General features: G+C 39.5%; 3 protein-coding genes across 4 annotated transcripts in view; 2 read left to right on the top strand and 1 right to left on the bottom strand.

The window, feature by feature from the left end:
* The window catches only part of LOC115223077 (DNA replication complex GINS protein SLD5), a 56079-nt gene extending 33272 nt beyond the window's left edge, over positions 1-22807 (top strand). Inside the window, exons 5-7 of the mRNA XM_029793491.2 lie at positions 16669-16757; positions 20515-20605; positions 22504-22807. Of these exons, the coding sequence (XP_029649351.1) occupies positions 16669-16757; positions 20515-20605; positions 22504-22600 (277 nt within the window). The 3' untranslated portion in view covers positions 22601-22807. The remainder of the gene's footprint in view (positions 1-16668; positions 16758-20514; positions 20606-22503) is intronic.
* A 22052-nt stretch (positions 22808-44859) lies between these two features.
* LOC115223159 (hexokinase-2) lies at positions 44860-123964 on the top strand. Its single transcript, XM_029793586.2, has 11 exons — positions 44860-45500; positions 93916-94078; positions 96824-96963; positions 98398-98616; positions 108479-108578; positions 110694-110773; positions 112512-112624; positions 115437-115595; positions 120770-120909; positions 122506-122642; positions 123722-123964. The coding sequence occupies exons 1-11, from the start codon at positions 45462-45464 to the stop codon at positions 123866-123868; spliced, it is 1437 nt and encodes a 478-aa protein (XP_029649446.1). The 5' UTR covers positions 44860-45461; the 3' UTR covers positions 123869-123964.
* An 11874-nt stretch (positions 123965-135838) lies between these two features.
* LOC115223286 (transcription factor IIIB 50 kDa subunit-like) lies at positions 135839-140288 on the bottom strand. Of its 2 annotated transcripts, XR_005003452.1 has the most exons (3): positions 140008-140288; positions 136159-137336; positions 135839-135950 (listed from the first exon to the last, which is right to left on the bottom strand). XR_005003452.1 is itself a non-coding variant. In XM_029793795.2 (2 exons), exons 1-2 carry the CDS (start codon positions 140170-140172, stop codon positions 136359-136361), a joined length of 1143 nt encoding a protein of 380 aa, XP_029649655.1. In that variant the 5' UTR covers positions 140173-140288; the 3' UTR covers positions 135839-136358. The 2 variants fall into 2 exon arrangements, 1 of the variants encoding a protein (XP_029649655.1); XM_029793795.2 differs by having other exon boundaries at positions 135839-137336.
* Positions 140289-144179: the final 3891 nt, after the last annotated feature.

Raw genomic sequence — 144179 nt, 5'->3', positions numbered from 1 at the left:
CTTGAATAAATACTAACTATGAGCAAAAATTCATTATTTTACCACACCTTCAATCCTCACTCATGCAAACCCTCCAAAAAGATATTTCTTTATGTATTACAAAACTACACTATTACACCACACCCACTTCTCAGTTCCATTGCTCCTCCCACAGATTGAACCCGTGGCCTCTACCTGGGATGTAGCCGGCCCACTTATGCATACCTTTCCTTCTTGTGACACAAACCCTACGTGTGAAGACCTGTTGAGGCAAGTGAAAATCGAAATCGATGAACATCAATGGAAATTGTAGCTGTGATACCAGTGCCGGTGGCACATAAGAGAACCATCCAAACGTGGCCGTTGCCAACGCCGCCCCGACTGGCCTCCGTGCCAGTGGCACGTAGAAAGCACCATCCGATTGTGGCCATTGCCAGCCTCATCTGGCACCTGTGCAGGTGGCACGTAAAAAGCACCCACTACACTCACGGAGTGGTTGGCATTAGGAAGGGCATCCAGCCGTAGAAACATTGCCAGATCAGACTGGAGCCTGGTGCAGCCTTCTGGCTTCCCAGACCCCAGTTGAACCGTCCAACCCATGCTAGCATGGAAAGCGGACGTTAAACGATGATGATGATGATGAATACATGGAAGAATAATGTAATTTACAATCTGGTGTAAACCACACAGCTGAAACTTTGAAGTTACTATCAACTTTTTCTTTGTAATAATATATTATAGATATGTATGTATACTTATCTTTGTACATGTATGTGTGTGTGTGTCTGAGTGTATGTATATGTCTGGGTGTGTTATATGTACAGAGCGTAAAGGGTGTTTGAGGACATATTTGGTGATTTAGAGTTGACGAGATTCTGATATTGCTGGTATAGAAAACACTTAGTAGTGCTCAAATGATTTGAACTTACACTTTGAAACCTTTGCCAAGGACCCAGAGGAATTCAGGTGAACAGATTTGGAGATAATGATGCAAATAAACAAATAAAACCACTTGGGTTTGATATAAAAAGCAAAGACTGAAAATTTTCAGATGATGGATATTCATGTATAAATATATATAAATATTTTTTTATTCTTTTCTGTGGAGGCACAATGGCCCAGTGGTTAGGGCAGCGGACTCACGGTTGTAGGATCGCGGTTTCGATTCCCAGACCGGGTGCTGTGAGTGTTTATTGAGTGAAAACACCTAAAGCTCCACGAGGCTCCGGCAGGGGGTGGTGGAGATCCCTGCTGTACTCTTTCACCACAACTTTCTCTCACTCTTTCTTCTGTTGGCCTGCTCGTTTAACCAGTGGGGTGGCATCATTTGAAGGCTAAAACAATGCGAAGCACATTGTGACCAGCGATGTGTAGCAACATCTGATGACCTGGTTGGTCACATGATCATGTGATATATTCTTTTCTACTCTAGGCACACAGCCCGAAATTTTTTTGTGGGGTCTACTCGATTAGATCAGCCCCAGTACACAAATGGTACTTAATTTATCGACCCTGAAAGGATGAAAGGCAAAGTCGACCTCGGCGGAATTTGATAGATATTTATATGTTAATGGGGCAAATTTACACAGTGTACAAAAACTTAAAGAATAAACTCAAACAGAAAATTAGCCATATTAAGGTCAATTTAAACTCATTTGTAAAGTCAGATAAAATATAGACCCTGTCCAATCTTCTGGACTACTTCTTTGTATCACTCCCTCATATTTCCCTTCATGTAACTTTGGGGTACACTCTGCCATCTCTTCACCGTCATCTTCTCCTTCCTTCTGTCTGGGGCAACCATGTATCTCCTCCAAAACAAGACACCTATTTCTGTCCCTCTATCATATTTTTCCCTCTCATCACCTGGCATAAAGCCACCTTCCTCAATGCAACACCCCACTCAGTTGACCCCAGTTCAAGGTCCTATATCAAGAGAACAATATCATCTTTCATCAATTATTTGTATACCATAAATCCTCGAGTATAGTCCACCCTTGAGTATAATACGCAGGGGATTTTTAGGGGGCTGTACCTCTGAAAAACCTAAACCTTGTGTATAATATGCACCCCTTCTCTAACTTGAGCCAAGGAGGTCTATATAACGTCCTAGGTTTGTAAAACTGTATACGGTGACGTCCTTTATTATTATTGTATATATAACATAATGCAAATGTGTAGCTTTTTTGTGCATTTTGTTTGCAGAAAATAAAGAAATAACAGTAATAACGTTTAATAAATGCTGCTTACTGCAAGTTATGGATGATTCTTTTATGACTTCATTGCTTTCAGGCTTAGCTTAACCCTTTCGTTACTATATTTCTGACCACAACTATAACTTTTTTATTTATCAATATATTAACGTGAATTTTGGAAGATAATTTAATGAAATGTTCTCAACCAATTCTATACTATAATTTTTGTCACAAAGTGACTCTAATTGCAGGTAGATACAGGTAAATTCAGCAAAATATAAAATTATTAAAATTTTGTTCAAACATCACTATAGAAAATGGGTTATTAGCTAATATTCAATTCGGTATACAACAAAATTTTACGATAGAATTTGTTATTCTGGGTAACTTTCTGATACCCATAATAATATTTATGGCAAAATAGTCTTAATTTCATTTAAGGTTATGGGAAACCACTTTCATTCGTTTTGTTTACATTTAGCGTAACGGTTCGTTTTTGCCGTAATGAGTTCAAATAGGCTCATTCGAAAAAGTAAAAAGAAATAGTCTAAGGCTTTACTCTCCTGGGAAAGTCTGTGGCTTGGTCCAGTTTCTTCAGAAAAATCACCGAAAGAAACAGTTTTTAAATTTTCACTCCATTCAGGTGCCAATTCATTTTCTTTATCGATGTCGGAGCTCTCGGATTCACTGTTTTCATTTTCGGAAAATGAAACATCAGATTCATTATCAAATACCACATGCTTTTTTTTTTCAGTCATAGAGTTAGATTTATGAAGGTCTTCAGTAGAAAATCCTTCGAATGATGACTCGCTGCTTGATATAATGAAATTCGTATCCATTTTTTGTCAGAATTACAAATTTTGAAAACACAATAGGAACAAATTACGGAAAAAAATCTCCCAAAATTCACTGAATTAAAATTACACTTCGATTTTTGTACAAAACTGTAGTTGAACTGTTTATGAAGTATAATACGTATTTTCACGAATGTACTAAAGAGATTTGCTCTGATATTCTCATTTAAATATGAATAGGTAAATTCGGGCGGGTTTGGTCGGTTTGGTCACATTAACCAAAATTTTTTTCGGGCGGTTTGGTAACGAAAGGGTTAAGGTATTTTCGTGCCTGACATCACAAAATGCGTCTGAATAAACATTGCCAGACAGCAAATAGAGACTCGGACATTGCTTAGAAAACAATTTTCATTTTTAACCTTGTATATAGTATGCACTAGGGATTTTGACCTTTAAATTTTTGGGGGAAAAAATGCGGATTATACTCGAGGATTTATGGTACTTTTATTCTCATTTCGTATTTTTTCCTCATTTGATTTGAATGTAAACCTCCACACTTTATATAACCTGACTTTGTAATGTCCCCTTCTTTATTCTTCTTCTTATTGTTATCGTTAAAGTGGCAAGCTGGCAGAATGGTTATAATGCTGGACAAAAATGCTTAGCAGCATTTCATCCATCTAAACATTCTGAGTTCAAATTCATCTGAGGTTGACTTTACCTTTCATCTTTTCAGGGTCAATAAATTAAGTACCAGTGAAACACTGGGGTCGATGTAATTGACTACTCCTCTCCTCCAAATTTTATGCTTTGTCCCTTTATTAGAAAGGGTTATTATTATTAAAGTGGCAACTGGCAAAATCGTTAGCAGGCCAGGCAAAATACTTAGCGATATTTTGCCCATTGCTGTGTTCTGAGTTCAAATTCTGCCAGGGTCGACTTGACTTTTCATCCTTTCAGGGTCGATTAAATAAGTATCAGTTACACACTGGGGTCGATGTAATCAACTTAATCCCTTCCGCCAAATTTGAAGCCTTGTGCTTTCAGTAGAAAGGATTATTATTATTATTATTATTATTATTGAGTGAGAAAGAAGTGCATGCCATCAAAGTGACACTGGGGTACAAATATACAAAGCCCACTATACCCATCAAGATTACCCGTCTGATAAGGGTACACCAGGCACATGCATCACAACCAAATGTGTGCGACATGGTGATCTCATATCAAGATAGACAGCACATGACCTTGCAGGTGGAGCTCAGTTAGAATTTTCTTCTGGTTGAGTAGCCCATCCTGCTCAAAAGGTCCCTGAATAAGAATTAAGGATGTTGAACGAACTACCCATGTTTCCAAAGGTGAATTATCCAGACTCCAAAGAATTCCTCTCAACACATGGCCATGGTTCCGGGTTCCGGGTTCAGTCCCACTGAGTGGCACCTTGGGCAAGTGTTTTCTGCTCGTGGTCAGAGATGCACATATTGCCAGCCACTAAGGGACATGGTCAACTGGTTATGGTCAAACAACTGACAAGCGAATCTGTGGTATTGAGCAGAATATTTGCTGTAGCCCATCTTTTATACCAAGACAAAACAATGTACATGATAACACTTCCAATCAGTTAAGATCAGAAGCCACAAGAGCCACTGCCTGGTACTGCATTAGGGCATTTATTATTATTATTATTATTATTATTATTATTATTATTATTATTAAGGTAGCAAGTTTGCAGAATCGTTGGTACGCCAGAGAAAGTGCTTAATGGAATTTCTTCTCTTTTTATGTTTTGAGTTTAAATACTGCTGATGTCAGTTTTGCCTTCTATTCTTTCGAGGTTGATAAAATAAGTACCAGTTGACTAGGGGGGGGGTCAATATAATCAACTAGCTCCTCCCTTCCCTCAAAATTTCTGGCCTTGTGCCTATGATAAAAATCCTTTGTTGTCTTTGTTGGGTGTCTTTTCAAGCTGCTCTTCAAAACAGAATATTTTTATTTTATAGAATATTTTAATTGGAGATTGTTGCACACAGACAGCTCCGATGTCCAGCACATAATTTTAGTCAACCCATTCAGGGTTTGTAGAGAGCAAGAAAAGTTTGTTCTTTTTTCTTTTTTTTATCAAAATTTTATTTTACGTAACTCAAAAGAAAACTGCAGAATCAGGATTATCTCATACAGGACATTCACAAGTGAGAACGCAAAAAAAAACCCATTGTCTCAAAAGACACACATTCCAAAATGATAAAAAAAAAGGAAGAAAATACTAATGAGTATTCCTTAGAGGACTGCACTAGTATCAGCAGTGTTAGTATAGATGTCTCATGTTAACGGAGTTATTCACATGCACACACACACACGTGTGGTGCCAAGCCAAAACATAAAGAACATCATAGATGGGTGCTGGTTTGCCAGCATAATCAACCAAGTGGAATTATTATTTGGCACAAGATTTTTCCTCAAAAAATAAAAGTTTCTAGAAGACAACGTCTCCTGAAATTGTTCTGTTGTTATATAACAACTGGTAAAATATATTGTAATTTGAAAGTCCTAGCTGATGGGGGTGCTTGCCTCCCCCTTCGCAAATATAAGGACACAGGAAATGTGTCGAAGCCGACAGGAAGCGTCGATGCTTCCTAGGGCTATATAGCAGTTGTGTAATTCCCTCTACGGGACTGTCACCTTATGTTGACTTTATACAACCACTCTATATTGTAATTTATTTAAAAAATGGCAGTTACCCTCAAAACAGTAATTAAAGAAGGTCCTTGTTTCAGTTTGGTGGCTTCTGTACCTAAGTGACCCTAAGCGCTATGCCAGTGGAATACAGTCTCCTTGTAGAGTCTCCCATGCTGAACAGATCAAAGGACAGAGCCCATGGCTTCCCAGAGGTGAAAATGGATTTATATAGGGCTGAGACCTTCAATGCTCCCTCAAAGGTTCTTAGTCTTGCAAGTTACTTGGTGACCCTGCCAGTGCTGGTGCTATGTAAAAAGCACTCAGTTCACACTGTAAAGTGGTTGGTGTTAGGAAGGGCATCCAGCTGTAAAAGCCATCTCAAAACTGACCCTGCCTGTGCTGGTTCTACATAAAAAGCACTTGGCCCACTCTGCTAGGTGGCTGGTGTTAAGGAAGGGCATCCAGCTGTAAAAACCATCTCAAAACTGACCCTGCCTGTGCTGGTTCTACATAAAAAGCACTTGACCCACTCTGTTAGGTGGCTGGTGTTAAGGAAGGGCATCCAGCTGTAAAAACCTTGTCAAAACTGACCCTGCCTGTGCTGGTTCTACATAAAAAGCACTTGGCCCTCTGTCCTAGGTGGCTGGTGTTAGGGAAGGGCATCCAGCTGTAAAAACCATGCCTAAACAGACACAGAAATCTACTGCAGCGTTCTACCTGGCTGGCTCCTGTCAAACCATCCAACCCGTACCAGTATGGAAGGTGGATGTTAAATGACGATGATGATAAGATTTCTACCTTTAAAAAAAATCGAAGTTACTGAAGCATCAATGACAATAGAAAACCAACCGGACCCAGAGAGGAAGGCCTCTGGCGAGGAGCAGAAAAGAACAGCCCAGGCTCAAAAACAGTGGAGAAAAGTCATCGATGGTTTCTGCTCCAGAGAGAGTGAAGGGCTTAAGTAAAGTAGTAAGTACACAACCTAAAAAGACGGGGTAGTCAAGGCTGGAACACCTTTCATCATGGTTAATCCACATTACTCTGTAAGCAGCACAGAGCCAGTCTCCTGGTTTTTCTGGTGTGTATATATTCTAGCAAAAACTGTCCGATGAACGGCAATGGGAAACTCGGAGTAACAGGTTTTGTTGAATTTTCTGCTGCTTTAAATAAAGTATATATATATATATAACGGGAAGGTTTATGAAAATAAACAAAAGATGAAGGCAGGTGGAGTCCAAACAAACAAATGTATTAGTATGGCGCTCAGGAATAGAAATAGAAAAAGTCTTTTACGTTTCGAGCGTATGCTCTTCAACAGAAAGATACACAGAAAAAAAACAAGGAGAGAAAAAAATGCGTGTAGGAGCTAACGATCTATCATGGCACCTCTCTGTACAATAAAACTACCAAGATATTACACCATCACCAAATCACATTTTACAAAATTCCCACTCAATAATAATAATAATAATAACAATAATAACCTGTACAGTATATATACTCTTACATAATCACCACCTGGCATTAAATATATGATACAATTCACACAACCCGCTAGGCACATAACAAACTAACCCAAATGCTCACACAGCATATAAGGTAAAGCATTGCAAATAATATCACAAACAACAAACCTAACTCAATAACAACAAAGCATTAAATGATTATCCAAGGTCATTCGAAAATCTCATTTTCTTATTAATATTAAGAAGTTGACAGCCGAGGTCTGTTGGGTTTCTTGAAGGATGTCTTAACCCCGCCCCCATTTTCTATCACTCCTCCCACCTCCACTATCACAGCTTTCACCCACCACCACACTACATTCATTAACCCTCTCCTCCGAACCCTTCATTGATGGTCACTTGGCAAGACAACCGCAGACAGATGGACAGGATTACCATTCTATTATTGGGCCATTTTTAGAATGAGGAATATTCTTTCATATATATATATATAGGGGTAAAGAGCCCCTTCGGTCATGAATGACTGTGGGATTGCTCCTAGAATGTTCCCCTCCAAGGCACAAGTCTGGGCAAGGTTGTTTATGGAAGACCAGTAGTCACCCATGCATACGAGCCTTCCCTCTGCATGCCACCAATGTTATCCAAAGGAACAGGAAAGGATGATACAGCTTGGCATCAGTGACTTCACAACTCATTTCTACAGCTGAGTTAACTGGAGCAACGTGAAATAAAGTGTCTTGCTCAAGAACACAGCATACAGCCTGGTCTGGAATCAAATTCACTACCTTGTGATTGTGAGCCCAACGGTTTAACCACTGAACCATGCGCCTTCTCATCTAGTAATTCAGAATGAAATGTCCAATTTTCTTATGCACCAAGTTTGGCAATTGTTAACTCTAATGCGTTATTCCAACAATTCTTTGTTTTTCAACATTGAAGAGTTACATCATCACTTTTCGAAATGCAATTCATGGTGTTTGATTATATTGAGAGTTTTCTCTTGTAAATCAATTTTTGTGAACCCATGGAGAGATACAAAATTTGTGTTGTTTATGAATATGAGTTCCGTTGTGGAACCAATGCATCCCAGACAGTTCGAAACATCAGTGAGATGTTTGGTGAAGATGTGGCAAAGGAGCGCACTGTACGTTGATGGTTTGAGACGTTCTGGTCTGGTGACTTTACTCTTGAAAATCAGCCCTATGGTAGACCTGAGACCAAGGTGGATAATGATGAGCTGGAAACTGTAGTGGAAGCAGATACATCTCAAACTACGCTTGAGTAAACAGCAAAGTTCGATTTGATTCCAACTGTATTGGACCATTTGAAACAAATCAGCAAAGTAAAGAAGCTGGACAAGTGGGTACCACACAATCTGAATGAGCATCAAATGACACGTCATCTTGAAACTTGCTGTTCTTTGCCGTCATGGCATAGAAGCAAACCACTTTTGTGTTGTATTGTTACATGTAATGAGAAATGGATTCTTTTCAACAATAGCAAGCGTTCTGCAGGGTGGTTGGATAGAGACAAAGTGCCAAAACACAACCCAAAAATGAATATTCACTAAAAAAAGCTAATGGTGTCTGTTTGGTAGTTCAGTGCTGGTGTCATCCACTACAGCTTTATGTGATAAATCAATTACAGAAGCTGTATACATCAACCAGTTGGATGAAATGATGAGGGAACTTACAATTAAACAACTGAGATTGGTCAATAGAGACTGGACAATTCTCTTGCAAGACAATGCTTGACCACATGTTGCACAAGGAACGCTACTCAAGTTACAGGAACTGAACTTGGAAGTACTCTGTCATCCACCATATTCACCAGCCTTTGCTCCAACTGACTATCCCCCCCCCCCCCCGTTTTCCAGGCATTAAACAACTTTTTGCAAGGAAAAAACTTCAAATCTGAAGAAAATGCAATACAGCCTTTTGTAATTTCGTCACCTCTTGCTCTCCAGAATTCTTTGCTGCCAGCATAAATAAGCTGCCGATAAAATGGCAAAATTCCACTTTGTAAACGTTAAGACGGATGAAATGTTTAGCAGTATTTCATCTGTCTTTACATTCTGCTAAGCATTTTGTCCAAAGCACTAACGGATTCTGCTAGCCAGCTGCCTTACCCCATCTTTGTCATCATCATCATCATCATCATCGTTTAGTGTCCGCTTTCCATGCTAGCATGTGTTGGATGGTGCAACTGGGGTCTGGGAAGCCAGAAGGCTGCAGCAGGCCCAGTCTGATCTGGCAATGTTTCTACGGCTGGATGCCCTTCCTAATGCCAAGTAATGTCTCTTATATTTTGCCCTTGTGGCAAATAAAGAACTATTATTATTATTATTATTATTATTATTATTATTATTATTTTTGACCAGGCTCCCGTGGCTTTTATGGGTTTTTCCACTTGAGGCCTTTCCTTTTTTCGAAGCGTCTCCTCTATTGGGAGTTTTATAAATTGTCGAATTTTTTCGTTGTTGTAAAGCTTGTTTACATGGACTTTTTTGTTTCGAAAAATGGACAAAACCTTTTGTAACCTTTCGTCCTGTTTTGTCCCTTTATGTTTTCCAATTATGTTTGTCAGCCCTTGTGGCCAATAAAAAGAATTAATTATTATTATTATTATTATTATTATTATTCAAATTCCATCGATGTCGACTTTGCCTTTCATCCTTTTGGGGTCGATGTAATCGACTGATTCCCCCCTCCCCAACAAAATATCAGGCCTTGTGCCTATGGTAGAAAGGATTATTATTATGGCGAGCTGGCAGAATCATTACCATGCTGAGAAAAGTGCTTGGCAGCATTTCATCCGTCTTTGTTTTGAGTTCAAATTCCACTGAGATCGACTTTACCTTTCATTCTGTTGGGAGCGGAGGGGGTCAATAAATTAAGTACCAGTAATACACTGGGTGTTGATGTAAACGACTATTTCCATCCCCAAAATTTCAGGCCTTGTGCCTGTGGTAGAAAGGATTGTTATTATTATTATCTTATAGGCGTAGGGGTGGCTGTGTGGTAAGTAGCTTGCTTACCAACCACATGGTTCCGAGTTCAGTCCCACTGCATGGGCATCTTGGACAAGTGTCTTCTACTATAGCCTCGGGCTGACCAAAGCCTTGTGAGTGGATTTGGTAGACAGAAACTGAAAAGAAGCCTGTCGTGTATATGTATATATATATGTGTGTGTGTATATGTTTATGTGTCTATGTTTGTCCCCCACCAACATCGCTTGACAACCGATGCTGGTGTTTACATCCCTGTTACTTAGCGGTTCAGCAAAAGAGACCGATAGAATAAGTACTAGGCTTACAAAGAATAAGTCCTGGGGGTCGATTTGCTTGACTAAAAGGCGGTGCTCCAGCATGGCCACAGTCAAACGACTGAAACAAGTAAAAGAGTAAAGAGAGATATTTATGTATTTCTAAGAGTATTTTTCTGTTTGTAATTTGAAAGCAAAAAAGCATGTTGTTCTTCTCAACCCTCACGTATCTACATAAAAAACATACTCAGATATGTAGCCCAAGGACGCTCCTTTAGGCTGTTTTCATATCCAACGACTCTGCCTTTTTCTCTCCCTTTCGTCTTTCTGTCGCTCTCCCCTTTTTCTCCCCTTCTCTAAATCCTATCCACTTTCTTCTCTCTCTCTTCTCCTCTTTTCCCCTCTCATGTTCTACATTCCATGCTGAGTGTAAAAGTACTTTGTGATGCTTACATATGTGCTTCTTTCACATGTAACATAATAGTTGGGGTATCTATTGTTGTTGTTGTTGTTGTTGTTCCAGTGTGCCTGTCTGTCTGTCTGTATATGAATTTATAGATGCTACTGTGTGTCTGTGTGTCTGTGTGTGTGTGTGTGTGTACAGCCGTAATTATGGATGTTTGGTATTTGTAGATGGTATTTAAGTATATCTAGTGTTTATGTCTGTAGATATGTGTACATGCCAACTAATGCCTTGTGAGTGAGTGGAACTGGTAAACAAATTATATGGAAGCCCATCATCATCATCATTGTTTAACGTCCCCTTTCCATGCTAGCATGGGTTGGATGGTTCGACCGGGGTCTGGGAATCCAGGAGGCTGCACCAGGCTCCAGCCTGATCTGGCAGAGTTTCTACTGCTGGATGCCCTTCCTAACGCCAACCACTCCGAGAGTGTAGTGGGCGCTTTTTACGTGCCACCAGCATGGGGGCCAGTCAGGCGGTACTAGCAACGACCTCGCTTGAATCTTTTTACACATGCCACCAGCACAGGTGCCAGTAAGGTGATGCTGGTAACGATCACACTCGAATGGTGCCTTTTACGTGTCACCGGCACAGAAGCTAGTTAGCCACTCCGGCAACGATCACGCTCAGATGGTGCTCTTAGCACCCTACTAGCATGGGGCACACGTACCAGTAAGGCGACGCTGGTAACTATCACACTCGAATGGTGCCTTTTATGTGCCACTGGCACGGAAGCCGGTTAGCCGCTCTATCAACAATCACACTCGTATGGTGCTCTTTGCACTCCGCCAGCACGGATGCCATTCATCGAAGTTGATTTATATATCACCATCATCATCATCATCATTTAGCATTTGTTTTCCATGTTGACAAGAGTTGCATGGTTTAACTAGGATCGATAAGCCAGGGAGCTGTACCAGGATTCAGTCTGATTTGGCTTCATTTCTATGGCTGGATGCCCTTCCTAACACCATCCACTCCAGGAGTGTAGTGGGTGCCTTTCACATGTCACCGGTACTGACACAACTATGAGTTCACTTGGTGCACAGCAAATTGCCAAATGTTTTAGTCACTTGTCATTGCTTCACCATCTCATCCCATGTCTTCCAGGGTCTTCCTCTTCCACAGGTTTCCTCCACAGTTAGATATCAGCACTTCTTTACACAGCCGTCCTCATCCATACACATCACGTGACCATACCAATGCAGATGGGATTTTATATATGTATGTAATTAATTACTGGCAACAGTTTCAGGATAATTCAAGGGCCGAGACTTGTGTGTTGGTACATGTAACTTTCAGCCCTTGAGTCACTCTGTAACTTCTTCTGATAATTAATTATAAACATCATAAGTGGAAAGTGTAACCTCTCGAAAGAGCTGTTCTTCACTCCTGTTCCAGAGCGTCGGCTGTGGGGTCACTCCGAAAAGCTCTATCTGCGACGATTTCATCTCAATCGAAAGAGAGGGGCTTTCTCCATCCGGGTTGCAGATCCGTGGAATAAGCTGCCAGACGAGATAGTGAAGATGCCGACGACCGCTCGGTTCAAAGTCTCTCTTGACCAGAAATGGCCTGAACTCTTTGCATGAACACCCTCCCTGTACATAACTCCATGTCCCCCTACATGGCCTTGCTTTTTGCTTTTTGAGCCAAAAAATTAACTTAACTTAAATATATATACTGTGAAGGTGCATGGCTCAGTGGTTAGAGCATCAGGCTCTCAATCGTGAGGTAATGAGTTTGATTCCCGGACCAGGCTGTGTGTTATGTTCTTGAGCAAGACACTTCATTTCACATTGCTCCAATTAATTCAGCTGTAGAAATGAGTTGTGATGTCACTGGTGCCAAGCTGTATCAGCCTTTGCCTTTCCCTTGGATAACATCAGTGGTGTGGAGAGGAGAGGCTAGTATGCATGAGCGACTGCTGGTCTTCTGTAAACAACCTTGCCCAGACTTGTGCCTCGGAAGGTAACTTTCTACATGCATTCCCATGATCATTCATGACCGAAGGGGGTCTTTACCCTTATATATACTCATGTTTTTGAGTTCTGTTTTCCTGCTTGCATCACCAAACCAATGTGTGTTCCTAGAAGTAACCATTATATAGGAATGTAGTCAGACTGCTTAGAATGAAGAACTCTGTGTGTGGAAGTTTGCACATCACTATGATTTCTCCATAATTGAGTTTTCTTTCTATCTTCACCACCCATTCATTATTCCTAGGAGAGTCATGTAGTCCAACAAAATACGAGCCTGACAAAATATATATTCTTATTCTAACTCATGTCCATTGTCTGTTTTTGTAACTAAACACTTTCAAACTTCAGACACTGGTAGAATGTGTCATATAAAACATCTTTTACTCTTAGCGTTTTTGAGAAAAGCTTATATTTACGAAGTAATTTCACATTAAAGTTGTCCTATTTCGGTAATTTCAACCAATCAATGAAATGTATTCAGCTGATATAAAATTGCTGCCGTTGTTTGTCAACAGCAACTATCAGCAGTGTATTTTTCGTTTGTCACTGTTATTTATGACATCGTTCGTGCGTTTGTACTGGTTTTAAGGTTTTAGGGTTGTCATAAATAACAATGACAAACGAAATATACACCGCCGTTAGTTGTTGTTCACAAACAACAGCAGTAATTTTATTCAGCTGAATACACGTCATTGATTGGTTGAAATTACCGAAATAGGACAACTTTAATGTGAAATAACTTCGTAAATATAAGTTTTTCTCAAAAATGCTAAGAGTAAAAGATGTTTTATATGACACATTCTACCAGTGTCCGAAGTTTAAAAGTGTTTAGTTACAAAAAATTATTTTTTAAATCTGTCGGTCAAAAAGTAAAGATCCCACACAACCTGCTCCAGGAATTTAACTCACTACCTCATGATATATATATATATATATATACATACACACACAAAAACTCTACTTGTGAAGACCTGTTGAGGCAAGTGAGAATCAAAATCGAAATCAATCAACATCAATGGAAATTGTAGCTGTGATACCAGTGCCGGTGGCATGTAAGAGAACCATCCGAACGTGGCCGTTGCCAGCGCTGTACCGGTAGCACGTAAAAAGCACCATCCGATCATGGCCGTTTGCCAGCCCCGTCTGGCACCTGTGCTGGTGGCATGTAAAAAAGCACCCACTACACTCACGGAGTGGTTGGCGTTAGGAAGGGCATCCAGCCGTAGAAACATTGCCAGATCAGACTGGGCCTGCTGCAGCCTTCTGGCTTCCCAGACCCCAGTTGAACCGTCCAACCCATGCTAGCATGGAAAGCGGACTCTAAATGATGATGATGATGATGATATATTAGTTATTGGACATTAGACTATAGGCGCATCAACATGTAAAATGCCAGAAAAGGCTGGGTAATGACATAAGATTCAACCACGAAAGTATTTTGTGTTGATAGACTACTGGGGATATGTAAATACCAAATCCAATTTAAAGCAGAAATCCAACTCCGGGCTGGTTCTAGGTGCAGCGTAGTTGTAAAAAAAAGAATGCAAATAGGCTTTAAATTTTACAACAGCTGTTTTGATTGAATTTTATTGATATGTTCATAGATTACATCAGCATTTTCAAGTAAAATTTTAAACAGGTTTAAACCGGTTTGATGATCATAAATTCAACCAACATATATATAAATACGCAGAGTGTGGCGAATAAACTGTTGTCTAAATTACGCAAAAACGAAAATAGCACTAACATCTTATTTTAACAGATATATTTAACAAAATTACATAAAAATATCTTGAAATACTAAAGAGTAAATTTATTCAATAGAATCACCATTGGTTTCAACCACAGTCTCCAGATGACTTCTGAATCTCCTGCAACTCTTCTGGATGGTCTCCTTGTTTAAGTTGTGAATGCTGCCATAATCCTTGCCTTTAGTTCATCTTTGGTGTTACAAGGAGTTTTGTTGGTCTCTCACTCAGCTACACCCCCACACATAATAACCTAGAGGGTTGCAGCCTGGGGAGTTAGGTGGCCAGATGTTAGGGGTGATGTAGTCGCAGAAATTGTCTGACAGACATGACTGGGTTCTCCTGCTTGTGTGGCACAGTGCAGAGTTCTGTTGCTAGACTTAGGGTCTTTTAGCAGCCATTTTCTTGACCCAGGGAAGCACTTCCTCCTCCAGGCGCTTGATGTAGACCTCCGTGTTGAGTCTGAAACTGTGTGGGATGATGAAGGGAGGCATAACATCACCATTACTAGTAATCACTCCAAACACCATGATGTTGACAGGGTGCTTGATTTTTATCACTCTCGGTACATGTCCTCAAATTGAAATGTTTATATTGGAGCTGCTGGCACGAATGCCAAGCGGTACAGCATGTCGTTTCCAAATTTCAGAGTGAATTGCGTCATACCGCTGTTTTTCTCACAGTCAGTGCCCAACTGACCCTACTATACTGTGTAGTTGACAATCAAAATCAAACAATGTGCATGCACGAAATTAAAAATATAAAATGGCAACAATTTACCCATCATACCCTATGTATGTATGTGTGTGTATATATGTATATATATATATATATATATATATATATATATATATATATACTAGTTTAAAAGCTGCACTTCATGTGGACTTTTAAGCTAGTTCCTGTGGAGGCCTAATTGGGCCCGCGGTCCAAAACTAAAGAGAACCATAATAATAAAGCTCTTATTGGTATCCTACCAATATGTTATTGCTTTGAATTCAGTTCAAATGAAAAACTTGAAAGTTCACAAATTTTGGGAGTTCTTTTAAAATTTGAGTTTTCAGCTGTTGGCATATAACAAATCCTCATTCAGACCTGATCCAAATGCTGGATGTGTTCAAGAACTAGATGAAGGGTAGGTGTTCAATCCCAGGATCATTCTCATTCCAAAAAGGTATAATATGTCTATACATAGACTGAAATACAGGGTTCCCAGACAGACAGAATTTCTCTTTTATTATGATAGGTATATATGAGGGAGAGAGAAATGTATATATTTGCGTGTATATTTACAGGTGTATTTATATAAGGTGGCAAGCTTGCAAAATTGTCAGCACACTGGACAAAATGCTCAGAATCATTTCTTCTGGTTCTTTACATCCTGAGTTCAAATCTCACTGAGACCAACTTTGCCTTTCATCCCGTGTGAGGAGTCAATAAAATAAAGTACCAGTTTAATACTGGGGTCAGTGTAATTGACTTGTCCCCTCCCCTTCAACCCTGCAACTGATTGTGTCCTGTTCAGGGGTAATGTTGCGATCTCAGTCACTTATACACCACAGAAACTGAGTAACTGGGCCCTTGTGGATCTTTGGGCTTAAGGAAAAGGAGAAAGGAAATAAGTGTATGTATGTGTCTTGTGGAGGCACATGGCCTAGTGGTTAGAGCAGCGGACTCATGGTCGAGGGATCGGGGGTTCAAATTTCAGACCAGGCAATGTGTGTGTGTGTTTATGAGCAAAACACCTAAGCTCCACGTGACTCCGGCAGAAGGTAACGGCGAACTTCTGCTGACACTTTCGCCACAACTTTCTCTCACTCTTTCCTCCTGCATCTTGCAGCTCACCTGCGATGGACCGGCGTCCCGTCCAGGTGGGGAACCTATACGCCAAGGAAACCGGGAAACCAGCCCTTATGAATCAGGGATGGCTCAAGAAGGAACAATGTGTGTTTATTGCTATGTCCATTTATTTACTTTGTTTTAGCCATACTGGAGCACCTTGTATGTCTGTCACTATGTGTTTGTGTGTGTGCGTGCATGTGTGAGTGTGTCTAATGCTGTTTGCGTACATGTCTCTCGCTATAAACTTGTTTCTTTTTATCTTCAGGTATTTGTCTTCTGTTGAAGATCATCTCACAGGTCTTGCCGTCCAACACATGCCAGCTATGTTGCATACATTGAGGTCTAATTTATCTGGTAAGGGTCATCGGTCTAGGTTTATCGCATACATTACCACCACCATCAATGACAATACCATCATCATCACTATCATCAGTAACCACCATCAACAATAATACCATCATCATCATCTGCAACATCCTCATCATCACTGTACCACCATCACCACTATCCATCATCATCATCAACAACAGTACCTCCACTATCATCACCACCATCATTGTCATCAGCAACACCATCATCACTATTGTCATCATCATCAATACCATCATCATCATCATCACCACCATCGACGACATTATTATCAACATCATCATCAGCAACATCAATAACACATTTTGTCTGTCGTATCATCATCATCATCGTTTAACGTCCGTTTTCCATGCTAGCACGGGTTGGACGGTTCGACCGGGGTCTGGGAAGCCAGGAGGCTGCACAGGCTCCAGTCTGATCTGGCAGTGTTTCTACAGCTGGATGCCCTTCCTAACGCCAACCACTCCGTGAGTGTAGTGGGTGCTTTTTACATGCCAGGGGAGGCTGGCAAAACTTTGTCTTCATCTCCAACATCACCTTCATCAATTTCACCACTCTACCAGCATCAATAGATGCTGTCTATAATTCACTCATTGAATAATAATTTATTTGGTGACATTGCCATCATCTTCATCACATACATCATTATCATCATCATCATCGTTTAACATCTGCTTTCCATGCTAGCATGGGTTGGACGATTTGACTGAGGACTGGCAAACCAGATGGCTGCACCAGGCTCCAATCTGATCTGGCAGAGTTTCTACAGCTGGATGCCCTTCCTGACGCCAACCACTCCGAGAGTGTAGTGGGTGCTTTTACGTGCCAGTCAGGTGGTACTGGCAATGGTCACGCTCAAATGGTGCTTTTTACGTGCCACCTGCACAGGAGCCAGTCCAGCGGCACTGGCAACAACCTTGCTCGAATGTCTTTTCGTATGCTACCGGCACAAGTGCCAGTAAGGCGACACTGGTAACGATCACGCTTGAATGGTGCTTTTTACGTGCCACCGGCACAGAAGCCAGTTAGCCGCTCTGGCACACTACCATAATTATTATCATCATTAGTTGCAGCAGCACTACTATCATCATCATCACTACCACAACAACATCAAGCCCATCACCATTATCATCACAACTACCATCATCACCTCACCACCACCAACATCACCAACATCATTGGCCCCCACCAACAACAACATCAAGCCCATCACCATTATCATCACAACTACCATCATCACCTCACCACCACCAACATCACCAACATCATTGGCCCCCACCAACAACAACATCAAGCCCATCACCATTATCATCACAACTACCATCATCACCTCACCACCACCAACATCACCAACATCATTGGCCCCCACCAACAACAACATCAAGCCCATCACCATTATCATCACAACTACCATCATCACCTCACCACCACCAACATCACCAACATCATTGGCCCCCACCAACAACAACATCAAGCCCATTACCATTATCATCACCTCACCACCAACATTACCAACATCATCAGCTCCACCAACATTGCCACCAACAACAACATTGAGCCCATTGCCATCATGACTTCCATCATCCCTATCACCACCATCATCAACCCTGTGCCCTCAACAGCTTTAGTGATACCCAGGGGCGTCAGTAGCCAGCAATCTATATTTTTCCTCCACAAATCTACCCTTAACTTTCTCAATATACCAAATTACTACTACCCAAATCAGTACACTAAACACACCCTTGTACACCCTTTACATGCCCTTATTCTTACCAGCACACTCTTATCCTTTCCAGGGTACCAGATCCATTCTTAACCCTATCAATATTCCATACTTGTCCTATGCCTAGCGAATACCCTAAAATCAATGTACCATGTCCACCCTTATCTCTCATCAGTACTGTCAACTTTCAATACTTTATATCCATCCATATCCTCATCAATACAACATACCCACCTCCTCTACCCCTCATACACCCCTCGATTTGCTTGACTCAAGACGGTGCTCCAGCTTGGCCACAGTCAAATGACTGAGATGTATTCATTGCAAAAGACAGCTGGGTTTCTTTCTCTAACATTTTACATTGTTCAACCAAAACAAGTTAATGTGTAAAAAAATAAAAAAGGAATTTAGGAAGAAGTATCTATGAAACTAGTTTTTAAACCTCGAATGGTTATGGAGGTCCACCAGAATGGAATGGTAATCAAAAGGGTTCTATTGGCAAAAAGATGGTTGAGAACCACTGCTCAAGGTGGTTGCTTGATCTGCTGGAAATAGCGGCAAAATGTCCCTCATATCCCATCCTGCCATTTTAAAAGTGAGAAAAGTCACACTAGATAATGAAAAGGAAAATCAGATGAGATGATCTCAGAATGCCTTGGATCACAAGTCCACTTGCTCATAGCAGGACTGGGATTAAATAACAAGACTACAATGGCCCCTCTCCTCTAAAGATTTTTGCCTTGCAGTTACTTGGTGACCCCTGTCAGGGCAGGTGCCACTTAAAATGCATCCAGTCTACACTATAAAGTGGTTGGCATTTGGAAGGGCATCTAGCTGTAAAAACCTTGCCAAAACAGACCTTCCCTGTACTTGGGCCATGTAAAAAGCACTAAGTCCACTCTGCTGGGTGGTTGGTGTTAGGAAGGGCAACCAGCTGTAAAAATCCTGCCAAAACAGTCACAGAAGTCTGGTGCAGGCTTCTACTTGGCTGGCTCCTGTCAAACTGTCCCACCCATGCCAGAATGGAAGGCAGATGTTAAACAATGATGATGATGATGACTACACAGCACAAAAGACCTTATAGAGGAAACCTCTGTATGGTCACTCTACATGCTAGAAATAGCAATCAAATTTCCCTCAAATTATACATTGTTGTCTTAGAAAAGGACACATGGGATAATGTAGTCTAAGGCTGATTGTATAAACAAAAAGTAGGGATGGTCAAGGCTGGAATGCCTTTGATCATAAAACTTCTCAATCAGGACTCATACAACACATTAAACACCAGACCTGTTCTGCACCAAGTATATCACTAAACTGCATAATTCTACAGTAAATAGATATGTCTAACAGTGGTGCCCCAGCATGGCCACAGTTCTCAAGCTGAAACTAGTAACAGGAAAAGATAAAAGATATATAAATGTTCTTAACTCTTTCGCTACCAACCCAGCTGAAACCGGCTCTGGCTCTTTAGTATAAATGTCTTTTCATAAGTTCTGAATTCAAATCTTCCACCAAACCTTAGTCACAATTTATGTTCCTAACACCAGCTTAATGACAACGATGTTATTTTACTAAATTCTTTGTTATCTTTATATATATAAAACTGAGAATGTGTGTCTGTCTGTGTGTTTCCCTAAAACTTGAGAACTACACAACCAATTTCATTCAAATTTTACACATGCCTTACTTAGGGTCCGAGGAGTGTCATCGGCAAAAGAAATTTTGAACTGTTTGCCTAGGGCGAGCCCACAGCAATATCATATCTTCTCCACTACGATTCCCTAAAACTTGAGAACTACACAACTAATTCCATTCAAATTTTATACATGCCTTACTTAGGGTCCATGTAGTTTCATGAGCAAAAAAAATGTTCAACTTCTTGCCTAGAGCGAGCCCATAGCAATATCATATCTTCTCCACTATTTATTCTCAAAATAAATATGGTAACGAAAGGGTTAAATTTTTTAAAAATTCCTTTTATCTCTAAATATTCCAATAATTTTTCTATTCTCAAAGGAATCGCTCCTTCTTTGGACAGCTACGTCTTCTTCAAGGTCAACAAAGATGTCGATGGAGTTTTGGTTGAAGAAGAGACATTGGAAACAGGGTGAGTTACAGCTTTGCTCCCTTTTCTAGGATGGCTGAGTGGATTAGGGGATTCAGTAACCCATTTGGTGGCATTAGACTTTATAAATGCCAATTCAAGACAGAAAAGAAATACAGACCCACTGATGGGGCTCAGGTCTTGTATCTATTGTTTTCCAAGCATATTTTGAATTACACAAAAAGGGGTCCTGCTCATTCCCTTTTTTTCAAATTAGGTTTTATAAATATTGTTTTCTGCTATGTCACCTGTATAATTTTATCTCACCTACATAATTCATTAATCACTTGATGTTATCAGGATAGGAGTGGCTGTGTGGTAAGTAGCTTGCTTACGAACCACATGGTTCCAGGTTCAGTCCCACTGCGTGGCACCTTGGGCAAGTGTCTTCTACTATAGCCTTGGGCCGACCAAAGCTTTGCGAGTGGATTTGGTTGACGGAAACTGAAAGAAGCCCGTCGTATATATGTATATATATATATATATATATGTGTGTATGTATGTATGTGTGTGTATATGTTTGTGTATCTGTGTTTGTCCCCCCCCCCAACATGGCTTGACAACTGATGGTGGTGTGTTTACGTCCCCGTAACTTAGAAGTTCGGCAAAAGAGACCGATAGAATAAGTACTAGGCTTCCAAAGAATAAATGTTGCTTACTGCAAGTTATGGATGATTCTTTTATGACTTCATTGCTTTCAAGCTTAGCTTAAGGTTTTTTTCGTGCCCGACATCACAAAATGCGTCTGAATAAAACATTGCAGGACAGCAAATAGAGACTCAGACATTGCTTAGAAAATAATTTTCATTTTTAACCTCGTGTATAGTACGCACTAGGGATTTTGACCGTTAAATTTTGGGGGGAAAAGGCGGATTATACTCGAGGATTTACGGTATATAAATTTAAATGAGAGAATAGATGTTTATTCATTAGTTTACAGTTGTTTCATCATCATGTTAGTGTTATTTATATATAAGTGCATGACTCAGTGGTTAGAGCATTGGGCTCACAATCATGAGGTAGTGAGTTCGATTCTCTGACCAGGCAGTGTTGTGTTCTTGAGCAAGACACTGTTTCACATTGTTCCAGTTCACTCAGTTGTAGAAACGAATTGCAATGTCACTGGTGCCAAGCTGTATCGGCCCCTTTGCCTTTCCCTTGGATAATAACATCTGTAATATGGAGAGGAGGAGTTGTTATGCATGGGCGACTGCTGGTCTTCCATAAACAACCTTGCCTGGACTTGTGCCTCAGAGGGGAACTTTCTAGGTGCAATTACAGTCATTAATGACCATGAATTTGCCAAGGCTGGCTCTTTGAGTTAAAGGTACTTGCTCATTTTTGCCAGCTGAGTGGACTGGAGCAATGTGAAATAAAGTGTCTTGCTCAAGAACACAACCCACTGTAGGGATCAAACTCTAAACGTTATAATTATGAGCCAGGTATCCTAACCTGATGTCAAGTAGTCTTAACTCTTTTACCCTATATAAATACACACACACAAAATGTGAATATATTTACCATAATGGAAATTGTAGCTGTGATACCAGTGCTGGTGGCATGTAAGAGAACCATCCGAACGTGGCCGTTGCCAGCGCCGCCCCGACTGGCCTCCGTGCCGGTGGCACATAAAAAGCACCATCCGATCGTGGCCGTTTGCCAGCCTCGTCTGGCACTTGTGCCGGTGGCACGTAAAAAGCACCTACTACACTCACAGAGTGGTTGGCGTTAGGAAGGGCATCCAGCTGTAGGAACACTGCGAGATCAGACTGGAGCTTGGTGCAGCCTTCTGGCTTCCCAGATCCCGGTCGAACCGTCCAACCCATGCCAGCATGGAAAGCGGACGTTAAACGATGATGATGATGATGATTTACCTATTTCTCTTTTTTTCTGTTTTCCAGGGATGAAATTGTAGATTTAAAGAAAGGTGATCAACATATAATGCGGTACCTCCCAGTCCAATCCCTGGTGGCCTCTGCTGATATCAGTCTAATATAATTGACTGATTAAGTAAAATTAACTGGATGACATTAAATTATATCTGAGTGTGTGTATGTGTGAGAAATAAAGAGACAATTTTTTTTTTTTGGAAGGAAGGAAGAGAATGGGTGGCTAATTATGGACCCATCGTTGTGAGGCACACACACACACATGTGTTCATACTTAGACCCACACATTAAAACTGCCTTCTTTTACAGACCTGTATTTGTTTGTTTAATGTTCTTTGCTTTTTTCTTGCTGGATTGGGTAAGATACAGAGTTATTTTAAGACAGCCTTATTGGTCTTTGTATTGTTATTTGCTGTCAATAAAAAATGCAATAGATGTGGATGAAGGCACACATAGATATATACATCCATATATATAATGGGCTTCTTTCAGTTTCTGCCTACCAAATTCACTCACAAGACTTTGGTTGTCCTGAGGCTTTAGTTGAAGACACTTGCCCAAGGTGCCATGCAGTGGGACTGAACCCAGCTCCTTACCATACAGCCACGCCTGTGCTAAGGTAGATACACTATCTGTAATATAGATGGCTGGATAGTCACAGCTGGGATGTCTTTGCTCATAAGTTCAATTAAGAATTCACTTTGAGTTAAGCATTTTTACAGGTCACCTTTTACTCACAACAGGTAGAATATTGTTAATAGTATCATGATGTGAAAGATCAATCAATATTAATCCTTTATCTAATGCTGTGAGCAGGTAGAATCATTAGCACACTAGGCAAAATGCTTAGTGGCATTTCATCTGTCTCCTTACATTCTGAGTTCAATTCCTGCTGAGGTCAGCTTTGCTCTTCGTTCTTTCACAGCTGATAGAATAATTACCAGATGAGTGCTGGGGGTGATGTAATCTACTTAACCTACCACCCTTGATTGCTGGCTTTGTGTCAAAATTTTAAACCAATATTATTTAAAATGGCCATATCCCACCCAAAATATTCTACCCATTCTATCACATCTTTGAAATCTTGAAGCTGCAAGATAATGCATGACTAATTCCAGTCAATGTGAATCAATAAGCATTACTTTTCACAAAATAATCTGAATTCTAAAGGGCTAAAATAGGTTCAGACCACAAGTCCTGTGTCCCAGAACTTGGCCACCCAGGATCAAAATTAAATTAGACTCAATCACTGAATTCTAGGGACTAGTCTTCTTTTTCAGGACCAGAATATATTTCCTTGATGATTTACTCTCTCTCTCTCTCTTTTTACTCTTTTACTTGTTTCAGTCATTTGACTGCGGCCATGCTGGAGCACCGCCTTTAATCGAGCAAATTGACCCTGGGACTTATTCTTTTGTATGCCCACTACTTATTCTATCGGTCTCTTTTGCCAAACCGCTAAGTAACGGGGACATAAACACACCAGCATCGGTTGTCAAGCGATGTTGGGGGGGACAGACACAGACACACAAACATATACATACATACATGCATATATACATATATGGGGTTCTTTCAGTTTCCGTCTACCAAATCCACTCACAAGGTTTTGGTCGGCCCGAGGCTATAGTAGAAGACAACTTGCCCAAGGTGCCATGCAGTGGGACTGAACCCTGAACCATGTGGTTGGTAAACAAGCTACTTACCACACAGCCACTCCTGCGCCTATTTACTACTGAATATTTCACAAAACTCAAGAAAGACCCACTTTGGGGTCTGCCCCATTATTACTGCTGTTGCTACTACGACAGAAAAACGGCTGAGAAGGCATCCAGTAAACAAAAGAAAAGAAAAAAAAAATGATGAAAAAACAAAATGTGATGGATTGATTAAAACCTCCCACCACACCTCACCTGCATGCTACCACCACTGACCGTCATGTTTCCTCCCCCTCTCTCTCTCCCTCTCTCTCTCTAACCACTGATACTTTTATGGCTTCTGTTTCTCTAAACCAGTAAACTGGGTTATCACTCCCTTCTCCTCGCAAACCCATCTAATGCCCCTGTATTTCCTTTGGTTGTCACCATTTAATCCATTCATTTTATTCCAATAAATAATAAAGACTTCTAACTCAAGTGCAAGGTTGACCTTTTTTTTTGTGTGGTAAGTAGCTTGCTTACGAACCACATGGTTCCGGGTTCAGTCCCACTGCGTAGCATCTTGGGCAAGTGTCTTTTGCTATAGCCCCAGGCCGACCAATGCCTTGTGAGTGGATTTGGTAGATGGAAACTGAAAGAAGCCTGTCGTATGTATGTATATATATATATATATACACAGGTATAGGCGCAGGAGTGGCTGTGTGGTAAGTAGCTTGCTAACCAACCACATGGTTCTGGGTTCAGTCCCACTGCGTGGCATCTTGAGCAAGTGTCTTCTGCTATAGCCCCGGGCCGACCAATGCCTTGTGAGTGGATTTGGTAGACGGAAACTGAAAGAAGCCTGTCGTATATATGTATGTATGTATGTATGTATATATATATATATATATATATATATATATATATATATATATATACACAGGTATAGGCGCAGGAGTGGCTGTGTGATAAGTAGCTTGCTAACCAACCACATGGTTCTGGGTTCAGTCCCACTGCATGGCATCTTGAGCAAGTGTCTTCTGCTATAGCCCCAGGCCGACCAATGCCTTGTGAGTGGATGTGGGAGACGGAAACTGAAAGAAGCCTGTCGTATATATATATGTATATATATGTGTGTGTTTGTCCCCCTAGCACTGCTTGACAACCGATGCTGGTGTGTTTACGTCCCCGTTACTTAGCGGTTCGGCAAAAGAAACCAATAGAATAAGTACTGGGCTTACAAATAATATGTCCCGGTGTCGATTTACTCGACTAAAGGCGGTGCTCCAGCATGGCCACAGTCAAATGACTGAAACAAGCAAAAGAGTATATATATATATATATATAGGAGGGAGAATACAGATGTTACTGGCATAGATAATCAAGTCAGGTCCTCTGATAATATATTTAAAATTGATATAGTATCACTAACTATAGCTAAACTCATTCGAAGTTGAAAGAGGCTGTTTTCATTTGATGTGTATTAAACAACTCACAGTTACACACACACATACACATCATACATCACAATTATTAAAAGAACCCCATTGGTCATGAATGACTATGGGATTGCACCTAGAAAGTTCCCCTCCAAGGTACAAGTCCAGGTAAGGTTGTTTATGGAAGACCAGCAGTCACCCATACATACCAGCCTTCCTTCTCTACACCACTGAAGTTATCCAAAGGAAAGGCAAAGGCTGATACAGCTTGGCACCAGTGACGTCGTAACTCATTTTTACAGATGAGTGAACAGGAACAACGTGAAATAAAGTGTCTTGCTCAAGAACATAACACACAGCCCGATTCAGGAATCAAACTCACTACTTCATGATTGAGAGCCCATCGCTCAAACTATTAAGCCATGTGCATTCACATCACAATTATACTTAATATAGAGGGAAGTTGCGTGGTTAAGGTGTTGCACTCACAATTGCAAAATTCTAGTTTCAGTTCCTGGACCAAGTGGTGTGTTGTTTTCTTGAGCGAAATGCTTCCATTGATATTGCTCCGGTCCACTCAGCATAAATGAGTGACAGACTGGTGTTCCATTCAGCAAGGAATATTAGGACTTCAGGTCGTTTATATGCCATGGAAACCAAGGTAACTGGCTCAATGGATCTGAGGACTTGAGACAGACTTTACTTACTATAAGTAAGTTAAGACTGTAGGACTGCTTTTTGATAATTCAGGCATGAAAAAGTGGGAGCACTCTATGACTATTAGATGTTTCATGAACTGCAGGAAGTAAGAGCACTGTATTGCTGTTGGGTGTTTCATCAGCAAGAGATGGTGGGAACACTGTCTGGCTGTTAGATGTTTTGTTAGCTGTTGATAGTGGGAACACTGTTGGATGTTTCATTGATTGTAGATAGTGGGAGCACTGTATCGCTCCGAGATGTTTCATGAGCTGTAGTTACTGAAAAAATAAACTCCATAGCAACCTATTATATCAGGTAAGGAAAGGTGGACATAAATTAGTAAGATGATGGTGGTGCATGGACATTAGCAGGATTCTGACTGAGGGGCATTCTTAAGTATTTAACCCTTTTCTATTCAGATTAGTCTGTCAAATGTAATGCTTATTTATTCACATTGTTTTGAATTAATCATGGCTTATATCAAAACTGTGAGATTTCAGTTATGTAATTGTTTATTTGTAGAATAACATTGTAGGGTAGGTGTGAGAGACCAGATCTGGCTGGTTTCAATATGGAACTGGTAGAATATTTGGGCCAAATACCATCATCGTTTAATGTCTGATTTCCATGCTGGCATGGGTTGGATGGTTTCACAGAAGCTCTCTGGACTCCAGTTGTCTGTTGTGACGGTTTTTACAGCTGCATGCTTTATATATGCCACCTGCACAGGTGCATTTACGCAACACCAGCACCTGTAAAGAACAAGCTTGTGTGTATGAACGACAGCGATATTACTTAGCTTGCTGCATCTTCCCAATTACAGCAAATTGCCACAACTCCCAGTCCCCTTGTCATTTCCTCAGTGAGGCCCAGTGTCCGAAGATCCTTTCTCACCACTTTGTCCTACGTTTCCTTGGGTCTACTCCTTTATGCAGCTGTCCTCATCCATACATCTCACAAGACACAAAACCAATGCAGTCTTCTCTCTTGCACAAAACACCTGATGCCTCTTACATCCCCAGTTTTCCTCTCAAATCATTTACACTCTGTCGTGTGCGGACACTGACATTAACCCATCGAGAGAATCATAATGCTAAGAGGTTAAATAGATCCATCATTAGCTGTCTAATTTATGAAAAAAAAACCCATTAAAATGATGGTTAGATAATGATGATAATTATATTTATATTTACATGGAACATAGACTGAGAGGCCAAGCAAATCCGTCAACCACACCCGCTATGTGGTGGTGGTGTGATGTCCTCATGCGCAACATTATTCGTTTATGACATAATTGTAGTCTTGGTCTATATTTTGTTTATAGTTTGCATGACTTTACAGACAACCTATATACTCTGTTTATGATTTATATAACTAGTTATGTCCCACATAATCCAATACCGTGACGATTCATTCAAGACGAAGGAGAAACTAAAAACTTTATAATTTGCTTTTTCTTCGGTTGATTTGAAAGTGATGTAAAGGCATCGGTGCCCCACTTGAGAGAGTAGTTTGACAAAGAGTTGAACAATGGTGGTTTGTATGTTGAGAAGGTTTTTGTTCCTGTGTTCTATATTCAAGACGAATTTGACTTTTAAATGTCACCATTCCACAGTAAATATATATAAATAAATAGGCAGAGGCATGGCTGTGTAGTAAGAAGCTTGCTTCCCAACCACATGGTTCTGGGTTCAGTCCCACTGCATGGCATGTTGGGCAAATGTTTTCTACTTTAGCCTCAGGACAACCAAAGCCTTGTGAGGGATTTGGTAGACGGAAACTGAAAGAAGCCCATCATTTATGTGTTTATTCCCCCTCTCCACCATCACTTGACAACCAATGCTGGTGTGTTTATGTCCCTGTATCTTAGCTGTTTGGCAAAAGAAACCATTAAAATAAGTACTAGGCTTACAGAAAATAAGTCCTGGGGTCGACTTTTTTTCCTAAAACCCTTTAATGCAGTGCTCCAGCATGGCTACAGTTAAATGACTGAAACAAATATAAGGAATAATTCTGTCTCAGTCAGTGGCAAAAATAGACTTCTGTCAATTTTGGTTCGCATCTAAGTGGATGGTGAAAGAACATGGCCTGGTGGTTAGGGTGTTGCACTCATGATCACCAGATTGCAGGTTCAATACTTGAACCAGGTGGTGTGTTGTGTTCTTGAGCTAAAACACTTCATTTCAAGTTGCCTCAGTCTACTCAGCTGTAAAATAAATAACCCTGCTACAGACTGATTTCCCATTTTGTGAGAATGTTGTGATCTTGGTCACTTATGCTCCATGGAAACCAAGTAACTGATCCCATGAGTCCCAGGACCCAAATAGTATTTACTTTTTATACTAAGTGGCTGAGTATTCCACAGGCATGTGTGCTTTCAGTGTTAATTCTTTTTTCCCCTAAATTAGGTGTGAGTAACCATGTAGATCTCTCTGCAGGAACTTGCTCTGCTCCCATCAGTCTCATAGTAATCCCCTCATCTCCTAGCATGAAGCTGACCTATCCCAGGACTTAGAATATAGGGAACCACCATAAAGACCCCCTTTGGTCATGGCCACGGAATTGCACTTAGAAAGCTCCCCTCTGAAGCACAAGTCCAAGCAAGGTTGTTTCTGGAAGACCAGCAGTCACCCATACATACCAGCCTTCCTTCTCTACACCACCGAAGTTATCGGTGAACCAGCCTCTCCTCTCCGCACCACTAATGTTATCCAAGAGAAAGGCAAAGGCCAGTACAGCTTGGCATCAGTGACATTGCAACTCATTTCTACAGCTGAGTGAACTGGAACAACGTGGAATAAAGTGTCTTGCTCAAGAACACAACACACAGCCTAGTTCAGGTATTGAACTCCCTACTTCATGATTATAAGCCCAACAATCTAACCACAGCCATGTGCCTTCATAGGGAACCACCAGCACAATGGTATCTTCAGAACTGAAAGGCGGCAAGCTGGTAGAAACATTAGCACGTCGGGCGAAATGCTTAGCGGTATTTCGTCTGCCATTACGTTGTGAGTTCAAATTCTGCCGAGGTTGACTTTGCACTTCATCCTTTCAGGGTCGATAAATTAAGTACCAGTTACGCACTGGGGTCAATGTAATCGACTTAATACCTATGTCTGTCCTTGTTTGTCCCCTTGTGGGTAATAAAGAAATAGGTATCTTCAGAACTGAAACAAATCAACTGCCAAAGAAAGGGGATGGAAATTGGTCAGTGTGGCTTTTATACAGTTCCAAGTCGCTTGTTTCTAGCCATCAACCTTCATCTATTCTTCTCTCTTACCACAGGTGAATATTATTGAGATCCCGTAAGGAAATTTGATACACCTCAACCTTGTTAAGTTGTATAAAGAAGCGTCGAACTCTAATGGTGGAAGGGGTAGATCCAGGAAGATGTAGACATACATCATCTCGAAAGAGTCCAGAAGCTGGCTACCCGCATGGTTCTTGGTCTCAAGCATTTGTCTCATGAAGAAAGGCTGAAGACGCTCAACCTTTATTCTCTAGAAAAACAAATATGCCGTGGAGATCTCATTCTTGCTCACAACATCATAAGCGGAAATTGTAACCTCTCGAAAGAGCTGTTCTTCATTCCTGCTCCAGAGCGTCGGCTGCGGGGTCACTCCGAAAAGCTCTATCTGCAATGATTTCATCTCAATCGAAGGAGAGGGGCTTTCTCCGTCCGGGTTGCGGATCCGTGGAATAAGCTGCCAGACGAGATGGTGAGGATGCCGACGACCACTCGGTTCAAAGTCTCTCTTGACCAGAAATGGCCTGAACTCTTTGCATGAACACCCTCCCTGTACATAACTCCATGTCTCCTTACATGGCCTTGCTTTTTGCTTTTTGAGCCAAAAAATTAACTTAACTTAACTTATGTGGGATGAAGTGGTGGGAAAAGATTTTGGACACTGAGCCTCAATGAGAAAATGACAAGGGACTGACCAGGAGTTGTGATTTGCTGTACTTGAGAAGATGCACCAAGCTGAGTAAAATACCTGTCTTTTACAGGTGCCAGTGTCACCTAAAATGTACTCATGCTTCTGCTGGTGACACATAAAAAGCACCCTCTACACTTGGTAAAGTGGTTGGCATTAGGAAGGGTATCCAGCTGTAGAAAACAGGCAATAAGAGACAATTGGAGTCTGGACTGGCCAGCCCCTGTCAAACCTATGCCGGCATGGAAAACAAATGTTAAAAGATGACGACAAGGGAACAGGAAACTATGTAACAGACTTCATTAGCTTACAGCTGTTTCTAACACCAGGTTATTAGTATAGTTATGCCTGAGCAATACACATGCAACACACACACACATATAAGCATTTTCCTAAAATTGAAGAACATGAGTGTCACTTCAATATGAGGTTTATTAAAGAAATTAAAATTTTGACACTTTGCACTATAAAGGTTCATCACCATTGTTCTACATAGTTATTTCATCTGCTAGAAATAACAGCTAGGTCTTTTCAAAAAAGAAGCAAGGGCATTTTTAAAAGTGTTGCCTCTGATATACAAGAAGGCGGGATATGTATGGTTAGAATACCTCTGATCATAAGTTTATTTAACCAACACAAGGTATGAGACATCTTGGTGCCACTTATTTGGTGTCGCCAATTAACTTAAAACGAAGCAGTTAATATTTTTCTTGTTCTCTCCCCGCCTTCTCTCTTTCTGTTCATGTGTGTGAACACATTTCTACCTATGTGTCTGAGGAGAGGGAAAATGTTTATGTCAATCATGGTTAACCCTTTAGTGTTCGCATTATTCTGCCAAAATTAATCCTTTTTTATCCACATTGCCTTGAACTAATCATGCCTTATCTTGTAGCTATGAGATTTTGATGAGGTAGCTGTTAATTTTTAAAACGATATTGTAGGGTTGGTGTGAGAGACCAGATCGGGCCAGTTTGAACATAAAACAGGCAGAATACTTTTGGCCGGTTTAAATGCTAAAGGATTAATTAATAAATTCTAATATCTCTCTCGCTCTTTCTATCTGTGTGCATGCATGTGTGTATGTTTGTGCTTATTTCCAACACTAAAAAATACCACCACCAAAACAGCCATGCCAAATTGTCAAGTGCCAAACAGCTGCTCCCAACTGTCTCATTCTGATCAGAACTAACTTGGCACCAAATATCAACAACTCTTTACCATTTTAAAACAATAAAGAGAGGATACATTAGAAAATGTAGTCTTAGAAGTATTTCTTTTATCTTTTATCTTTTACTTGTTTCAGTCATGAGACTGTGGCCATGCTGGGGCACCACCTTGAAGAATTTTTTTGTCAAATGAATCAACTCCAATACTTATTCTTCCTTTTCTATCAGTCTCTTGCCTGACCGTGGAGTTATGGGGATGTAAACACACCAACATCAGTTGTCAAGTGATGGCATTGGGGATAAACACACACACACACACACACACACGTAGTAGCATTCATTGCAGGATTCGTTAGAATCTAGGTATTTCAACATGCAGAATGCTGGGAACAGTCAGGTAGTGGGCTCAGAGGTTATGAGTACATGCAGACAAACACAGATAAATGTTTGTGGTTTTTTTCTGTGTTTTCTTGTTTGGATTAACTAATTATATATATTAATTAATGAAATAAAACATATGCATATATATAAACATATATGTACGTACCTACCTCTACATGTACATATAATATATTATATATATATGGCCGCAGCCTTCGGGCTGAAACATTTTTAAGGATTTATATATATAAATATAGGTATGTATATATATATACACATACATGTATGTGTGTGTGTGCATATATATATAAACATCTATGTATATATATACATTTATGTGTGTATATATATATACATACATTTGTGTGTGTATATATATATACATACATTTGTGTGTGTATATATATATAGATACATTTATGTATGATGATATATACATGTATGTATATATAAACATGTCTATAAAAATTTATGTATATATATACATTTATGTGTATATATATCATCATCATTTAACGTCCGTTTTCGATGATGATGATGATATATATATATATATATATATACATAAATGTTTATATATATATAGCCTTTCACAGACACTCATCAGGACAGTCATAGAAGATGTTATATCTAGAAAATAAAAATTTTTAAATGGGTACAGGTGTGACTGTGTGGCTAGAAGCTTGCTTTCCAATCTCACGCTCTCAGGTTCAGTCCTACTGCATGGCACGTTGGACAAGTATCTTCTATTTGATAGCCCCAGACCTGTGCCTTGTAAGCAGATTTGGTAGACAGAAACTGAAAGATGGAATAAGTACCAGGCTTAAAAATAAGGCCTGAGGTCAATTTGTTCGACCAAACCTTCAAAATGGTGCCCCAGTATGGCTGCAGTCCAATGATTGAAACAAGTGGAAGATAATAGATAATATAACAGTATGGCTCCAGGTCTGCTCTGTCAGGACTGACCCTGGGTTAAACAACAACATCAACTATTGACAGTTAAATATTCCTTTTAAAAACCCACCCAACCATCTGTTGTTAATAACAACACCACACCAGCCACCCTCCCACTCTGTCTCCTATTGTCAACTGTCTTTTAATTAAATCTGTAATTAGATCCTCGATTGGCCTACAATTTTTCGTGTGAGCAACAAGACAACATGGTCGTTAAGCTACAAGAAATTAGTCGACTGCTAGAAAGTTATAAATGTTCCCTGTGCAATGTTTGTGGATTTAATTAACCAACATCTTGTACAGTTGTCGAACCAGCAAGAGAGACGTCTCTTGTTTGGTCATTCGACCAATGATAATTGCAGTGAGGCAGCAATTGTCACATTCAGACCGACTTCTCATTCTTCCTTCCTTCCTTCCTCTCTCGCGACCGCAACCAGAATCTGCAACGAGAGATTCTTTACATGGTTGTGCTAGAAAGAGCAACCAAATCTCCCTCTTTTACTTGTTTCAGTCATTTGACTGAGGCCATGCTGGAGCACCGCCTTTAATCGAGCAACTCGACCCCGGGACTTATTCTTTTGTAAGCCCAGTACTTATTCTATTGGTCCCTATTGCTGAACCGCTAAGTAACGGGGACATAAACACACCAGCATCGGTTGTCGAGCAATGCTAGGGGGACAAACACACACGCATATATATACATATATACGACGGGCTTCTTTCAGTTTCCGTCTACCAAATCCACTCACAAGGCTTTGGTTGGCCCGAGGCTATAGCAGAAGACACTTGCCCAAGGTGCCACGCAGTGGGACTGAACCCGGAACCATGTGGTTGGTAAACAAGCTACTTACCACACAGCCACTCCTGCACCTATATCATTTTCAATAAAAACAGGAACATGCTGGATAATGTAGTCCTAGATACATTGTGGTCATCAAGCTGGCCGAATCATTAGCATGCTGGACAAAATGCTTAGTGGCATTTCTTCAGACTTTTTGTTTTTCATCCTTTTGAGGTTAATAAAGCTACTATCAATTGAGCACTGGAGTTCATGTAACCGGTTCCCTTTTTACCCCCAAATTTCAAGCCTTGTGCCTATATTAGAAAGAATAATTATTATCATCAAGGCAGTTACTCTTTTACTTGTTTCAGTCATTTGACTGCGGCCATGCTGGAGCACTGCCTTTAGTCGAGCAAATCGACCCCAGGACTTATTCTTTGTAAGCCTAGTACTTATTCTATCATTCCCTTTTGCCGAACCGTTAAGTTATGGGGACATAAACACACCAGCATCGGTTGTCAAGCGATGTTGGGGAGACAAACACAGACACACAAACATACACACACACACACACACACATATATATATATATATACATATACATATATACGATGGGCTTCTTTCAGTTTCCGTCTACCAAATCCACTCACAAGGCTTTGGTCGGCCCGAGGCTATAGTAGAAGACACTTGCCCAAGGTGCCATGCAGTGGGACTGAACCCAGAACCATGTGATAGGTAAGCAAGCTACTTACCACACAGCCACTCCTGCGCCTACAAAGTTAGTTCAAATCCTGCCAAGGTTGATTTTGCCTTTCATCTTTTCAGGGTCTATAATGTAGTCCTAGATACACAAAGCTGCCAGAATCATTTGCACATTGGACAAAATGCTCAGCAGTATTTATTTCAGCTCTTTACATTCTGATTTCAAATCCTGCTGAGGCCAACTTTTCCTTTCATCCCTTCAGGTTTGATAGCATAATGTGCCAATCAAGTACTGGAAGCAACTTAACTGACTTGTCCCCATCTCCTCAAAATTGTAGGCCTTGAACCTTGCATCAGACTGGTGTCCCATTCAAAGGGGATGCTGTGATCTCGGTCACTTATACATCATGGAAACTAGGTAATTGACCTTAAGAGTCCTATAGTTTAAGAAAAAGACACAATTCTTAAGAAGATGACAGGATAGTCATGGCCAGTACTGGATTAACCATTCAGCCAAATAAGCACATGCGTGGAGCTACAAGGGAAGCGGGCATCTGAGCTGAGCTGCTGAGACCCCCTTCGGTCATGACTGACTGTGGAATTGCACCTAGACAGTTACCCTCCCAGGCACAAGTCCGGGCAAGGTTGTCTTATGGAAGACCAGCAGTCACCCATGCACACCGGCCTCCCCTCTCCATGTCACCAGTGTTATCCAAGGGAAAGGCAAAGGGGCCGATACAGCTTGGCACCTGTGATGTCACAACTCATTTCTACAGCTGAGTGAACTGGAGTAACGTAAAATAAAGTGTCTTGCTCAAGAACACAACACGCAGCCTGGTCTGAGATTCAAACTCACAACTTCATGATTGTAAGCTTGATGCTCTAACCACTGAGCCATGCGCCTTCACAGAGTCCTACAGTTTAAGAAAAAGACACACAATTCTTAAGAAGATGACAGGATAGTCATGGCCAGCACTGGATTAACCATTCAGCCAAATAAGCACTTGCTTGGAGCATCAAAGGAAGTAGGCATCACAGAAATGGTAAATAGTTTATGGCACAAAAGAAATCTCTTTAAACTTGCTAAAATAATATTCGGGATGTTTTATCTCTGCTAAGTATAGAATCAGATGTGTTATGTTAGATTAATTTTGAGGATTTGCTCAAAGATTTTGCATTTAAAAAATGTAAGAGGAAAATTTTCAAATATAAATAAAGTGGAAGTAGACAAAAATAAACATTATTTTCCATTTTACTGTTCTTTCTTCATTTTGAAAAATAAAAATTTACTTTATAGTTTATTATTGTTTTGAATTACATATATATGAGGGCACCAGAATCTTTAAAGTTCTTAGGGCCTCTATGGGTCTTAATCAAGCAACAACTCACAGCTGGAGCAATTTTTATCCAATAGTCTGCACAGCCAAGGCAGATTTAAGTTAAACATTATCATCTGTCTTTACAAAGGAACATTATCATCTAGGCGTAGGAGTGGCTGTGTACTTACCTACCACATGGTTCCAGGTTCAGTCCCACTGCGTGGCACCTTGGGCAAGTGTCTTGACCAAAGCTTTGTGAGTGGATTTGGTAGAGGGAAACTGAAAGAAGCCCATCATATAGATGTATATATATATATCGGTGGCACGTAAAAAGCACCATCTGTTCATGGCTGTTGCCACCCTCGCCTGGCTCCTGTGCCGGTGGCACGTAAAAAGCACCCACTACACTCACGGAGTGGTTGGCGTTAGGAAGAGCATCCAGCTGTAGAAACACTGCCAGATCAGACTGGGCCTGGTGCAGCCTTCTGGCTTCCCAGACCCCAGTTGAACCGTCCAACCCATGCTAGCATGGAAAGCGGACGCTAAACGGAGATGATGATGATATATATATATATGTATGTGTGTGTATATGTTTGTGTGTCTGTGTTTGTCCCCCCAACATTGCTTGACAACCGATGCTGGTGTTTTTATGTCCCTGTAACTTAGCAGTTCGGCAAAAGAGATCAATAGAATAAGTACTAGGCTTACAAAGAATAAGTCCTGGGGTTGAATTGCTCGACTAAAGGTGGTGCTCCAGCATGGCCACAGTCAAATGACTGAAACAAGTAAAAGAGTATCTGTCTTAACAAAGGAAGGACAAAATGAATAGTATAGTCCAAGCTACACAATTCCTAATCATCATTTTAGCATCCACTTTTCCATACTTGGAAGAATTTGTTGAGGTGGATTTTCTACAGTTGGATGCACTTCCTGTTGCTAACCCTTATTCGTTTCTAGGTAAAGCAATATTTTTTTCCATGACCAGACATGTTTTCATGGGATATTGGAAATAAATAACACTGCTTGTATGATAATGACACTCACTGACAACTATCATGTGATATCAAGGCCAGGAGATAGTAAAACACACACACACCAGGACTATCACTGAAGACGCTTTCTCAAAGTGCCATGCAGTGGGACTGAACCTGAAACCATATGGTCGGGAAGCAAACTTCTTAACCACAACAGTCATGCCAACTCTCTTACAAATTCTACCAAATCCAACTCCATCATCATCATCATCATCATCTGTTTAACATCCGCTTTCCATGCTAGCATGGGTTGGACAATTTTGACTGAGGGCTGGTGAACCAGATGGCTGCACCAGGCTTCAATCTTGATCTGGCAGAGTTTCTACAGCTGGATGCCCTTCCTAAAGCCAACCACTCCGAGAGTGTAGTGGGTGCTTTTTATGTGCCACCAGCACTGGGGGCCAGTCAGGCAGTACTGGCAACGACCTCGCTTGAATCTTTTTAGGAGTTGATAAATAAGGAACCAGTCTGGGATAGCGGATTGCCATAATGTTTTAAGCATTATGTACCAGTCGGATTGGTGTCCTCATCTTGATTGTTGCCTTTTTCACTACATTTTGGCTGTTGTACTCTCCAGCCTTCTTCAGGTGTGTTGTGATTCACCTTAGTGCTTTGCCTGGTATTGAACTCAGAGTCCGTAGGTGACTGCACTGCATTAACCAGAGCCTTTATCCACTACTCTGTGCCCGTAGTGTCAGGATGAATTTTTAAGGTTTATAAACCTTCATTGATGTTTTATGTTGGCTCCATATTGATTGGATAATACAATTCTATATTTCTGAGATGAGAAGTTTTATAGTTTGTATTAGTTGGACAAATACATAATGTAAAATTCCTCATGTGTTTATGTCCCCATAACTTAGCGGTTCAGCAAAAGAGACTGATAGACTAAGCACTCGGCAGCGGTGGCATCCATCCATCTCGAGAGACGTTGGTGTAGCTCAGAAAAGGTGGTGGGTTTATCTGCACTTAATGGTGTGGCTGTGCAGACCAATCATCGAGTGGCAGTCAATCTTCGATACCACTGGAATGTCCTCTCCAGTCCTCTTCCTGTTGAGCTACAAGGCCTGGGCAGAGACTAAGCACTAAGCTTTGAAAAAATAAGCCTTGGGGGTCGATTTGTTTGACTAAAAACCCTTCAAGGTGTGCTCCAGCATGGTCACAGTCAAAGACTGAAACAAGTAAAAGATAAAAGATCTTAATATAGAATTGTTAAAGATTATGCCATCAACCAGCCCCCCCCCCACCTCCCCACAAAATTTCAGGCCATATACCTATAATAGGATTATTAATGCTATCTCTCAAAGGAAGAAGGCTGGCAGAATCGTTAGGGCATTAAGCAAAATTAACAGATATGGCAAGACTACTCATCTTGCCATATCTGGTTTTTGGTTCTTTATATCTCAAATTCAAACTCTGCTTTGGTGCCAATAATATAAACTTAAAACATAAAGAATTGGAATAAATACCACATTGCATTTTATCTGATGCTCCAAAGATTCTACCAAAGACCATCACTTTTTTAAGCCAAGATTTGATAATAATACAGAATGCTGCCAGGATTTGAGATCAGAAAGCAAGATGCCTTCAGCAGTTTCATAAACAGCAGTTTAATGTCCTCTATAAATATATAAATATATCTTTAATAATCCATCCATCCATTTTCTCTGCCCACTATTCCTGGAAGGATTCTTGGGGTAGAGTTATCAGGCACCTCCTCCGTAGGATCCTATCAGAGGCATCCATCATTACACTTTCTGGTTGGATGACCAACTGAGACGATGGGTATTTTCTAACCATCTCATACTTGGTCTACCCCTGGGTCTCTTGTCAGTGGGCTCAGCTTAAAGAATGGATCTTTTCGGTTTGAATGGCAGTTTTTAACATAATTTCTAGGTAACTAAAAAATTTTAAACTTCGTATACTGGTAGAATGTGTTTATAAAACATCATTTTCTCTTGGCTTTATTGAGAAAATTCTGTAGTTTGTAACATATTTCGTCTTTAATTTCTTGCATTTCGGCAATTTGAACCAATCAATGATGTCTATTGAGGTGAAAGCATTCTGTGCCGTATGAATATGTCCCTCGTTTAAGAAACAGATTGGGTTTATTTACATTTGTGAAGAAAAAAATTATACCCTTCCCCCACCCCTAACCCTAACCCTAAAACAGATTGAAATGCAATAGATTGATACTAGGGTCATAATTATGGGTGACAATTTCATATGACACCGCTGCAGTTTTTTTTCTGAGACTTTCTAATCACATGTCTGTAGTACCAGAGCTGTGATCTCTCAATATCCAGAAGTAGCAGCCCAGCCTGGAGAGACCCCTTCATCTCTGAGCTATGCACTATGTATTCTGGAGACCTTTTGGAAAAATCCCATTCCAGCCTCAGTCATTTCTTTACATCCTATACAAGATATATATTTGTTGGGCTGTGTCAGTGAGTTGGCAGAATCATCTGGTTCACTGGGTGAAATGCTTAGCGGCATTTCTTCCATTTTTACATTCTGAGTTCAAATTCTGCTGAGATCAACTTTGCCTTTCATCCTTTAGGGGTCAATGAAGTAAGCACCAGTTGAATACTTGTTGGCCTTGTGGCAAAATTCGAAACCAGCATTTGTTGGGTTGTTACTTCATTTTATGAACTCCAGAAAGGTAAAATGCAAAGCAGAGCTTGGCAGCATTTGAACTATGAATGTAAAGTTCTTTAAGATATTTTTTCCAATGCACAACAATTCTATCAGTTCACCACCTGCTAATTATTCCACATAGAGATAATAATAATTATTATCATTATTTCTAATTCTAGCACAAGGTTTGAAATACCTGAAGTAGTATACAGTCAATGAAACTGACCCCAGTACATGACAGGTATTTTATTTTAACGATCCTAAAAGGGTGAAGGACGAAATTGAAATCAGACCACAAAGGGCTGTATCTGAATACTGTAGAACATTTTGCCTGATACTATTAGGATAATAATTTTTAATAAAGGCTCTAGGTTACAACTACAGAATAGGGCTTAGATGATTATGTAGACCCAGTAATTTACTAAAACTTTATTTCATGCCCCCCACCCGCATCAGAAGGACAGAGGGCAACGTTAGCCTCAGCTGTATTAGTAATAGAGATAGCAAAAATATTTTTTTACTAATTTTGATGCAAAGCTAGTAATTTTGAGGGGAGATGTTTAGCTGATTACATCAACTTCGGTACTCACCTGTTACTTATGTTATGGACCCCAAATGCAAAGTCATTACAGGTGGAATTTAAGCTCAAAAGACAAAGCATCAGAAGAAATGCTACAAAGCATTTTGCTTAATGCCCTAATGATTCTGCCAGCCTTCTGCCTTTGAGAGATAGCATTGATAATCCTATTATAGGTATGTTTGTTCCTTCTCAAGCCAGGCCTAGCTCATAGGGCCAGTTTCCCAGTTTCCTTGGCGTATAGGTTCCCCACCTGGACAGGATGCTGGTCTGTTGCAGGTGAGCTGCTAGATGCAGGAGGAAAGAGTGAGAGAAAGTTGTAGCGAAAGAGTCAGCAGAAGTTCAACATTACTTTCTGCCAACTCAGAAGGGCCAGTTTCCCAGTTTCGTGGCGTATAAATTCCCCACCTGGACAGGACACCGGTCCATCACAGGATTATACACTTTTGCCAGCTGGGTGGACTGGAGCAACATGAAATGAAGTGTCTTGCTCAAGAACACAACGCGTTGCCCGGTCCAGGAATTGAAACTGCTATCTTATGATCAGGAGTCCAACACCCTAACCATGCACCTCCACTGGACCACCACAGCCTTTCAATGTTTAAAAACTAGTTTTATAAATACTTTCAAAGTTTTGTCTTTCACACATTCACTTGTCTAGGTTTGCAATAGGACTCTCTGGGAGAACATGTTTCATCATCATCATCATCACCATCACCATCACCATCATCATAATCATCATCATCATCATTTAATGTCTGCTTTCCATGCTAGTATGGGTGGGACGGTTTCACAAGAGCTGGCCAGGCAGAAGCCTGCACCAGACTTCTGTGACTGTTTTGGTAGGATTTTTACAGCTGGATGCCCTTCCTAACACCAACCATTCAGCAGAGTGGACTTAGTGCTTCTTACGTGGCACAAGCACAAGTGAGGTCGGTTTTGGCAAGGATTTTACTGCTGGTTGCCCTTCTGAACACCAACCACTTTAAAAGCACCCAGTGTGGACTGGGTGCTTTTAAGTGGCACCTGCACTGACAGGGTAACCATGTACTTGTAAGACAAAAAATTTTTTTTAAATTTCAAGAGAGGAGGGGCATTGGAGGAGGTGATCTTGTGCTGGATGAGGGAAGATTATTGTGAGACAGATACAAATATCTTGCTGTAGAAGAAGTTCAAGCTTACCCAGCCGGAGGAAGAGATCAGGAATGAAGACAGAAACAGGTGTGTTACTGCAAAGAAATACATGACCACCCAGCCTGAGGGAAGTGCAGGCAGGAGAAGGAAACATGTTGAACTATGTTAAGTGTTAAAGAAAGAAATCTAGTCGTTTCTTGCAATCATCATCATCATCATCATCGTTTAACATCCGTTCTCCATGCTAGCATGGGTTGGACGGTTCGACTGGGGTCTGGGAAGCCAGAAGGCTGCACCAGGCCCAGTCTGATCTGGCAGTGTTTCTACAGCTGGATGCCCTTCCTACCGCCAACCACTCCGTGAGTGTAGTGGGTGCTTTTTACGTGCCACCTGCACAGGTGCAAGGCGAGGCTGGCAATGGCCACGATTGGATTGGTGCATTTTATGTGCCACTGGCACAGAAACCAGTTAAAGCGGCGCTGGCATCGGCCACGATTCGGATGGTGCTTTTTACATGCCACCGGCACGAAAGCCAGTCTAGGCGGCACTGGCATCGGCCACGTTCAGATGGTGCTTTTACGTGCCACCGTCTCAGGGATCACAACTGCAGTTTCCATTGATTTTGATGTTGGTGGAAACTGCAGTAAATACATCAAAAGCAAAATTTTTTCATGGACCCTTAGAATGCTATTGCAGATTTCCAACTTATTATTTTCCTTGCGTGGACCTCCAAAATCTTATGTGAACCCCAACAGGTCATATGGACCCCTGTTGAGAACCATAGGTTTAAGCAGTAGTGCAGTGATAAGGGTGCTCTGCTCCAGGTGATGCTTTGATGAAGACAGCACTTTTGAGCTGTTGTATATGGGCAGGGGTCAATCTGAAGAGCTGCCCTGGGTGTCACATGCTGTGGTTAAGCCACAGTATTTAATCCCAGACGACTCTTGATCTGCCAGATCTATAATCAGATTTATTCAAGCATTATCCACCATTTACATTATCCTCGGTATTTTCTCTTTTTAATTCTTTCAATTTGGAAAGTAGATATATCTGCTCAAAATTTCATTAACATTAGATACAGAAAGTGGTTATCAACCCACATCTTTGATTCATAGCTCATTTTATGTTGCAAGAATTGGAGACATCCCCAGGGACAATTTTTACAAAAAAGACAATTTTTCAGATTTTCTTAGTTTTTTTTTTTTCCACATATTTCATCAAATATCTCTTTGCAGAGCAAGAATCAAATACTTTTAGCAATGGATTTTGAAAACTGTATTTCCTGCAGGAAATACCGAAATATTGAATTGCAGAAGCAGAAAATATCAATTCTATTGGGTTGTCTGGAAAGTTCGTGCCGATTTTTAAAGGAAAGAAAAAGGTCGATAAATACTTGCCATTACATTTTCAATCAACCAAATATGAACCATTTTGTTGCACAATGCATCTCCATCTTTCCTTTAACTTGAAAATACCCTCTTCCCAGAATTGAGGTGGTTTCATGGCAAAGAATTCATCAAGGTATCTTTTTATGTCATCCAAGGAGCTGAAATTTTTACCATTAAGACTATTCTGCAGAGACCTGAATAAGTAGAAATCCGAAGGAGCAATATCTGGTGAATATGGAGGGTCGGGTAACACATCCCAGCCGAGCTGCAGCAATTTTTGTCTGCTTCCTGAAGCATCAAGTGCCGAAAATGAACTTTCTTATCATCTATTTTAAAGGGTTACAGAATTAACACAGGTTATAGGAACATAAATCTTCTTCCACGAAAAGATAGCTTAAACTGTGCTCTAAATGGAGGTGTAGTCAAATCCTATTTTATGGACTCAACCATGTTCTAAAATAAGTCGAAAGGTAAGCTACTATAAATCAGCACGAACTTTCCAGATGACCTAATAATTTTTGGTGGATAGTTAATATTATGAGAATGACCATGAAATTTAATCACACACTACAAAGGTTTAAAATGGCAGGTTATGATTTAATGGAAATTTGGCTGCTATTCCTAGCAGGTTGAATGACCACAAAAATATTCTGGTGCAGAATGTCAGTATTGTCTGACAAACAACACCTGTTTGCCTGTAATAGACCAGCAATAAAAAAGCAATAGACCAGCGGTTCAATCCAGAAAGTTGTTTCATCTTTCAGCAATTTAATATTATCAAGTTCTTCTGCAAAATAGCTTACCTTTGCATCTTCATTCCACCTTTCTTCCCCTTGGCTGTGGTGACATTTATTCTAATCTTTCGTGGTAGACAGATGATGATGATGATGATCATGATAGTGAAGGTTGAAATATGATAGTGAAAGCAGAGTAGCAGGAAAAATGTAAATGATTGGTCTAGGTCTCCTTATCTAGTCTGTCTGTCTGTCTATCTATCACTCTATCTATCTATCTATCTTTTTTTTTTGTTTCAGTTATTAGATTGTGGTCATGCTGGGGCACTACATTGAAGAATTTTAGTCAGATGAATTGACCCCCCAACACCTGTTTCTTTACTACCCACAAGGGGCCAAACACAGAGAGGACAAACAAGGACAGACAAATGGATTAAGTCAATTATATCGACCCCAGTGCGTAACTGGTACTTATTTAATCGACCCCAAAAGGATGAAAGGCAAAGTTGACCTCGACAGAATTTGAACTCAGAACGTAATGGCAGACGAAATACCTATTTCTTTACTACCCACAAGGGGCCAAACACAGAGAGGACAAACAAGGACAGGCAAACGGATTAAGTCGATTATATCGACCCCAGTGCGTAACTGGTACTTATTTAATTGACCCCGAAAGGATGAAAGGCAAAGTCGACCTCGGTGGAATTTGAACTGAGTGTAACGGCAGACGAAATATGGCTACGCATTTCGCCCGGCGTGCTAACGTTTCTGCCAGCTCACTGCCTTGACCCCCAACATCTATTATTGCTTTTTAAAACCTGGTACTTATTTTATCGGCCTCTTTTGCTGAACTGCTAATTTACAGGTATGCCAATACTCCAACACTAGTTGTCAAGCAGTGGTGGGGGAAAAACACCGACTCAAACACACACATATACAACAGGCTTCTTTCAGTTTCTGTCTACCAAATCCACTCACAAGGCTTTGGCCAGCCTGAGGCTATAGTAGAAGACCCTTGTGCAAAGTGCTACACAGTGGAATTGAACTCAGGACCATATGATTGAGAAGCAAACTTCTTACCATAGAGCCAACTATCTATCTATCTATCTATCTATCTATCTATCTATCTATCTATCTATATTATATATTAATTTATAGATTGGCTGTGTGGTAAGTAGCTTGCTTACGAACCACATGGTTCCGGGTTCAGTCCCACTGCGTGGAACCTTGGGCAAGTGTCTCCTGCTATAGCCTCGGGCTGACCAAAGCCTTGTGAGTGGATTTGGTAGACGGAAACTGAAAGAAGCCCGTCGTATATATGTATATATATGTGTGTGTGTGTGTTTGTGTTTGTCCCCCCAACATTGCTCGACAACCGATGCTGGTGTGTTTACGTCCCCGTAACTTAGCGGTTCGGCAAAAGAGACCGATAGAATAAGTACTAGGCTTACAAAGAATAAGTCCTGGGGTCGATTTGCTCGACTAAAGGCGGTGCTCCAGCATGGCCGCAGTCAAATGACTGAAACAAGTAAAATAGTATGTATGCATGTATTGAAAGAGAGAGAGAGAGAGATAGATAGAGAGAGAGAGAGAGAGAGAGAATAGAAATGTAAAAGATAGAACGTAGTATGTTGCAAATGAGAGTGTGTGAGTGAGCGACAGAGGGAAAGTGATATAAAGTGCATGAGAGAGTGGCCAAGGAGAGTGAACGAGGTGTGGCAGTGACCGAGAGAGTGATAAAGAGAGGAAGGGAGAAAGAGAGAGGGAGATATGCAAGAGTAAAAGACATCTCTCACAGTACCGTTATCATTGCAAGTACTACTACTACTACTACTATCGCCAGTATCTCTCTCTCTATAGACTAACATCATCGTTATCATCATCGTCATCGTAACAAATACTGCGCCTCTTTAAAAACGAACAGAATAAATAACAAACAAAACACGAAACTTCATAAATCGAAAACCCACACTTGCAACAGAGCAACCAACCGGAGCTGTTCTACAATTTGTATCTCATCAGTTTATACTAACTGGAGCCAAATATTACTAGAAAATAGTGGGGGGTGAAAAGCAAGAGCTAAGAGAGAGAAGGAAAAGAGCGGCGGTTGCGGCCTTGATTCGTGTGCTAACTGCTCAGCGATTTGTCAGTCCTCGTTGAAAATAGGGTATATATTAGCGCTAAACCCACCCGTCTGTTTACCCCTGTTCTTTTAGCTCGTGTGCAGGAACTGTCGTCTTGTCCTGGTCGTTTCGTTCGTTGTGTCCTCCTCGTTTGATTCTCACTTTTTTTCTTTTCCCTATTCTTTTCTTTACTACTGACCCAGCTAGACACAAACCTTCAAGTCTTGTGGTTTTTGGACTTCAGTTGATAAAAGAAAACAAAAAACAATCGAACCACTTTATATATATATATAAGAATATTACGAAAAACATCAGTAACAAGCAAAAATGCCTTCAACTCCGGAACAAATAGCTCGTTATGAGAAGGTAAATATTGAAAATTTCTTTATTCTTCTTTCAATTACTTACAATTATAGATCTTTTAACTTGATTTGATTGATTGACTTAATTCTTCTTTTAATTATTATTACTAAAAACGTCCGTTTTTTCCTTGCATCCCATCCCCCGGTTCTGTGTAAAGCCCTTCTACTATTTTCTGTCTCTTTGCTCCCGCGGTAAATTATCATCATTGTTGATTATTACTACTATAACTTATTGATATCATTGTATCAACAATATTGCTACTATTTAATGGGTGGGTGTGGAATCTTGTACGTCGGACGAATATATCTCGTATTTATTAAAATCCTCTCTGCTTCTGTAACCTTTCATCTCTCTGGGAGGGGTTGATAAAACGAGTACCTGTCAATTAGTACCTGCGGTGCTAATTAAATACACAGCATCAATTCCTTACCAAAATGTAAGGCCTTGTTCTTGCGTCATGAAACATTATTGCTATTAATATTGCCAATTATTAGGGTGGAAATCGTTGAATTTCATATAGAATACATTCTGGTATTTAATTGAAATCTTGTTAGGGTTAATTTTGCCTTTCATTCCACCGAGATCGGTAAAACAAGCACCGATCATAACATTTTCTTCCCTAAAATGTGCGACCTTTCGTTTTAAGTTACAGATTATTCCTATTAAAGGTCTCTTACATATGTAAAAGATCAACTGTTACACGTATAAATATGTCTTGTTGATTTGTCCCGTCTGCATTTTTAGTCTTATTAAAGTAGGTCTGCACTTTTGTTATATAACATAAATCATGTGAACGTGTGTATAATATATATATATATATATAAATACACACACACGTAGATGAGTTCCACAAATATGTGTGTATATATAATATATCTGTTAGTGTGTGTTTTGATTAAGATTATATTAGTTACATAATGTTTATACAGAGATCTATATTATATATATATAAACTTGTAATTATTGAGGTACACAGAGAGATAGACATTGATCACGTATACGCATATATATATATATATATATATATATATATATATATATATATATATATATATATATATATATATATATACATATATATATATATATATATATATATATATATATATATATATAACGTATACACACAGGTTTATATTTATATACATTCACATACACGGCATGTACAACACAAGACCCAGCAGATGTTTATCAAACACAGATATACAGATATATATCATGTAGACGTATGTTCTAGAGAACGTGGTGTTGTTTAACTCTAGGCCAACCGCGATACCAGTGGACTTATGATCGGAAACGTCTCAGTTATAATCAGCCGCCTTTTATTTACTTATTTTATCAGATACAGTATACTTAACAGTGTAAGATGTAATAATATAAGGTGATTTTGTGTGCTATTTTATTTAGCAGTTCGAACACCCATATAGAGATTTTCTTGTTAGCTGAATTAAGAACATGTTTTTAGCCCCAGGTCGGCACTGAACGAGTGATCTTACGATCTATGACATTCTAGCCGTAAACATTCTATCTTCTTACATTCTTGGCTATGTAGGACGATAGTAGCCAGACTAGTCCTATTTAAAATAGTAGGGATGTGATTTGCGGGAAATGTTGTTGTTTTTGACAGACTCTGTGACCATGTTGAGATTCCGTCGACTAAATGTAGAGCGTTACAGACGTTGTATGTGTATGCTATATAGACACATGTAGAAATAATATTTGCCTAGAATACACACACACATGTATATAATGTCTGTATATATATACATATGTATATATATATGTTTGTGTAGTAATGGGGCCTCAAGTGCCCACGAATTCGAAGGAGCACCACCATGACATGCTGTACACCCACAGTTTGTGTGGGCGCTTGTATATATTATACCTTGTAGCATATCGTCTCGATCTCTAATATGTACATCTATCTATCTATCTATCTATCTATCTATACATCTATATATACATCTATCTATCTATCTATTAATATGTACATCTATCTATCTTTCTATCTATATATCTTTCTATCTATCTTTCTATCTATCTTTCTATCTATCTATCTATCTATCTATCTATCTATCTATCTATCTATCTATCTATCTATCTATCTATCTATCTACACACACACACACACACACACGCACATGTTGTGATGTATGTATATATATTAATTGGTTTATTTATGTAGCTGCGATGTTCGTAAGTGTATGTGTGAACACACACACGTATACACACACAAATGCGTGTATAAATGTATATAGTAAGCCCGTGCATCAGATGTATGTCACAACACATGTAGTCTTACTAGGTTACTACATTTTCTGCTGCATACAGATATAATTAAATACCTCCACGTTGGTGTGACGAATTGGTTAGAAACAACAGCATCAACTGGCACCGAGAACCCTTCAAATTGCGCTTTACCATTTGAAAACCACGAAAACCACATTGAATAATACAAACCTAAAGACAAATTTTAAAGGACAAGATGATATCAATTGGGCGATGTTTGATCAAGTCTGACCTGAAGCTAAACCACAACATATATACACTTTGCCACGAGTGTTTCATTTCGATTATTGATCTACGTGTTCGAGTCTGACCCAAAGCTTGTACGTTATATCAAGTATTAGAACATAATCGATCGTGTATCTGTTCGATGAGGGTCGGCGTGGTTCTGTTGTATAACAAGTGCTTTTGCAACATACAGCCGGACGCCTATAAATGGCTAATTACCATTTTGTATACACACACACACATGCAGACATATATACATACATACTCTTTTACTTGTTTCAGTCATGTGACTGTGGCCATGCTGGAGCACCGACTTTAGTCGAGCAAATCGACCCCAGGACTTATTCTTCGTAAGCCTAGTACTTATTCTATCGGTCGCTTTTGCCGAATCGCTAAGTTACGGGGACGTAAGCACACCAGCATCGGTTGTCAAACGATGTTGTGTGGGGGACAAACACAGACACACAAACATATACACACACACATATACATACATATATACGACGGGCTTCTTTCAGTTTCTGTCTACCAAATCCACTCAAGGCTTTGATCGGCCCGAAGGTATAGTAGAAGACACTTACCCAAGGTGCCACGCAGTGGGACCGAATCCGGAACCATGTGGTTGGTAAGCAAGCTACTTACCACACAGCCACTCCATACATCCAAGCATCCATACGTCCGTCCATGCATACATACATACATACATACATACATACTCGCATACATAGACGTATCATAGACTCGGTAACAGCAGGGTCAGTGGGGTGTGCTTGCACCCGCTAAAATTTTCGGGGGAAATGAAAATGTTTTGAACCCCCATGCATATTTCACTCCCATACTCCCGTATCTGTGAGTAATTAATGTATGCAACATAAATGAAGCGAAGATAGCTCAATCCGGGAATTGAAACCTCGGCCGCAGATTCGCTTTATCAGGAGTTTCTCCCACTGACACAGTCCGAACTCATGATGGTCTCTTATTATAATTCATTATAATTCCATCCATATCTATGATTCCTTACATGCACATTATATCGACCCCAATACTTGACTGCCACCATTTGGTCTTAGAACGGAAAGTACCGTCGCTTAAATGCCGCAAGCATTGGTTCTTGTTTCCGACTCTAACGATTGTGCCACCAATCTATAATTTCTCGAACCACGCAGAATGATTCGACGTAAATAGTTCGACCTAAATCGTTTTCAGATCACACCCTGCTTTTTTCTTTTCCTTTTGTTTTTAAAGAAAACATTGGACTATGTAGTGTCAAGGCTATCTTGGCAGCAGTAAAGGCCCCTGGGTCCTATAGTATCTATACATAGATCATAATTGGACCCCTTCAACTCGTGGAACTCCCGGGTTGCTGCCTAGTGCGTCTGAGCCTTTAGACGGTTCTGTGTACTGTTAGATATATAAAGAGTACAGGAAGCTCACTGTGGGAACAACTTCAATTATGCTTTTATTTATGTTTTATTCAAATAAGTTAACTGGGTTAACGTTTACTTTAACACCCGGCCACCAAAAGAAAAGGAAAAAAAAAACAAGTGTAATAGGTATTTAAAATTTGTATTAAACGAAAAACGAAACAAAAAAAAATGCGCCAATGAGCCGGGGTGGGTGGGGAGAGGACTTTCGGAAAATTCACAAGATCCGATTTTTTCCTTCGTAACTTTTAGGAAAATGTATCATGGTGAGAGAAACAAATTCATAAATATGGTTGTGAATATGTTTTCACCAAGGAAAAAAGTTAAGGGCGATTTAGCTGGGGCTTTTTTTTTAACACATCTCCACCGTTGGGATCTTTTATAAAAAACCTTTTGATCAACGAAAAATAAAGGAATTTCAAACTTCTTTCCATTACACTCAAGCAAAAAAAAAATACATTATGAATTTCTTTCTCTTCCAAAGTCTTCTCTCCACCCCTCGGAAAAAATATTTTCCCCACAAATTTCTTTGTAATCGTAATCTATGCCATTTAAATGGTATTTGTATGAAATTTCATTAAAAGTTATCCTTTTTCCTAAAAGTTATGAGAGAAAAATTCCGGTTCTTGTGAATTTTCCGAAAGTCCTCCCCCCCCCCGGTTCGTTGGCGCAAATTTTTGTTTTCATATTCGTTTAATACACATTTTTTTGATCTTCTCGGTTTGAACGGCAGTTTTTAACATAATTTCTAGGTAACTAAAAAATTTTAAACTTCGTATACTGGTAGAATGTGTTTATAAAACATCTTTTTTTGTTGGCGTTATTGAGAAAATTCTATAGTTGGTAAGATATTTGTTGTTGTTTTTTCTTCAATTTCTGCAATTTCAACCAATCACTGACGTCTATTGAGGTAAAAAAAACATTCTGTGCCGTATGAATATGTCCCTCGTTTAAGAAACAGATTGGGTTTATTTACATTTGTGAAGAAAAAAAAAGATACCCTTCCCCCCACCCTTAACCCTAACCCTAACTAACCCTAACCTTAAAATAGATTGAAATGCAATAGATCGACACTAGGGTCATAATTATGGGTGACAATTTCATATGACCCCGCTAGAAAAAACTGCCGTTCAAACCGAAAAGATCCGAATATTTTTTTTTTCACACCTATTACACTTGTTTCCTTATTTTGTTTGTTTTGATGGCCGGGTGTAAAAGTAAGCATTAACCAGTATTTGCAAAGTGGTGCTTGTTATTAGTGAAGCCGTTTCAAAGGGTGGCCAAAAACTGAAATAAGCAGTATTGGTTTTGTGTGAGGAATTGGCATGAAGCCCAGAAGAAAAAAAAGAGATGTTTTGCTGAAGAACATAACATAATGCTGCATTGGGTTACGATGATAATGATGAAGATGGTAATGGTGTTGCTGCCTGTCATGGTTTCTAACTCTTGTACGGGGACCACATATTTATGCCACAGGGTTTCGCTTATATCTTTTACCGTATTTTTCTCCTTTTACTGGTTTGTCATTGGATTGTGGCCATGCTGGGGCACAGTTTTGAAGGTTTTTAATTCAACAAATCGACCCCAGTACTTACTATTTTTAAAGCCTGGTACTTATTCCATCGATCCCTTTCTGCTGAGTTGCTAATTTACGGGGATGCAAACAAACCAACTCGCAAGGCTTTGAAGGTTTTTAATTCAACAAATTGACCCCAATACTTATTTTTAAAGCCTGGTACTTATTCCATCGATCCCTTTCTGCTGAGTCGCTAATTTACGGGAATGCAAACAAACCAACTCACAAGGCTTTGGTCAGTGCAAAGCTATAATAGAAGACACCCAAGACGCTACACAATGGGACTGAACCGTTGACCTCATAGTTGGGAAGCAAGCTTCTTAACCCCACAGCCCAAACCTGTATACTGTTGGTGGTTAAGTCAACCATGATGCAAAGATAGAATGCACAGTCCACTCCCGAGCGGATGTGGTAGATGTACAAACACCGAAAGAATATATAGTTGGGGTTTCAGTTTGTGTCTCTCCTGCCCTAATAATTCTTTCCAATATAGGCACAAGACCTGAAATTTTTGGGGAAGGGGACTAATCGATTACATTGACACCAGTGTTTCACTGGTATGACCCTGAAAGAATGAAAGGCAAAGTCGACCTTGGCGGAATTTGAACTCAGAACGTAAAGACGGGACAAATGCCGTTAAGCATTTCCCCCAGTGTGACATGGGTAGAACCCTTCAACAAGATTGTTGGAGGAACACGCTGTCTTCTAATATCTCATTTTTGGCATGATTTCTTAGGGGTAGTGTTATTCCTAACAATAACCGCTTTACAGAATGTACTGGGTGTATTTTTCATGGCTCCAGCACTAGAGTGGTCCCCTTGTCATCAGCAATACTAAATTGCTCTTGAGCCTTGAATTATTGTTGTTCAGATCAATTACCAAACAGTGTGTATGCATGTGTGTGCGTGTGTGTAGCCAAAACTCTAAACATCCATTTGAACTGATCTAAAACGATAAAGAAATCTTGAAATTCCAATTTTAATATATTTTAATTTTAAAAAATGTTGTTCATTCTCTACAGCTTTCATTCTCTGCAATTGCCTCCTCTGTGTTTCCTTGTTTTCAGTCTTAAAACTTATAAACTTATATTTACATCTCTGTCACATCTGCCTGCCATTTTAATTTATATATATATATATATATATATATTTATAAAATACAAAATGGGACAAGAATGCAAAACATCCGGACAACTAGGGTATACAAAAAAGGGACAACAAAACATCCAGATAGACAATACATAAATATAATAGTGGGGTAGGCTGGTTTATGGAGCAACCCGATAAACTGTCTTACTCCACTGTAATATTAACTGCTCTATATCTTAGAGTGTGTTTCTCCTCTGGGTTTAAGTATTTCTACAAACGATATGTGTATATATATATGTATATATATATATATATATATATATATATATATATATATAGGGAGAGTTTACGAAAAAAACAAAAGACGAAGACAGGTGGTGTACAAAACAAACAGGTGTATTAGTATAACGCTCAGGAATAGAAAAAGTCATTTACGTTTCGAGCCTACGCTCTTCTACAGAAAGGGACACAGAAAAAACAAGGATATATATATATATATATATATATATATATGGTGCTGATCTTGGAAGCATCAAGTCATCCTCCCTGGGAAGACTGCATTGGGTGTAAGAGGTGGAAATATGCTGAGCTGGTGGAGAGATGTCAAAGCAGTGGCTGCTAAGCAAGGTGGGATCCCATTTAAGTGGCAAGCTGAGGCTTTGCAGGCCAGTCCCTCTGCAGAACTTACAACATGATTGGCATCACAGGAGCCAGTAGGCAGAAGGCCACCAGGCTGGCTTTGGAGGTGGTGGAGGCTGGTTGAAGGTGTTTTGTGGATCAGGGTGCAAGCACTGGGAGGGACACTGTAGTGATTGGGAGTGAAACACTCTAACCACTAGGCCATGTGCCTTTACTTATATATGTGTGTGTATGTATATAGACATTTATGAATTTTATATATATATATATATATATATATAGCAATAATAATTCTCTAAATGAGATATAGACAGTGACTGCTCCGTAATATAAGGGATATTAGCCAACCGAATATGGCTAGGGACAGGGCAGGGTGGTGGGGATGTCACTGTTGCAGTTAGCCCCAGGCGAACATCAACGTCACCAGATAGGCCTGACGCCATCACGGCGTCCTCTATCCTGCAAAGGGAGATCACTCACCAAGAAGCCGATACCACACACGGACCTAGGTTTCAAGGTGTATTGCCTATTATCAACGTGTGGTAGGCATCGCTTCTTGATGAACGACCAACTTTGCAAGATATATATAAGGATTTTCAAGTAAATACATTTACTGATTTCGAAAATCTGTTCGACAGCAATAATAATTCTCTAAATGAGATATAGACAGTGACTGCTCCGTAATATAAGGGATATTAGCCAACCGAATATGGCTAGGGACAGGGCAGGGTGGTGGGGGTGTCACTGTTGCATTTAGCCCCAGGCGAACTGGTGAGTGATCTCCCTTTGCAGGATAGAGGACGCCGTGATGGCGTCAGGCCTATCTGGTGACGTTGATGTTCGCCTGGGGCTAAATGCAACAGTGACACCCCCACCACCCTGCCCTGTCCCTAGCCATATTCGGTTGGCTAATATCCCTTATATTACGGAGCAGTCACTGTCTATATCTCATTTAGAGAATTATTATTGCTCTCGAACAGATTTTCGAAATCAGTAAATGTATTTACTTGAAAATCCTTATATATATCTTGCAAAGTTGGTCGTTCATCGAGAAGCGATGCCTACCACACGTTGGTAATAGGCAATACACCTTGAAACCTAGGTCCGTGTGTGGTATCGGCTTCTTGGTGAGTGATCTCCCTTTGCAGGATAGAGGATGCCGTGATGGCGTCAGGCCTATCTGGTGACGTTGATGTTCGCCTGGGGCTAAATGCAACAGTGACACCCCCACCACCCTGCCCTGTCCCTAGCCATATTCGGTTGGCTAATATCCCTTATATATATATATATATATATAATTATTATTTGAGGGAATAAAATCCAAACTTACAAGGAAAATAAGTTCAATTTAGAAATACTAAATCAAATTTCACAAAATATAATATATATATAAAAAATTAGAAAAAAGCACCTTTTATCAATTCAAAATGAACAAGTAAATTACACCATCTAGAAAATTACATATAATAGAAATATTAAATTTAAAATAACAATAAAATGTCAATGATTATTATATGTAATTTTATATTAATATATGTAATTTTCTGGATGGTGTAATTTACTTGTTCATTTTGAATTGATAAAAGGTGGGTTTTTTTTCTAATTTTATATATATATATATATATGAATTTTAAATATTAGAATGCTTTAGCTGTGAGATGAAATTATAAGAATGTAAACATATTCTATCTTTACTCATGGTGTGCAAAAAAAAAAAAAAAAATTGGGTAGGACTCCTGAAGGACCATTTCACAATTTATTGACCACTTTGCTGTGGAGAAATATTCGATTTCCTCACCCTGTCTGATATTATAGAATGTCCAGCAACTATATAAAGCAGTCAGAAATTAAGCTATTACCATAGTGGATAACTTAATTTGCATATTAGTGCTTTTGAAAGCTTATCATAAATTAGGCAATATATACCTTATGCTTAACATAGTGTGCATGACTGAAATACATTTAAATATTTAGAAATCTTTAGCTGTGAGGTGAAATTTTAAGAATGTAAATGCATTCCTTCTTTGTATGGGTAAAAAAATGAAGAAGAATCTTGATGGAATATTATATACAGTTAAAGTTACTTAAGTTTTGACTAAACATCATATAAAAAGTGAGTTATTTGTCAACCGGGTCATAGTGCTAGTGCATGGATAGAAAATTCACAAAAAACTCACTTCTATTGATTTTTTAATGGCTTTGCGGGGTGACTGGGGAAATGTAAAGATGTGCACAACCACCCTTGAACGGTTTTGAATGATCATAGAAAGTGCGAGCCTTCTAACTGAAAAATTGTGGATTTGTATAACGGACACACACGCAGACAGACATTTTGCCGTTTATATATATAGAGATAATATAGCTTGCTAATTGCCCATTGCTATATTTATGGCAAAAGGCGGTGAGCTGGCAGAACCGTTAGCACGCCGGGCGAAATGCTTAGCGGTATTTCGTCTGCCGTTACGTTCTGAGTTCAAATTCCGCCGAGGCCGACTTTGCCTTTCATCCTTTCTGGGTCGATTAAATAAGTACCAGTTACGCACTGGGGTCGATATAATCGACTTAATACCTATGTCTGTCCTTGTTTGTCCTCTCTGTGTTTAGCCCCTTGTGGGTAGTAAAGAAATAGGTATTTCGTCTGCTGCTACGTTCTGAGTTGAAATTCCGCCGAGGCCGACTTTGCCTTTCATCCTTTCTGGGTCGATTAAATAAGTACCAGTTACGCACTGGGGTCGATATAATCGACTTAATACCTATGTCTGTCCTTGTTTGTCCCCTCTGTGTTTAGCCCCTTGTGGGTAGTAAAGAAATAGGTATTTCGTCTGCCGCTACGTTCTGAGTTCAAATTCTGCCAAGGCCGACTTTGCCTTTCATCCTTTCTGGGTCGATTAAATAAGTACCAGTTATGCACTGGGGTCGATGTAATCGACTTAATACCTATGTCTGTCCTTGTTTGTCCCCTCTGTGTTTAGCCCCTTGTGGGTAGTAAAGAAATATATATTTATGGCAAAATATTCGTAATTTAATTTAGTTTGTCTTTAGTTTTCCTTTCCTTATGACTTTCGAAGTGATTAATGTCTGCCATTATTGTATGGAAGACTTGATTAGAAATAAACACAAAGTTTTTCACTCAATTCTATTCCTGGAAGCCTTTACTGTTGCTACTATTCTCCATTATTGTTGATAGATTCATAAACTGAAACATCCAGGTTAAAGTCCACCAAATGTTTTTTCTTGTAACTTATAAAGCCATTGTGTAGACACGACTTGCTTCTTTGTTATTCTATTATGCTGGGTTAACAGTAACCTAAAATTTATAATCGTGAATTGCTTTTCATAACTTGTGTGTTTTCCAATTCAAGTTAAGAAAACTGTTTTACGAAGAAGGTCAGACAGCCATTTCACTGTTAAATGTTTTATGAAAGTATCCTACCTTTATGAACTTTGGTTTCAAACAATGAGCATTTTGGAGTAAAGATTTTTGCCAACATAACATGGCAGTCCTGGTTTAGGACGAATGTTGCTGTAATTTAGCCCCAGGAGACGTCGTCTCCAGCTGGCTATACAACACGATCTGTGTCCTTATATTTTCAAACAAGGGAATCTAGCACCCCATATAAAATAATAATAATAATAAAAATAAATGCGCCCTTTTAAAGCCTAGCCAGGCTCACGGGCCCGGTTTCCCGGTTTCAATGGCGTATGTGTTCTCCAGCTGGACGGGACGCCAGTCCATCGCAGCGTTACTCATTTTTGCCAGCTGAGTGGACTGGAGCAATGTGAAATGAAGTGTTTTGCTCAAGAACACAACACGTTGCCCAGTCCTGGAATCGAAACCACAATCTTACAATCATGATGCTGACACCCTAACCACTAAGCCATGTGCCTCCACCCCATATAAAACACCCTCATATAAAATGGCTATTTTATATGAAATAAAAAAGGAGATACTAATAACATAACTCTTGCCAGACATGTTCCTGCTCTGCAGGAGCACAAAAATAATCATCATGGTCAAACTCCCAGAACTCTGGGAGGGCAGATTTGATATTTCCCACCAAGTAAAGAAAACAAATATTAAAACTTAGTTGATGAGGCTCTTGTCAAGGGATAACATGTTGCTTCATTTTCCATTGAAATCGGTTGCCATGGATTTCCAGCTAGATCAGTGTGCTATTTCCTAGAGAAGACAGGCCTGGAGCCCAGACAACTGAAGAAACCCATCAAGGAGACAGGCAACTGGAACTAACTCATGGTGGTTATGATTGATAAGAGATTGCAAATGGAATCCCTCCATTGGTGAAGACTAGTTCCATCCTCGCCGCCCCAGTCAGGTGAAGTGTACAGGCTAAAGGGTGAAAGAAACACTTGTGACTCTGAGATACCTGCTGATGATACAAAAATATTTCTGACAACATGATGGATTTAGAAAAGTTTGCAGAACTTCTGTGTAGCTTCTGCAGCTTCTCCATGGGCAAAGCACATCTCCCATGTTTGCTTCACCTCACCTACTGATATACATTGCTACATTCAAAGGTTTATGTTCACAGTTCATTTTAGGGATCACCGTAAAGTATCACCCTCCCACACAAAACATACACGCTTGCTAGTGACCCAGACACCAACCTTGTTTTTAACCCTTTAACATTTAAACTGGTCATATGGGCGTAGGAGTGGCTGTGTGGTAAGTAGCTTGCCTACAAACCACATGGTTCCGGATTCAGTCCCACTGCATGGCACCTTGGGCAAGTGTCTTCTACTATAGCCTCAGGCCGACCAAAGCCTTCTGAGTGGATTTGGTAGACGGAAACTGAAAGAAGCCCGTCGTACCCCTCCTACGCACTATTAGCTGGTCCCTCAACCCTTTTATCAACCCTATTATCTCCCCTTATTTCGCTCTCGCGTCTCATGTTTGATCTTTGACCTCTGGCCAAAATCAGATCGCCATGTTGATTCGTTAGCTACTGCACGCATTTTTTTCTCTCCTTCTTTCTGTGTTTTTCTCTCTCTGTGTATCTTTCTGTTGAAGAGCGTAGGCTCGAAACGTTAAGACTTGTTTTATTTATATTTCCTGAGCGCCATACTAATACAATTGTTCGTTTGTTTTCCACCTGCCTTCGTCTTTTGTTTATTTTCATAAAGCTTCCCGTTATATATATATATATATATATATATATATATATATATATATATGTATGTATGTGTGCGTATATGTTTGTGTGTCTGTGTTTGTCCCCCCAACATCGCTTGACAACCAATGCTGGTGTGTTTGCATCCCCGTAGCTTTGATAGAATAAGTACTGTGCTTACAAAGATTAAGTCCTGGGGCCAATTTGCTCGACTAAAGGTGGTGCTCCAGCATGGCCGCAGTCAAATGACTGAAACAAGTAAAAGAGTAAAAGAGATATCTGACCAAATTATTCTACATGTTTTATGCTCTAATTGGCCAGATCCAGCCTCTCACACTTATCCTGCAATGTCATTCTAAAAATAAACAATGACATCATGAAAATCTCAAAGCAACAAGATAATGCTTGGTTAATTCAAAACAACGTGAATTAATGAGGCGTGTGGCTTAGTGGTTAGGGGCATTCGGCTCACGATTGTAAAGGTGTGAGTTCAATTCCCAGAGATGCGTTGTGTCCTTGAACAAGACACTTTATTTCACATTGCTCCAATCCACTCAGCTGGCAAAAATGAGTAGTACCTGTATTTCAAAGGGCAAGCCTTGTCACACACTGTGTCACACTGAATCTGCCAGAGAACTACGTTAAGGGTACACATGTCTGTGGAGTGCTCAGCCACTTGCACGGTGATTTCACGAGCAAGCTGTTCCATTGATCATCTCAGCTGGGACCCTCATCATCATAACCGATGAAGTGCTCCACATTTGATGGAATAATCTGAACAGTAAAGGGTTAACTCTTTACCTGTCCTGCTGGTATCACATGTCATACATAGGACATATTTATCAGGCATACACTCCATGCATCATTTCTGATACATATTCCCAATTTTTGCCTTTCAACCAGTGGAGTAACTTGGGACTTATGAAAGGAAAGCTTTATATATTTCTTTACTGCCCACAATGGGCTAAACACAGAGGGGACAAACAAGGACAGACAAAGGGATTAAGTTGATTACATCGACCCCAGTGAGTAACTGGTACTTTATTTATTGACCCCGAAAGGATGAAAGCAAAGTCGACCTCGGCGGAATTTGAACTCAGAACGTAACGGCAGACGAAATACTGCTAAGCATTTCAGCTGTTGTGCTAATGTTTCTGCCAGATCGCCGCCTTCATACAGGAAAGCTTTATATCACAGAGAATGTTTGAAATAAGGGTTAACTAAAATGTCTGGAAAGAAGCATGGATAAATAAGACAAACTTATGGAAAGGGTGATAAAGACAATCTTCTGAGATATTTTTTTGGAAAAAAGTGCACTTTATAAACTATGAAATATCACACACACACTGCCAGATCGCCGCCTTCATACAGGAAAGCTTTATATCACAGAGAATGTTTGAAATAAGGGTTAACTAAAATGTCTGGAAAGAAGCATGGATAATAAGACAAACTTATGAAAGGGTTAAAAGACAATCTTCTGAGATATTTTTTGGAAAAAAGTGCACTTTATAAACTATGAAATATCACACACACACATACAGACAGACAGACACACACACACATGTGCAGTTTATAAATGAGGTAAAAGAATACTAGATACATGATGTAAAGTACAATATCTCAATATATTCCTCTGAATAGTCTTGGGCAAATGTCTTCTCTAGTCTCAGGCTGTGAGTGGAAATTGGTAGGTGGATAATGTGTGGAAGCCTGTTGTTTCTATACACACACACACATCTGCATTTTGTGTGCGTGTGTGTTACATTTCTTTATATCCTGTAACTTAGCAGATCAATAAATATAAATTGATCAAATAAACACCAGATTGAAATACATAGTATTATAGATTTGGGTTAGTAAACCTTTAGAGATAATTCCCAGCCCAACTGCATTCAATGCCTAAAATCCATAAACCAGTAAAAGAGTGCATATATATATATATAAACACTCTTTTTATATATCAGGAGTGGCTGTGTGGTAAGTAGCTTACCATTATCACCCCACTTTTCTTCAACACTCTCTCGGAACTTTCCACCCCCTCCATGGGAGACAATATCGCCCACTTTGGGAACCACTGGTATATACAGTCACCATGTAGTGCTCAGATAAATCCCAAACTTAAATTCCAATTCCTTCAGCCAGAGCAGGTAGCTCTGGTGTAGAACGCCAGCTATATGTCATATATACCCACTTATAAGGCTTTGGGTGTGCAAGGTGCTGCACAGTGACCCCACAAGCTTCTTAACCACACAGCTATGCCTGTACCTAGTTGTAATAATACACATGCCTTACGACCACAATTGGTTCCAACTCACTGGTTGTAATTCGATTTGGTCACAAGTCGGCCTATAGGTCTACCTGGCTTTGTTTCATGTTTTTACAATCTTAAGGTACATTCTCAGGTAAAAGTCACACACACCATACTGTATTGTACTATTATACTGGCGTTAGTCAAAAATTTTCGGAGTCTCAAGCAGTCGTCTTATAAACAAACTAGCAGTATCGCCCGGTGTTGCTCGGGTTTGTAAGGGAAATAACTATAAAGCATTTTTAGAGAGTTATAGCCAAAAAATGGGGAAAAAAATGGTAAATTTTTTTTTTGTTAAAAGGTCGAGTTGCGTCCCCTAGACGTCTGTGGTTTGTGTTTTCTGATTCTCGACCCCATGTCGAATTTATCGATTTTTTTCAGAACTGGGGGAACTTTCAAAATTTTCGCTGCGTTAGTTTTGAATTATGACATTGGGCTATGTTGTGTCAAGTTTCATCAGAATCGTTTTGAAAGCCGTGGTCAGGGTGAGGGTACAAGCAAACAGACACACAGAAACACACAGAGACAAACTGCTGTTTATATAAAAATAGATACGAGGTTACCCCTAAAAATTTCAGGCTTTGTGCCTACAGCAGAAAGTATTATTATTATTATTATTATTATTACACTTATTAACCCTTTCATTACTGTATTTATTTTGAGATGCTCTGTGTTTCATTCAATTAATTTTAAATATAACAAAGAATTTAGTAAAATAACTTAGTTATCATTCAGCTAGTGTTAGGAACATAAATTGCGACTACGGTTTGGTGGAAGATTTTAATTCAAAACTCATGAAAACAAGAGATTTGTATTAAAGAGCCAGAGCCGGTTTTGGCTGGGTTGGTAACGAAAGGGTTAAGGCAGTGAGCTGGTAGAATCAGTGGCACACACTAGACAAGGGCCCTAGTAGCGTTTCATCCATCATTACATTCTGAGTTGAAAGTCCCCCAAGGTTGACTTTGCCTTTCATCCTTTCAGGTTGATCAAGTAAGTGCCGGTTGAACATTGAGCTTGATGTAATTGACTAACCCCCCACTCCCCATGAATTTTCAGGCCTTGTACCTATAGTAGATAAAATTTATTAATATCTTTTTTTTTTTTTTTAACATACTTCCCCATCCAATTTTAACTATGTATAAAGATTTTGTTTCAAGTTACTGCTGGAAAAAAACCCCCCCAAAAACCCCACAGATGTTAGATTTTTAGATCTTGCCAACATTCAGGTGGCTGATGGGTGTTGGTGTTACTGGTCATTGCAAGGATTTCTAGACAAGAAAACAGGAAAACTACTGGGAAATTTTTGTAAAAAATCTGCAACAGGATATTCTTCCAACAGTGGTGATCAATAACCGAACCTAGGAGAAGCGTTTATTAGCTGACATCATCTGTAGACAGGTTAATTTCTAAGAAATTAACCCCATTAGATTTCAACTGAACGTAGGGGAAACATTTGTTAGCTGACATCATCTGTAGATAGGTTAATTTCTAAGAAATTGACCCCATTAGATTTCAACTGAACGTAGGGGAAACATTTGTTAGCTGACATCATCTGTAGATAGGTTAATTTCTAAGAAATTGACCCCATTAGATTTCAACTGAACGTAGGGGAAACATTTGTTAGCTGACATCATCTGTAGATAGGTTAATTTCTAAGAAATTGACCCCATTAGATTTCAACTGAACGTAGGGGAAACATTTTTAGCTGACATCATCTGTAGATAGGTTAATTTCTAAGAAATTGACCCCATTAGATTTCAACTGAACGTAGGGGAAACATTTGTTAGCTGACATCATCTGTAGATAGGTTAATTTCTAAGAAATTGACCCCATTAGATTTCAACTGAACGTAGGGGAAACATTTGTTAGCTGACATCATCTGTAGATAGGTTAATTTCTAAGAAATTGACCCCATTAGATTTCAACTGAACGTAGGGGAAACATTTGTTAGCTGACATCATCTGTAGATAGGTTAATTTCTAAGAAATTGACCCCATTAGATTTCAACTGAACGTAGGGGAAACATTTGTTAGCTGACATCATCTGTAGATAGGTTAATTTCTAAGAAATTGACCCCATTAGATTTCAACTGAACGTAGGGGAAACATTTGTTAGCTGACATCATCTGTAGATAGGTTAATTTCTAAGAAATTGACCCCATTAGATTTCAACTGAACGTAGGGGAAACATTTATTAGCTGACATCATCTGTAGATAGGTTAATTTCTAAGAAATTGACCCCATTAGATTTCAACTGAACGTAGGGGAAACATTTATTAGCTGACATCATCTGTAGATAGGTTAATTTCTAAGAAATTAACCTCATTAGATTTCAACTGCACTGTTTATTATTACTACCGGGTGCAGGTGCAGCAATCGTCATAAAGTCGATCACACGTAAGTTGCATAGGTCGTAAGTCAACTACGACCTGCATAAGAAATTAAAATGACAAAGGAAGATGTAGGGTAATTAATACACAAATATTCAATTATGAGTGCATTTCACCTCATAGTTGAAACAGCTGTATGCAAATGAAGTCCATAACATTTTTTCTTATTCTTTTGTCATACTAAGTTCTTATTACTGCTCTGTACTCAACTGAAACTTTATTCTGAAGTATGAGTTCTAACACCCAGTTATTAGTATCGCTATGCCTAAGCAAAATAATAATAATAATAATAATAACTAGCAGTATTGCCCGGCGTTGCTCAGGTTTGTAAGGGAAATAACTATAAAGCATTTTTAGAGAGTTATAGCCAAAAAATAGCAAAAAATGGAAAAAAATGATGGTAAATTTTTTTTTGGTTAAAAAGGTGGAGTTGCGTCCCCTAGACAGTTTGCGGTTTGTGTTTCTGATTCTCGACCCCATGTCGAATTTATCGATTTTTTTTCAGAACTGGGGGAACTTTTCAAAATTTTCGCTGCGTTAGTTTTGAATTATGACATTGGGCTATGCGTGTGTCAAGTTTCATCAGAATCGGTTGAAAGCCGTGGTCAGGGTGAGGGTACAAGCAAACAGACACACAGAAACACGCACAGACAAACTGCCGTTTATATAGAGAGAGATACCTTCTGCTAAAGGTATAAGGGCTGAAATTTTGGGTGGGGGGAGGGAACTAATCAATTACATTGATCTCAGTGTTTCACTGGTACTTAATCTGTCAGCCTCAAAAGGGATGAAAGGCTAAGTCAACCTCGGCAGAAATTGAACTCAGAATGCAAAGACAGACAGAATACAGCTAAGCGTTTTGCCTGGTGTGCTAATGATTCTGCTAGCTCATTGCCATAAAAAAAAAAAAAAAATAATAATAATAATAATAATAATAATAATAATAATCAATTCTTTTTTATTGGCCACAAGGGCTGACACTATGATGATGGTGGTGGTTTGCAAATTTTGGCACAAGACCAGTGATTTTGGGAGAGTGGGTAAGTTGATAACATCAACCCCGGTCTTCAACAGGAATTTACTTTATTAAACCATAAAGGATGAAAGGCAAAGTCGACCTCAGCAGAATTTGAACTCAGAATGTCTTTGACTGACAAAATGTCACGAAGCATTGTACCCTTCATCCTAGCAATTCTGCCAGTTCACTGCCTAATAATAATAATAATAATTATAATTATTGTTAGCATACTGGACGAAATGCTTAGCGGTATTTTGGCTGCTGCTACGTTCTGAGTTCAAATTCCACCGAGGTCAACTTTACCTTTCATCCTTTCTGGGTCAATCAAACAAGTACCAGTTACGCACTGGGGTCAATATAATCGACTTAATCCATTTGTTTGTCCTTGTTTGTCCTCTCTGTGTTTAGCCTCTTGTGGGTAGTAAAGAAATAGGTATTTCGTCTGTCACTATGTTCTGAGTTCAAATTGCGCCGAGGTCAACTTTACCTTTCATCCTTTTAAGGTCGATAAATTAAGTACCAGCCGAGTACTATGGATCAATGTAATCGACTATCCCCACCCCCCAAATTTCAGGCTTTGTGCCTATAAGAGAAAGGATCGTTATTATTATATATTTATCATCATCATCATTTAACATCCATTTTCCATTTTTAGTATGCGTTAGACAGTTTGACTGGAAATGATGAACCAAAGGTCTGCACCAGGTTTCAATTTATATGTGTGTGTGTATATGTAAAATGGGAAAAAAGATAGGACTCAGCTGTCATCAGGGAAATGGCTGCAATGAAGATGCAGAAAAGGAACAAGTACTAATTCTCTAACAGTACCCTCTGAAGTTTACATGGTAAAGTATGGATGCACTAGAGGCATAGTGGAATTACAAACAGGCTAGCTGTGGACATAGACTTTGTATGTGACAGGTGCACTGGTAATGGCTGGAGATGAGAATTCATGCAAAGTACATTCCATTAAATGTTTGGAAAGATTGTTATGAATAGTTTGAAAGTTTTTGTTACATAGGTAACCTAATTAGCACTGGAAGGTGGGTACTGAAAGGAATAGGAAGGATCCTTGTCTTGCAAGTTACTTGGTGACCCCACCTGTGTTGGTGCCATGCGAAAAGCACCCAGTACACTCTGTTAAGTGGCTGGCATTAGGAAGGGCATCCATCCATTGAAAACAAACCAAAGCAGGCAACAGAGCCTGACACAGTCCTCTGGTTTACCATCCAACCCATGCCAGCATGGAAAACAAACGTTAAATGATGACGATGATAAAGAAGCCTTAAATAGGGAATTTTATGGCTTAATGGGTAGAGCATTGGGCTCTCAATCATGAGGTAGTGAGTTTGATTCCTTGACCAGACTGTGTGCTGTGTTCTTGAGCAAGACCCTTTATTTCACATTGCTCCAGTTCACTCAGCTGTGACATTATTATTGTGACATTATTTGTGCAAAGCTGTATCGACCTTTGCTTTTTTCTTGGATAACCTCTGTAGTGTGGAAAAGGAGAGGCTGGTATGCATGGGCGACTGCTGGTCTTCCATAAACAATCTTGCCCGGACTTGTGCCATGGAGGGTAATTTTCTAGGTGCAATCCCATGGTGCCATACATACATATACATGCCTACACACACACACACACATATATACATTCACAAATACACGCACACATATACATACACAAACACATTCTTACATCCACTTGTATACATACATACACACACGCACATACAGTTTCCAACAACCAAATTCACTTACAATGTATTGGTCACTTGGGTGCTATAGTAGATGACACTTGCCCAAGGTGTCACACAATGGGACTGAACCTGAAACCATACTGTTGCAAAGTGAGTTTCTTCACCATAGCAACAATACCTGCGTGTTTGTGTATTTTTTTTAACCACTGTTGTATCTTCTGTTTCAATGTGGAGGGATTCATTTTTGTATAGTTCCATGCACTTGTATATTAACCCCTAAAGATTGTTTTGCACATAAGGGTAAAAAAAAAGGGAAACCCTCTTCAGTCATGCATAACCATGGAATTATAGCTAGAAAGTACGGATCTTTTCAGTTTGAACGGCAGTTTTTTAAAATAATTTCCACGTAACTAAATACTTTTAAACTTCGTATACTGGTAGAATGTGTTTATAAAACATCTTTTTCTCTTGGCTTTATTGAGAAAATTCTATAGTTTGTAAGATATTTGTTGTTTTTTTCCTTTAATTTCTGCAATTTCAACCAATCAATGACGTCTATTGAGGTAAAAAACATTCTGTGCTATATGAATATGTCCCTCGTTTAAGAAACAGATTGGGTTTATTTACATTTGTGAAGAAAAAAGATACCCTTTCCCCTAACCCTAAAACAGATTGAAATGCAATAGATTGATACTAGGGTCATAATTTTGGGTGACAATTTCATATGACACTGCTAGAAAAAACTGCCGTTCAAACCGAAAAGATCCAAAAGTTCGCCTCAAAGACACAAGTCCAGGCAAAGTTGTTTATGGAAGACCAGTAATTGCCCATACAGACCAGCCTCCCTTCTCCATGCCACTCACTGATGTTGTAAAAGATTTCTACAATGTGAAATAAAGTGTCTTGTCCAAGAACACAACACACAGACCGGTCTGGGAATCGAACTCACTACCTCATGATTACGAGCCCAACACTCTAACCACTGAGCCATGCACCTTCATTATTTACATCTCCCCCCCTCTCTCTCTCTCTCTATATATATATACATACACACACACACACACGTTTCGCTTTGTTCTCTATCACCGCTTCTCAACCGTTGTTGGTTTGTTTACGTCCTAGTAACTTAGCGGCTCGGTAAAAGAGTCTGATAGAATAAAGTACCAGGCTTCAAAATAAAATGAATAAGTACTGCGGTCGATTCGTTCGCTTGTAACCCTTCAAGGCGGTGCCCCAGAATGGCCACAGTCCAATGCTTGAAACACGTAAAAGATAAGATTAAAAACAACAAAACAAAAAAAAACACCACTTGACTCGATGGCATTAAATTGGTTTAATTTATTATTTCCCCCCTTAACTTCTAAATGCTACAAGATCGAATCTTGCAAAGCCGACACACATCTTTCCCTCCCATCGGCCATTAAACCTGCCAACATCTCTTTATAAGGAGATTTTGCGCAGCAGACTAAAACGGTGGAACCATTGGCTGCACGAAGAAGACAGAACATATTTCTCACTTAGAAGTAATTCTTTGGCAACGATTCGAACCTGTTACCTTCCTTACCACCCTTCCCCTCTCGCATCAGAACGTTTCTATTTCTGTATATTCTCTTGTTGTTATTGAAGTTATTGTTGTAGTTGTTGTTGCTTTTGTAATTATGAGTTTTTTTTATCTTGTTCAGTATCGCTCAGCAAGCAGCGCCCTTCACCGTAACATCTTCGCCCCACCATCGAGTTATTTTTCATTGTATTCTTCTCACGTTGTGCATCCTTTGGAAAGGAAAAGAAAATAAGAAAATAAAGAACTAGAGAATGTATGAGATAAAACAAGAAAGAGAAAGATAGAGAGATAGTGTGTGTGTGTGTGAGAAAGAGAGAGAGGGAGAAAGAGAATGTGTACGCGTAAGAGAGTAGGAGAGTGTGTGTGAAAGAGAGAGAAAATGTGTATGCATGCGTGTGTGACACACCGAATGTGTATGTGTGTATGAAAGAGATAGGCGGGAATGTGCGTGTGTGTGTGTGTGTGTGTGTGAAAGAGAGAGAGAGGTGGGAATGTGCGTATGTGTAAGACAGAGAGAGTGAGAAAAGGTGTGTATGTGTGTGTGAGAGAAAGAGAGAGAGGCGGGAATATGCAATATGCGTGTGAGTGTGTGTTTTGTGAGAGTTAGTATGTATGTGTGTGAGAGAGAGAGAGAGAGAGAAAAGAACAAAAGAAAGGAACAGATACTGAGAGGAAAAGAAACAAATGAGAGAGGGGAAGAAAGAGAGAGAAGAAGGAAAACAGAGAATTTGAAAGAGAGAGCAAGAGAAATAGAGATTACAGGAAAGAAAAAAAACATGAAAATGAAAGAAGGGGAGGAGAAAAAGAGAATATTTGTAAGAGATGAAAGAATCAAAATAAAAGGAAAAAACAATTTCAGCCAGAATAAACACAAAGAGAGAGAGATAGAGAAAGTATAGAGAGGAGACAGAGAGAGATAGAGAAGTATAGAGAGGAGACAGAGAGAGATAGAGAGGAGACAGAGAGAGATAGAGAGGAGACAGAGAGAGATAGAGAAGTATAGAGAGGAGACAGAGAGAGATAGAGAGGAGACAGAGAGAGATAGAGAAGTATAGAGAGGAGACAGAGAGAGATAGAGAGTTTAAAAGGAGATCAAGGTTGTTGGTGTTATTAACTGTTTAACCCTAGGTCAATCCTCATCCTTCAAATCTATACATTCCAGATCATTCCAGACCATTCCAAGACCATGAATGGTCATCATGTTTTTCTTTTTTTTATTCTTTTACTTGTTTCAGTCATTTGACTGTGGCCATGCTGGAGCACCGCCTGTTTGTTAATATTATCCTACGATTGCTTTGTTTAAATGTGGTTTTCCCCCACTTTTGTCAGATGGTGGACTTCTACCAGTCATGGTTCAATCGGCGGCCCGTAGGACCTTCTGAATGGTATATATTTCTTTACTGACCACAAGGGGCTAAACATAGAGGGGACAAACAAGGACAGACAAAAGGATTAAGTCGATTACATCGACCTCAGTGCGAAACTGGTACTTTATTTATCGACCCCGAAAATGGTATACCTAACGAAAAATTACTGATGATGAACCATGTTTCATGCCACCTGCTTCTGCAAAAAAAGGTTGCCTATCCTGTGTTTGTAGCGGGGTATGTGAGTCGAGGTGGGGAAATTTAGCTGTTATTTCTAGCAGGTCACAGCTGAGTAGAGGTTCGCTCGTGTAGGTCGTCCCGAGGCTGTTATTTTTATAAACGATGACGACGGCTCCGAAAACTTGTTTACATTATCTATTATTATTGTTTTGGATTTTTATTTGCAGAAAAGTCAAGCTACTTGAAGGTTGTGGGGGGAGGGTGTGTGTGTGTGTGTGTTAGATGTGTATGTGGATGTGTTCGGTGTGTGTGTGTGTGTGTTAGATGTGTATAGGGATGTGTTCGGTGTGTGTGTGTGTGTGTTAGTGTAAGGTGTTGGAGAGTAGCTGTTGTGATTTGGTTTGTTTACATGTTTTTTGCACTTTTCTGTTTAGATTTAGTTTTTTTTTATGAGTTGGACTACCTTGTCGACTAGCTCTCACCTCTCTCTCTCTCTCTCTCTAATCTCATCTCTATCTTTCTTATCATTTCTCTCTCCCTCTCTTTTACTCTTTTACTTGTTTCAGTCATTTGACTGTGGCCATGCTGGAGCACCGCCTTTAATCGAGCAACTCGACCCCGGGACTTAATCTTTTGTAAGCCCAGTACTTATTCTATCGGTCTCTTTTGCCGAACCACTAAGTAACGGGCACATAAACACATCAGCATCGGTTATCAAGCAATGTTAGGGGGACAAACACACACACGTATATATATATATATATATATATATATATATATATATATACTCTTTTACTTGTTTCAGTCATTTGACTGCGGCCATGCTGGAGCACCGCCTTTAATCGAGCAACTCGACCCCGGGACTTATTCTTTTGTAAGCCCAGTACTTATTCTATCGGTCTCTTTTGCCGAACCGCTAAGTAACGGGCACATAAACACACCAGCATCGGTTATCAAGCAATGCTAGGGGGACAAACACACACACGTATATATATATATATATATATATATATATATATATATATATACATATATACGACGGGCTTCTTTCAGTTTCCGTCTACCAAATCCACTCACAAGGCTCTGGTCGGCCCGAGGCTATATAGTAGAAGACACTTGGCCAAGGTGCCACGCAGTGGGACTGAACCCGGAACCATGTGGTTGGTAAACAAGCTACTTACCACACAGCCACTCCTACGCTCTCTCTCTCTCTTACCACATCTTTCTCTAATCTCATCTCTCTCTCACTCGAACGTCTATGTTATTTTTCTATCCCATAAACTCATCATCAGACAAGCCATCTATAAGGGCCTTTACTCCTCGGAGCTAGCAGAGCTCATGGTCTCTTCACCACCTCCAATCGGACATTTACCTTCTGCCACTCATCTCTCTTCCACTTACCCTCGTTGTGTCCAACCCCCAGCCAGCCACATGGGTCTAGGGGCCCAATTCTGACCTATGTATGCTGTGGGCTTGCTGTCAAATGAATAAATACTATGGGGCCTAGTGCATTGATTTACCCAGGAGAGCTCATAGTGCTGTTGAGACGGCCCTGCCTACTCCTACAGGTCACACAGTAAATCCTATCTGTAGCCTAAAGCCGGAAGCACACAGGCGCCCGCAGGTTGGACACTGGCAGTCTGTGATCAGAACTAGGGATGCTACTGCTCAGTGATGCCTGTCTCACGGCTGCGAGACGTTGCTCTATCCTCCTCAAAGGTAGCTACAGCGTATAGGTGATTGACCTTCAGGTAGCCCTGTTTGTGGCTGCAGTCTCGAGTTTGCAATGTTGGGTGCCACACCACTTTAGGTTTCCCTTTCGGATGTCCTTATACGGATATTTTCGGTTTGAACGGCAGTTTTTAACATAATTTCTAGGTAACTAACAAATTTTTAACTTCGTATACTGGTAGAATATGTTTATAAAACATCATTTAGGGTTAGGGGTGGGGGAAAGGGTATCTTTTTTTCTTCACAAATATAAATAAACCCAATCTGTTTCTTAAACGAGGGACATATTCATACGGCACAGAATGCTTTCACCTCAATAGACAGTCAGTGATTGGCTGAAATTGCCGAAATGCAAGAAATTAAAGACGAAATATGTTACAAAGTACAGAATTTTCTCAAGAAAGCCAAGAGAAAATGATGTTTTATAAACACATTCTACCAGTATACGAAGTTTAAAATTTTTTAGTTACGTGGAAATTATGTTAAAAACTGCTGTTCAAACCGAAAAGATCCCCTTATACAGCTAACTTGGGTTTTCCTTGTTGCCATTAACCTTCCTTCAGCACACCGTACATCAGCTGTCTGGGGATGCAGTGGCCGTTTATTCTGATGACGTGGCCGGTCTAACGTAGCTGAGCTTTGAGCAGTTAGATTGGTTACATGAAATTATGGGATGTCACTGTTGTCACTTGCAGTTTCTGTCGCAGTTTACATTCATTATTTCTAGGGCAATTACGAGCGCAAACAGCATGCTAACTAGCAAAGGTAAATACATTGGGGCTTCCATACAGCATTGCATTTCGTACACAAGAACCAAACAGGATCTTTTCGGTTTGAACGGCAGTTTTTAACATAATTTCTAGGTAACTAAAAGATTGTAAACTTCGTATACTGGTAGAATGTGTTTATAAAACATCTTTTTCTCTTGGCTTTATTGAGAAAATTCTATAGTTTGTAAGATATTTGTTGTTTTTTTCTTCAATTTCTGCAGTTTCAACCAATCAATGACGCCCATTGAGGTAAACAACATTCTGTGCCGTATGAATATGTCCCTCGTTTAAGAAACAGATTGGGTTTATTTACATTTGTGAAGAAAAAAAGATACCCTTCCCCTCACCCTAATCCTAACCCTAAAATAGATTGAAATGCAATAGATCGATACTAGGGTCATAATTATGGGTGACAATTTCATATGACACCGCTATAAAAAAACTGCCGTTCAAACCGCAAAGATCCACTAAAATCTAATCTTTCCCTCTGGTGGTAGTGGTGGTGGTACTAAATAAATAAAACAAGCTTTTCGTAGTCAACAAAGAAAAAATAGTTACCGGTAAAAATTTACCGAAAAATAGCCCTCTGAAACTTTCTATCCCGCCCTTATTCTGGCAGCTATACATTCGGAACACCCACCTCAATTATTAATTAGGTCACCTAGATAGTAAAAGCATTGAACTATTTCTCGGGACCCTCCGAGCTTTCAAAGGAATGTATTTTATGTGGTTTGTTACGGTTAACTGCTCCTGTGCATCTGCCATATACGAAGCCTAGCTTTTTTGTCAGCCTGTTTGTGGTACCATTTAACATCTCTTGAGTCTATAATTTACGTCGGAAACACCATAATACCGTATAGGATTCCTACCTACACCTTTCCTATATATGAAGCGTGTGTATGTTTTTGTTTGTTTGTGTGTATGTGTATTTTTGTTTATAGATGTAGGTTCGAGTTCCATGGAAGCCTTCAATTTTTTTTATACGAAGGGTTTTAAAAATAAAATCTGACATGCACACGCTGTTTTCTATAGCTTTATCTACTTCGAGTTTCACTGCTGAAAGCGAAATGTGTGTGTGTGTTTGTGTGAAAAATGTTTCTTGAATTAAAAATTAATTATATAAAAACTCATTAAAAAAAAGGCGGTTTAACTTGGACTTGATGGATGTTGTTTAATATGCTTTTTTTTTAGTTGAAGATTTTTTAAATATAATTAATAATTTTTAATTTTAGAAAAAACATTTTTTTTTAATATTATGACTATCCAAGAAGGTTTTAGGTCTATTAGGGCTTTCAACACTTCGTAGACGTCTCTACTTCATTGGCATCGCCCAAAGTCAAGGTGAGGTAAGGTATCTGGTATCAATAAAGGCCAGGGGCTTGGAGTATCAGTAATCTTCAGCTAACGATGAGAGACCATTTTTATATCGAAAGGAACCTTCACAGGACATGCTTTAACGAAAGCTGACACCTACTTCACTAGAGGTTTACAGCTCATCGGACACTAACACGGAATTTCTGTCATTCATTACAAACACACACACACACACACATACACACACTCTCTCTCTCTCTCTCTCTCTCTCTCTCTCTCTCTCTCATCGTGCGCGCTTTCGTACGGCGTAAGGCCGTCAGGAGATATATGGTAGGTCGTGAAACTCCTTCCCGGAATGATCCAGAGTCATTTTATGGAGGAATGGAACCTCCGGCCAAATGAGCTATGAAGTGAGTGCTGCATAAATGTCTTGCCCAAAATTTACACGAATAGTGAAACGCATGACAGTTGTTGCAAAACTTGAACGGAAAATTACCTGGAAGCGACCTGATAGACGGTTATTTGTACAGAAAACTCGTGTCTTACAGAGCCAGTCCTCTTAACCTGTTCGAAAGACCAACGAACGCAGATGTTGATATGCCAAGTTGGCTGGAGGTTGCATAAACAGCGCTTGTGGTTAAAAAATCAGGAGACATGGTGAAAAACTACAGACCTATAGCTATTTCTTTACTACCCACAAGGGGCTAAACACAGAGAGGACAAACAAGGACAGACAAACGGATTTAGTCGATTACATCGACCCCAGTGCGTAACTGGTACTTATTTCAGGATGAAAGGCAAAGTCGACCTCGGCGGAATTTGAACTCAGAACGCAGCAGCGGACGAAATACCACAAAGCATTTTGCCCGGATTGCTAACGTTTCTGCCAGCTCGCCGCCTTCTACAGACCTATAGCATACTTCAACGTGATGTATAGCTATACACGAATTGCTTGGAATCACTGTGAAACACCCAATGTGGTGACGAATAAGAAGGTAGGAGGAAAGAAAGAAGTTTGGAGCTGTGCCGAAGAGCTCTTCATCAACAAAGCTCTCCTTAAGGAAGCGAAACAACATTGCTGAAACCTGCTGACTGTATGGCTTGACTATAAGGTGCTTAACCCTGTTCCTTATTCATGGATTATAACGGCCATACCTAAGGAACACCAGAAATAGAATCTACCCACCTTTTTAAATGACGCATTTCTAGTGGAACATTCCAATAAAAACGGCAACCCCGTATAAGTACAATAGATCAGATATTAGTGTTTGGGACAGAGAACAAAAGTCAGGTCCTGTTGTAGAGATCATCTGTCCAGTAGAAGTGTTTCGTTAAAAGTTGAGGAAAGAATATCTGTAGAGAACTAATGAAAAACCTTCAGCTCTTAAATCCAGGCTATAGATTTTCATTTGTAGCCCAGTGCATTTGCATAAAAAGCCTAGAAATGCTTGGTTTCTTCAAACAAGAATAGAGCAAACTGATTCACTTTCTCCAAATACAAACGCTTTGTCAAACATTTTCCGGACTATATTTGAGGTTTCTGAGCTGAATACATAAACACTATCACATATACATATTGCATATACACACGTACACATAAACAAGGATGAAACTCACACACACACACACACACACTTGTGTACCCTGCTGAATATTCCACAGACTACTCTACGGGCTCCAACAGTTTCCGACCAACCCATTTCACTCACAAGGCTTGCAGCAACCCGGGCCTACAGACATTTGTCAAAGATGCCATGCACTAGCATCGAACCCGATTACTCAGATTGCGAAGCGAATATTTTTTGACCATTCGACCAATCCTGCGTCCAAGTGTTTATCTCCATGTGATATATCTGAAGTCCAGCCTTGCTTTGCCTACCAAAGCCGACCGTTTCGCGCCATATTTTCTTTTGCTCAAGTCATCTGATTTTGTTGTATATTATGCCTTTTTTCCCCTAATTTCTAACCACCTTGGGTAAATGTATAGCCTCGGGTTGACCAAAGCCTTGTGAGTAGATTTGATAGACGGAAACTGAAAGAAACCCGTGGTACATAAATATATGTGTGTGTGTCCCTACGATCGCTTGACAACCGATGTTGGTGTGTTTACGTCCCCGCAACTTAGCGGTTCGGCGAAAGAGACAGATAGAATAAGTACTAGGTTTACAAAGAATAAGACCTGGGATCGATTTGTTCGACTAAAGTCGGTGTTCCAGCATGGCCATAGTCAAATGACTGAATCAAATAAAAGAATATATATATATATATATAAATTGTATTTTATACTATTATAGATCTCTATATAAATTCATCTTAATAGGTCTATTTTATATGCTGGCCACTGCTAAAATTTTTAACGATTTTATCCTTTATTTCATATATGTATGTATGTGTGTGTGTGTGTATGTATGTAGATAGATAGATAGATAGATAGATAGCTACACACACATATATATTCTAGTTCACTATATGAACTACCACATTGATTTATAGCATGAGTGTCCCGGTGTCTAGTAGTGGTCTACCCAACCGTTGTTGGTGTGTTTATGTCCTTGTAGCTTAGTGGTTGGTGGTTCGTTAAAAAAGGACCGATAGAATAAGTACTAGGTTTTAAGAGAATAAGTCTCGAGGTCGATTTGTTCGAATAAAAACCCTTCAAGTCGGTGCTCCAGCATGGCCGCAGTCAAATGTCTGAACGAAAGCAAGATGTTATCATAGTCATAGCCCCGTTTACCTCTTGAGTCGTTGTGCACTCTCAGTGACGAAATATCTCTTTAATATCGGGCTAGCCTTCGTTTGCGTATTTTCCTATTATAAACTAAAGCGGGATGTGGGGAGGCTTAAAGCGCTGGGATGTTTGTTTACCGTTAGACCTTTACACGTGTTCCCTGTCTCACGTTGCAAGTGCTCGCCGTAGGATGTAGGTCGATAGACATTCTCTCAAAGAGTATCTCTCCGCACTGACGGACCGACATAACTTGATGAGTGGGACACACACACACACACATACACGCAAACAGCTGCCTCCATTCAGGCTCTTGGCCTTCACTCACACACTCCCTCACTCTTTCTTTCTCTCTTTCTCTTACATTATAACTTTAACAAGACTCACCTCTATAAACCATGCTCCCTCATTCTTTCCACTAAACTAGGAGTACTTTAGTAACCGCATCTTCACCACCGACACACACACTCCAAACATTCAGACTTTCAGCTAAAAATAGCAGCTAATTCTCCCTCAGAGCACACTTTAACCATTCACTTCTTTTGACGTAATTAACATCGACGTCAGCATCATCATCATCACCAACATCAATAATGCTATCATGACGAACAAAGGAAAGAACTACTACGTGGCCGCCCGAACAACTAAAAACAGCAGTCAAACCCCCTTCAGCTCACATTCCAACGGTTTAGAGAAGAACAAGTTGGATCGTGAAGTTTTGAGTAACACAATAAATAGGATGAGTATCTCTGAAGAAAAAGACAAGATGGTCGTGGTTTGAACTATATATATATATAGTCATCGACATCATCACCCTCACCATCATCATCATCTTCATCATCACCACCACGGCTATCATCGTTATCATCATCATCAATCGTAGGAGTGGCTGTGTGGTAAGTAGCTTGCTTACGAACCACATGGTTTCAGGTTCAGTCCCATTGCGTGGCACCTTGGGCAAGTGTCTTCTATTATAGCTTCAGGCCGACCAAAGCCTTGTGAGTGGATTTGGTAGACGGAAACTGAAAAGAAGCCCTTCGGCCCTTATATACATATATGTGTGTGTGTGTGTGTGTTTGTGTCTGTGTTTGTACCCCCCCCCCCAACATCGCTTGACAACCGATGCTGGAGTGTTTACGTCCCCGTAACTTAGCGGTTCAGCAAAAAGAGACCGAAAGAATAAGTACTAGGCTTACAAAGAATAATAAGTCCTGGTGGGGGATCGATTTGCTCGACTAAAAGGCGGTGCTCCAGCATGGCCGCAGTCACATGCCTGAGACAAGTAAAAGCAGAATAAATAAATAATCAGCCAAACTAACGTCCCCCCCCCCCATTAACTTAACTTGACCCAACGTTTATAAACATCGATATTTGCCATCGTCATCATCGTCATCATCAATCTGCAATTGGCTTGCCGACGATCTCCGCAGCCACCAACTCCACCGCCGCCGTTGGTGGTGGTACTACTACTACTACTACTACTGTAACTACTACTACTGCTACTACTACCACCACTACTACTACTACTGTTGTTGTTGTTGCTGTTGTTGTTACCTCTGCTGCTTGTGCATATTTACATCTCGAAATATCACAGATGCTTCAGGTTTCTCTTTACTTTGAGAGTCGGGTGTGTCAGCAACCGTCCAATCAACGACCGCGTGGCCCACCCGCCTGCCCGATGGGTGTGGGTGTGGTTGTACTTGCATGTGCGTTTCTGTAATTGCGAATGTTTTGGTGTGTATGTATGTATGCATGTGTGTATGTATGCATGTATGTATGTATGCATGTATGTATGCATGTATATATGTATGTATGTATGTGTGTATGTATGTATGTATGTACGTATGCATGCATTTATGTATGTATACATGTGTGTATATGTATGTATGTACGCATATACACCCATATATGCATATGTATATACATATATATGTAGGTATGTACATATATGTATGTATATATGCATACATATATATATATATATATATATCTATGTACATATATGTATGTATATATGCATATATATGTATATATAAATGCATTATGTATATATACATATATATATATATATACATATGTATATATGCATGTATATATGCTTACATACATACATATACATATATATATATATGTATATATATATATATATATATATATATATATATATATATATATATATATATATACATACATACACGTACACACGTGCATGCATACATACATATATGCATTCATAATACATACATACATGCATTGCATACATTCATTACATATGTACATACATTCATACAAACATGTATATGTTTGTATGCATGTATATATGAATCTATGTATGTATGTATGTATGTATATATAAATGTATGTCTGCTACAACTAGTAACTTAATCTCTCCGTGCCATCTGAAATCCAGTTGTTTTTATTGGTACAACGGTGACTATATTCGATGATGTACTCACCATTATATTAAACGGGGTGGTCACAAGTAGATCGCTCTTGATAAATACCTTTATATACACAAACATAAGATGTAGACGTCTAGATAGACATCGCTACTAGAAAGTCCTGTGACCCCCATGAAGAGAGAGAGCGCTCTTGTCCCTATCACATTTCCTCTCAGCTATAGTCCCTTAGCATTTCATTTATTACCCCCCCTTCCCCCCCTGTGTGTATATCCGTGCGCGGGTATTTTTGTATGATTGCATTATTTCAGCAAGAAAATATCGTAAGAATTTGATACATTAGGTATGGTGATATTTGTGTGTGTGTGTGTGGATACACTCAAACACACATACATGTACATGTGTTTATATATACTTATATATGTATAGGCGCAGGAGTGGCTGTGTGGTCAGTCCCACTGCGTGATACCTTGGGCAAGTGTCTTCTACTGTAGCCTCGGGCCGACCAAAGCCTTGTGAGTGGATTTGGTAGACGGAAACTGAAAGAAGCTCTTCGTATATATGTATATGTATATATGTGTGTGTGTGTGTGTGTTTGTCCCCCTAGCATTGCTTGACAACCGATGCTGGTGTGTTTTTGTCCCCATCACTTAGCGGTTTGGCAAAAGAGACCGATAGAATAAGTATTGGGCTTACAAAGAATAAGTCCCGGGGTCGATGGCCGCAGTCAAATGCCTGAAACAAGTAAAAGAGTATGTTTGTGTATGTATGTATGTGTGTGTGTTGTTAAATTGGTCAAATTTGCATTATAGCACATGTACTGACAAAGGGCATTTATTAATTATTAATACACTATTCAGTTATAACCTAGTAATCTCTCTATTGAGGAGATAAAATGGACACTTTTTCACTGATGAGGGTCTAAAAAGACTAGAAACTGGTTAAACAAATCCCTTTTCCTTCTCTCACAGAGACACAAGACCTGTAGTGTAATCTACTTCACACAAAGATAATTACATCTCAATACCTATGTGCTATATAGCAGTGCAGAACTCATCAAAAACGACAGGATTTATTTTAGTCTTCCTTCCATTTTCTTCTTGTGTTTCATGTCGTCTACTTTCAGTTATCCTGGCATTTTTTTTCATTATTATCCCATATTGCATGTCATTTTTAACTAGTCTTTTGACATGACTAAACATAGACAGCCATTACAAAATATAATTCACAGAGAATTCATTTGGAAACAATGGGCTATAACCATGCAGTAGAAATTTCAGAGAAAATTGGTTTCTTGTTTCTTTATGAAATATTTTGATAGATTGGTAGATGTTTTGGCACAGCCATTTGGTATTGCTTACTTAGCATCACTAATACAATGTTTATTTGATATCAGACGTTTGTTATGTTATTTCCTTTTCTCTCTCTCTCTCTCTGTCTAACTATGTATCACACACACACAATATTTATATGTATGAACATATTTATCTTTATGTGTATGAAGAGAGGAAAATGTTTATGTCACTCATATCTATATTCATGAGGACAGGAGCACAAAAAACCTTACTTGTACTATTTAGGTAGGTACTTAGATAGCGAAAAGTTCATTTCTCAGCCAAACAGTGTCTGCATCTTCAATTGCCATTAAAGTAAGGTTTGCATATTTCAAGTGTCTTTCATTTGATATCATGGTGCACAGCATTTTCTTTCAATGTCCATACATACCTTGATAGAGTTGTGACATTTTGCCTCTCATATGGTTGTTTTTGAGTCTAGTTCTGAGAGGACTCTCTGTTATACTTACATATTTCTGTGTGTTTGTTGCTCCACTGGGATTATTTAACATGATCTCTGCATCGTACACAACAGTGTCTCTGTTACAATGGCTATTTAATGGGCAAGTGGTTTTACCTCTGCATGAGCAGACTGTTGCCTCTCTTCTAGTTTTGAGCCTACTTAAGAGTTTCTTTATACTAGATGCACAGCTCAAAGAAATCTTCAAAGTGTATGTATGTATATACATGTGTTGTGTGTATGTATATATCTATGTATCTATCTATCTCAATATATATGTGTGTATGTATGTATATATTTATATGTACGCACACACACATGTATATATTTATATATATCAATTCAATGTGGGTATTAATCTTATAGTATCCACACACACACACACACACACACACACATACACGCATATGCATACATACACACATATGTATCTATCTATTTGTGTGTGTGTGTGTGTTTGTTTGTGGGGTGTGTGTGTGGTGTGTAATATTGTATGTATGCATGCTGCTTACTGTACCTGCCACATCATCTCCCACAACCACCACCACCACCACCACCAATACCACCATCATTACAGATGTCTAGCTGTAGATATGGCACCCAAGCTGACGTTTTGTAAGCCCTTGACACACTTTCACAAATATCTCTTTATCTCTCTCTCTCTCTCCTCCATCCCTTCTCTCTCTCTGTATATATATATATATATATATCTTCTCTCTCTCTCCCTTGCTTTCCAACCTTCTCTGCCTTTCAGTCTCTCTCTCCTCTCTCATTCTCTGCTCCACCTCCACTCTATTTTTTTTGTTTGCATCTCTCATTCCATTTCGTTTGTTTTATCTGCCTTTCTCTATCATTCAATCTCTCTCTCTCTCTCTCTTTCTTTATCTCTTTGTTCTCTCCTCCTCCCTTTCTATCTCTTCCACTCATTCTCACTCTCTCTCCCTCTCACTTTCTCTGCTCCTCTTATTCTCTTTTTCTTCTTTCCCTCCACAATTCTTTCTCATCCATCTACTTCCTCTCCTCCTGCTGTCTCTCTATACTTCTACCTCCACTCCTGTTCCTCTTCCTCTTTCTCTGCCTCTCCCTCTAGTCTATCTCTCCATCTCACTCTCGCCTTTTTGCTCTTACATACATATGCAGACACACACACAAATATGCTTCCCTCCACACTCTTCCTGAGTCTCTCCCTCTATTTCACTTTCTTGCACACTCCTGCTTCTCCTCTCCCTCTGCTGCTTCTCCTCTCCCTCTGTCACCTCCCCCCTCTCCCACTCTTTTCTAGCTGGCCTATAAACCTTTGTAGGCTTGCTCAGATATGTCTAACAAATGATGTATGTATGTACATACGTATATCCATACGTATATCCATACGTGTGTGTGTGTGTGTGTGTATGTGTGTGTGTGTAGATATGTGTGTGTGTGCCTGTATGTGTATATGCACAAGCACACACACACACACACACATACACACACACATATACACACACATACATACATACATACATACATACACATATGTATATTTAAATAAATGGATAACTAGATGTATGGGGAGTCTCTGTATGTATGTATGTATGTGTGTATATATATATATATATATATATATATATATATATGTAAGTATATATATATGTTTGTGTGTTTGTATATGTTTGTTTGTGTGTGTGAATTAGTATGCCTGACTGCCAGAATCTATCTGTTCTTCTCCAAAGATTTAGGCTTAGGTGTTTCTTCGCATCAGAATATGCCTGTGTATGTAATTAATATACCTGTATCTAATATAACATATATCTGTCTAGCTACCTTGCTATCTAGCTTTGTAGCTAGCTAGCTACCTAGCTAACAATTTATCTAAGTTTTGTCATATTCCCTTTATCTTCGACTTCTTTCCACTTAAAATGGCAAAAGTATTGTAGGACTTTTTCTGTATCCTAACAAATAATGGCTTGTTAGGAAAAGTGAACAGCTCAACATTAAACTGGACAACAAACTTTGTTAAACCATGTTACATATGCATTTCATTTTTTTGTTTGTTCCTTCTCGAGCCATGCCTGGCTCATAAGGGCCGGTTTCCCCGGTTTCCTTGGCATATTGGTTCCCCACCTGGACGGGACGCCGGTCAGTCGCAGGTGAGCTGCAAGATGCAGGAGGAAAGAGTGAGAGAAAGTTTGTGGCGAAAGAGTCAGCAGAAGTTCGCCATTACCTTCTGCCGGAGCTGTGTGTAGCTTAGGTGTTTCGCTTATAAACACACACATCGCCCGGTCTGAAATTTGAACCCGCGATCCCTTGACCACGAGTCCACTGCTCTAACCACTAGGCCATATGCCTCCACATTTCACATGCCACTAGCGCAGGAGCCAATCAAGCATCTCCTTGTCTTGACATCATGTAAACATTACTGCCACACAAGCAGTGACGTTTGTTTACATTCATCATTATCATCATCATCATCATCGTTTAACGTCTGCTTTCCATGCTAGCATGAGTTGGACGAATGACTGAGGGCTGGCGAACCAGATGGCTGCACCAGGCTTCAATCTTGATCTGGCAGAGTTTCTACAGCTGGATGCCCTTCCTAACGCCAACCACTCTGAGAGTGTAGTGGGTGCTTTTTTTTGGCCTTTGTGTTGTTTGTGTTCAAAGGACAAGGAGGGGAAATATTACTTTGCTCGAAAACAGGAGAGGTTTGATGACAAGAGCGTCCAGCTGTAGAAAGTCTACTCTGATGAATTTTGTCTGACTCATGTAAGCTTCAAAGAGCAGACATTAAAATAATGATGACGATGTTGATGATGAAAAACAGTAACGACTAGAACTGATGATGTAGATGAGAAACAAGGAATATATTTTATAACAGAATAAACAGATAACCAGAAAACAGTTTACAAAACCACAAATGTCAATATTATAATGTTCAGTTCTTGGTGTGTTTACCTACAACGGCAGCAAAGTGGTCAGGCATGGCTTTGATCAAATCTTGACAATAATTTGATGTCAGCTCTTGTGTCCAAACCAGCAGTATCTTCTCTGTAAATTTTTTTTAGTTATACCTTGAAACATTACCAAACATCAGTTCTTGGTCCCTTATGGCCCTCTATGGTCTCATATCGTAATGGGGAGTGCATTGCTTACATTTTGTAATACTTATTTGAGATTGTACCCTGAGTGTCATGGACAACAAATAAAAAGAACATTAAATGTAAAAGCTATATTAGAAAACATTCGCTCAAGATGCCACACAATGGGACTGAACTCAGAATCATGTGGTTGGGAAGGAAACTTCTTACCACACAGCCACACCTGCACCTATGTATAATATGTAACATAAATGAATTCACTAAATGTCTAATAGATATTATAGATTACTAGCAGTATCGCCCGGCGTTGCTCGGGTTTGTAAGGGAAATAACTATATAAGCATTTTTAGAGAGTTATAGCCAAAAAATAGCAAAAAAATGCATTAAAAATGGGAAAAAAATTATGGTAAATTTTTTTTTAAATCGTTGACTCATCGTAGACATTTTTAGAGAGTTACTTCCCTTATATAATAGCGAAAAAATGCATTAAAATGGAAAAAAATGATGGTAAATTTTTTTTAAATCGTAGACTCATCGTAGACGCACGCTAATACCCAGAAGGGCTCGATATGAATCACGACTATGAGATACCCGCTTTTGGTTAAACTGCACCGCAAAATGTGGGAGTAGTTAGGAATCTAAATCGTAGGAGACAGACACAGAACTTCACTTTTATATATAAAGATATCTTTACATGAAAACATAGGACAGCTGTGGAGGGAACCTGTGGAAAAGGTAGACCCAGGAAGACATGGGATGAGGTGGTGAAACACGATCTTCAGATGTTGAGTCCCATGGAGGTGATGAGAAGTGATGGAGACCTTTGGTGATTTTCTGTTCTTGAGAAGACATGTCAAGCTAAGTGAAATCACAGCTGTGGTCAGTGTTGGTGGCATGTAAAAGGTACCCATGCCAGCGAGATGTGAGAGACACCTGTGCCAGTGGCACATAAAAGACACCTGTGCCAGTGGCACATAAAAGACACCTGTGCCAGTGACACATAAAAGACACCTGTGCTGGTGACATGTAAAAAGGCATCCGTGTCAGTAACACATTAAAAGCACCCATGCAAGTGACACGTGAGAGTCACCTGTGCCAGTGACACATAGAAGGCACCTGTGCCAGTGACACGTGAGAGTCATCTGTGCCAGTGACACATAGAAGGCACCTGTGCTGATGACATGTAAAGGCGACTCATAAAAGGCATCCGTGCTGGTGACACATAAAAGGCATCCATTACACCCTGTGGCGTGGTTGGGGTTAGGAAAGCAACCCAGCCATAGAAACCAAGCACGTAAAAAGCACCAACCGATCGTGGGCCGTTGCCAGCCTCGCCTGACACGTAAAAAGCACCCACTACACTCACGGAGTTGTTGGTGTTAGGAAGAGCATCCAGCTGTAGAAACTCTGCCAGATCAGACTGGAGCCTGGTGCAGCCTCCTGGCTTCCCAGACCCCGGTTGAACCGTCCAACCCATGCAGGCATGGAAAGCGGACGTTAAACGATGATGATGATGATGATGATGAATTAAATTTGTAATCTTTACGACTGGGGTTGCAGATCATATCTAAGAAAAGAACACATTTCCATTTGTACATCTGACATATTGTTTTATCTGTGTGTGTGATTGTGTGTGTGGAGACAGAAGAGAGAGCGAGAGAGAGAGAGAGAGAGAGAGAGAGAGAGAGAGATATGTGAATGGCTGGACATACATATAGGTACATGTGTAGCTAGGTTTCTGCACATGAATGTGTGTGTTAAAATGCATGTATACGGAGATGGATGGATTGATAAATGGATAGACACGTAGGTTTATGTGTGTGTTTAAGACGGCATCAGTATGCGATTACGTTTAAATACCTATGTCTTTGTATCTGTGAATGTATACGTTTGTGCAATTAACATAAGCCTTCACATTGTGTGAGTTTATGTATGCGTGCATGTGTGTGTGTTGTGTGTGTGCATGTGTGTGTGTTGTGTGTGTGTGTGTGTGTGTGTGTGTGTGTATACTTTATGTTCTTTATTTTGATTAGATTGTGGTTGAGTTCTTGTGAACTAACACAATTCTCTTTCTCTGTCTGTTTGTCTTTGCCCTCTCTCTATTCATACACATGTCAAAGCAATACACACACACAAACATATATATATATATTTTATAAACACATTCTACCAGTATACGAAGTTTAAAACTTTTTAGTTACCTAGAAATTATGTTACAAAGTGCCGTTCAAAAGGAAAAGATCCTATATATATATATACATACACACACACACATAAACCTACACCTCTCTCTCTCTCTCTCTCTCTCTCTCTCTCTCAATATATATATATATATATATACTCTTTTACTCTTTACTCTTTTACTTGTTTCAGTCATTTGACTGCGGCCATGCTGGAGCACCACCTTTAGTCGAGCAAATTGACCCTGGGACTTATTCTTTGTAAGCCCAGTACTTATTCTATCGGTCTCTTTTTGCCGAACTGCTAAGTGACATATAAATATGTGTGTGTGTATATGTGCATGCATATATATATATATATATATATATATATATTATGTATATTTGTATGTATGTCTGTGTGTTATCGTATTGTTGTAGTGTTGCATCTGTTACATAAGGACAAAACAAAACTAGCCTTCTCTCCTCCCCTTCCTCATCCTCTTCCTCCCCTCTTCTTTCTATTCTACATCTTTTCACACAGATTCTAAACTTTTCATCGCCAGGCCACAACAACCAACGCTATTTCCTCTCTTGCCGCTGCCCCCCCCCCCACTCTCAACCCCCCCTCTCTTCCACCCCTCCCCCATCGTTTGCCATGTTGTGTTCGACGTTTGTGACGGTAAGTTACGACCTGTTGTTGTTGTGTGCCGTTGTGTAATTCAGCAACGTGGTGGTGGTGCTCTTGCTGCTGTTGTAGTGAACCAGTTAGAGCAGCCGTGAGCAAACTGAGGCCCGCAACACTTTCTGATTGGCACACACCAATGGAAAATTTAGTTATGCTACCTGCTTCGTGATGAGCCATGCCCCATGCCCTCCACTTCTCAAAAAAAAAGGTTACCCTGACTACGAGTATATACACCTCCATATGAGTGAGTTTGGGAGAGGGAAACTGAAAGAAGTTCAGCATATATAGGCGCAGGAGTGGCTGTGTGGTAAGTAGCTTGCCTACCAACCACATGGTACCGGGTTCAGTCCCACTGCGTGGCATCTTGGGCAAGTGTTTTCTGCTATAGCCTTGGGCCGACCAAAGCCCTGTGAGTGGATTTGGTTGACGGAAACTGAAAGAAGCCTGTCGTATATATGTATATATATATATGTATGTGTGTGTATATGTTTGTGTGTCTGTGTTTGTCCCTCTAACATTGTTTGACAACCGATGCTGGTGTGTTAACGTCCCCGCCACTTAGCGGTTCGGCAAAAGAGACCGATAGAATAAGTACTGGGCTTACAAAGAATAAGTCCCGGTGTCGATTTGATCGAGTAAAGGCGGTGCTCCCGCATGACCGCAGTCAAATGACTGAAACAAGTAAAAGAGTAAAACAGAGTAAAAAGAGTATATATATATATATATCATCACCATCATCATCGTTTAATGTCCGTTTTCTATGCTGGCATGGGTTGGACAGTTGACTGAGGTTTGGAAAGCCAGCAGCTGCACCAGGTGCCAATCTGATCTGGCAAAGTTTCTACAGCTGGATGCTCTTCCTAACGTCAGCCACTCCAAGAGGTGCTGTTTACATGCCACTGGCACAGGAACCAGTCAGGTGGGCCTGGCATTGATCACATTCAGATAGTGCTTTTTACGTGCCGGCGGTGGGCTGATGTCTTTGTCCCCATCATTTGACAACCGCGACAACTGGTGTTGGTTTGTTTACGACCCTGTAGCTTAGTGGTTCAGCAAAAGCGACTGATAGAATAAGTACCAGATTCAGAAAGAAAATATTACTACTGGGGTCAATCCATTCGACTAAAATCTTTCAAGGAGGTGCCCCAGCATGGCCGCAGTCTAATGAGTGAAACAAGTAAAAGAATGAAACAAAAAGAAACTCCAAAGACCCAACCCACTAACAAGATCTGGATAACATGCCTATCACTTACCAATTAGCCATGTTACTGATTAATTAACAGAGCGCCTGTCAATCCCTTTTGCATTTTCTCTCAAATTAGACATTTGATTCTATTTTTGCCTCGTATTTTATTTTTATTTTAACAGTGCTATTTTTATCTTTACAAGATTCTTATCTCTAAGTCAGGTAGCTACTTAACATAGCAAGACAAGCTAAACTACACAGACACACACACAGACACACACACACACGTATATGCAGCCATGGCTGTGTGATTAAGAGGTTTGCTTCACAACCATTTGGTTTCAAGTTCAGTTCTACTTTGGGCAAGTGTGTTATAATAATAATGAAATTATTGTATGCAGTGCTCAGGTGCACCACAACTTGCCAAAAGTGCATATAAAGCATATGCAGTAATGTACAAATGTCTGGGAAGTGAACAATGTATGAGTCAGATATATGCTTGTGTGTGTAGTGTTGGCGAATCACAGGAAGCATGGAAGTTTTGAAGGATGCAGTGCTCCGAAAACTAACAACTGATGCCGGCAGTTTGTTCCATGCTTCAGCAACTCTCAGCGTGAAAAAATGTTTCCTAAAGTCATGGGAGCTGTGCTGTTTTCTGACTTTGTAAATATGTCCACGGGTGTTAGACGGGTGGAGTTTGAAAAGGTGCTCAGAGTTATTGTTTGTAAGATGGTTGATAATTTTATGGGTGTCTGCCAAGTCAGCTGCCAGACGTCGGAGTTTCAATGTATCTGTGCCCAAGGAAGTAGCTTAAGTTGTATGGTCTTGTACCATTGTAGGAAATCATTATTGTCATCATCGTCGTCATCACTGTCTTTCCATGAAGGCATGGATCGGATGAGTCTTGTTCTTTCAACACTTGTCGCAGTCTCTCATCATCAGACAGACAGACATTCACACACGCACACACATGCACATGCACACACACACGTGCATGCACACACACACACACACACACTGAAGCAGAACAGACATTTCCACATGATCATTCATGCTGCTAGAAATAACAGCCCAATTTCCTTCAAATCACACCCAGCTGTCTTATATAAGAACACGTTGGCTAAGTGATATTGTGTTTCCTTCTTACATTATCTCATTGGGATGGTCACAGCTGGAACACCTTAGATCATAGGCCTACTTTAACCAGGTCGATCTACAGCTAAACAACAACAACAAAAGCAACTTCAATTATCAAAATTTGAAAATTTTACTAAAACCCCGAGGAACCCTTATTGTGCTTTCAGATGTTACTTCAAACCCCATAGGAGCCGTTTACTTTTTCTATACAAAGTGTTTTTAATCCAATATTTACGTGCCATTATTCATAGCTTTATCTGCTTCAAGATTCACTGTTCCAAAAAACAGGATTGTCAAATAATTTTTGCCGCCACAGACCACAACAAACTTTTCTCAAACATTGTGATTTTTATTTGTTATAATCACAGTTATTATCTTATCTTTTACCTTGATTGTTTATATTTTTGTCAGAGCTTCTAAAGAGGCACGCTATAGTCTTGTGCAGTGATGATAAGGCCTTCTAATTCTGCTTTTGGGCATTGATAAGCTATTCTGGTGTTGTGTCAAACGTAAATATTTATTTTTATGCGTTAGTCATTTGAGGTAGGGCAGCACCATCGACCTCTTTGCAGGGCCAACGGAACTTACGTGTCAGTGGGATTGAGGAAGTTATCTTCAAACCAAATGCTTCCAAAAGAGTTAACTCTGATAAAGGTATCCAAGTGCCAGGTGGGGGTTAAATTAGACCAGACAACAGATTAAATCTATCAACCTGTCAGCCTGAAAGACTTCTGCACAGTATCCTTTTTTCGTCTTGCAAATTTACTTTATGTGGATATGGTTAGCCTGAGTCTATACTAGAAACCAATTTGGCTGAGGTACTGTGCAGTAGAGATCAAATCCATCTATGTCATCATTCTTCTTTTAAAAATAAAAGTATGTATATATATATATAAAAATAAAAGTATATATATATATATATATATACGAGCAAAACGTGCACCCCACCCCACCCCCGTCCTATGGACAGTGCTGAGTTGTCAAACATTTAAACCAAATTTTCTCAAAACAACTTGTCTGACCGTCCCATAGGCCTCCCCTTTGAGAAACACTGATTTAACCTAAATTTGAGACACCAGCAAAAGAAGATATAAAGATAGAAATTTTTTCTATTCCAAAGAAAAACGATTTTATTCACACAAATATGCAACCGAAGAGTTTAAAGTACCAGTAATAATAAGGTTGTTGACTGGGAGAACACAAACATGGTTTAAACAGTAAGCTTGGCAGGAAAGAAACGTGCTTTTAAGCAGAACAAAAACAACAAAAAATGGAAGGTGCAATTATGTACAGGTTGACGGAAGAAAACCAGGACAAAAACGACTTTATTGATCGCATTCTCACCTGCAATCGATTTTTGTAATTTTTTCAAGACTTATACACACCCTGATACCGTTGGTATCTACATATCAAATTTGAGCCCAATCGGATGGAGGATGCCCGTGAACACACACACACACACACACACACACACACACAGCTGACTATCTACAGTTCAAAGCAAATACTTTTTCTTATCATTTGATAACATTAGTAAAAATGATTTGAACTGAAAATGTAAGAGTTAATAACTAAGTACAACATTACACTTGTCTTTTTGTGTTTTTTCTTTTTTTACTGTTGAAAAAATAATTGTTGGTAATAATAATGATTATTGTTTAAGGATTTATCAATGACTAGCAGAAATACCCGTCATTGACTGGATTCAGAAAGAATTTTCAAAAATTATATCCTGGTTTACGAAAGTTACTGCTTCGATATTATTGAATGTCTTGTAGCGGAATATCCGAAAGCTCTTATTGCCGAGTTTTGGCCCAAAAAGTTATAATATTTTACTAATGGGTCCGCTGATAGTCAGTCTCTTCAGCTGAGATTGCTCAGGTAGTCCAAATCTAATTTTTTTCGGAGGCATTGGAGTATGGTGAATTAATCTATAAAACAAGGGACTTGACTCATGTTAGCAAACTTATGGATTTCACCAATGTGGAAGTTGGTAAAAGTTATGGTTGAAAAGCTATTTTTACCACTATCCGGGGGTGCCTTGGGAAAAATAAGTTGATAAAAGCACAGCCATGGTCGTGACCAATGTCCTCCTAAAATTGGAGCGATGTGCGTGCTAGTTTGTGGATGTGCATAAAGTACATTTATGTACACACACACACACACGCATCCTGCCTTTTATAGATATAGATAAGTTAAGTGGATTGATTTGGTCTAGAATCATTTAGGTAGTTTGCTAAATAAAAGTAGATGACTAAAGCAGACATTGGAACTTGGTGCAGCTCTGCTGCTCACCAGATCCTATCAAACCAGCACAGAAAATGGAAATTAAATGCTGATGATAGTGGAAGTCAATCTGTGAATAAGATCACTTCCTAAATTTCATAAGTCCATGTAAATGTTCCATGAGTCCAGGAAGTTTCTGTGCATGAATTTGTTTGGAACAAATAAAGTATTTCACAGCACTGACCCTACTTTGCAGAATAATCAGTCATAGAACCAATGGCACAACAAAGGTTGAGATGACCAGAAACTGCCTGCACTTCAGGTTTTTTATAATATATGAGTTTACCTTCTAGAAAGAAGTTGTAACGAGAACTAGGGGTCCTTCACTTCATGTGATTCACAGGCTAGTTAACCCGTAGCTGGGACCCTGACAGGTGCTACTTCTCAGGGTCAGAGTAAACCCAGGAACAATAGTGATTAAGAGGTGGTTCCACAGTCTTCAAAACCCTGGAACTTCTTAACTAGGGCTCTGCTACCAAATGCAGTTTAAGACAGAAAAGTTGCTTCATTGCTGCTTTCTGCCTCTCTTGAAATCTTCTCTAACAAAATATATATTTCTTTATTGCCCACAAGGGGCTAAACACAGAGGGGACAAACAAGGACAGACAAAGGGATTAAGTTGATTACATCGACCCCAGTGTGAAACTGGTACTTTATTTATCGACTCTGAAAGGATAGCAGATTCATCCCAATACTTAACTGGTACTTTATTTTATTAACCTCTGGAAAGTTGAAACACAGGACCAAGCCAAGCAGGATTTGAACTCAGAACACAAATGATCACAACTAAATACCAAAAGGTGTTTTGTTTTGAGTTTCTCTTTATTGAGTCTGGCAATTTACTGCCATTCCCTTTGCTGATAATAATTCTCTCTAATTTTGACACAAGGGCAGCAAATTTTGAGGGGAAGGGCGAAAGTCAATTACATTGACTCTCCTGCCCTCACCAGTACTTGTACTTTATTTTATCAACCCCGAGAGGATGGAAAGCGAAGTCAACCTTTGTGGCATTTCAAGTCAGAATGCAAAAAGCTGGAAAAATTACTTAATTCTAAGCATTTTCTCTGGCATTGTTAACAAATCCTGCCCACTCACTGCTTTTCTCTTTCTGGTAATAATGATGTCTAACTTCGGTACAAGATCACACGTTTTAGGGGAGCAGAAACAGTGAATATTATTAACTCTATTCCTCTCCAAGGAGGGCGAAAACAAAATCAGGTTTGACGTGATTTTGAACTCGGGGCATAAAGGAGATCCATTTAAATACCAAAAGCTATTTCGTTTCCTTACTTTGCAGATTCAGCTGTCTCCCACCACTCCTCTTTTGACAGTAGTGTTTACAACAATAACATCATCAAGTTTAGGTGGACTGTGGCGGCGGTGATGGTGGTGGTGGTTGTGGTTATGGTGGTGGTGGTGGTGATGATGGTGATGGTGGTGGTGGTGGTGATGATGGTGATGGTGGTGGTGATGGTGTTGGTTGTGGTGGTGATGGTGGTGGTTGTGGTGGTGGTGGTTGTGATGGTGGTGGTTGTGGTGGTGGTGGTGGTGGTGGTGGTGATGGTGGTGGTGGCGGTGGTGGTAACGAAATGATGTTAGTTTTTTTTCTTATTTTTTGTTTTTCGTGGTGACATTTCCAAGTCAAAGGTCAGAAGTAAACAGTCGGGTGAATTAATGCGGTTTCTCGGTTTCTCTCGGTTACGACTCACCACCATCTCGTAGGAAGCTTCTACGTAGTTGCTTGTAATGCTTGACATAGCAGCCAAGTCTTTATCAAATCACACCCGATTGGGGTTTGTCTGTTTCATTATCATCATTTAACGTCCGCTCTCCATGCTGGCATGGGTCAGATGGTTTGACCGGAGCTGGCCAGCTGAGAGCTGTCCGGACACCAACTGTCTATTGTGGCATGGTTTCTACAGCTGGATGCCCTTCCTGATGCCAACCAATAAGCAGAGTGTGCTGGGTGCTTGTGTACCTATTTCTTTACTACCCACAAGGGGCTAAACACAGAGAGGACAAACAAGGACAGACAGACGGATGTGTTTACATCCCCTGTAACTTAGTGGTTCGGCAAAAGAGACCGATAGAATAAGTACTAGGCTTACAAAGAATAAGTCCTGGAGTCGATTTGCTCGATTAAAGGTGGTGCTCCAGCATGGCCACAGTCAAATGACTGAAACAAGTAAAAGAGTAAATAAAAAAAAATCTGTCATGTCATTGTTTTCCTTTTTATAGCAAGACTTATTGATGTGTTACCCCCCCCCAGTTTTCCCTTGTCATCACTGTCACCACCACCACCACAATCATCATCATCATCATCATAGTGGTCATCTTTGTTGTCATCACCATCATTGTCATGATTGTTAATACCATCACCAGCATCGGTACCACCACCACCTCCCATCATTATCATTATCCCCTTCATCATCATTATAATCACCACCACCACCACCACCACCATCGCTACCATCGTCATTACCATCATCATCATCGGTTATAATCTGTTGCAAACATCAAAAATTGTGTGTGTGAGGGGGTTTCACCCAGTTTCTCAACGTCTCTCCCCCAACACCCCAGGATGAACTGCATCCATCTTCAACAGTCAACAGTCAACATCACCCATCACCAATCACCATCGCGATTACCACCACCACCGCTCACCACCAACACCAACTCTTCACCCTCCCCAACATCACCACTATGACCAACACCACCACCACTATTACATCACTATCTCCCCCCCCACATCGTGAATAACACCCCATCCCCCCCCATCAGTTTCCATTTTTGCTTCCACCATTATAATGGAAGCTTATTTGTTTGGCATTTGGTGTCTATTGGAGAAGGGGGGAGGGGCAGTGGCAGGCGGGGGGGTGGAAGGGAAAGTTCATGTTTTTGTTGTTGTTGTTGTTGCCCAATTCTTGTTTTCTTGAAGGATATGAGTTGTTGGTCTTTCTTTTCTTGTTTTTGTTCAGATGTGCTCCCTACCATTCACCACAACTATCATCTTCCCCCCTTTAATGGTCCCACTGATATCTTTATTACTATTAATATTATTATTATTATTATTATTATTATAATTATTATTATTATTGAGTGAGAGAGCAGTGCATGCCATCAAAGTGACACTGGGGTAAAATATACGAAGCCCAGTATACCCATCATGACTACTCGTCTGATAAGGGTACACTAGGCACATGCATCTATTATTATTATTATTGACCCCGAAAGGATTAAAGGCAAAGTCGACCTCGGCGGAATTTGAACTCAGAACATAACGGCAGGCGAAATACCTATTTCTTTACTGCCCACAGGGGGCTAAACACAGAGACGACAAACAAGGACAGACAAACGGATTAAGTCGATTATATCGACTCCAGTGCATAACTGGTACTTATTTAATCGACCCTGAAAGGATGAAAGGCAAAGTTGACCTCGGCGGAATTTGAACGTAGAACATCATGGCAGACGAAATACTGCTGAGCATTTCGCCCAGTGTGCTAACGTTTCTGCCAGCTTGCCGCCTTCTAGAATTGTTAGAATGCTGCTAATGATTCTGCCAGCTCACTACCTGGGTACCTTACATGTTCTACATAAATTCCTCCCCATGTAAATGCAATCTTACTGTCTTTTTTGTTTTGTTTTTCTCCCACAGACATCTGAATTTTCAACTGAATGGCACCTCACTTATTAGCATCTTCAGATGCAAAATTCTTGTGGTACCTTGATGTCTCTGGTTGAGACTTGGATGCAACTCGTATATATTTAGCCAAAACATGATAATAATAATGATAATGATAATAATGATAATGATAATAATAATAATAATGATGATAATAATAATAATGATGATAATGATGATAATGATGATAATAATAATAATAATGATAATGATGATAATAATAATAATGATAATAATAATAATAATGATAATAGTGATAATGATAATAATGATAATAATATTAATAATAGTAATAATGATAATAATATTAATAATAATAATAATAATGATAATAATAATAATAATAATAATAATAAGGTGGAGGCAGAGCTGTGTGGTTAAGAAGTTTACTTCCCAATCATGTGGTCTCAGGTTCAGTCTCACTGCATGCCACCTTGGCCAAGTGTCTTCTATTATAGCCCCAGGCCAACAAAATTTATAAGAAAAATAAAGTGCCAAAACCTAAAACACAATACCACCTTGTCCCCTTCCTTTTAACTTTCTAAATCTCTTTTTATCTTTGTGTTTTTTGCAGATTGAATCTTTGGTGAAAGGTTTCAAGCTGCCATCTGCCACATACCACCAGGTGATGGCATTATGGAAGGAGGAGATGAAAAATGGTTTGGGAAAAACTACCCATGCCACTGCTGATATTAAGATGTTTCCGTCCTACGTCCGTGCATTGCCAGAAGGTTCAGGTAACTATGGTTACACTCTCTCATATGATAAACGTTTCTAATACTTTCTAGTTTTGACACGAGGCCAGCAATTTTGAAAGGAGGACCAAAACCTACAGCTTTTAGGACAGCGACCTGATAGCGATGGTCCACTCTGTTAAATGCCTTAGAATGATCCAAATTGACCAGTGCCCCTCCAAAGCCAGATCTATTTCTGACCTGTTCTACAATGTATCAAATTTAGGTGGAGGTTGTCATGGATAGACTTACTGAGGATTGCACAGGTTTGTGTGTCCTCAACTACACTACTGACAAGTGCAAGCCTCTTGGCAAGCACCTTACTCTTTTACTCTTGTTTCAGTCATTTGACTGTAGCCATGCTGGAGCACTACCTTTAGTCAAGCAAATCGACCCCAGGACATATTCTTTGTAAGCCTAGTACTTATTCTATTGGTCTCTTTTTGCTGAACTGCTAAGTTATGAGGATGTAAACACACCAGCCTCGGTTGTCAAGCAATGGTGGTGGGGGGGACAAACACAGACACACAAACATATACACACACATACATACATACATATATATATATATATACACAGTTTCAGTTTCCATCTACAAAATTCACTCACAAGGCTTTGGTTGGCCCGAAGCTATAGTAGAAGATCCTTGCCCAAGGTGCCATGCAGTGGGATTGAACCTGGAACCGTGTGGTTGGTAAGCAAGCTACTTACCACACTGCCACTCCTTAGCTAAATTATTTAATCCAGTATTGAGTCAGAGTTATGGGACTAAAGTTTTCAACTATATTCCTGTTGTTTAGATCTTTCCTCAGCAGAGTCACCACTCCTTGGCTCACATGACTGGGAATGCTCCCAGTCTGTTGCCAGGTGCTGTAGACGGCTCCCAAATCTGGAGCAAACAAGTCAGACATGCGGAAATGTAGTTCATAGGGAAGACCATCTGATTCTGGGGATTTGCATCCCACATGGCCGCTCAGTACACCTGCCACTTCCTCCACTGGAATTGACTTCTAGGAACACTAAATCTCCTTGTCCAATAGGTACAGCATACCATCAAAATAGGTCTCAAAGTCCCCCTGTTTCAAGTATGCCACTCCTCAAAAAGAGGCTGGTGAGCCGCTGCCAAAACATCATGTCTGTTTGGAATTAGGGAACACATGGCCGCTACAGTCTGTCACAGACTGGATTCTAGATTTGTTGCTGTGCTTTGCCTTCGCTACCCAGGCCTAACCAATGGCTTTTGAGCCTTCATGCTTCAGCACGCACACCCTAGTTCAGACAATACAGCCTTCGTGGAAGCGTCATCCAACCAAAGTACAAATATATGGGAAACTACCACCTGTATCATCTCTTGTGAAAGGTAGGAGAGTCCAGTTTGCTCGACATTGTTGTAGAGCTGAAAACGAAGTAATTTCTACTCTTCTCCTCTGGAAGCCATCTGCTCATGATACCAGAGGGTGCACACTCTCCTACCCTGATGTAATCTTCAGGGATACAGGCATCCAGCAACAGGACCTCCATAATGCTATGATGGACCGTGAAGTCTGGCGTAACATAGTACATTCCATTATCTTGACCACGGTCGAACAATGATGATGATGACAGCCTTCCTGTTTCACATTTAAGAAACGGTCAAGTGCCATACTCGTTGCTTGCACATCAGTTGCTGTCCCCTTTCTATGTGCTTTTTCTAGGCTACTAACTAATTTATTATCTATTCTATTGTTTTCTAAAATATCCATTTTTACCTGGCAAGCCTGGAAAAATAGATGTTAAATGATGGTGATGATTGCATTTAATTTTTTTTAAAAACCCCTTCAAACTAAAAGTGTCCCAGTTGTTACCAATACAGTCTTGTAAAGTCTTGGAACCATATACATTATACTAATGTGTGGCTAAGGTCTATGTCCCTAATACCTATTTCTTTATTACCCACAAGGGGCTAAACATAGAGGGGACAAACAAGGACAGACATAGGTATTAAGTCGATTACATCGACCCCAGTGCGTAACTGGTACTTAATTTATCGACCTCGAAAGGATGAAAGGCAAAGTCGACCTCGGTGGAATTTGAACTCAGAACATAACAGCAGACGAAAGCTCACCGCCTTAACCCTGATACCATCACCATCACTGCCATCATCATCATTGTTTTTACCTCTACTTTTTACATGTTTGCATGGGTGAAACAAAATTCGTTGAGGCAGATTTTATAGGACCAGATGCCCTTCCTATTGCCACACCATATGTTTCCAAGTTAGTTGATATTTCCCCTTGGTCAGACATGTTTTTACAGAAAACTGGAAAGGAATGATGCCGCCTGTATGGCAGTGACACTCATTTACAACTACCATGCAGTGTCAAGTCACACACACACACACATACACATATGTATATATGATGGGCTTCTTTCAGTTTCCATTCACCAAGTCCACTCACAAGGCTGGTCATCTCAGAGCTTTGGTAGAAATCACTTGCTCAAGTTACTATGCAGTGGGATTGAACTAGGGACCATGTGGTTAGGAAGCAAACAGCTTGCCCACACAGCCATGCCTTAAATCCTTAAATCCTTAAAAATGTTTTAGCCCGAAGGCCGCGGCCATGCTGGGGCACCACCGCTGTGCATGTTTTTTTAAAATTCTATATTAAAAAAATATATATATAATCTTGTTACAATTATTTATGTATTAGACGTTTTCAAAGAATTTAAATTATCTAATTATTTGTTTATTTACTTATATTTCTGTAGAGAGGGGCAAATTTTTGGCTCTTGATCTTGGTGGAACCAACTTTCGTGTTTTATACATTGATCTGAATGGACCCTTGGCAGATATTGTCAGCAAGACCTACCTTATCCCCCAGCAGGTAATGTTGGGTACAGGTGAACAGGTAAGAAACTACTTCGTTAATGACCAGTGTTACCTTTTCCTTTGTTTAATCCTTCAACATTCTGATTAACCTGTGAACTGTATTTTATCCACATTGTTTCAAATTCTACTAAACTCTGAACATGTTGCTTCCTTGGGCATGGACAAATTAAAGCTCCAACGTCTAGGCAACTGATCTGGTAGAAACCCACAAGATTATCCATCTTCCCAACAACTTTGGGTACCTTCTTGAATTCCATATGTCTAACACTTGTAGACATGCTTACAAAATCAAAAAAACAACACAGCACTCATGACTTTTGGAAACATTTTTTCATGCTCAGCATGGAATAAACTACCTGCATCAGTTGTTAGCTGTTGGGTCACTATATCCTTCACAACTTTCATCATCATCATCATCATACGTCCGTTTTCCATACTAGCACGGGTTGGATGGTTTGACTGGGGTCTGGGAAGCCAGGAGGCTGCACCAGGCTCCAGTCTGATCTGGCAGTGTTTCTACAGCTGGATACCCTTCCTAACGCCAACCACTCTGTGAGTGTAGTGGGTGCTTTTTACGTGCCAGGGGAGGCTGGCAGCGGCCACGATCGGTTGGTGCTTTTTACGTGCCACTGGCACAGAAGCCAGTCAAAGCAGCGCTGGCATCGGCCACGTTCGGATGGTGCTTTTTACGTGGAAATTCACCAACAGTACACCTGATGCCCCTCACCACCATTTATTTATTTTTTTTGTAAGCTTATTCACTGTTCTCTACCTGTGCATATTCTATGTACCGTTCACGCAGTTTTGGTTACTTTTTCTGATGATATGTAGTGCACCTGAGCACTGTATCCAATAAGATCATCATCATCATCATCATTATTATCGCATAGCTTCCTGATTTCGATAATGTGAATGTTTAGAATAGCATTGTAGGAATAGGTGTGAGAAGCCAGATCTGGTCAGTTTGAACATAAAAACAGATCAAATCTTTGGGGTGGATATGGACTGTTTGAATTCTAAAGGGTAACAACTTTGTTTTATTGTGTCTTGGGAGAGTCATTTTCTTTTTGTGCCTTATAATATAATATTGAAAAGGTTGCAAAACGCAACGAAAATTTTAGGAAAATAAAAATAAGAAAAAAAGTGGAAATTTTACCGGTGAATATGTTATATTATAAGGCACAAAAAGATTCAAAAGTTCTAAATTAAAATCTTCCATCAAAACTCAGTGTTAACTTGTTTCAAACAGCAGCTTAATAATAAAAAAATTATTTTGCTAAATTCCTCATTATATCTAAAATTAACTGAAGTAGAAACAGAGCAACTCAACAGAAATATGTTAACAAAAGGGTTGAAGAATTTATCTGATTTCATTTTGGGTTTTTATATGAATGTAACTTGTGCACAGTTTCTCTCTTTTCTAATCCTGTTTTTCTCTTTTTTGTATTTTCAGTTGTTTGGACATGTGGCCAATTGTGTCGCTAATTTCATTCACTTTACTGGACTGGAGAAGGAAAGATCACTTTGCCTTGGATTCACATTTTCCTTTCCCCTCGTACAAGATGGCCTTGCCTCTGCTCGTCTGTCAAAATGGACAAAAGGTTTCCGTTGTGAGGGTGTAATTGGTCAAGATGTTTGTCAGCTTCTTCAACAGGCTTTAGTCAAAGCAACAGTAAGTTTTCAATGATTTCATAATTCCTAAATGCTTTTATTCTCTTTTGTCACCAAATATGTACGGCACTGGCCGTGTAGTGGCAGAATCATTAGCACGGAGGACATAACGCTTAGCAGTGTTTCATCTGACCTTATGTTCTGAGTTCAAATCCTGCTGAGGTCCACTTTGCCTGTCATCCTTTCAGGGTCAATAAGATAAATACCAGTTGAGTACTGGGGTTGATGTAATCGACTATCCCTCTCCCCACCAAGAGCTTCTGAGTTCAATCCCAGGCAAGGCATCAAAAGGTGAATCACAAAACACCTGAAGAAGGTTGGAGCATACACAACCAAAACTGGGAAAATAGCAACCAAGATGAGGGCTCTAGTCCAACTAATGTAAATGGTGTACATAAGCGAAACATGTTTCCATTAGTATTGAGCTTTATTTGATAACCAGCTGATCTAGCAAGCGGGGCCTCATATCGGTGAGCATTGATGCCGTCGAGAGGTAAGCCCTGAAATGGCGCGCATTCTCTCCTGATGACCCCATACACTTGCTGGCTTCCGGTATGCGTAGTTCTTGACTGGTAGCACTTGCATGTGCAAGTTGTTTGCAAGACATCAATACCATCTGATACTATTTCTTGGTTGTGATTCCTAATAAAAGTGTTACTGTTTATCATTTTCTAATGGTATATGGTGAGACTTGAACCAAGGATGCAGAGTTAGACCTTGTGCCTATAGTAGAAACGAATATTGTTGTTGTTATTATCAGTGGTGGTGGTTTCAGTCAGGCTATTGTAATATTGGACATGGTGCACTTTTCACAGGTTGGTACCATTATGTCTTGAGACTATTCCGGTTTCAATGATCCAAAACTACCAACTTCATAGTATTCACATTCATATTTAAAAAAAAGAAAAGCCCTTAAACCATGATTTTGCTTACATAAGAATCTTTTGTTCAGTTACGGTTCAATTATGTTTCCGGCATCAGATTAATGAATAATTTTGTTTTTTTTTTACTAAATCCTATGACCCGTGGCTGTTGCTCCAGTCCCACCATATAGCATCTTGGGCAAGTTTCTTCTACTATAACTCCAGCCTTGTGATTGGATTTGGTAGACAGAAACTGAAAGAAGCCCTTTGTGTATGTGTGTGTATGTGCATTTACACACACACACACATATATAGAAGTGAATGGAAAAATGAAAGAAAAAAGCACTCTAAACATTTAGTAGAAGTTACATGTATTATTTAAAAGACATGTTTGGTCATGGGGAAAACATTACTTTATTTGGTGGCATGCAAGAGTTGGTGAGAGGAAGGGCATCCAGCCGTAGAAAAATCTGCTGAAATAACTTTCATTCAGCCCACGCAAACATGAAAAAGTAGATGTTAAATGGTGATGGTGATGATTTTTTTTTTCCACTATTTTCGAACTTTGAAACATGGAAACATTGTATTTCATTAGAAATATTCTTGTGGAAAAATTTATAATATATAGGCGCCAGGAGTGGCTGTGTGGTAAGTAGCTTGCTTACAAGCCACATGGTTCTGGGTTTAGTCCCACTGCGTGGCACCTTGGGCAAGTGTCTTCTACTATAGCCTCAGGCTGACCAAAGCTTTGTGAGTGGATTTGGTAGACGGAAACTGAAAGAAACCCGTCGTATATATGTATATATATATATATATATATATATATATATATATATATATATATATATATATATATATATATATATACATATTTATATGTGTGTGTATGTGTTTGTCCCCCCAACATCGCTTGACAACCGATGCTGGTGTGTTTACATCCCCGTAACTTAGCGGGTTGGCAAAAGAAACCGATTGTATAAGTACTAGGCTTATAAAGAATAAGTCTTGGGGTCGATTTGCTCGACTAAAAGCGGTGCTCCAGCATGGCCGCAGTCAAATGACTGAAACGAGTAAAATGAGAGTGAAAAAGAGAGAGTCTAAAGCTCAGAGAGGGAGAGAAGGGGCAGCGAAAGGAAGAGATAAAGACAGAAGGTAGGGAAGAGAGAGGAGTTTAAGAAATGGGTTTAAAGAATAGAATGGTAATTAGCATATGATGGTATTATCCTTTTTCCTTTTTTCAGTCATTTGACTGTGGTCATGCTGGAGCACCACCTTGAATGCTGGACATTTGTTTAAGAAAATAAAGACAAGACAGAATAAAGTATAATCCAAATTAATATTGGTTTCAAGTTTTAGCACAAGGCCAGCAAGCTCAGGGGAGGTGGGTAAGTGGATTACAATGACCCCAGTTTACAATTTGTATTTGTTTTATTTACCCTGGAAGGATGAAAGGCAAAGTTGACATTGGTGGAATTTGAACTCAGAATGTAAAAACATGAAACGTTGTTGAACATTTTGTCCAAGATGTTAACAATTCTATCAGTTTGCCACCTGAGTCCAAATTGATATTTAAAAGCAAAAATGGTAAACTGATGACTGAAATAAAATGATTCTAGCATTTCTGGATCAAAGGTTGCTGTTTAATACAAACATTATGTTTGGTAGGGATGTTTTTGTAGTTATTTTTAGATAAATAAGTATTAAAAGTTAATGAGTAAATAGATAACTAAATAAATATATAAACAAATAAAATATATAAAAATGCTATTTATAGATTCTTGTGATAATTGAAAATCTGAAACAAACAGGAAAAAGAAAATCAACCGAAAAACAATTCAATGATATGATAGGGAGAAGAAGGCGGTGAGCTGGCAGAAACGTTAGCATGCTGGGCGAAATGCTTAGCAGTATTTCGTCTGCCGTTATGTTCTGAGTTCAAATTCCGCCGAGGTCAACTTTGCCTTTCATCCTTTCGGGGTCGATTAAATAAGTACCAGTTACGCACTGGGGTTGATATAATCGACTTAATCCCTTTGTCTGTCCTTGTTTGTCCCCTCTGTGTTTAGCCCCTTGTGGGTAGTAAAGAAATAGGTATTTCATCTGCCGTTATGTTCTGAGTTCAATTTCCGCCAAGGTCGACTTTGCCTTTCATCCTTTCGGGGTCGATAAATTAAGTACCAGTTGCGCACTGGGGTCGATATAATCGACTTAATCCGTTTGTTGTCCTCTCTGTGTTTAGCCCCTTGTGGGTAGTAAAAAAATAGATATGATAGGGAGAAGAAATAAGGGTTCAAATTGTTGTTGTTTGGTCTTTGGTCAGCTCTGAATGAGTCAATTTGGATACAAAAGCATTCCAAATATGAGCATCATGTCTTTTTGACAGGTATTATCATCATCATCATCCATCATCGTTATCATCATCATTTAATGTCCATTTTCCATGCTGGCATGGGTGGGATGGTTTAACAGGGTCCAACAAACTGTACTAAGCTACATTGTCTTCTTTAGTATGGTTTCTATAGCTGAAAGCCCTTCCTAACATCAACCACTGATGGTATTTTGTCTGCCGTTACGTTTTGAGTTCAAATTCCGCTGAGGTTGACTTCGCCTTTCATCCATTCGGGGTCAATAACTTAAGTACCAGTTCACTGGGGTCGATGTAATCGACTTAATCCGTTTGTCTGTCCTTGTTTGTCCCCTCTGTGTTTAGCCCTTTATGGGTAGTAAAGAAATATATATCTGTGTAAATCTTGTATATATGTATGTATAATTAGATCTACATTATAAAGATAAGTTTAACTCATTAACTTAACGCATAACATCTTCATTAAAACCACCACTGAATTTAGGACATTTATATTACTTATACTCTTGTACTCTTGTTTCAGTCATTTGACTGCGGCCATGCTGGAGCACCGCCTTTAGTCGAGCAAATCGACCCCGGGACTTATTCTTTGTAAGCCCAGTACTTATTCTATCGGTCTCTTTTGCCGAACCGCTAAGTGACGGAGACGTAAACATACCAGCATCGGTTATCAAGCAATGCTAGGGGGACAAACATAGACACACAAACACATACACACACATATATATATATATATACATATATACAACAGGCTTCTTTCAGTTTCCATCTACCAAATCCACTCACAAGGCATTGGTCGGCTCGAGGCTATAGCAGAAGACACTTGCCCAAGATGCCACGCAGTGGGATTGAACCCGGAACCATGTGGTTGGTTAGCAAGCTACTTACCACACAGCCACTCCTGCGCCTTATGCGATATTCCATATTTTCCAGGTAGAATGTAGTTGGGTCTGAAGGGGGTGGTACAAACTTAGCAATATATGTTTTATAAGGAAAGCAAAATTTCCATTCAAATAGCAATTGCCAGATGATTTTCTGTTCAAGTCTAACCATTTTAAGTCGTAGTGGAAATGCGACCTATGTTGCAAAGAGGCATATGAATATTGTATAAATTTTATAATTGAAAAATTAATTATATTTTGTACAAACGAATATACCAGCCTATGGGTGCAATAAAGTGGACTTGCAGGTACAATAGCACCTGTGGGCAGGGGTATCCCCACCCTGGCAGTAGGCTACAGTTTGAGGGAGATTTGACTGCTATTTAATGTTGACTCATACTATTATAGTTGTAGTGGTTTAGGCCGTGTAGTTGTAGTGGTTTAGCCCATGGTCAGACCCAACTGAGTAGAACTTTCTAGACATGATCATTCCATTTAAAACGTTCTCTTTTAATGTAATATGTCCCATTTTTAAGACAGGTTAGTGTGGATCTGAGGGAGTGTTTGGCTGCTATTTTTGTAGGTTTTTAACCATCTAATGGTTAACGGTGACCTGTATTTGATATGATCATGGCCTGGTTTTTGACCACACACACTTATAAACACATGCTTACACAAACACACATACACACTCATATTCACTCTCATACACATTAACACACACACATATATGCAAGCATTCGCTCTCTCACATGCTAACACAGATGTTCAACACACATAAACACGCACCTGCTCACCAGTCTCTGTGATAAAGTGTAATTAAAAAAAAAACTAGTTCACTTATTTAGGACTTTCCACAATCTCTCAAGTGGTTGTTTTAGTAAAGCTTTAGTTTTATTGCTTTGTTTTATAATCTGTTCAGTTTCTTTCTTAGTATATTGTCATTGTCATTATTATTATTGCCACCACTGTCATCACTACCACCACCCCACCACTACCACCATCCCCAACTCTACCACCATCCCCGACTCTACCACCGTCCTCACCACTACCACCGTCCCCACCACTACCACCATCCACACCACTATCACCCCCACCACACCCACCATTACCACCATCCCCAACTCTACCACCATCCCCACCACTACCACCATCCCCACCACTACTGCCATCCCCACCACTACCACCATACCCACCACTACCACCATCCACACCACTACCACTGCAACCAACACCATAGTGATGATGGTGATTGTTGTCGTCATTATTTAGTGTCCATGTTCCTGTTTGGCCAGTTTGACGAGATACAATTGACCCAAGAACTGCATTGCGCTCCAGTGAGGTCTGCTTTGGTAGGGTTTCCAGGGCTGGATACCCTTCTTAATGCCAACCACTTTATAGCATAGCATTATATTGGGCTGCTTTTTCACACCACCAGCATCAGTGCTGTTACCATGCAACATTCATGACTACAAACCCCAAGGAGTAGGGGTCAGGTTTATGCTAGGAGAAGAGGTGTCTCAGTATGATAGAGGGTGGAGGTGGCACCTCAAGGTACGAAATGAATAGGAGTGAATCAGAGCACAGGAATTAGGAGTGTGTGTGTGTATTATAGTGAAATCCCTGAAATTCCTAAGGGAAATAATATAATTCTGTATTTCTGAGATGCCAACGTTGAGACCTCATTGAAAGTTTTGTAAGCCTTAAAAATTCTCTCTGTCACTGCTTACAGGCATAGCATAGTGGATAAAGGCATTGGTTAATGCAGTGCAGTCACCTAGAGCTTCTGAGATCAATCCCAGGCAAGGCATCGCAAGGTGAATCACAAAACACCTGAAGAAGGTTGGAGCATACACAACCAAAACTGGGAAAATAGCAACCAAAATGAGGGCTCTAGTCCAACTAATGTAAATGGTGTACATAAGCAAAACATGTTTCCAATAGTATTGAGCTTTATTTGATAACCAGCTGATCTAGCAAGTGGGGCCTCATATCAGTGACGGGGGCTGGTGCGCATTGATGCCGTTGAGAGGTAAGCCCTGAAATGGCGTGCATTCTCTCCTGATGACCCCATACACTTGCTGGCTTCCGGTATGCGGAGTTTTTGACTGGTAGCACTTGCATGTGCAAGTTGTTTGCAAGACATCAATACCATCTGATACTATTTCTTGGTTGTGATTCCTAATAAAAGTGTAACTGTTTATCTTTTTCTAATGGTATATGGTGAGACTTGAACCAAGGACGCACAGTTACTCTTTTACTTGTTTCAGTCATTTGACTGCGGCCATGCTGGAGCACCGCCTTTAGTCGAGCAAATCGACCCCAGGACTTATTCTTTGTAAGCCCAGTACTTATTCTATTGGTCTCTTTTGCTGAACTGCTAAGTGACGGGGACGTAAACACACCAGCATCGGTTGTCAAGCAATGCTGGGGGGACAAACACAGACACACAAACATATATACACACATACATATATATATATACAAATATTCGACAGGCTTCTTTCAGTTTCCGTCTACCAAATCCACTCACAAGGCTTTGGTTGGTGCAAGGCTATAGTAGAAGACACTTGCCCAAAGTGCCATGCAGTGGGACTGAACCCGGAACCATGTGGATCGTAAGCAAGCTACTTACCACACAGCCAATCCTGCGTTGGAGCAGATACCACAAGATGTCCGGTCTGACACTAAGAACCTCACCAATTCCACCCACCCTCTGTTGGTTTTATATTTATGAAATGATGAAAGACAAAGTTGACCTCTACACAGAGGTCAGAACAAATGTCACAAAGAATTCTTTCAAATGTTTACAGGACTCTGCCAATTCACCACTTTTGTGTGTGAGAGAGAAAGATAGAGAGAGTATTTTTATAAACAAATGTTGAAGTGCTAAAGTTGATGTTTTAGAAAGGAAGGACATCTCAAACACAGGAGAATAAGGTGATCTCTTGCACTCTAGATTTCTTTCATTTTTGAAACGCATATGTATGCATTTAAAGACAGATAGATTGACCGATAGGTAGGTAGAGAGGTGGAGGAAGAGATAGGGAGAGATAGCCAAATAGCTAGATTGATAGATAGATACGTAGATATAGATAGATAGATACATAGAGATAGATAGATAGATAGATACATATAGATAGATAGATAGATAGATAGATACATATAGATAGATAGATAGATACATACATACATAGAGATAGATAGATACATAGATAGATAATTAGATAGATACATAGATATAGATAGATAATTAGATAGATAGATAGATACGTAGATATAGATAGATTGATAGATGGATACATAGATAGATAGATAGATACATATATACATACACACGTAGATAGAGACACACAGACAGATAGATATAGAGTGAAAGAGATAGCAGGTAATGATGCGTTATTAGAGGTAAATACTATCATTATATCTGAAATCTATTTAAATCTGTCATTACTATAAATGCTCGTTTCAGAAGTTCGTTATGTTTTTTTTCTTTAAATTTCCAAAGGTTGATCTCTTTTACTACGTAGTTTTGCATTAAAAAAAAGGACGTTGTTTTTCCAAAACTAATGACTTTTTGACTGTTGATTGTGTTTGCTGGTTCTAGTTTGTGACATGGCAGTACGTAGACAATCAGTAACTTTATCTAAATAACCTTTCTGTTACCCACTGATGAGGGTGACGTCTGTGTGTGTGTGCATCATTTTATGCACTTACAGCTTCTGGAAACATGATCTAGGTTTGGTAGGATAATCAAATATGTATTTATTTCATCGTCATCATCATCATCATTTAACATCTGTTCTCCATGCTGGCATGGGTTGGACAGTTTGTCAGGAACTGGTAAACCAGAGGACAGCACCAATCTCAGTCTGCTTTGACATGGCTTTTACAGCTGGATGCCCTTCCTAATGCCAGCCACTTTCCAGAGTGTTTGTATTTGACCCTGTGCCTACATAAAAACACCATCCGATCATGGCCGTTTGCCAGCCTCCTCTGGTCCCTGTGCCAGTGGTACGTAAAAAACACCCACTACACTCTTGGAGTGGTTGGCATTAGGAAGGGCATCCAGCTGTAGAAACACTGCCAAACCAGACTAGAGTCTGGTGCAGCCTCCATGGCTTACCGACCCCGGTCGAACCGTCCAACCCATGCTAGTATGGAAAATGGACGTTAAATGATGATGATTATTATTATTATTATTGAGTGAGAGAGCAGTGCATGCCATCAAAGTGACTCTGGGGTAAAATATGCGAAGCCCAGTATACCCATCATGACTACCTGTCTGATAAGGTTACACCAGGCACATGCATCACAACCATATGTGTGTGACATGGTGATCTCATATCAAGATAAACAGAACATGACCTTGCAGGTGGACCCAGTTAGAATTTTCTTCTGGTCGAGTAACCCATCCTACTCAAAAGGTCCCTGAGTAAGGGTTATTTAAGGATGTTGAACGAAACACCCAAATTTCCTGAGGTGAATTATTCAAACCCCAAAGAATCCCTCTCAACACATGGCTATGATGCTCCCCCACTACTTCTGCTCGTGATCAAAGATGCACATATCGTCAGCCACTGAGGGACATGCTCAACTGGTTACGGTCAAACAACTGACAAGCAAATCTGTGGTATTGAGCAGAATATTTGCTGTAGCCCATCTTTTACACCAAGACAAAACAATGTACATGATAACACTTCCAATCAATTAAGATCAGAAGCAGCGAGAGCCACTGCCTGGTACTGCATCAGGGAATATTATTATTATTATTATTATTTATGGTGGCAAGCTGGTAGAATCGTTAGCACACCAGGCAAAATGCTTAGCAGTAGTTTCCCCATCACTACATTCTGAATTCAAATTCCGCTTAGTTGACTTTGCCTTTCATCCTTTCAGGGTCAATAAATTAAGTACCAGTGAAACACTAGGGTCGATGTAATCAACTTGTCCCCACTCCCCAGAAAATTCAGGCCTTGTGCCTTTAATAGAAAGGATTATTATTATTATTAGTATTATTATTATCATTATTATTATTATCATCATCATTATTAAGGCAGTGAGCTAGCAGAGTCGTTAGCACACTAGACGAAACGCTTAGCAGTATTTTGTCCATCACTATGTTTTGAGTTCAAATTCCGCCTAGGTTGACTTTGCTTTGCATCCTTTTTGGATCAATGAAATTGAAATTAATCAAAAAATCAATGGAAATTGTAGCTGTGATACCAGTGCCAGTGGTATGTAAAAAGATCCATCCGAATGTGGCCGTTGCCAGCACCGCCTGGCACGTAAAAAGCACCCACTACACTCACGGAGTGGTTGGCATTAGGAAGGGCATCCAGCTGTAGAAACACTGCCAGATCAGACTGGAGCCTGGTGCAGCCTCCTGGCTTCCCAGACCCCAGTCAAACTGTCCAACCCATGCTAGCATGGAAAGCAGACGTTAAACGATGATGATGATGATGTAATCAACTCATCTCCTCCCCCAAAATGGCTACCCTTGTGACAAAATTTCAAACCATTATCATTATTATTATTATTATTATTATTAAGGTGGTAAGCTGGCAGAGTCATTAGCACCTTTGGCAAAATGCTGAGTGGCATTTCGTTTGTCTTTATGTTCTGAGTTCAAATTCTGCTGAGATCGATCGACTTTACCCTTCCCCCTCCCCACAAAAATTGCTGGCCTTGTGCCATAATTAGAAACCATTATTATTCATTTCTATAGTTTTGCATTTATTTATTTAATTACAGCCAGTGAAAATTGATGTTGTGGCTGTAATCAATGATGCTGTAGGAACTTTGATGTCTGCTGCTCACACTGACCGAAAATGTGAGATTGGTTTGATTCTTGGTAAGTAATGAAGCCCACAACTTCACATACAAACATTCTCTTGATGCATTTCATTTGATTTCTTTTCTATTTTTATTTTTTTGTCAATTTATGTCAGAATATTTGGGGGAGGTGTTAATAAATGGTGTGGGTGGAGGTAAAGATTGTTGAAAGCTGGAAATATAACATTTGAGTGGAGTTTGAGTGTAGGAATTACATAAGGTGAGTGGAGGTGTGAAATATGTGAGTGAGAGTGTTACATCACATCTGTGTGTGTGTGTGGGGGGGGGTCATACATATCATCATCTGAAAAAGATTTTCTAACTAGAAAGGGTATGGCCTGGTCAGCCTGTAATGATATGCATAAGATCTGGTCATCAAATCTAAGTAGAGATTTCAAACTTAAAATCTTCAAAGCCACAGTCTAACCAATTCTACTCTATGGCTCAGAAACCTGGACGTTATCAAAGAAGCTTGAGAGGCGGTTGGATGGAACTTACACTCGCCTCCTTATGAGAGCTCAAAATCTCTCGTGGAAGCGTCATCCAACCAAAGTACAAATATATGGGAAATTACCACCTGTATCATCTCTTGTGAAAAGTTAAAGAGTCCAGTTTGCTGGACATTGTTGTAGAGATGAAAACAAGGTAATTTCTACTCTTCTCCTCTGGAAGCCATCTGCTCGCGATACCAGAGGGCACATACTCTCCTACCCTGATGTAATCTCCAGGGATATAGGCTTCCAGCAACAGGACCTCCGTAATGCTATGATAGACCATGAAGTCTGGCGTGGCATAGTAAATTCCATTGACTCAACCACGGTCGAACAATGATGAATGATAATGTATACATGTGCATGTATAGCACTTTAGGCAACTGTCTTGTACTATAAGCTGAAGGCTTTCAAAGGTCTTGTAAGTAGATTTGACAGAAATTGAAAGAACCCCCACCCCACTGCGAAATGCACACACACACATATACATACATACATACATACATACATACATATGTACGTACATACATACATACATATGTACGTACATACATACATACATATATACGTACGTACGTACGTACATACATACATGCACATAGATACACACACATGCACGCACACACATATATATCTTTGTGTCTGTGTTTGTGTCCCACCACTGCTTGACAACCAATGTTGGTTTGTTTATATCCCTGTAACTTACCAATTTGATTAAAGAGACTGGTAGAATTAAGTACCAGGCATTAATGAAAAAAGTATTAGAGTCAATTCATTTGACTAAAAAATTCTTCAAACCAGTGCCCCAGATAAAGTTATATATATATACATACGAACCACATGGTTCCAGGTTCAGTCCCACTGCGTGGCACCTTGGGCAAGTGTCTTCTACTATAGCCTCGGGCTGACCAAAGCCTTGTGAGTGGATTTGGTAGATGGAAACTGAAAGAAACCCATCGTATATATATATATATATATAGCCTTGGGCCAACCAAAGCCTTGTGAGTGGATTTGGTAGACGGAAACTGAAAGAAGCCCGTCGTATATATGTATATATATATGTGTGTGTTTGTCCCCCTAGCATTGCTTGACAACCGATGCTGGTGTGTTTATGTCTCTGTTACTTAGCGGTTCGGCAAAAGAGACCGATAGAGTAAGTACTGGGCTTACAAAAGAATAAGTCCCGGGGTCGAGTTGCTTGATTAAAGGCGATGCTCCAGCATGGCCGCAGTCAAATGACTGAAACAAATAAAAGAGTAAAAGAGAGAGAGAGTAAAGAGTATGTCTGGAGGCACATGGCTTAGTGGTTAGGGTGTTACGCTCATGAGTGGACAGGATGATGCATTGTGTTTTGAGCAAAACACTTCATTTCACATTGCTCCAGTCCACTCAGCTGGGAAAAATGAGTTTTCCTGTGACACTGGCATTTTGTCCAGTGATGCAATTTATATGCTACAGAATCTGGGGAACAGGCCTTATGAGCCAAAGGCTTAGGAACAACTTTTGACCCTTTTTTTTTTTTTGTGATATGTGCTCCAGCATGGTCAGAGTCAAATGACTGAAACCTGTTAAAGAATAAAAGGATATAGCATAGATTACCAATCAGTGTCAATTATTAATAAATGTTTGTTTGTGTTTTCCAGGAACAGGATGTAATGCTTGTTATATGGAAAAGCTTGAAAATGTGGAAACTGTTTCATTAGATGATGATGAACCTCAACAGGTAAGTTCTTTGATCTTTGAAAATAAAGTTAAACTTAGAAATTACCAAATATAGAATTTGTGTTTGGTTGATGCCAGTGCCACCTGACTGGCTCTCGTGCTGGTGGCATTTAAAAAGGACCATTTGAGCATCGTCGATGCCAGTGCCCCCTGACTGGCTCTCGTACCGGTCACATGTAGAAAGCACCATTGAAGAGTGGTCGATGCCAGTGCCACCTGACTAGCCCCCATGCTGATAGAACATAAAAAGCATCACTACACTCTCAGAGTGGTTGGCATTAGGAAGGGCATCCAGTTGTAGGAACCTTGCCAGATCATATTGGAGCCTGTACAATCTCTTGGTTTGCCAGTCCCCAGTCAAACTGTCCAACCCATGCCAGCATGGACAGTGGACATTAAACAATGATGATGATGATCATCATCATCATCATTTCTTTATCTTACGTTTTAAGATCCTCCATCTTGACAACTAAAATGTTTAATACACAAAAAGTGGAAGAATTATTTCTTAACAAATTATATTTATTATTACACTGATGGCATTGAGATCAATTACATTGGGCTTACAAAGAATACCTTTAAGATCAGATACAACCATCACTCTATTCAATTACGTCCAGGGATGTTATTAATGTTACTATTGTTGCTTGTTGTTGGCATTATTGTTATCATAATCATTATTACTTTTGTGTTGTTGTTAAGGCAGTGAGCTGGCTGAATCATTAGCACACTGGCAAAATGCTTAGCAGCATTTTATCTGCCTTTGTGTTCAAATTCCGCCAATGTTGACTTTGCTTTTCGGAGTTGATGAAATAAGTACCAGTTCAGCACTGGGGTCAATGTAATCGACCAACCCCACTCCACTAAAAATTTAAAGGTTTGTGTCTCTAGAAGAAAGGACTATATCTTATTATTTCATCATCATCATCATCATTTAACGCCCATTCTCTATGCTAGCATGGGTTGGATGGTTCGACCGGGGATCTGGGAAGCCAGAAGGTTGCACCAGGCTCCAGTCTGATCTGGCAGTGTTTCTACAGCTGGATGCCCTTCCTAACGCTAACCACTCTGTGAGTGTAGTAGGTGCTTTTTACGTGCCACTGGTACAGGTGCCAGGCGAGGCTGGCAACGGCCACGATCGGATTGGTGCTTTTTACGTGCCACCAGCATGGAAGCCAGTCAAGGCGGTACTGGCATCGGCCACGTTCAGATGGTGCTTTTAAAAAATATATTTGTATATGTGACTAAATGTGTCTTCTTGTTTTATCTTGCCATGGCATTCACCTGGAGTGGGGGGTTTAAGCCAACTCCTATTGAGTTCACCGTGTTGTGAGTTTCAAAGGGTGATCAGCCTCTGCGAAAACAGATCCCATCTGTATTAGCACTAAATATGTGTGTGTGTGTGTGTGTATAAAGATCTTTAGTTTTGCTTTAGACATTACATCTAAGGCCATGCTGGAGCACTTCCTTTATAGACATGTGTATGTATTTTATTTCTGTATATTTTAATCAAGGGAATGCCAGGGCAGAGCCCATAGGCCTTGCATCCTCTCTCGTGCTAGTACACTTTGCATCAATATAATTGTTGTTTAGCTTGTACTTCTATGAGTGTGCATACATAAGTGTATGCGTTGAGTGTGTATGAATGATGTGAGTGTGTGTGTTAGAGAGAGAGACAGACAGACGGGCAGAGAGAAATACCCAGACTAAATGCTTCCTAAATATTCTCTCTCTTCCAGGTGATCATCAATACAGAATGGGGTGCATTTGGTGACAACGGCTGTTTGGATATTGTCCGTACAGAATACGACAGAGAGTTGGATACATACTCTATCAACCCAGGAAAACAACTGTGAGTTTCATCTATAGATATGTGTATATGTATATGTATAAATATATGTGTGTGTTTAGGCAGTGAGCTGGCAGAAACGTTAGCACGTCGGGCGAAATGCTTAGTGGTATTTTGTCTGCCGTTACGTTGTGAGTTCAAATTCCGCCAAGGTCAACTTTGCCTTTCATCCTTTCGGGGTCGATTAAATAAGTACCAGTTACACACTGGGGTCGATATAATCGACTTAATCCGTTTGTCTGTCCTTGTTTGTCCCCTCTATGTTTAGCCCCTTGTGGACAATAAAGAAATATATGTGTGTGTTTGTATGTGTCCACACACACACACACCATTTTTTATGGCTGTGTGTATCTGTTTGTTGTTCCGTGAGTGTGTTTATGTGTTGCTCTGTGTGTGTGTATGTGTTATGAACGTCTGTATGTATTGCTCTGTGTGTCTGTAGCGGTGCATTTGTGTATTACTATGTGTATGTGTGTCACAGAGATAGATCATCTCCATCAATTTTGTGGGGCTTCGGTAAGTGATGTGTGGAGGGAGAGAAGAGAGAAGCCATGATTATTCTTGGCTGACCGTAATAGGAAGAAGCAGTATGGCAGGATATTGAGATTTTTTTTCTCAGGCTGAAGATGATTTGATCCAACTTGGTCAAAATAAAATATTTGCAACCAGAAGATGAACACTACTGTTAAATACGTGCATGTGTGTGTGTGTGTGTGTGTGTGTATGTAACAATTATAGCATGGAAAGCATATATTACGGAGATGTACTTACATAGCAAGTGACCCGATCTGAGATCGTGTGCTGGAATGAAAACAATTGTAGCGTGGAAGGTGTTTATAAGCCATTTAAGAAACACACAAAAACTGTTAGATTCACTTCAACATCATCATCATCATTTACCGTCCGCTTTCCATGCTAGCATGGGTTGGACAGCTCAACTGGGGTCTGTGAAGCCAGAAGGCTGCATCAGGCCCAGTCTGATCTGGCAGTGTTTCTACAGCTGGATGCCCTTCCTAACGCCAACCACTCCATGAGTGTAGTGGGTGCTTTTTACATGCTACCCGCACAGGTGCCAGATGGAGCTGGCAAACGGCCATGGACGGATGGTGCTTTTTATGTGCCACCGGCACGGGGGCCAGGTGAGCCTGGCAACGGCCACAATCGGATGGTGCTTTGTACGTGCCACCGGCACAGGGGCCAGGCGAGGCTGGCAACGGCCACGAACGGATGGTGCTTTTTACGTGCCACCGGCACGGAGGCCAGTCGGGGCGGCGCTGGCAACCGCCACATTTAAATTTAATTTGTCAAAATATTTTCGGCGCTTTGAGACCGCGACCTGTTCACTGACAAAGCTTCATGCTGCATATAGTTATTGAAAAACACACAAGGACCGTTAACTGCATTTAAACACTTGATGTTAAAATTTAGTATTAAAATTTTCATTGTACCAACTGTGACCTGGTCACTGATGTTGTTCCACTACAACAGAATTGGTGGAAGAAATAAGAAATAAGGCGGCGAGCTGGCAGAATTGTTAACACGCTGGGCGAAATGCTTAGCGGTATTTCGTCTGCCGTTACTTTCTGAGTTCAAATTCCACCGAGGTCGACTTTGCCTTTCATCCTTTCGGGGTTGATTAAATAAGTACCAGTTATGCACTGGGGTTGATATAATCTACTTAATCCATTTGTCTGTCCTTGTTTGTCTTCTTTGTGTTTAGCCCCTTGTGGGTAGTAAAGAAATAGGTATTTCGTCTGCCATTATGTTCTGAATTCAAATTCCACCAAAGTTGACTTTGCCTTTCATCCTTTTGGGGTCGATAAATTAAGTACCAGTTACATACTGGGGTCAATGTAATCGACTTAATCCCTTTGTCTGTCCTTGTTTGTCCCCTCTATGTTTAGCCCCTTGTGGGCAATAAAGAAATGAAAATTGGTGGAAGAAAAGGTTTGTCACCAAATAATAAATTTTAAAGAAATGTTTGCATTTAGGAATGGCTAGTATGTATCTTCCATACTAAAATTGTTTTAGTATCAACACAACACACAGTCTCAGATGAAATCATTTGCCTGACAAGTAATTCTTCGATATATACATACATATATATAAATAATCAAAGTCAAACTGAGGGTGAAAAAATTGGATCTTAATTTAATAACACCAATTTAACACCAGTGGTCTAGCGCATAAAAGACTGAGATTCAAGTAAATATTATTAATACACAAATATGAGAGAGAATCCACTATGTGGACGCTCTTACGCTAGAGATAGATCCACAAGGGTCACAACCACTAAGAATTGTTCTCAAGAGAAAATTTAGCACACTAAGAACGTAAGCGAGCAGGACAAATGAAAAATAACAAAAATATAGATTAAATACCTGAATCTAAGCCTGAAAGCAATGAAGTCATAAAAGAATCATCCATAACTTGCAGTGAGCAACATTTATTAAACGTTATTACTGTTATTTCTTTATTTTCTGCAAACAAAATGCACAAAAAAGCTACACGTTTGCATTATGTTATATATACAATAATAATAAAGGATGTTACCATATACATTTTTACAAACCAAGGATGTTATATAGACCTTCTTGACTCAAGTTAGAGAAGGGGTGCGTATTATGCACAAGGTTTAGGTTTTCCAGAGGTACAGCTCCCTAAAAATCCCCTGCGTATTATACTCGAGGATTTATGGTATGTATGAGTCTCTAGTAAGTTGTAATATTTGTTTGATGATCCATGTACATGTGGCCTTTAGGCTTATTTAACCTGTTATTATTGTCTTTATTATCATAATCTTCTTCACTTACAGGGTTGAAAAAATGATAGGTGGAATGTACCTTGGTGAAATTGTACGGCTGACACTAGAAAGATTGAGCTCTGAAAAACTTATCTTCCGTGGCATTGATCATGATTGTGATTTATTCAACCGTGGAAAGTTCTACACCAAATATCTATCTGAAATTGAAAGGTTTGTGTGTATTTTTACATTGTTTTGTTATTGTGAAGGTGCATGGCCTAGTGGTTAAGGTGTACAGCTCACAGTTATAAGGTTGCGAGTTCAATATTTGGTAGCATATTGAGTTCTTGAGTAAGACATTTTATTTCATGTTCACCCAACTGCCAAACAGGAGTTGTACCTGTATCTCAAATGACTTGTACCTGTATCTCAAATGACTTGTACCTGTATCTCAAATGACTTGTACCTGTGTCTCAAATGACTTGTACCTGTATCTCAAATGACTTGTACCTGTATCTCAAATGACTTGTACCTGTATCTCAAATGAGTTGTACCTGTATTTCAAAAGAGCCAGCATTATCACATTCTGTGCCACAAGACTGCACCAAGCTCTGCTCTCTGCTTTTGGGAGGGCTTCTTCAGCTGGAGAGCCAACCAAATGCTAACCACTTTACAGAATGTACTGAGGTCTTTTTTGGGGTTTTTTTTCATGTGGAACCAGCAGCAGCACAAGACCTTTCAACTTTGGGGGAGAAATATTGAGGGATAAAAAAAAAGGTGTCGGACATTAGAAGAGAAACATGGCTGCCTCATGTGGAGAGAGAGAGAAAATGGTGAAGTGTGACAGGAGTGAGGAGCTGAGACCATGCACCCATGTAGCAGGAAGATGCATAGAGGGAAGTGTAGACTGGGGATTGGGGGAGAGTGAGGGGATGAGTGAGTTCACTATATATATATATATAAATTTTAAATTTTGAATTTTATATTTTATTTATTTTTTATTAATTAATTTTATTTCTATGTATTGGTTTATGATTTTCACAGTTTGATTTGCCTAATAGTGGTTTTATCTCTAATTTTATATATATATATATATATTTATACTATAAAATTAGATTTAATCCTAAATCTAATTTTTCCCTGTAAGATTGGATTTTCTCCTAATATTATATATATATATATATATATATATATATATTTATACTATAAAATTAGATTTAATCCTAAATCTAATTTTTCCCTGTAAGATTGGATTTTCTCCCTAATATTATATATATATATATAATTAATATGACTCAATGGCTCAGAGTTTCGTACATTAGCACTTATCAAAGTTTTATATATAAATGTATATATAAATTTAAAGGACTGACCACTAAAAGTGGACAGTCTATATGCTAGATATAGACGTCAAAATCACTATTTTTTGACGTCTATATCTAGCATATAGACTGTCCCCTTTTAGTGGTCAGTCCTTTAAATTTTGCTTGTAAAAAATATTTTTAATCTTCAGATTTTTTAAATATGCTAGGCCACTGGTTTTAATTGATTAATATCAATTTCTACCCTTATTTAATTTTAAATGTATATATATATATATATATAGGTATACACTCATATTTTGAGTTCTATTGTTTCCTGTTTTCATCACCAAACCTATACATACATACATACATACATACATATATATATATATATATATATATCATCATCATCATCGTTTAATGTCCGCTTTCCATGCTAGCATGGGTTGGACGATTTTGACTGAGGTCTGGCGAACCAGATGGCTGCACCAGGTTCCAATCTTGATCTGGCAGAGTTTCTACAGCTGGATGCCCTTCCTAATGCCAATCATTCAGAGAGTGTAGTGGGTGCTTTTACGTGCCACTGGCACGAGGGCCAGTCAGGCGGTACTGACAACGACCACGCTCAGATGGTGCTTTTTATGTGTCACTTCCACGGGATCCAGTCCAGCGGCACTGGCACACACAAATAACAACAGTTGGATAGTAGTTCATTACAACTTATACACACATATATATATAACGATTTGAGCAAGGAAAAAGATTCGAGCGAGGTCATCGCCAGTACCGCCTGACTGGCCCCCATGCCGTGGCACGTAAAAGGGCACCATTCGAGCGTGATCGTTACCAACATTGCCTTACTGGCACCTGTGCTGGTGGCATGTGTAAAAAGATTCGAGCAAGGTCATTGCCAGTACCGCCTGACTGGCCCCTGTGCCAGAGGCACATAAAAGCACCCACTACACTCATGGAGTGGTTGGCATTAGGAAGGGCATCAGGCTGTAGAAACTCTGCCAGATCAAGATTGGAGCCTGGTGCAGCCATCTGGTTCGCTAGCCCTCAGTCAAAATCGTCCAACCCATGCTAGCATGGAAAGCGGATGTTAAATGATAACAGAAAATAAGATGATAAAGGGAAACGATGGTTATGTTATGAATTTCACGCCTAAACAAAATACACACACGTGTGTGTGTGAAGGCTGAAGTTGTGTGATTCTTATCTAAAGTGTCCATTGTTCAGATAGGTTAAATACATTTATATAAAACCTCTCTATTAGGTGCTGTGAATATCTTAATGAAGGCCACTGCTGTTATCATCTGAAACACCTTATCTATGGTTCTTAGCATTTTCATAAATTAACAGAATGTTAATTAGGTTAGTCATGGCACGACTGATGCAGTGTGTTAAATAATTGCTTAAAACATCATAAGATTCTGATATTAGTTTGGTCATATCTTATCAAAGATAATACTTATCTTATTTATTACGTGTTGTTACTGGGTTGTGTGCCACCTTAGGTTTTGTGTGGTTCAACTGAAAGCCATGCCTCCTACCTTTACCTGTCTATGCTTTATTGTTCTGGCCACTGTCTTCATACTAACATCCTTTTCACCTTGAGCCTCTGTTGATGGTCTAGGACTCATAAGGTCAGTTTATCCAGTTTACATGGCATATAACTGACCGAGGTCACAACAATCCCATTGAACAGGACACTGGTCCATTGTAGGTTTCAAGGCCATCAATTTTAAAGGAAGGCAACAAGTTGATTCCATTAATCCCAGTGCATGACTGGTACTTTATTTTATCAATCCTGAAGGGCTGAAAAGTAAAGTTGACCTTGACTGGATTTGAACTCAGTGTGTAATGAACCAGAAGAGATGCTTCTAAACATTTTGTCTGATGCACTAACGATACTTCTAGCTCACTGCTGTATATGGTCACTTGACTTGGTAGAAATAGCAGCCAAATATCCATCAACTCATACCCTACAAATTTAAAAGTGAATATATATAATGTGATTCTTAGGTACCAGCACATAGGAAAAAATGAATGGAATGGGCATGGATGGAATGTTCTTGATCATGGGTCTGTTCAATCAGGGTTGAATTGGAGTTCAAGACAACAACCCTTTTTTTATATGCCTCAAAGCATCAAGGAAGTTTCTATGTGGTTGTTCAACCTGCTAGAAGTAGCAGTCAAATTTTCCTCATATCACATTGGGTAATGTAGTTCAAGATAGATATGCTATGCTTGAAGGACACTGCAGCAATAACTATGAAAATAGTTCTGTTGGATCAGGGGCAAACTTGGGGCCAAACAACAGCTTTTTAGGCTTGGTTACCTGTCTGTCCTTTAGTATTTTTCTATTCTCCCTCAAATTCTTAAAATGTATAATAATGAAATTATTGTATACAGTGCTCAGGTGCACCACAACTTGTCAAAAAGTGCGTATAAAGTGTATGCAGTAATGTACAAATACCTCGGAAGTGAACAGTGTATGAGTCAGATAGATACATGCATGTGTATGGAGGGGAGAAAATCAGGTGTAGTGTTGGCGAATCTCAGAAAGCATGGAAGTTTTGAAGGATGCAGTGCTCCGACAACTAACAACTGATGCCGGCAGTTTGTTCCATGCTTCAGCAACTCTCAGCGTGAAAAAATGTTTCCGAAAGTCATGGGAGCTGTGCTGTTTTCTGACTTTGTTAATATGTCCACGGGTGTTAGACGGGTGGAGTTTGAATGCTATCCCTTAATCCCTTTAAGTTACTCTCTCCAAAGAAAGTTTCTGTTTGAAATGCTAAGAGCTGCATCTTGTGTCACATCATGATCATCAATGCCTGACCACGCCCGTCTCAAGTCTTAGGACCCACGGGGCCAGTTATCTTAGGACTCACGGGGCCAGTTATCTGGTTTCTATGATGTATAAGTGACTGCGACCATATTTCCTCTGAACAGGACAATGTGAAATGAACACGAAATGAAATGTTTTGTCCAAAAACACAATGCACTACTTGGTTTAGGAATTGAACCTGTATGTGTATGCTTCGTGAGACATACACAAAACTCAGATTTAAACCTTCTATTTATAATGTAAGAGACATTTTATTAAACACTTGCTCTGCCCTGGCGGCTGATTATGTAAGGGAGATAACCACTTCTAATTTAATCATGGCATTGTTAGAAGTTTCAATTTTAATTGAAAGGCAACGAAGAAGATGCACAGAATATACATGTTTTTTTACTCTCTCTCTCTTTGTAAAGATTTTAAAATTTCTACTTCAAAACACTTGCTTAGTAATTTAATAAAATATATCTGAATTTATTATTTTCAAAACTAATTGAAGCTCTTGTATAGTGAATATTTTTTAGAAATACAATCAAGATAAACCCGCTTGAGATCACTCTTGGGTTTGTGACAGAAGCTTCCTGGTTTAAAGTGATCTAAATTTAAACTTTCCAGTAAAAGTTCTTGTTAATTTATGTTCGAAACATTAGCTTAACCCTTTCGTTACCAGCCCAGCCAAAACCAGCTCTGGCTCTGTAGTACAAATGTCTTGTTTTCATAAGTTTTGCATTAAAATATACCACCAAACCTTAGTTGCAATTTATGTTCCTAACACTAGCTGAATGATAACTAAGTTATTTTACTAAATTCTTTGTTATATTTAAAATAATTGAAAGAAACACAGAGCATCTCAAAATAAATACAGTAACGAAAGGGTTAATAATGATGAAGCTATTTTACTAAATTCTTTATTATTTAAAAAATTAATTGAAAGAAAATTAGTGTAATTTCAACAAACCTCATCATTTAACTTCCATATTCCATGCTGTCATGGGTTGGACAGTTTGACAAGATCTGATGGATCCATGGACTGCATCGTATTCTAGTGTTAGCTTTGGCATGGTTTCTACAACTGGGTGTCCTTCCTTATGTAAACTACTTCACAACATGTACTGGGTGCTTTTTCATGCCCTGCAGCTCACAAGACTTGGAAACCTAAAGGAAAGAGGAGCTTTTTATGCTGGGAGATAATGGTTTAAGGTATGAAAGAAGGATTTTCATTTCTCTAAATTTGTCAATTTCTTTGTCTTTTGCAGAGATAATGGAGAATTTTTTGAAAACACAAAACAAATTCTTGAAGAACTCGGTGTTGAAACATATACTTTGGAAGACTGCAAGATTGTGAAATATGTGTGTGCCTTGATATCAGCTCGTGCTGCGTTCCTTGCATCTGCCGGTATGTAACATTTGTGGATTTCCAGAAGAGGTTTTCTTTTTTTCTTTCTTTGGGATGGCATGGTAGTGGCAGCAGCAGTGGAGATGGTGGTGGTGGTGGTAGAAGTACATCAGCTCCTGATTTCTGTAGAATTAAACAGGTGAGTAAAAGATAAACCCACATCATGAGCAGGGTACCACCACCACCACCACCACCACCACTACCACCACATGCCTTTTATCTTTTTACTAGTTTCAGTCATTGGGCTGTGGCTATGCTGGGGCACTGCCTTGAAGGGTTTATTTAGTCAAGCAAATCATCCCCAGTACTTATTAGTCTTTAACCCTTTTGTTACTGTATTTATTTTGAGATGTTCTGTGTTTCTTTCAATTATGTTAAACATAACAAAGAAATTAGTAAAATAACATCGTTATCATTAAGTTAGTGTTAGGAACTTAAATTGTGACTAAGGCTTGGTGGAAGATTTTAATTCAAAGCTTATGAAAACAAAACATTTGACCACTGAGCCAGAGCCGGTTTTGGCCAGGTTAGTAACAAAAGGGTTAAACCTGGCACTTACTCTATTGGTCTCTTTTGCTGAACTGTTAAGTTACAGATGACATAAACAAACCGACATTGGTTGTCAAGCAGATGAGTGAAGGAGACAAAAAACAGGCACAAAGACACACAAGTGTACACAAACATACACACATATATAATTATCATCCTCATCATTTTATATCCGTTGACCATGCTGGCATGGGTTGGACAGTTTGACCAGGGCTGGTGAGCTGAGGGGCTGCACCATACTCCAGTCTGATTTGGCATGGTTTCTATGGCTGGATGTCCTTCCTAACACAAACCATTCTGAGAATATATATATATATATATCATCATCATCGTTTAACATCTGCTTTCCATGCTAGCATGGGTTAGATGGCTGCACCAGGCTTCAATCTTGATCTGGCAGAGTTTCTACAGCTGGATGCCTTTCCTAAAGCCAACCACTCCGAGAGTGTAGTGGGTGCTTTTACATTCCACCGGCACGGGGCCAGTCAGGTGGTACTGGCAACAACCTCGCTCGAATCTTTTACACATGCCACCGGCACAGGTGCCAGTAAGGCAATGCTGGTAACGATCACGCTTGAATGGTGTCTTTTATGCGCCACCAGCACGGAGGCCAGATAGCTGCTCTGGCAACAATCACGCTCAGATGGTTCTCTTAATACCCTACTAGCACGGGGCTCGAGTGCCAGTAAGGCGAAGCTGGTAACGATCATGCTCGAATGGTGCCTTAATATTAGCCCATTGTCTGTATCATAGTGCATTGTTGTACCAATCAAAACATTTTATTCTTTACAAACAATACACAATGCTTCAAGCCAACAACAACACTCACTCATGAGACTTTGTTTGACCCAGCTCTATTGTAAAAGACACTTGCACAAGGTGTTGCAGGGTGGGACTGAACCCGAAAACACTTGGTTGCAAAGCAAAATTCTTAGCACCAGAACCATGCCCACACCTGTGTTAATATTAATAGTTTAAATGTAAAACCTGTTGCCCCATTGTTAATGGGTTAATAACTTATAAAAAACGTCTTCATTCTTTTCTTAGGTATTTCAACTTTAATCAATTCTTTGAAACGACCTGAAGTAACTGTTGCCATTGATGGTTCCCTGTACAGATTTCATCCACGCTTCCACAATTTAATGTCTTTGAAGATCCAAGAACTCGTTGACCCAAGTTATAAGGTAAGATTTGATGGCTTTCATTCTTCCCACTCTCAAAACAAAATGATAATGATAATATTGTATACAGTGCTCAGGTGCATCACAACTTGTCCAAAGTGCATATAAAGCATATGCAGTAATGTCTGGGAAGTGAACAGTGTATGTTACAATGTTGTATATGTTGATACCACAGAATCTCCAGATGCCTGATGGTTGAGAGAGAGAGAGAGGAAATGTAATTGATAAAAATGAATTGAAATCTTCCTACATCCATTGTATTGTGTCACTCAGCAAGGTGTCTGCTCCAGTTTGTCTCCCTAATGCAAAGTAGATTCCATACATTCTTCATTGAACTCCTTTAACAATTGATCTAAACCAATTAAATGAGTGGGAAATTAATGTAACACACTTGCATATCCATGTGTTTATGTTTACAATCTCCAACATAAATAAATAAATTTATCATAGATTTGTATGTAAGTATATATATATATATATATAATATATAATGAAATATACAGTGCTCAGGTGCACCACAACTTGTCAGAAAGTGCATATAAAGCATATGCAGTAATGTACAAATGTCTGGGAAGTGAACAGTGTATGAGTCAGAACAGTGTATGCTTGCGTGTATATGGAGGGGAGAAAATCAGGTGTAGTGTTGGCGAATCTCAGGAAGCATGGAAGTTTTGAAGGATGCAGTGCTCCGACAACTAACAACTGATGCCGGCAGTTTGTTCTATGCTTCAGCAACTCTTAGCATGAAAAAATGTTTCCTAAAGTCATGGGAGCTGTGCTGTTTTCTGACTTTGTAAATATGTCCACGGGTGTTAGACGGGTGGAGTTTGAAAAGGTGCTGAGAATTATTGTTTGTAAGATGGTTAATAATTTTATGGGTGTCTGCCAAGTCAGCTGCCAGACGTCGGAGTTTCAGTGTGTCCATGCCCAGGGAATTAAGGCGTTCAGAATATGGCAAATGCCTGATGGAGGGTATTCTCTTGGTTGCATCAATATTACCATCAAGAGATGAAATCTCCTTTGATTGTTGTTGTTGTCGTGATTGTTGTTCTCTGACGATGTTGTAATAATTCTATTTTCAGTTTAAACTGGTTCTTTCTCATGATGGAAGCGGTAAAGGTGCAGCTATTGTCGCTGCTGTCACAACCCATAGGAAGACAAATATCCACGACAAGAAGGTGTCGCCCCAAGTTGGTGGTAATTGTATTCCAATTGCTGTGCAGACATAAGAAAAAAATATATATGTGAAATAAAAAGAGAAAGAAGAAAAATTTTTTAAAAATCGTTTTTTTTCTTTTTTCCTTTTTTTTCAAAACCGTCAGACAGAAAAAAAAAAAAAAAGAAAACAAACAGAAAGGAATGGAAAAAACCAAATTCTATCAACAACATCAACACAAATTAAAAACATTGTTAAAAGAAAGAAAAGTTTGGGGAAGAAGAAGATAAAAAAACAATCTCTTTTTTTTGTTTATTTGCAAAAATAATCTTGTTTATTTTAGAAGTTACCGTTCAATTATTCTATGTAGATAATAATTGAACGCAAAGCCAATAGATTCTTATAATAACCTTTTATAGTATATTCTTATAGAATCCTATGGTAAACTTTATAGAATTAGAAAAACTAGACTATTTTTGGTCTTATATATTTATATCTTTTTGTTGCTGGTTTGAGGTTATATAATTTTTTTTCTTTTTACTTTCTTTCCTTTTCTATTTTTTTCTTTCTCTCCTCCAAAATTTTAATTTTTATTGCATAAACCAATCATGTGTACATGGAAATTAAGAGAATCTTCTTAATTATGTAAATAGAATGTAAAAAAAAAACAGAAAAAAAAATAGTAATAAATAAGTTGTCTTCAATGAAATATGAGGAAAAAGTAGAGATCTTCCATTAACATAAGGAACCGGTGAAAAATTCTTTGATGTGTGAATTTAGTTTTCCTTCTCAAGGCTGCATAAAATATAACCAGATTTATTTTTTAAATTTTATTTTCTGTATTTACTATTGCCAGTGCAGATTGCTATCGTATGTAGACTGTGTGAGCAAATGATCCCTTACACGGTCGTTTGATCTGCTAGAAATAACAGCAAAACCTACCTCAATTTACACCCAACCATTTTAAAATTGGAGAAGGACACGTTATCGGATAATGTAGACCTATAGATGCAAAAAGGAAGGATGGTCATAGCTGGAATTGCTTTTTACTCTACAGTAAGTTTGCTCAATCAGGACTGCCTTGGGGGTGGTTGAGTGCTTAAATAACAACAACAACAACAAGGCAACTAGCTATTAGATGACTTTTTGAATTCTAGTGAATTCTAAATTTGTAAATAATTTTTGAGAGACACTTGCCACTGAGAACTAGCGATTCTTTAGCAATTTGGAGGAAGGCACTGTTCTTCTCCATCTCTCATTTTTTCCTTTCTCCTCTTCTATCAGCCCTGCTGATTAAAAACCACCCAAAACCACACATTTGGGAAATTTATTGGAGAGACTTAATAAACTTTTGGGATAAACGTATAAAAGTTTTCCCCATTGTGGCCAGTAAAAGTCAGTCATATATATATATATATATATATGTATATATATGGAGAAAAGAAGTTTATTTCCATGCAGGTAAGGATATAAGAGAATTGGTTTTGGGGTTTGGGGTTTGAAAATGCACCTGAGTCTTAAAATTCTTTAATAAAATACCAAAATATAAAATTTTAAAACTACAACTCATTTTAGGACTAAGGTGCATTTTCAACCCCAAAACCAACTCTACTACATACGTATGTATATATATATATGTAATGCTATGCTGTAGTGGCAAAAGAGTATTCAATATATTAGAATTTATTTATTTGTTCAAATTAAAATTCATTTAGCTTATCTATTCTATGGAATATTCCTCAGGTCTGTTGTGATATCCTATAACACTTGCCTGATGCATTCCTGGAAATGGTAAACTCAAAGTTGCAACAGTGAAACTTTGGCTTCAAAAACCATACAATGTGCACACACACACGTGTGTATATATATATACACATATATTTGTGTATGTATGTGTGTGTATATATATATATATAAATGTGTATGTGTGTGTATGAATACCTGTTTTTTCCTCTCTGTGTAGATCTTGGTCGAATATTTCATTTTAGCATATGGTGCTATGGTTTGATACTGCAGTCCACAGACACTAATACACAGAAGTCCAAAAATCTTTAACTGCTCAAATTTTTTGTACTTCAAATTAATTTGGTATATAAATATTTATTTTACTAGCTGTTGTAGTTGGACAAGATCAGACCAATGTTATTTTAGCTTCACACTCTGAAATAGTTTTGAAGAATCTTCAGGCTGTCACACCTGAGCTCAATATACAATAAGTTCGTTATGTTATATTTTAATCATAAGCTGAAATCTCAAAAGGCCTTTTAATTTGAGTGTTTATCAGATCTTGCGACCGGGATTTCTTAACTTGTCCAAACAATGAGTTGGGGATTCTAGGATTGTTGTTTGTGAAACTATAAAAGGAAAATTTATGAAAGATTAGAAATGGTATTAGCACAAACAGCAGGCAATTCCTGACCAAAGTTTCTACAAGAACACTTGTGCTGTAACTCTTACAATTTCATGAAGAAATTTAGTCAGAAAACATTGCTGATTCTTCGATTGCTTCTTCAAATCCTTGCTTAATCTAAGATTAACTATTCTAGAAAGCTCAGGATTTTCAAAATCTCAAAATATTACTTGAAATGTTCAGTTTCAAGTGTTGTTTTCATACATTTGAGACACATTAAACAAGCCGATGAGGCCACTGCCTCTAAATGGCTGTTTGACCTGCTAGAAAAAACAGCCAAATCTACATCAAATTTTACCATGCTGTCTTTAAAAAATGGTAAGGACACATTGGATGATGTGATTCCCTATCTCTGCATGATAGGATGGTCACTGCTGATATACCTTTCATAATATGTCTATTCAATCAGGGTTGATCTGGGGCCATACAATAACAATTAGATTGTAAGTATGTTAAATAGAGAACGAGGGGAAATTAAAATTAATGCTGATTAACGAATTGTTTAATTGCCACAGTGAATATCTTTCCTTTGCAACGTTGATCCTTTGGTTGTACCTGTATAAATAGATTCCTATCTGTTTTGGCAAACAAAGGAATGAATTTTGTTTGGCTTTAGAAGTGGCCTAGAAACACATCTCGCAAAGAATTAGGAGGAAACAACACACAGACGTGGAAATCCTTTTAATACCTACCAATTCATTTCTGGTTCTACAATACAAAAAAAAAATCTACCGTTTTAAAATTCTTCATATTTCAATTTAAACCTCCAATAATTTAATTTATTTTAAAAACCTTTTGATGTTATGTTCCAAATATTGATTTAATACATGGAAATATTTTTATAAATCCCTCCAAATTCTTGATTATTTTCAGAATTAAGCGAAACATAGTAGTTTTGCCTCTTCAGGAATATAATTATTTAAAGGTTTAGAGACAAAAATTTTATTAAGAGTTCGAGAGGATTTTTTAATTTTCAAAAGAAAATTTTGGAGCGAGAGGAATTTTTTTTTTTTTATATTTTGCTTTAAATAATATTCAGTCAAAAACTGATGTGGTCTGTGATTTTTCTCTCTTTTTTTTTTATTTATTTTCTTTTTCTTTCAAAAAGTTTAAATTTTAGGAATTAGATAAGATATTTTATCTCTCTGAACCATTTACCAATTTATTTGGTAAATAAAAGAAGTTTTTAATTAAATTAACAAAAAAAAAAAACTAAAACAAAAAGAAAAATGTTGGAAGAAGGAGAAAGGAATGTGTCCCCACCAATAAAATGGAGATTTTGTTATTAAGTTCTGCTGCAAAAGAGGTAAGATCTGGGATGTTCTGTAGTTATTGTTTCAGAATAACTTTAGTTCAATAAAGACAAGAATTGCTGCAGCCTGACCTGACTTATTGTTTTTCCTTTCATTTAATTTTTTTTTTTTATATATTCACGTAAAAGCACCCACTACACTCTCGGAGTGGTTGGCATTAGGAAGGGCATCCAGCTGTAGAAAGTCTGCCAGATCAAGATTGGAGCCTGGTGCGGCCGTCTGATTCGCCAGACCTCATTCAAATCATCCAACCCATGCCAGCATGGAAAGCGGATGTTAAACGATGATGATGATGATGATGATTCTCACCAATTTTTACAATTACCAATTCTTGTTGTTTTTTCTTTCAGTTTTTTTATGTTTTCATTTTTTTAAAATATATATTTTCACCAATTTTACAATTACCAATTCTTAACTTTGGCACAAATTTTTAGATGTGTAGAATTGACTGGATCGATCCACCCCCATCTAAGTCCACATCTCAACTGTAATGTTTTTGTCCCTAATCCATCACCACTATTCTCTGTACCAACCACTTCTTTCACAGAATGTTCTCCCTCAAGAATTCCTTTCCTGCTGCTATCAACTTTGTGGTTGTCCAGTATCATTAACCAGAGTAAATATTGGTGCTTTTAGAAGGTTTGTGAAAGTGGAATGAGATGATTGCACACAGTTGCCTGGTAATTAGGGTTGGTTGACTGGACATTCAAACTGTTTTGGCAGCAGAACTTTTTGGTACAACTAGAGTGATAGGAAGAGAGAGACTTAAGTGGTAGGTGATAGTAAGGTCGTCCAGTTATAGAAAATGAATTATATGAGCAAGTTGTAGAACTCTGACCCATGTAGGACAGCAGCAGTAACTCCATATAAGGGGCTGGCTTGTGATGAACTCTGCAACCCATGCCTGCATGGGAAAGAGAAAAGCCTGTACATGATTCCATTAGTTTGTTGCACATTATGAGAATGTGTACAAAGACTATACATTGGACACTTTAGTAAACTCATTTGTCAAGTGAAGAGTCTTATCATAAGGAAACGACAACTAAAATTCTCTGGTCACTTAACAACATTTGGTGGAGACACTTGCTCAAACACTGGTTTCTCCACCTGCTAGAAATAGGGACCAAATCTTCTAGACTTAGAAATGAAAGCTATATTGGAAATTCTATTCCTGGATGTATTCATCATTTTACATCGTCTTTCTCTGATGGAACCAAGGATTCAACTGGCCAGTTAGTCACATCTTGCAGCAGGTTTATCATTGGTGTACAAAAACAACATTGAGATGAAGAAGACAAAGCAGATGTTGGGTTACATGGTGTCGAACACTTAGAGAAGAGCTGAAGGCTGTCAACCAGGCACTGGGAAAACAGAGAATATGTAAATAACAAGAACACTGGAGAATGGCTGCTGCCAGATGCACAAATATATATGGGATACACTGATTGATTGTTGCCCACAATAGCAAGTTGTTCCTATGATGGGATACTTATTTACAGCTAGGTGGACTGAGCTGTTTCAGAGTTGAGAGTCTCTAATAAACATGATGTAGTGCTGTGTGCAGGATATGAACCAGTGATGCTTTAGAGAGGTATCCAGGTGTTGAATGAAAAAATACCATCCGAGTGTGATCGTTGCCAGAGCGGCTATCTGGCCTACGTGACGGTAGCACATAAAAGTCACCATTCGAGCGTGATCGTTACCAGTGTTGCCTTACTGGCACTTGTGCCGGTGGCATGTGTGAAAGATTCGAGCAAGGTCGTTGCCTGTACCGCCTGACTGGCCCCGTGCCAGTGGCACGTAAAAGCACCCACTACACTCTCAGAGTTGTTGGCATTAGGAAGGGCATCCAGCTGTAGAAACTCTACCAGATCAAGATTGAAGCCTGGTGCAGCCATCTGGTTTGCCAGTCCTCAGTCAAAATCGTCCAACCCATGCTAGCATGGAAAGCAGATGTTAAACGATGATGATGATGATGTTCCATAATCTTAAATGACCAATGGGTTAGGAAATACCAGCATCCAACTTTGGATGTTGGTATTTTGTTGTTTGGCCTCAAGTCAGCAGATTAAGGAAATGGTGACTGATGATCAAAATGCAGTTGTGACCATCCCATCTTTTACATTTTTTTTCTTTTCAGACTATGATATATAAAAGCTATCACTTTTTTTTTTAAGACAATGGAAATTGTAGCTCTGATACCAGTGCTGGTGGCATGTAAAAAGCACCAACCGATCGTGGCCGTCTCCAGCCTTGCCTGGCATGTAAAAAGAACCCACTACACTCATGGAGTGGTTGGCGTTAGGAAGAGCATCCAGCTGTAGAAACACTGCCAGATCAGACTAGAGCCTGGCTTCCCAGACCCCGGTCAAACCGTCCAACCCATGCTAGCATGGAAAACAGATGTTAAATGATGATGATGATGATGATTAGGGACAGTTTTGAAGTAAAAACTTGGTTGCAATTTCTAGCGTGTTGTATAACCATCTGGAGATTCCCTTATTAGCTAATCACATTGCTTATCACAGCAGATAGTGGTAGAACTCTCCTTTCTCACTGAAATTCACAAATATGAGGAAAGAAAAAGAAATAAAATAAAATTGCCTGACCAAAAATTGAACCTTCGCTGCATGCACAGGAAGAATATGTTATTTACTTTAATAAAACAATTGAAAAGTTGATGAACAACAAATAGGGGCAGACTCCACACCATAGCAGAGTGGGAGACATTTTAGGGGTGATTTGTGGGTACATGAAAACCTGTAGAGGCACATTTGAGCTGAAATATTTTTTTAAATTAGGGATCTTTTCGGTTTGAATGGCAGTTTTTAACATAATTTCTAGGTAACTAAAAAATGTTAAACTTTGTATACTGGTAGAATGTGTTTATAAAACATCTTTTTCTCTTGGCTTTACTGAGAAAATTCTATAGTTTGTAAGATATTATTAATTTCATTATTATTATTATATTTGTTGTTTTTTCTTCAATTTCTGCAATTTCAACCAATCACTGACGTCTATTGAGGTAAAAACATTGTGCCGTATGAATATATCCCTCGTTTAAGAAACAGATTGGGTTTATTTACATTTCTGAAGAAAAAAAGATACCCTTCCCCCCACCCCTAACCCTAAAACAGATAGAAATGCAATAGATCGATACTAGGGTCATAATTATGGGTGACAATTTCATATGACACCGCTAGAAAAAACTGCCGTTCAAACCGAAAAGATTCAAAATTAGTATTCTGCAGGCATAGATGTGGCTGAGTGGTAAGAAGTTTGATTCTCAACCACATGGTTCTAGGTTCAGTCTCATTGTGTGACACCTTGGGCAATTGTCTTTCTTCTACTATAATCTTGGGGTGACCAAAGCCTTGTGAGTGGATTTGGTAGGCAGAGACTGAAAGAAATCCATGTGTCTGTTTGTCCCCCCCCCACCACCACTTGATAACCAGTGATGGTGTGTTTAGGGCCCCGTAACTTAGCAATTTGGCAAAATGAGACCACTAGAATACCTAGCTTAAAAAATAAGTACTGAGGGCAATCTAGATGACCCAAATACTTGAAGGTAGTGCCCCAGGAGGGTGACTGTAGGCCAATGACTGAAAGAAGTAAAAGATAAAAAGATAAAGACATATTAATTTTCAAGAATATGTTTATTTAAATAAGTTGGGTTTTTCCCCCCATTTTGTAAAAATTAGGGATTTGTTATAAATATATAAAAGGGGTAGGGGAGATGTCAGTAAGAAAACAAAATAAATAATTGTTAAACAATAAAAAAATAAAAAATAAAAAGATGCAGTTTAACATTTACAAGAGAGCTCCTGTTTACAGGGGTGTTCCTGCACCCTTGGGAATTAACTCTTGGGGTTGTTGTAGACTAAGTAACTGCATGGTCCTTTTTAGGAAAGACTATAGAGGAAGCAATACTAATCACTAATTTCACTAATTAATCTAATACTGCAAGCTAACAAAATACTCTTCAAATTACAATGCTCCCACTGCTTGCAGTGGTCTGCTGTGTCAATCTCAGTGGAATCTGGGAGAGAACCAGACAAGGCCACAAAGAAAAAGGGATTTACTTTGCAACTGTTTTATTTGTTTTGTACTTTGGGAATTTAGAACCGAGTTATTTGTGCAGAAGACAAAATCTCGGTTTTGTAAAATAAAATAAAAATTGCTCTGACGGGAAGGCACTGAGTGACTAGATAGATACAGCATGTGTACCTTGATTGGAAGGATGGAGAGATCGTTAGATCGTATGTGTTGATTGGATAGCCAGATAAATTGACAGTGTGTGTGTATTTTGACTGGATAGCTACTTAGGTGAACACTGTGTGCATATAATGTATATATTTTGCCTAGATAGCTAGACGAGTGGCTGTGTGATAAGTAGCTTGCTTACCAACCACATGGTTCTGAGATCAGTCCCACAGCATGGCACCTTGGGCAAGTGTCTTCTACTATAGGCTCGGGCCGACCAAAGCCTTGTGAGTGGATTTGGTAGACAAAAACTGAAAGAAGCCCATTGTGTATATGTATATATATGTGTGTGTGTGTGTGTGTTTGTCCCCCCAACATCGCTTGTCAACTGATTCAGGTGTTTACATCCCCGTAACTTAGCAGTTCGGCAAAAGAGACTGATAGAATAAGTGCTAGGCTTAGAAAGAATAAGTCGATTTGCTTGACCAAAGGCGGTGCTCCAGCATGGGCGCAGTCAAATGACTGAAACAAGTAAAAGAGAGAGTATAGTGTTGTCATCATTTAACGTCTGCTTTCCATTCTGGTATGGGTTATATGAGTTGACTGAAGCTGCTAAGCTGGAGGGCTGCACCAGGTTTCCAATCTGAATTGGCATGGTTTCTATGGCTGGATGCCTTTCCTAACACCAACCACTTCAAGAGTGTAATGGGTGCGTTTTATGTGCCACCGAAATTTACTCTGATATTAGAAGAGTGTGGATACGGTGACTGGGTAGCGAGATAGACATTGTTGTGTTTTTGATCAGAGAGGTATGTAAATGTAGGATGGAAAGACAGACAACTTGTAGATGTTAAGAGGATTAATAGTCAGAGTATGTAGATGTTGACTAGATAGATAAGCACTTGGTATAGATATTAACTGGATAAACAGAGTGTAGAAGTTGACTATATGGCCAGATGCAGTGTGTAGATGTTGAGTCAATAAATGACACCAGCACTGGTCACAACTACAATTTCACTTGGCTTGACTGGTCTTCTCAAGCACAGCATATGACCAAAGGTCACTAGAGACACCAACAGTGTAGACACTGACTTGATACTTACAAAGATACACACAGTGAGTGTATATACTGCTTGGATAGCTGGATAGATTAAAACGGTATGTACAGGTAAAACACTCTTATAATCTGCAATAGTTTGGGGTGCTAAGAGCACCATCCAAGCGTGATCGTTGCCAGAGCGGCTAACTGGCTTCCAGGGGCTTGTCCAAAGCATGCATTGAATTATAAGTTGTTGGTATACTCTACGGTGTCCAACAAGTTGTTGGTATACTCTACGGTGTCCAACAAGTTGTTGGCATACTCTACGGTGTATTATAATCAAATGAATAATAACAGATGATGGATAATTGTCAGCTCATTACAACTGTTTCTTATGCATTTTTTAAATAGAAGAATGAGAACATTACTCCTTGCGTGGCCCCTGTGCAGGTGGCATGTAAAAAGCACCCACTACACTCACGGAGTGGTTGGCGTTAGGAAGGGCATCCAGCAGTAGAAACACTGCCAGATCAGACTGGAGCCTGGTGCAGCCTTCTGGCTTCCCAGATCCCTGGTTGAACCGTCCAACCCATGCTAGCATGGAAAGCGGACGTTAAACGATGATGATGATGATGTAATCATCCGATGAAAGAACTAACAAGGGTGTGCAGGCTGCGACTTCTAGGTCAGATATTTTCACAATCACTAATGGATAATACTGGGTACACCACAAATAGAATGGTTAGTTCCTTCAATATAGCAAGAGTGGTAAGGAAGTAATGGTAAAGAAGACTGAGACTAGGTGGACTTAGACAATTAAGCAGATCAGCTGACTTTTGGGTTAACGATAAAGGGAGTAAATTTGATTGGCCTTAGGTTAGAAGCTGTTGTAGAGGTTAAAAATAATAATAATGAAATTATTGTATACAGTGTTCAGGTGCACCACAACTTGTCAAAAAGTGTGTATAAAGCATATGCAGTAATGTACACATGTCTGGAAAGCGAACAGTGCACGAGTCAGAGGGGAGAAAATCAGGTGTAGTGTTGGCGAATCTCAGGAAGCATGGAAGTTTTGAAGGATGCAGTGCTCCGACAACTAACAACTGATGCTGGCATTTATAGTTAGCCTTGACCGACTTCAGCCATGTCTCTGCCATATTCATGGGATATTCTTCTATTTGTAAAATTATGTTTCATCGGATGATTATGGTTTTTTGCAATGAAATAATGTTCTCATTCTTCTAAAAGATGCGGAAAAAATAGCTGTAATGAGCTGACATCATCTGCTATTATTCATTTGGTATTACACACACACACACACACACATACATACATACATACATACATACAAGGGGGTGTTGAAAAGTTCCTGGCTTTAAGGGTATCATGAAAGACCTGGTTGAAAGCTCAACCTTCCGAGTTCTTTTACAGGGCTTAGAAAAACTGAAGGACCACTGCAATAAATCTGTGAATCCGAGAGGAGAAAATGGTAAATAAAATCCTAATCCTTCTGTATTTTCTTTTACCCAAAGCCAATAACTTTCCAGTGCCCCCTCGTAAATACATATAGACATGTCCAACTGATATATCGTATACAGTGAAATGAGATGGAGAAAAAGCTTTAATGGCTGGAGATGGAGGAAATGGTAGAGCTGAAGGTGTGGATAGACTGGAAGAAAAAGGTGTCCAATAACACCCAGAGTAAAGATGTGAGTCTTTTTCTTGGTGTTTCCAGATGAAGGCTGAGTAAGGTGACTTTACCGTGGGGTTGTTAAGGGAGTAGTCTGGGGAATTGAAATGTCTAAGTAAGGGATTGAAGATTACTTGGGAGTATTGTGACTATCACTCTCCAATCAAAGGTTCTGTCTGAAACATTAGTCTTTTGTCTAACAACGAAATTTACTCTGATATTAGAAGAGTGTGGATATGGTGACTGGGTGGCGAGATAGACCATGTTGTGTTTTTGATCAGAGGGGCACGGTATGTAAATGTAGGATGGAAAGACAGACAGCTCGTAGATGTTAAGAGGATTAATAGGCAGAGTATGTAGGTGTTGACTAGATAGATAAGCACTTGGTATAGATATTAACTGGATAAATAGAGTGTAGAAGTTGACTATATGGCCAGATGCAGTGTGTAAATGTTGAGTCAATAAATAGACACAGGGTGTAGATGTTTATTGGATAAATACAAACAATAAACAGATGTTGACTGCATGGATTGACACAGCATGTAGATGTTGAATAAAATAAATATGATGTGTGGATCTTGACCGGATAAATAGACACAGTGTATCTCCCTTGGCATGATAAAAGGTAATAGTTATCGATTAACCTTTTAGCATTCAGATCCCTTTGTCAAATATAATGCTTATTTATTCACATTGCTTTGAATTAATCATGCATTATCTCTTAGCTTCAAGATTTCAATGATGTGATAGTATTTCTTTAGAAATGACATTGTAGTGTAGGTATGAGAAGTATGGTCTGGTTGGTTTGAGCATAAAACAGATAGCATATTTGGGCCAGATATAACCAGTTGAGCTGTTAAAGGGTTTAAAGGGTTAAACCCCGGTCACTTGTGATTGAGTATATCTACGATCAAAAGCATAAGTTATAAGTATTCTGTTATTTTAGCAATATGCAGGACTACATGATGCTAGGAAGTGCTTTGAGGGTTATTTAGTTGCTACTAGCAGTATCACCCGGCGTTGCTCAGGTTTGTAAGGGAAATAACTATAAAGCATTTTTAGAGAGTTATAGCCAAAAAATAGCAAAAAAATGGAAAAAAAATGATGGTAAATTTTTTTGAGAGTTAAAAAAGGTGGAGTTGCGTCCCCTAGACGGTCTGTGGTTTGGGTTTCTGATTCTCGACCCCATGTCGAATTTATCGATTTTTTTCAGAACTGGGGGAACTTTTCAAAATTTTCGCTGCGTTAGTTTTGAATTATGACATTGGGCTATGTGTGTGTCAAGTTTCATCAGAATCGGTTGAAAGCCGTGGTCAGAGTGAGGGTACGAGAAAACAGACACACAGAAAACGCACAGACAAACTGCCGTTTATATAGAGAGAGATTTCTAGCAAGTAGAGCAACTATATCGGAGCTCCTTTGCTCAGTCACAGGCACAATAGAATCATCTCTCACATATATTGATTTCATCATATTCTGAACCACAACAATTGGTACTATCTATCTATCTATCCGCTCAGTCGAAGTCGACTCTCAGTTACTCTATGGATCAGTGTCCTCCAGTCAGTTCTATCCTGGGCCGCTTCTTTCAGATTGGCTATGTCCATTCCGGTATCACTCTTGATGGTGTCAAGCCAGCGGGTTCTTGGTCGGCCTCTTCCTCTCTTGCCACTGACCATTCCGAGCATTATGTCCTTACAATTGGTACAGCTATATTCTAAATCTCCAGTTTCTGTAGCATTTAGCTGATAAAAGATTAATTTGACCCAGGGTAATGAAATTGTCTGTTGTAAGCATCAGTGATAGAACCTGGATCCCTTTCTGCTAATCTGACGGCCATCAAGACCCAACCACATGCATGCAACTCTCAGAAAATACCAGACTTATTTCCTCTACAAGAACTTCTTTTCATTCTAAGTTCTTCAAAGCTTCAATCTCTTTCTCCGACTTGATGTAGTCATCTACATCAAGTTGGTCGAGATCTTCACTGTCACTTTCGTCACAGCAAGTAACTAAGGCAACTGAATAAGGTTCAGATTCTTCAACCTTTTTCACTTTTTTCTTCATAATAGGGGGAAGAATTTCTCCATAATTATTTTTGGAAATGAACGGAAATTGTTCTTCACTGTTTTTTTCATTATTTATGTTTCTTTCCATTTCCAGAATCAAAGACTTCTGATAATTAAGTATATCATTCACTAGAAACGGTAGCCGTTCTTTGATTGGCTCCGTTTTCACCCAAGGCAATTCCAGAGCGAGATGGAACAACACTTTCTCAATTTCACCAATTCTTTGCTTCACCATCGGAGAGAAAGTCAGTTTGTGTTCTTTGCAATATTTCTGAGCAGATATTTTGCACCGTTCCACAGGTTTCTCAGTTTTCCACGATATATATGAAACAGCCAGCAATAACCCAACTGGATTCCTCCCACTGACCAACCAAAATTTGTTGCTGAGATGAAGCAACTCATGAGCCCGAGAAATAACAGCGACTGTCAGATTCGACTGCGAGAACAGCTGCCGGCTCAGAGCACCGATTCCAGATTGTTCCAGACTCAGTCCAAGTAACTGTATGGCAGTCTTGTAAGCATTGCCAAGATTAAATACATTGCACCTGGCCAGCTTAGCAATCTCCAGCAGGGTGTACAGAGCATTGTGCTGCCGACAGCTGATGTAGACACAACCAAGGGCTAAATACTCCTTTGATTCCATACCTTTATATTTCACAACATGTAAATTGTATAATGTGTTGAAATGGTCCTTAGCAAGTTCTTCAATTTCTGGTAAGACTTTCAGCAGAAGACAAATTGTTTCCAAGTAAGATACCAAATTTTGAAATCCTGGACATTTAGAGGCCTTTGAGTGATCAGCTTTGGACGGAACAAACTAGAAAAAAATAAGAGAAAATACTTCAAAAGTCAAAATCCAATACTTTAGAAAACATAATAATAATAATAATAATTAATTCTTTTTATTGGCCACAAGGGCTGACAAATATGATTGGAAAACATAAAGGGACAAAACAGGACGAAAGGTTACAAAAGGTTTTGTCCGTTTGTGAAAAAAAAAATGAGTAAAAAGTAGTATAACAACGGAAAATTCCCAATAGTAATAACAATAATAATAATATTAATCATTCATCTAATGTCTGTTTTCCATGCTGGCATGGGTTGGATGGTTGCACTGAAAACTGGTAAGCTGCACCAAGTTCCAGTCTGATTTGGCATGGTTTCTATGTCTGGATGCTTTTCCTAATGCCAACCACTTGAAGAATGTGGTGGGTGCTTTTTACATGCCACCAGCACAGGTGTCAATTACATAAGACTGGTATCAGACTTTGACTACAATCTCACTTGGCTTGACGATAATAATAATAATCCTGTCTACCACAAGCACAAAGCCAGAAATTTTGGGAAGGGGATAATCGGCCCCAGTGTATAACTGGTACTTATTTCATCGACTCTGAAAGGATGAAATGCAAAAATCAACCATAGTGGAATTTGAACTCAGAATGTAATAATGGACGGAATACCGATAAGCATTTCACCTGGCGTGATAACGATTCTGCCAGCCCATGGCCTTACTCTCTTGTACTCTTTTACTTGTTTCAGTCATTTGACTGCAGCCATGCTGGAGCACCGCCTTTAGTCAAGCAAATTGACTCCAGGACTTATCCTTTGTAAGCCTAGTACCTGTTCTATTGGTCTCTTGCCGAACCGCTAAGTTACGGGGACATAAACACACCAGCATCGGTTGTCAAGCGATGTTGGAGGAACAAACACAGACACACAAACATACACACACACACATACATATATATATATACATACACACGACGGGCTTCTTTCAGTTTCCGTCTACCAAATCCACTCATAAGGCTTTGGTTGGCCCGAGGCTATAGCAGAAGACACTTGCCCAGGGTGCCACACAGTGGGACTGAACTCGGAACCATGTAGTTCGTAAGCAAGCTACTTACCACACAGCTACTCCTGCGCATTAATAATAATAATAATAATAATAATAATAATAATAATAATATGAGTGCAAATACAATTGCTTAACCAATTTAAATGGCAGAAAATACATATTTCAAAAGGCCAAAAACTGGTCACAAGAAGAGCTGATTCTTGGATCAATCAGACTAAATGGCACTTTGGACTTTGGCTTGATGAATACCTTTGAAGTGGAAGTTGGTAAATAGAAATTGTGCAGAAGTCCAGTGAATGTGTATGTGTGCATCATGTGTATGTATTTAAGCATATGAGTTGTATGCATGCATATGTATGTGGAGGCACATGGCCTAGTGGTTAGAGCAGCGGACTCACGGTCGAGGGATCGCAGGTTCAAATCTCAGACCGGGTGATGTGTGTGTTTATGAGCGAAGCACCTAAGCTCCATGCGGCTCCAGCAGAAAATAATGGCAAAACTTCTGCCGACTCTTTCGCCACAACTTTCTCTCTTTCTCTTTCCTCCTGCATCTTGCAGCTCACCTGCGATGGACCAGCGTCCCGTCCTGGTAGGGAACCTATATGCCAAGAAACCGACCCTTATGAGCCTGGCATGGCTCGAGAAGGAACAAACAACATGCATATGTATGGGTACATTTATGCATAAGAGGGAAACCAAAGTAAACCTGCGTAATACTGGTAAGGTGTAGGCTTAGGATGCTGGATCTTACCACAAAGATGACAAAAGATGCAGCAAGTGGGGAGATATTAGGATCAAACGGACTCATTTAACCCATGTGAGCATTGAAAAGTGGATGCGAAATTGACGATGAGGATGATGAGGAGGAGGATATGCATATTATATTGATGAAACAGGTAAGCTACTACAACAAAACTGACATTCTTGATCTAACAATACCTTGTGAAAAAAAAAACGAAATTAAGGAGAGAAGGAAGATAGATAGATAGACAAACAGACAGATATATATCGAGAAGAAAGACAGGGGAAAAGGCAGGCAGATAGATATATAGATTGATTGATTGTGTAGATATTGGTCTCAAATTCTGGCACAAGGCCAGCAATTTTCCACACCCAGCATTCAACAGGTACTTATTTTATCGACCCTGAAAGGATGAAAGGCAAAGTCGACCTCGAAGGAATTTGAACCCAGAATGTGAAGGTGGACGAAATACCTATTTGTTTACTACCCACAAGGGGCTAAACACAGAGAGGACAAACAAGGACAGACAAACGGATTAAGTCGATTAGATCGACCCCAATGCGTAACTGGTACTTATTTAATCGACCCCGAAAGGATGAAAGGCAAAGTCGACCTCGGTGGAATTTGAACTCAGAACGTAACGGCAGACGAAATACCGCTGAGCATTTCGCCCGGCGTGCTAACATTTCTGCCAGCTCGCCATCTTTCGTGTAGATATTGACTTAAAAGATGTTTTAATATGATACATAAAACGAAGTTTTTGTGTCACCAACTTAAACATTTTCCAGAAATAACCCGAATATTTGAGACTTGCGTATACAAAAATAAGTAAATAAAATGAAGACTAGACAACATATAGATGGGGAAGGATAAATTAACAATTGTTACCTGTTTAATTTCACCTCCAACATCATATTTTGATGAAACCAAACCAGAACTTTCGAGGAGAAACCCACATTCAACACAAACATAATGCTCATCTGTTCCGTGATAGTCCTTCATGATGGCTCTCTCGCCACATGAAGGGCACTCCAAATCCATTACGTCAGACATGTTGACAATTTTCAATGGTTTTACCTTAATACAACGAACGTAAATAAAGATGCGTCCAGCAAAGTTGCCGGAAAATGAAAGTTGGTTTCCATTTTTATTTCGAGAGTCCGGAAGTTGATGAATTACCTCCCCTTAACAGTTGCCGGTAATTTCTGAAGGAATTGCCTCCCTTTAGCTGCTGAGTGTTTGGAAGCAAAAGGTGAATAGTTTGGGCGAATGTGGAAAGGCGGGAACGGTGAGGCAGCTCCGATCGTCCCGTCGGTCTGAAATACAGAGATACATAACAGCATAAATGAATACTTAAGAGTACTGGCTGATGTAGTAGCGGAGAGGGTAAAGCGAATGAACAACAGGGACCTTTTCGGTTTGAATGGTAGTTTTTTCTAGCGGTGTCATATGAAATTGTCACCCATAATTATGACCCTAGTATCGATCTATTGCATTTCAATCTGTTTTAAGGTTAGGGGTGGGTGGAAGGGTATTTTTTTTTCTTCACAAATGTAAATAAACCCAATCTGTTTCTTAAACAAGAGACATTTTCATACGGCACAGAATGTTTTCACCTCAATAGACATCATTGATTGGTTGAAATTGCAGAAAGTGAAGAAAAAAATACAACAAATATCTTACAAACTATAGAATTTTCTCAATAAAGCTAAGAGAAAAAGATGTTTTATAAACACATTCTACCAGTATACGAAGTTTAAAAGTGTTTAGTTACGTGGAGATTATTTTAAAAACTGCCGTTCAAACCGAAAAAATCCAACAACAGCGAAAGGCCACAAGTAGGAGAGCAGGGAAAAATAAGAGAGCATTGTAGTTCGCTTGAAGCATTGTGTATTGTTTGTAAAAAATAATACATAATAATAATAATGTGTTTTGAATGGCACAACAGTGTACTATAATGACAACATCAACAAATAGTCCATTGTTGTTATTATAATGCGCTGTTGTGACATTCAAAACACATTTTTATTACTCTCTTTTACTCTTTTACTTGTGTCAGTCATTTGACTGTGGCCATGCTGGAGCACCGCCTTTAGTCACACAAATCGACCCCAGGATTTATTCTTTGTAAGCCTAGTACTTATTCTATCGGTCACTTTTGCCGAACCGCTAAGTTACGGAGGCGTAAACACACCAGCATCGGTTGTCAAGCGATGTTGGGGGAACAAACACAGACAGAGAAACACAAACACACATACATATATACGACAGGCTTCTTTCAGTTTCCATCTACCAAATCCACTCACAAGGCTTTGATCAGCCCGAGGCTATAGCAGAAGACACTTGCCCAAGGTGCCACACAGTGGGACTGAACCCGGAACCATGTGGTTGGTAAGCAAGCTACTTACCACACAACCACACTTACGCCTATTGTTCATTATTTTTTATGGAAAAATAAGGTTTTGCATGGAAGGTGAGCGTTGCAAGCCACTGTAAGGAAGAAGAATATCGCTTCCTACTGTTTCCCACCAAAAACATCTGTACTTAAATTTGTGGGACAATGAAAGAAAGGTGGTAAAGATGGTGGGGGTAGGAAACCAACACGGAAGATGCCTTCCTTAGGAAAGTCAGAAAATACTGTCAGCTGGTCGACCTGTGTGAAAACAATAGATGGTCGGCTTCTTTCAGTTTCTGTCTACCAAATTCATTGACAAGGCTTTAGTCGGCCCAGGGCTGTAGTAGAAGACACTTGCTGAAGGTGCCACGCAGTGGGACTGAACCCGGAACCACTCCTGCGCCTTACCTAATTTCTGTGACATATATTCCCCACCGTAGGTGATTTAGACCTTTTCACCGCAACACTACAACTGCCCAGATGCGACCAACCAATGTAGGCGACAAAATTCCCACACAACAGCATGTATTTTGTAGAGTCATATGTTGTGACAACTGGCCATATGTTTCCACCATTCCCAATGCCCATTCTTGCTGCACTAACCTACTCATCCTCTTGGATTGCTTTCTCAGCGGCTTCCGATAATTTTCTGGCAACATCTTTTCTTTCCTTCGTAGTTAGTCCAAGACTCCTGAGCATCGAGTGAATTCTGATTCCAACAAATCCTCTAACACATATTTCTGCAGGACAGCATTTGGATCTTTTAGGTTTGAACGGCAGTTTTTTCTAGCAGTGTCATGTGAAATTATCACCCATAATTATGACCCTAGTATCGATCTATCGCATTTCAATCTGTTTTAGGGTTAGGGTTAGGGGTGGGGGGAAGGGTATCTTTTTTTCTTCACAAATGTAAATAAACCCAATCTGTTTCTTAAACAAGAGACATTTTCATACGGCACAGAATGTTTTCACCTCAATAGACATCATTGATTGGTTGAAATTGCAGAAAGTGAAGAAAAAAATACAACAAATATCTTACAAACTATAGAATTTTCTCAATAAAGCTAAGAGAAAAAGATGTTTTATAAACACATTCTACCAGTATACGAAGTTTAAAAGTGTTTAGTTACGTGGAGATTATTTTAAAAACTGCCGTTCAAACCGAAAAAATCCAACAACAGCGAAAGGCCACAAGTAGGAGAGCAGGGAAAAATAAGAGAGCATTGTAGTTCGCTTGAAGCATTGTGTATTGTTTGTAAAAAATAATAAATAATAATAATAATGTGTTTTGAATGGCACAACAGTGTACTATAATGACAACATCAACAAATAGTCCATTGTTGTTACTATAATGCGCTGTTGTGACATTCAAAACACATTTTTATTACTCTCTTTTACTCTTTTACTTGTTTCAGTCATTTGACTGTGGCCATGCTGGAGCACCGCCTTTAGTCACACAAATCGACCCCAGGATTTATTCTTTGTAAGCCTAGTACTTATTCTATCGGTCACTTTTGCCGAACCGCTAAGTTACGGAGACGTAAACACACCAGCATCGGTTGTCAAGCGATGTTGGGGGAACAAACACAGACAGAGAAACACAAACACACATACATATATACGACAGGCTTCTTTCAGTTTCCATCTACCAAATCCACTCACAAGGCTTTGATCAGCCCGAGGCTATAGCAGAAGACACTTGCCCAAGGTGCCACACAGTGGGACTGAACCCGGAACCATGTGGTTGGTAAGCAAGCTACTTACCACACAACCACACTTACGCCTATTGTTCATTATTTTTTATGGAAAAATAAGGTTTTGCATGGAAGGTGAGCGTTGCAAGCCACTGTAAGGAAGAAGAATATCGCTTCCTACTGTTTCCCACCAAAAACATCTGTACTTAAATTTGTGGGACAATGAAAGAAAGGTGGTAAAGATGGTGGGGGTAGGAAACCAACACGGAAGATGCCTTCCTTAGGAAAGTCAGAAAATACTGTCAGCTGGTCGACCTGTGTGAAAACAATAGATGGTCGGCTTCTTTCAGTTTCTGTCTACCAAATTCATTGACAAGGCTTTAGTCGGCCCAGGGCTGTAGTAGAAGACACTTGCTGAAGGTGCCACGCAGTGGGACTGAACCCGGAACCACTCCTGCGCCTTACCTAATTTCTGTGACATATATTCCCCACCGTAGGTGATTTAGACCTTTTCACCGCAACACTACAACTGCCCAGATGCGACCAACCAATGTAGGCGACAAAATTCCCACACAACAGCATGTATTTTGTAGAGTCATATGTTGTGACAACTGGCCATATGTTTCCACCATTCCCAATGCCCATTCTTGCTGCACTAACCTGCTCATCCTCTTGGATTGCTTTCTCAGCGGCTTCCGATAATTTTCTGGCAACATCTTTTCTTTCCTTCGTAGTTAGTCCAAGACTCCTGAGCATCGAGTGAATTCTGATTCCAACAAATCCTCTAACACATATTTCTGCAGGACAGCATTTGGATCTTTTAGGTTTGAACGGCAGTTTTTTCTAGCAGTGTCATATGAAATTGTCACCCATAATTATGACCCTAGTATCGATCTATCGCATTTCAATCTGTTTTAGGGTTAGGGTTAGGGGTGGGGGGAAGGGTATCTTTTTTTTCTTCAGAAATGTAA

This window comes from Octopus sinensis, linkage group LG22 (genome assembly GCF_006345805.1).
Source record: "Octopus sinensis linkage group LG22, ASM634580v1, whole genome shotgun sequence".
Classification (NCBI taxonomy): Eukaryota; Metazoa; Mollusca; class Cephalopoda; order Octopoda; family Octopodidae; genus Octopus; species Octopus sinensis.
Note: the sequence above shows the minus strand (reverse complement) of the source record. Positions and strands in the feature narration are given on the sequence as shown.

Bases quoted from the DNA above. Each gene is read 5' to 3' on its own strand.
- LOC115223159 (XM_029793586.2), top strand. From the start codon at position 45,462: ATGCCTTCAACTCCGGAACAAATAGCTCGTTATGAGAAG. The intron at 94,079-96,823 runs GTAACTATGGTT...ATATTTCTGTAG, and splicing joins TGCATTGCCAGAAGGTTCAG to AGAGGGGCAAATTTTTGGCT. The intron at 96,964-98,397 runs GTAAGAAACTAC...TTGTATTTTCAG, and splicing joins TGTTGGGTACAGGTGAACAG to TTGTTTGGACATGTGGCCAA.
- LOC115223286 (XM_029793795.2), bottom strand. From the start codon at position 140,172: ATGTCTGACGTAATGGATTTGGAGTGCCCTTCATGTGGCGAGAGAGCC. The intron at 137,337-140,007 runs GTAACAATTGTT...ATTTTTTTCTAG, and splicing joins TTGGAGGTGAAATTAAACAG to TTTGTTCCGTCCAAAGCTGA.